This window comes from Cyrtonyx montezumae, unplaced genomic scaffold, assembly GCF_038088225.1.
Source record: "Cyrtonyx montezumae isolate F1298 unplaced genomic scaffold, pur_monq_1.0 scaffold_2, whole genome shotgun sequence".
NCBI classification, from domain to species: domain Eukaryota; kingdom Metazoa; phylum Chordata; class Aves; order Galliformes; family Odontophoridae; genus Cyrtonyx; species Cyrtonyx montezumae.
Window position 1 is genome coordinate 63177160 of NW_027071936.1, and position 132418 is coordinate 63309577.

A 132418-nucleotide genomic window follows, 5' to 3' on the forward strand; every position below is an offset into this window, starting at 1 on the left:
TTTGTGATGACCCAAGGAGGTGAAAAGCCTCAGTGAAGCTGACCCTTCAAAACAGCTGCATTCCTCTCGTTTCAGCTTTCCCATCTATAAATCTTGATTTACATGAGGTGTAGGATGTGGGAGTCCAAATCTGAGTGCGTCCTCATTTCCCCACGCTGAAGAAAGCTTTGCTTAGAAACATTTTTCCCTGGAATGAGTGTATTTCCATGCGTTTTTTCCTAGCCACACATCCCACCAAGGAGGCTGGGGCTTGACCCTGGAAAGATGATTTGGGTCAATGAGACCTCAAGGGTCAAAGAAGGAGCAGAGGGGAAGACTCTGCCCCACGCTTATAGCATGGCCAATTAAGTTCACAGGCAAGAGCTGGAGCTCTCCAAAAGATCTCTGCCAGCAGCCTCACTACTGGTTTGGCACTGAAATGGATTTGGAGCACTCCTGTGGGCATGAGGACTCCCAGAAGAATGAAGATGGGTGGCTCAGACAATGAGCTCACACGCTCACCATCATCTGGCTGCACCTGAGGTAAGGGAGCAGAAACAGAGCCCGGTGGGTGGAGGAGTGGAGTCGTCAGCGCCTTAAAGCAGCTGCTTCAGCAATCCAACCGGAGCCCTGGCCTGACCCCAACCCATGAAGCAAACACGAGAGCTGCTGCATGAGCAGTCCTGCATTCATCCCGTGCCAAGCAGCAGAGCTCACCCAAAGGGTTACAGGGCGATGATTTCAGATGTCAGTTTTTCTCACTGCCCCTGTCCCCTGAGCAGGGCAGCAGGAAGAGCTGCAGCATTTCCTTTGGGAGTGCTGCAACAGCATGGGAAGCACAAGGACCTGCTCGCTTTTCTGAACCACGGGAGTAAGAAACATTTCTGACCTCACCCCCTGTTGGGTCCCATCTGCTCTGGGAAAGAGCAGATGCTGTAAAATTATGTCGCAAAAGTCAGTTTGAGCAAGCAGGGGATGAATGGGCACTCCTGCTATTTACCTGTGGCTACCTGCCCTCCCTCGGCACCCAAGGCAGCACGAAGCTAAAAGGCAACAGGAGAGCCTGAGTGCAGCCCCCAAGCTTCTCACAGTCAGCTTGGCACTGGCAGGAATTCAGACCCAGCTGCCTTCCCCATCTCATCAAAATTCAGAGCTCTGCAGCTCTGTCCAGAATTAAAGAGCCACGAAGTCACAATGCACAACCACGCATGGTCCCTTTTTGTACTTACACTCACAAAGCTGGCGGGGCCAGAGCACTCCTCTAAGATCCTGCATCTTCCAGAAACAAGGCAGGCTCCCATCAGAGGAAATGCAGCGTAACGGAAAGCAGAACCAGCCTGTGCTGGAGTGTTTCATGGCTCTCTGATTTTTTTCCAACACACCACCCTGGGAGTTTTCTGCAGAGCTGCTGTGCTGTGCTGTCAGCACATGATTTGCTCCACTTGCCCTTTCGGTTTTAATGTCCCATTAATAATGCATCTCCGTATTTATTGCAGTTTGCATTAATGTTCCACTGTTACTTCTTGATCACTCGTTCCTCTTGCTGTAGCACTAGGCAGGGCTCCAGGATGCAACCAACGGCCCAAAGCAATGCAGCTGGGCCAGGGCACTTCTATTCCCCCAGCTGGCAAAGCACAATGCATCCACAAAGACAGGAAGAGCGTGTGCACCGGACCTGCCATCAAAACTGAAGTTTTCCAGGGCAATTGGATAGTCTACTCTTGAGGGATCCAAGCCAGAAAACTGGGAAGCATCATTAAGAAGCAGCTTGCTTAATCCTGGCTCTAGGACACTTGTAGTAATGGGTGTAGGAGTGGGATTTTGAGCTCGCTCTGCTGGTGTGGCTCCTTTGTTCAGGCACACATCCCAGCAGCTTCTGGAGGTCTCCAAGATGATCCTACAACACGTGCTGTGCCACCAGGAGCAGCCTCAGCCCTCCAGATGTCACCAAACCAGTACAGCTCTACGCAACAAACTGGGAACAACACAGAAAGGCAAAGGGGGAGCCTAGGGGTTACAGCATCCACCCGTAACACAGGGCTTCAGCAACCTTCTGTTAGCCCAAGAGACTTCAAACACTCATCCTTCACAGCACAGCCGTGCCTTTAAACCCTAAAGAAAACCAGCACAGCTGTCATCTTGTTTTCAGGTTGGGTTTCTCTCTGCTGTTCAGGCTGTGCAAACATTAGGAAAAAGTTCTCTCTGGTCTTTCAAGAAAGCCCCTTGGGACCGCGTGGCCTCATTTTCCCCTACCTTCCCCTGGGAACAGGGGAGCTAACTCATCCCTTGCTTATCCCTACAAACACCATGCTCCTTCCTGCAGCAGCAGAGAGCTTCAGAGCAGGAAGACTGAAGTCTCCCTGCCCCACGCCAGGCCTCGGGCTGGTTGGGGTGCTCAGGAGGTGGGCTGAAGCCTCACAGGGCACCAACCAGAGCCAAAAGCCAACCCCCTGCATCCCCAGCAACTGCTCTCAATATCTAGATACAACCACGCAGGGCTCACTTCCACTTCCTCAGCTACCTAAAAAACCTCAGTAGTCTTAGAATTAGAAAATGGTTTGGGTTGGATGGGACCTTAAGGATCACCATTTGGATCCAAGCCCCCTGCTGAGGGCAGGGACTCCTCTCACCAGGTCAGTGGAGGTCTTGAGGGTGAGGATTCAGCACCCTATGTAAGCTGTGAGGGAAAGCAGGTCAGCCTTGCCATGTTTAACACCGAAACCTCTGAAACACTTGTCACATCTCAGCCTTTATGAGTGATGCTAACAAGTTCTTCAGCTTGACCTCATCGCAGAGAGAAGCTTTGCTTTGGACTGCTCTGGCTGCAGCCAGCTGGACCAGCTGGAGCTGGGAGCACAGCCCAGACACCACAGTCTGACCTTGTGTGGAGTGTCCCTGAGGTGTCACAGGTCCATGAACTTGCCAAAATCCTCAGCAGATGAGCTAAGGAATAGCTTCCAAATTCCAGTATTTACTGGCAAGCTTCAAGAGGACTGTCCAGTAAGCTTCTGAATGATCTTCTGCTGACATACCGTGCGTGTCAGTAACCAAGCACTGGCAACAACAGCACAACAGCACAACAGACAAACAAAGCTCTTTGCTTCTCATCTTCTAACATTCAACCTCACTTTTGAGATGAAAGAAGCATTCGTTCCCATTTGTATCCATTCTTGTTGCCTGATGTAGGATTTTCTTTAATGGTTTATTGGCAAGAGCAAGCCTTTGATGATGATTTAATTAACATAAAGGCAGCTCACTTTCCAATTATTGTACAAATGAAAACAACTGATTCACCATTTCCAGCACAATGGTAATTTGTTATCCATGTCCTGCAGGTCACAGATCTGAACCAGGGGGTTGGTACACAATGAGGATACACCACCAAAGCAAGCATGACCAGATGTCCGAGTCCTGAGGACTGCTGCCTTCCATTCCGGCTCTGTAACTGAAAGCTCTTTCTACACAGCTTTAATATCACATTCATTGCAGCCTCAATTTGAATTTGAACAGATTTCACATTCATTGCAGCCTCCTCTCCCAGCTGTCCTACCCCTCCAATCCTAGAGGGCACCATCAAGCCTCAAACCTTCAGCATTTCAGACACATACGGCAGAAATTGAGAGAACACACTTCGAAACAGTTTTGGAAGCTACTTTTTCTTCCCCCATTGAGTTTCCACAGCATGAGGGTATCTTGAGGCCATAGGGTGCAGCACATAATTAAAAGAAGGGATGGTTCTGAGGGAAGAAGCAGAATACAGCTGCCACGGCAGTGCTGCATCTGATTTCTTCATGACCTACAGACTGAAATTCCCACAGGAATGTGGGAAAGCTATAGGGATTGCCAGAAGGTTTGACCATTCATGTATTATTTCCCATGACTGCTGAAGACATTGGAAGATGTGTAAGTAGTGTGTGTTCAGCTGAGCCTGTGGGAAACAGTCAAAAGTGGCACTAAGAACTCTGTGTATCCAATGCTTTTCCTCACCACTTATTAATTGAGCTCAGTCTACCACCAGACAGAACCAGAGATGTAACTTAAATAATAATTACACTGAATTCTGATTCAGAACACTAAGACATCTGGGGAGAGATAAGGTTGTTATATAAGTATTTACACAGCTCAAATCTCATTCCAAAATCTCCAGTGCAGCTTTCCAGCCATTCTCCTGGCCTTTCAGTCATGGTCTCCTCTCCTCTATGATAATCACACCTACTGCTAACACTGGGGCCCATAAAACTGACCCCATACATTACCATGGTTTTCTCCCAGGCATAGCTGGAGGGTAGGAAAATCACATCATGATAAAGAACTGTTCAGAACTGTTGCACAGAGCAAGATAAAGTAAGCCAGTCGAGGTCCAGCTGGATAAAAGCTGCCCGTCATACCGATAGAAACAGAAGTCTTGGGAGCACAGGGAGCAGGATGTTTCTACCTCTCTTCTTCTCCATGCACGTGAATTTCAAGTAAATTAGAAATCATCTTGGAAGAAAGTGCAGCCGAGTCTCTCAGCTCACACTAAGGATTAACAGCAATTGCTACCTCAGCGACCTCTCTTTCAGCTACAGAGCACAAAGAATTGCAGTGTAAACTAACCCCATTCATATGCCAGCACATGCACATTTCTCCACCTCCAAACACAGCCGAGGCCCTGCCATACTCACTCCATATCCCTTTTGTCCAGGACAGGAACAACCACCTCCTTTGTCTTTCAAAGGACTTAAAATCTAATCCCTAATTCTGGTACCTTTCCTACAGCCACACTTAGTACAGTCCACACGAGAACCGTTTTTCTGATGCTGACCTGCTATGTAAATGTTAAAGACTACTCAAAACTGAAAGGGAAGATTGCTTCATCTGGCCACAGCCAGAGCAGGGGTTTCCAAAGGCTATTTGAAGACCCACCAGCATCAGACAGCTGACTCCCTGCCCCTCAACTCCTCATCACCTCCTGCAAAGCTGATCCTGACCAGCTCCTGTACACACAGTGTGCTGTTTGCTGAAGGACAGTGAGCAATACTTAAGAGGTCCCTCCCTGCAACAGTGCAGACTGTAACCTGAAATTAAGACTCATTACCACACTTGCTCTTTCCCATCTGACCACTCGCAAAGCTCTGTCCTACTAATTGTTTCCTGGCTGCTCCCAGTGACATGTTTTTGAGAAATGCATGGCAGGTGTGAAGATGGGAAAGGAAATCCTTAGTGAAAAAAATGTGCAGAGCGAAACTGGAGAGCTATGGTATAATGCATTCGTTAAGCCTCAGCGAAATTTGCAGTCCATCTGACACACAATTTTATGGCTCTGATGCAGAGATAATCCACAAAGGCTCTTTCCCAATCACAAGCCAGTGTCTCCCAGTGCCTGATCTAATCCTTTTAGTGCAGCTCTGCTGCAAGCAGGAGCTCCTCAGCTGGCTTAAGGGCACCACGGAGCGGGCAGGGGGTTGAAAGCAGGCAGAACATGTGCCTATGCAGTAGTGTGCAACCATCAAAGAATGGCAACAACTTTAGTACATTTTTAATCAGAACAAGATGCATGTAAAAGGTCTGATTAACAAAGAGAGGCTGCCTGGTTAACAGCCAGCAATGTGATGGCTGATGACTGCATGACAAAATTCCCTCGGTAATGCAGTCACATAGCAGGGTGTTCCTAACACTTCTCTGCAACACCCTCTGTAAAATATTCTTTCTGAAACAAAATACTACACAGAAATAGTATAAAAACCTCCATGTTAGTAATCCTTCCAGGACTGCTTTGTACAGGCGGTGTTGCAGCAGCTCAAGCTGCCACTTCAGAAAAAAAACCTTTATCAAATATCAGGTTTCTCACTGTGTCAGGACCTGTTCCACATGTGGGCAGCGGAAGATGCCTATAGAAGCTTCTGCATTCATGCCTTTTGGTGATGAAGAAGTGTACTACCAGTGCCTACTACGTTGCAACTGCAACCACCCACCCAGTATTCTGCCCTGCAAAATTCAGGCCCCAGCAACAGATTCTGCTTTGATTTCTGCCTGGGAAGACCCAGATAGTCTCTTTCATTTTATTCTTGCCCATGTAAGAAGAGATTACTGGCTGACATTAAGGAACAGCGAGTAAATGTTTCTTTGGACCAAAAGATAGCTCCTATAGGTGCAAACAATCTCATTAAAGAAATTAGGTTCAACAGGTATCCAAATTAATACATCTGTTGGCACAGAAAAGATGACCAGAGATACAACACGTGTGCGCTCAGTACAGACACTGTAGGCACACCTGTAGAGCACACAGACACAAATACTTCTTATGATGAACATATCAGTCAGAGTCCTTAAATTACAGGCAAAACACTACATAAGGGGTTGCTTAAGGTCAAACAAACCAGTCCCTCCTTTAACGACTTTTCCAAGCACCAGGCATGCAGAAGGGGATCTCAGTTCATCATGGGCACCTGCAAGAGAATTCAAAGTCACATTAGTGTGTTCCCAAAGGCTTCTGAGAGGTCAGCACTGAAAAGAAAGCATTCTATTTTACGTGCAAGAACTTCACCTGGTTCAGACCCCCAGCTTCAGACCCCTAGCTTCAGAAAGGCATTGGCATTGCCACCTACTGTCAGGACTGAGTTTATATTCCTGACAGTGAAACTCAAAAACTCTTCCCACCTCTCCTACAACAACTATTTGCTCTTCTGAGTCTTCCTGTGCAAGGGGCTGCACATTTCTCAATTCTCCCCACTCAGTATGAAAAGATAACACGTTTTGAATTTCAAGGGAACACAGACCTGACCTTCCACTCAACACATTTGGCTGATTAAATTAATTGACAAAGAAAAAATGCATCAGTGAGGCAAAACCAAAAAGCTTTTGCTTTCATTCCTGCTTTTCTTTTGTGGAGTCTTTTTTCTTTGTTAAAGTGAATCCTTTTGATGTAGATTTTAAATCCTTCTGGCAAGATACGAAGAGAACTTTTGACTGGAGAGAAACATTCCTTGAATTCCTTTGATTTTGTGGTTGCTCACTGTAGCGAGATGTTGTCACAGAAATTTGGAAGCTCCCTGGTTGACATGTCTGGCTAGTGCTGTTTGGCTTTCACTGTTTTTACAAGCAACCAGGCTGGTTTTCATTCATCCTAAGTATCAGTAAGCTGGATTTTATGTGTCTGTGTGTGTCTAATTAAAGTATGCTGGAAGATTGGAAGAAAAACTGTTAAACTCTTGATAAGTTTGTGTTTGTACCAAGCAAAAAGGAACTGAACTTTCTATTATACAGAGGATGGTTAGGAAGGTGTTGCATCGTAACAACTGACAGCATGTGCTTGCTGCTCTGATCTCAGTTACAGCTGTACAAGTAAATAGCTGCTCCTAAATGTGTGTCAACTGAAGAAAGAGAAGAAAAAGAGGTTCTTTGTACGGACAAAGTCAGAACCATCCTGTTTGCTCACGTGGTGTTAACAAAGAGTTATTCTTTGAGCACGCAGCCAAAAGGATCTCACATCTGATGCAGATGTGCTCTCCTCACACCAAATCCTCCTGATGAGCAGCCTGCTGGGTCACACCTGCACTCCAACAGCATTTTCCTGCTACGCTAGCTGTTCCCTGTGCTTCTTTCTGTCCTTTCTTATTGATTCAGGCCATTCGTGGGCACAGTGTCTGTTTCAATATACAGTCAAGTTGTCGCTTGCACTAAAACAAATTAGATCCAGGCTGCTGTATCCACATTAGGATTTTGGTTTCCATCTTGGCGAAATGAATAAACCCCTGCACTCACAGTCAGCTTGGCTTTCCTGCAGATTTACCATGCCCCTCTGTTAGTATGCACTTCATGTCTTTATTTGCAGTATTCACCACAAATATAATCATGTTTTGCCTGGAAAAACCTTATCTTATAAATAACTCAACACATGCTATAATATACCCAGAGAAAGCAACTGGGCAAGAAGAATCCTGTTCTACTCATTTCTGATTTTCAGATGAATTGCAAGTCAATTGCACCTGATACTATTCAGTAAAACCCTCATTACCTTCCCAGACAGAACTAAGAGACAAAAGTTCAGTGACAGAAGTCTCTCTCCCTGATACTGGTGCCACGCAGTTTAAGACACAAGATGAAGAGGCCAGGATGGCAGCTTTTCCCATTTGTATTAGGTAACACAGAAGGAGGCACAGGAGCATTTAAGGAAGAGCATCCAACTAGCAAGTGACAAAAACTAATTTCAGAAGGGAGATGCAATTAGCATCCAGAACATGATACCAAACTGTCCAATGGCAGTACTTAAAGTGCCATGCTTTTTGGACGGGACTCCTACATATAGAGGGCTACTGCCACTTCCAATGTCCTCAGTGATCCATGCAGAGATGAGGCTAAGAGCTCTGCACAGCTTCCAGAGCAGCACAGAGGCCACTGAACAGTGCACAGCCATCTCAAATGTCACCAGAAACCTACCATTAAGCATATCTGACCCTTTGTCTGTGTTAGAGGAAAAAAAAACCAACAAAGAACCAAAGACAGTAGCTTAAAAGCAGAAGAAACACAGAATCAGAGTATCAACAGACTGTTCTTACAATATAGTTCCGAATATATATATATAGTTCCAAATGGGAAGCAGAAAATGCAGGAGTTATAATAGAGACACGAAAACCAAGCAGAGATGACAGTGTTAATGGTGTAAGTGAAGACAGAAAAAGGCAGCTTTAAAGGTCTGTTATAAAGCTTTGTTGTAATAAATCTTAACCACCTTCAGGTTTGTTATTAAAAAGCCTACCTGATTCTTACAGACAGGAATCACAGACCCCACAAACTACATGTGGGAGCTGACATCATTTCAGCCAGCAGAGTTTTATTAAAAATGCCTGGAACAGTTTCCTAGGCAAGGACTTAATTAAAATTTCAGCCTCTGGCATTTTTTTTCTATGCAATTATGCATTACTCAAAATAGCGGAGAGCTCCGATGCAAACAAAGCACATGTGAAATCCCGCAGCCATACAGTTTGTGCTGAACCATTTACCCATCATTGTTGCTTCCTTCAGGAATTTGTAGCTGGTTTCAAATGTCATCTGCTGCAGGGGGGAGGAGCTGGACTGAATTCCAAAACGATTCATGGGTTTGTAAACTCCTTCAAAGCACATGTAATCTGCCACAAGAGAGAGGTGCCGAGGGTCCACCGCGATGCCTAAGAACACAGGAAAGAGCAATCAGTGCTGAGGTTTTCTTTCTAAAAAGGAAACCTGACCTAAATTAAACCCTTGAATCTACTCAACGTGGAGAAGACATCTTTATTAATGTTCCTCTGGCTGTTGAGCTTTTTTGTATGCAGTTGGCATAACTGCTCCAAGAAGGGCATTCCTCACTGTAATATAAACCAGGAAACCAGAACATCAAGAATGCTGTTAAAAAAACCAGCAAGATCTCTCTCATCTTTGTTACATGCACCCAGCCCCTAAACCATGCACTAGAACAGGTTGCCCAGGGCCCATCAAGCTTCTTCCCTAAGCTGTCTGGATTCTCTCAGCAGTGCAAAGGGAAAAAACCTTCAGTCAAGGCAGCACAGCTATTTCAGGGAAGATATAAACTGAACTACAAAGGAAGTTCCTGTCATTAAAATGCTAAAGTGAGGCAAAATTAATCCAATCCTCAGGGCCACTCTGCACATCTAACACAGTTAATGTTTCTCAGACATTAATAACTAATTCCCATGGACTGTCCAACTTGCAAAATTCATATAGCAAAAAAGAAAAATCTGATGTGTGGAAAAATTCAACCTTGTCTAGCGAATTTTCTACTATGATTAGATAGAAATTAACCACCCAATTCTTCCCAGAATGCACGATAGCAAACAAAATGATGAGCTATCTTTGTGATAACGAAGACTATCTTCAAAGATACAGAGAAATCCTACCATATACAGCAAATACATCTTTTATTTCCTTTATAACGACCCTCAGGGCAGACTCAATACCGTAGTTCTTAGCCATGGCATGAATATCATTGGAGTAAAGTCTGTTCAGGTCTAAAATCTGAAAAGCAAAAAAAGCACAGACATAAATTAGGATAACAGCTGCTTTATTTTTCCAGATAACTTCAGCTAAGCTAAGTAAGCTGAAATAACTTCTTTTTTTCCCCCCTTTCACCTTTCATTAACTGAACACCAACAGCTGCATGACAGCTAGGCAGTACCTCAGAGCCAAATACTGACAAACAAATCTCCAGAGTCATTTTTAATCTTTATGCACTAGTATCAGAATCAAAATTCAGCACAAAAAAAGACCCAAATTTAGAAAACAAACAAACGAACTGACCATTCCCAGCAGCAGGACATGCTCAATTCTCACAAGCAATGTAATGCTCAGTCTGTCTCAACCAGCCAGAACTTTTAACAAAAGCAGTAGAAAAGAGGCAGCATAAAACAATCTTCTATTTGTAGAGTTACAGGCTAGATGGCACAGCAGAACTATTCATCTCCAAGTACTGCAATTCATTTAGATGGAAGAACTCCCTCAAGTAACATTTATAAAGACAGTTACAATCACAGCGTGGAATTATCTGTCATTAGATACTGGGCTGCTGCACAAAAAAACAATTTATAATCTACCCTTGAGGAAAGACTCTGGTGAGCTCTGAACACATCTGGGGAAAAAAAAACCAGACAGAAGGAAGAGAGCTTAAGAGCTGAGAAGACTGTACAACAACCCTGCTAAGCTTAAATGGCACTAAGCATCAACCACCTCTCCCTAGAACACCAAGGGCCATTCAAGTTCAGGATTACACCCAGGTTACATACATCAGAGTATCTGAACAGCTCTGCAAGGTTTATCCCTTCAGTGTGCAGAATGAGTTCTTTCTCTCCTTTCTCATTGGTGCTTTCATTCAGCAGGCATCGTGTGATCCCCTTCACTTCGTGTATGACCGTGTTTCGCGTGAGAGAAAGAAGCAAGGAGGAGATATCAAAGTACACCTTCATCAATGGAAGTGTGAACGAAACCTGAAGAGGAAAAAATGCAAGGCAGTGTTTATGCTCAGCAACCAGCCTGCTGCCTTTTCAGGCAAAAAGCAGCCAAGTGGGATTATCCTAATTGCATGTTTGGGAACAAAAATGTCCAACTTGAATTACAGCTGAGGAATGCTAACACGAACACCACACCCAGGGCCATTTATTCACATTGCTTTCAAGACCCTGCAGCTTATACTAATAGGGTTTTCTGTTTTATTTTAAGAAGGTTAGACTTCTTCCCTTCCATCTTCTTTGCAGGAGGACCGTGCAAGTTTCTCAGTGCCTACAACTTGTTTGATTTTGTTGCAATTTCTCACAGTTTCACAGCACTGGGATGGTTGATGAGTCATAGCTGAGGTCGAAGACAGATTGTTGCCGGATGGTTTTTTGGGAGGAAGAATACAGGAGTAGAACTGGGGGAGGCAGATGGTATAAAAATAACTAGTTAGATATGAAACAGGAAGTTTTATTTCTACAAGTGTTAAAAGGGAGAGGGAAATGCTTCTGGATATATGAAATGCACATTCCTGCTACATTTTTCCAGCTGCCACCACTGCATCTGATCAAGAATTCCTGTCCCCTCTTGTTACTGTATCATAAAGTTACAGAACTCCAGCTTTATCCTAGAGTCCTCTATGAATAAATGTGCTTTCCATACGAAGCTCCCTTCCTGCCTTGTAGACACATTCTCAGCCTTTCATTAGTCCAGACCATCTTTCTTCCCCAACAGGATTAAAACAACTTAAATCCATTAGTTGTCTTTTTTTTTTTTTAAAGTTTCATCAAGGACTCTGTTGCTGAAAATCATGCCAAGTACACTTGTGCTGAAGCACAGAATGCAACTTTTCTGAACAGATGCACGTTACAAGAGCTACAAGCAACCACTGTGCAAACACACACATACATTTCCAGGTGCTGCCATCTTACCTCACACCAAAGCTCATTTTCTGTGTCAAACGTGTAGTCCTGTATAGACGGGTGGTTGTTCAGAACAGCATTTACTCGCACCTCTGCTGACTTAAGCAATTGATCTCTCTCTTTTTTAGTCTGAGACATAAAGGAAAGATGTTGAGATTCATCTCCATCTGCTCCGTTTTGATCTTCTTCATCAGCATCTTGGGCCTTCTCTTCCTTTTCTGATTCAGCCTCTTCGTCTTCTGGATTCTCAGCAGTATTTTCTTCCCCATTCTCTTCTTCACTCTCATAATCAACCTACAAAGAAATAATGAGGCACTTATTCGAGCTAGAACACATAGGGAACACAGAACACATGAAGCAGTTTGTTACATAAATCTTCTTGGCAGACGTGTTGTGAGTACCTCACCTGTACCACATGGCATAGTGGAAGAGTAACTGTTGTAAAGAGAATGATGCAGCAGATGCAGCTCAGTCCCTGCTTACAGAATCATAGCCTTGGCTCTTGCTTCAATGGAAATTTTCCTTCCTGTGCAGACCAAGGCAGTGGAAACAAATGAAGCACAGTGCTGAGCACCTATGAAGTCATTACCTCTTCTTCCTGGTTCCTCCTCATTTTTGCTTCTGTAGCATCACCATCCCCTTCATTAGGTTCTGCATCAACAATCTTCTCTTCCTCCTCACCTTCTGGAGCTTCTTCATTATTTTGTGCCTAGAAATCCATAATAGATCAGAATCACAATCAGACTGACTCTGCCTGAAAGCATGAAATCCCTCAGAAACCTTTAGCTGTGTATCTGTAATTTAGCAATCCCTCGTCCATCTTTAAGGTGGACATTTCCTCTTCAGCATTAAACAAGAAATGCTACGATATGTAAACTATTACTCTGTTTATATGACAGCCCTTATTCAGAAAGGATTGACAGAAGAAGCATGCAAAAGCTCTTCAGCAAATAAATTATCCTTCCCCGAAGGTACTGGCAAGCAGTTCTGTGACAGGATCTCATTCTGGGAGAGTAGTAAGCTTTTGTCTCACTGAGCCTAAAACAAATATGCATTCTCAGAGTACAGTCTTAAGTAAATGAGGATTTTATCTACAATAAAATTAACAAGGAAGTAATTGTTATGAGAATACAAAAGTAGTTTGTACATAGAGAAAATAATTAACAAGTAATTCAATATTCACACATCTAGTGTTTTATCAAAGCAGGCCATGCTTTTCCAGATTCTCGTTCTCATAAACAGATAAAGAAAGCACTGAGTTCAGGTTATGTTTTTCTGTACCTTGTCACCTCCATCACCTTCCAAATCTTTACGAGTCGCTTTGCGGGCACTGACTTCAGTAAAAGATGACATCTTTGCACTCCTCCTCCTGATTGCTTCCAGGAAAATTTTAAAGAACCTGAATGAAGAAGCAAACCCAAGCATCCAAGCTCAGTTATACTATGATTCTGTCAGAAAACAGATCTTAAGAAGCCAGTCAATTCACGATAGGACGTAGCCTTTGGTGGATGCAACAGTATTTCTAGGGTAGGGCTGCACCAAAAACCACAGCAGTGGTAACAATGATCCTTAGAGTACACATAAGGTCAAGAGAAGAGAAACAGGAAAGCACAAACTAACCTTGTTTCCATGAAGTGCAAGATGTCCCTGGGCTTCACGCACTTCTCCTCTCGATAATATTCATGGGGCAAGAAGCAGAATTTGATTTTGTAGAGACGATGGCTGTTTTTCTTTAAGTGCAGGGATTCCTCCAACTCAACTTTCTGCAACACCTACAAGCAGCAACAGGACTGTCTTGGTGAAGGCACCTTATTTACCTCCTGCAACTCCAATGCTTTCCACGTGAGACCAGAATTACACACGACTAACTGACAAACTTTGCCACAGACTTTGTAACAGCTCCGGGGGAAGATGACTTTATTCCACTGCATTCTTTTTGGCTTCAACTCCTGCCAAAGACTGATTTAGGCAACACTGGGAGAACAGCCTGAGCCCTTGTCCCACTTCTTCACAAGAACCCACACTTAGTAGGCCAGCAGCTTCATTTTATTGACCTCTGTCCCTTGGGCATTGAACATGCCCAGTATTTTAGCAGAGCTGAGTCTTAACTCTGTCCTTGCTGCTTTCTGACTTGAAGGAGCAAGACAGAAGATAGGGAATGCAGAAGAACACAGAAAAGACTGCACTCCTAAGAAGGGCTGGACCCCAGGATTCATCAGACTTCAGTGTATCAGTCTCTGATGTGCAGATTCTCAAAGGATACACTGCATAGGTGGCTCACCTCAGCTAAGCACACTCTTGTGAGCTGTCTCTTGAGCTGTTTCACCTTCTTGTGAGCTCTCTTGGTACTGAGCACAGGAACAGTCATCATTGGTGTTTTAATGTTTGCACTGGCTACCATCAAGATTTCCCGCAACCTTTAAATAAAGAATGGTCTTTCAAACAAGCAATACAACACTGTGCAATCGAATCAACATCTCTTTCATTTAATAAGCCAGCAAGCAGCAACTGCCAGTCTCACCAAAACCATATGCATCATGAGCTGTGGTTACCCCTGCAGCACTTCTTTGCACTTCCCTGGTTCCTCACCAGGCACAGCACAACAGTGGCTCTACTGATTCCATTACAGTATCACTCCAATTACAGGAAGAAACCAGAGATGGTAATAAGCTGTTCCCAGAAAAGAACTAATGAAGCCTGCTTCCTACAAATGCACAACGTATGCTCCTCTGCCTTCTTCTTCTCCTCTGCTTCACTGAGGTAACACAACCATCTGCCATCTAAGACATCAGTCTCACGCACAAGGCAGGGGTCAGCATCTGCACTACTAAAAGCAAGCTGATGACTGGCTGGTAAACGTTTCTGCTGGCAAAGTCACTGCCAGGAAATAGAAGAGCCAGAAGAAACCTTGCAGCTATAAGCCAGGCCTCTTTCTGCCTAGGCAATGATAATCCTAAACCTACAACACTTTGTCATCATTGTGGAAGTATTTCTGAAAATGTACAATAATCTGCTCTTAAGAATACACAACTCCGCCATTAAGACAAAACACTATTATTTAAGTGCCAAAAATAGCTGAGGACCTATTGAGAACACAGGTTTCTCACCTCGGAATACCTAATGTGACATTCATTTCACCTCTGCCAGCAAAATGGAAGGTGTTCAGAGTCATCTGTGTGGAAGGTTCCCCAATACTCTGAGCTGCAAGAAGGCCCACAGCTTCTCCTGGGTCACAGAGAGACCGCTGCCACTTTAAATACAGCAAATCCTTTAATCTGAAAGACATGACATAAGCAGGGATTTAAGCTCAATGAGTACAAAGTAGAGAACTCTGTGCAACCCGTAACATGGCTGAGGTCAATGAAGTTACCTCTTTCAGTCAATTTCTCTGGTAGCCTGTGGATAAATCCCTTTCAGAAACTGTAAAATTGTATATCCTCACTTAATTAGAGAAACACAGCCCACAGCTGTGAAATACTTCCCACCATTAGCCAATTCAGTCCAAAGAGAGATTTATTTTTAATGCCTTAGCACAAAGAAGTTATTACCTATCAGAAGAAAGTGTTGGTTGCATGCAACTTCCTCTGTCCTTACATTCTCTTTTGTTGATATAATCTTCAACTCCATTTTCAAATGTTTCTGAAACAGATGCAAAGTAGGAATCTGGACGCCAAACAGCAAGACTTGGGTCAGGACATTTAGCTGTCTTCTTCAGATACTTCCTTCGTTTCTTCTCATCTAGTTCATACCACATCTTCAATACCTGGAGAGAGAATTTTTAAGCAGGTTGGTTTAGCCAAAATAAAACACAATTTCCATCAGCAGTCTAGCAAGGGAAGGAAGAAAAGCTTATCCAAACAAACACTTCAAGGCTACATATAACACAATGTAAAGAACAACTCAACTACAAATACACATTCTTCATTTTATGACACTCACACTTTTGATCCCGAATGTCTTCAAGGTTCTTTACACACTTGAAATAAGACTGTCCATAGTAACTACTTCAGAAACCAGTGAAACAAAATTAAGAATGCTTTTAACCTTGAAGTGAAACCTCTTGAGTACTTAAATCTTTACTGCTAGCTGACTTACCTGTCCAAAGCTGACATAACAAAGGAGCTTTTCTTTTTTAAAATCAGTCTGCACTTATTCAGCAGACTTTAAATGCAGCTGGTATCTTAATTATACATGCTGATCTGTCTTACTGTTCTTCAGTTAACTGTTCTTTCAAGTCACATTTCAAATGTTATATTTAATAAAGGAAAAATATACTTTAAAAAAAAGTAAAAAAAACAATGCAGGAAATAAGCTAGATGTATATTTTACAAGCTTTTTGTTTTATGAAGGAGAAACTAGTTTGTCACGTGGCAGTCTGCACACTGAGCTTTATGAGCTTATATATTGAGACAGATATATATTCATCTGTATCTATTTATCTGTTGAAAATAGAAAAAAACCAAATGCATGAATCCTCAAGTCAAATTGTTCTGAATATCGTTAGACACACCAATAGCAACAACAACAACAAAAAAACCAACACAGCACAGCTGAGTAAACATAGCAGTGACACGTGCAGACAAGCTAACGGAAGTTCTATATCTCAACACCTTCAATTTGGAGTTTTGTGTAAACTGTCTGCATCGTACCAGGACAAATGCCTCATGGAAATATGGCTGTGAAGTAGCACTTGTTTGCATTTCATGGCCATACACAGTGTCTGATGTACAAGTGTATAAGCACACATGTTGAAACAGTAGACAGGGCTGGCTCAGAGCTATACTCTGTGTGTAACAGCCACAGGTTGTTTTCTAAAGCCAGTTTTACCTCAGAGGTTTTGGCCTTTGCCCTAGCTCTACAGCCCACAGACTTTAAGTAGCAATAAATTAATTCCAGCTTCATTACCCACACAGCTGATATATAAGCTCTTCAAAACTTGGGAAAGTTAACCTGTGAAACATGCAGGGACAAAACAATAATCACTGCATTCTTCAACATTTTTTTCTTCTCATCTGTTTGCTCTGCATTTTTAAGGGCTATGTCAGTTCAACTGCTTCTGTGTTACCTGTAAAGTAGCAGGATCTCTTCCATTCTTCCTTTCTCCTCCTGGAATTTGTGCCTTCACACTTGCCATTTTCTTCTGGGAAAACAACAGAAAGCCTCCTTCTCTTTGCACTGAATTTTGGTGCCTGGCCCACCACTTTCTGATGGCTTTAAACTGCTGCTTGGCTTGGTGAGACTCCATCCTTGCTAAGGCTTCGTTCAGATGGTTTGTCTCCTCAATCACCTAGAAGAAAGTTACCTGTGTGATCACCCTTCTCTCTATACTTGCTGAAGAAGTGGCTGAAAAGGCAGAGCAAACTGAAAAGGTCATCTGCTACAAATCAAAATGTTTTGCTGTAAAACAATTTTCAAGTCCATACATCTTTATGTGACTAGGACCACTCTTTAGTAAGAAGGGACTGAGATGACACAGAGAAAAGGAAGCTATTGAAGCTGAGAACCTGAGCAGAAACAACATCTCTGTTGATATGAATTCTACTGCAGTGTTAGAAGAGACAGCAAGAGTGTTCATTGCTCTGCTGAATTTTAAACTGCTTAAATCACCTACAGATCTAATGGCCACTTCTGTATTTCAAACAGAGTGGTAAAACATAGAGTCTGAGAGTGACACACAAACAGCTGTGCCACTACACCACTAAGAGATAAGCTAGATATCAACCATGCATTTCAGTCTGTCTATTTACACCACATAAATAATTAACATCTAGGTGTTTTACCTCATAGTTGTCAGCAATGAAAGGAAACTGCTCGGGTTGTAAGAACTGAGTTTTAGGGATATCAAGCCCATCTTCTCCATACAGAAACTGCACCACACTGCCATCGCTATCCCGTACCGTCAGGTCATACTGAACCACCAGTCCTTCCAAATGCTTTATGATACACCTGTCCCAAAGGAAAAACAATAAATGAATGTTGTGGCTACGAAGTAATAAAGATCATGTGACCCTAACATGAAAAATACTGTTTCCAGAAAAACCTTAAGTGCACTTAAAGACTTAACAAGAACTTTGGAAGCAAAATTCTTACAGACATGACACACAGACAAAACGTGCAATGATACTGCAAAGCTTTCTGCATGATCCTCTGGCAATTTCCTTGGACTGAAGGGTCTTAACAATGAAAAAAGCTATCTCCAAAATAATTTATAAGTTTCACCTTCTACATACTGCAGGTGTGGCCTGGATAAGGATCCAGAATAACAGCCTCTTACCTTTGTAGGTACCCAGAACGGCTGGTTTTGACAGCTGTATCCACGAGACCTTCCCTGCCAGCCATGCAGTGAAAGAAGAATTCCTAAACACAAAAGCAATCCCATCAGTATCCTGGTGACAAGTACACCAAGACTGGTAATTCATACTCTTTCTGAAGAGCTGCATTTGAAAGTATGGTGACATAGTTATTTATCCATAACTGCAAAAAACTCTACAATAGCAAGATCTATATAAATTCCAAGAAGAAGGCATATTGAACTTACAGAAGGTCTGATCCCAGTGAGGAATCTGCCAGTCACAAATCCTCCTGAGCTAGGGGAAAAATCATAAGGTTGGAAACATGGCAGAGATTTGCCAGATGCCATCAATGGGGGCCTTCGACCTTCCAACTCAATCTGGCCCAGCAAACAAGAAATCTGCATTCGAACAGGAAGCATACAGGAGAGAAAAAGGAAATGTCATTTTTTCCATCAACTTTTGCTCACAGAAGTGAAATATTTTTTCCTTAAAAACAGAGAACTACTTGTCCTCTAACTATTCTTTAATTAAATGCTGAAATGCTCAGTGAATGTTCTTGCTAATGATGGGCAGTAAAGGCACGTGGATCACATCTGGTCTTTTTAATAAAGTCATCCCAGCATCTTGACTTGAGTTCAACACTTTCATTCTCATTCTGTATAAATAGTTCAGTACAAATACACGTGAAACTAAAATACTGCAAATATATTGGCTCTTACATTATTGCCATTCCCAAAGCCCACAATAAACATTTTGCATTGCTATTAGAGAGCCTCTGAATAACTTTTCATTAACTTGCACTCTAGGTCAAATCATACAATTCTTAGCAGCTACGTACATTGATAACTGCCATTACCTACCTGCACTGTATTTACAGTGGATCCTTTGGCTCCTGACTGGACCATCAATTGCAAATTGTTCTCTGGAAAGCTCCTATGCAGACCAAATGGCATACAAACCTGTAGTGGGGGCGTGGTGAGGGGAACAAAAATAACAAACAATTAATCCCTGTTGAAAGTGAAGCAAAGACTAACTGCAGACATCTCTGTTTAGGATTTTAAAAGCATTCTGAATATCTCATTCAGGAAGGAGGTGGTTGAGGTGTTCTGGGAAGGTGGTATGTGAAACCTCATGCTCGGGACAGATGGAAGCTTCTGTCTCCAGAACAGTCAGTCAACATGAAATTAACTTAAACAGAAAGGCTCTAAACAAAATTAGTAAATACAGATGCCTCGATGCCAACCTTGTTAACCTCATTGTTGTAATTGTTTACTTCCTCTTTGAATTTCAGGTCAACAATGTTAAAATCCCTCTGGTCTTTGCAGAGATGGGCATCCTGCCATTTCCCTTTGACATCTTCACATGATGCTGTTTCTGGCAAATTAAGAGCTGCTCTAACAACCTGAAAGTAAAACACGATTTTTCTTAGGTGCCAAGCAAATGATTACATAGGGTAGAATTTCCAATTTTTTATATTATTGGGAAAAAAATACTATAATGGGAAATATACTGGGGAAGAAGTTGTGTGAAACAGACTTACTTCAATACCACACTGGCTTGACTTTTTGATGATTTTGTGTCTTTTGCGGTCTGCTTCAGGTTTAACCAGGATATCTTCAATCCCTGTTAAAGACAGACAGACCCCAATGATCTAAACCAAAAAAGATCTGAGGAAGCACCCCACTTCCTGCAGAAGTCACCAGAACCACGCACTAAAATGGCTAGAACATACGATGGATGTGGAGAAGCTGAAAGAGATGCATTTGTTTGCTTCTGAAGATGCAGAAGATTAAATGCTGGCTGAGAGAGACTGTAGAATCACTGTCCACAGAGATGATCCTCACAGGAGACAGCCCTGCACAAACTCACCCAGCAGGACTTGCTTTGAGCAGAGAGCCCCAGAAATCTCTCCCAGGTTCAATTATTCCAACACACTATATGTACATGGGGACAAGTGGGATGCTTCACTACCGAGCTGTACAAGCGTGAAAAAAGCAAAGGTGCCCATGACTCCATTATATATCCCAACACCTTTAGAGTCCAGGCCTTCCTCTCCTCCTCCCATTATAACTTGGTCTCTCCTACACTGTCTCCTTCTGAACCTTACTCACCTCAATATCTCTTCCTTCAGCCCTGAATCATCTCACACTAGTCTCCTGCTCCAGACTCGCTTCTCTTTTTCTGATGTTCTAATTATCCTCGCTCACTGACTTTGTCAAAGTAGTTTTTGTACCCTTGCTCCAGTGAAAGTAATCCCCCCAAGCTGCAGCGCACAACAAATATTTCACTAGTAATAAACACATCTTGCAAAGCTGTACATGGTCCTTCAAAGCATTTTAACTACTGCAAGAGAACACAGAGGGTCAACTTTTTTATTCACAACCGAGTACATTTCTGTATGAGTTGGCAAAGCTGTAATGAAAGTCAAATATTTACCAAAAGATTCACAGTTAAGTGAGATATGCAGACCTTAATAACCCCTCAAGGTCCTCCCATTTCACTCATCAGTTTTTATGGCTTGTATGCAACTGCTGTGGTTTTGTTTTGTTTTTCTTTTCCCAGAGAAGTAAAAAATAGCATGCAGGCTCATAGAAGATCGTATCTAAACAAAGTTTAAATACATGGTATTTATGCTCCACCCATTTTGATTAGGCAGGACAGATAAGAGAACTTAATGGATGTACTCAAGATTATACTTTCTCTTTATTCGTAGAAGGCCAGCTGTTTTAAAATCAGGAGGGGGGAAAAAAAAAAAGATTCCACTCAAAGACAATGTCTTGTGAAAGTATTCACAGAACTCCTGGCATGTATTCTGCCCACTAAAATCTGCTTTACACCTTACGAGGTTCTTCAGTGCAGTGTAGTAGTGGATAAGCCTTTGTGATACTCACCCATTGTAAATCCCCTGTAGAGCTGCAGATAAGCAGTAAAGAGGCGTCCTAGACATGTTAGCACTTTTCCACTGGTTTCACCCCCATAGATCTCATAGCAACAGTGGACTAGGCCATAGGCAGAGCTGCCAAAGTGAGCTTTGTCCAACACACCACAAAGTAATTCCCCCCTTCTAATAATAACCTGAAAGAAGAAAACACAGCTATTCAATAAGAACAACAATAAAAAAAAAAAAAAACCACCACAAATTGGTGAAAGGTTAAATATATTCACCAATGTTATCTATTCATCATAGAATGGCTTGGGTTTTAAGGGACCTCAAAGGTTATCTAGTTCCAACCCCATGCTGTGGCAGGGCTGGTGACAGCTAGATCAAGCTTCAGATCAGGCTGCCCAGGGCCTGAGTCGATTTCCCTCCTGTTCATAATCTCCCTTTAAATACTGGAAAGGCCACAGTCTTTACAGCAAAAAGAAAACCTCCAATACCATTTATTTTTCTCCAGTTATAAAATGAAACAATGAAGACATGGTCTAACAAAACAAGATGGAGCCTGCATCAGTCAGGATCAGAAGAGAGTTTCTCTCAACACCCAGGCCTACCCTCTAATCTCTACCTTCTGGTAGAAAGTATATTTAAATGCTTGGTTTTAACTTAATCATCCTTCTGCTTTTCCTTCTCACTCCTCCGCACTACTCTATACACACGTTTATATTAAAATGTTTCCCAGTCCAGGCACCAGCATACCTGAGATTCACACATCGAATCAAGATTCAGACATCTGTTTGCAGGACCCTTCATCCAGGCTTTTCCACCTATCTTAGCTTTCCCAGTCAAATTCAGCGGGATGTGGTTATGTGGAATGATGTTTATTAACAATGTAGAAACAACCTATAAAGAAACAGAAACAGCAGGAGTTATTTATTTCCCAATATTTCCTTCTTAGTGTAAAGAATTTGGCAAGCAGGAAAAAATACTAATGTCATACACATAGATTTTCAATTTATACCAAAACCCTAAAAGCTCAAAAATCTGATGCTTACAAGACAGGAGCATGCTTTTTAAATGAAAAGATACTCTCTCAGTTCCAGTTGGAACATTCATCACAATCTATATGGTGTTGCTTATACAATAGGATCCAGCTTTTCAGCAGCCCTCAGCAGCACTGGTCCCAACATTAGCATTCTGCTTACTTTGGAACAACCAGCATTCTTTACTCCAATAAATTATGACTACCTGCTTTCCTGTCCATAATCGTTGTGGCTTCATAATGGCAGGAGGAAAGGTTTTAATTCTTCCTTTTTTGTCTGTTAGTCCTCGATAAACAAGCTCCAAATATTGCTCTCTTGTGAAAAAGCAGCCTCGGGTCGTCATGCTGACTCCAGAAATCATGTGGTCCTGGATCAATCCAGGAAGTGGCTTGCCATCCTACAGAAATTTGGAAGAAAAAGGATTGGGGATAATAAGTTAAGTGTTAGCAGCTCCCAGAGCGGGTGCAACTGAGTAAAAGCACCAAAGTCACTTCTAAAGAACACTTCTTCACAGTAAAACTCTTCTGGATGTTGAGTTATATGAAACAAGATTTTTTGTGATGGGTGTTCTCTATCAAGGAAAGGAGAATAAAGTAACAGTGCCTGAACAACAAGAATGTGCAGAGGAAAAGAGCCCCTCTGTCAACAAGTAGAGGCAGCAAAGGAACTAAGAAATACAACAAATCCCACAGAGAACAAATGTCACCTCATTAATCCTGAGAGAAGACAACAACAAAATATTTCAAACAATGTGATTTCCCATGGGACAAAGTTCTATTTACCTTTGGAACTAGATACTGCTCATCAGTAAAGGCTAAGGTGTAGGCCTCTGCTCTACCCAGCTCGTTCTGTGGGAAATGGGCGTTCATCTCATCACCATCAAAATCAGCATTGTACGCCTTGCAGTTGGCATAGTGGAGCCTCAGCACCTTCTCCCCAGGCAGGATTCTGGCCCGGTGAGCTTGGATGGAGGGTCTGTGAAGGGTGGGCTGGCGGTTCAGTAGCAGGACATCTCCAGTTTTAATATGTCGGCAAACCTGCAAGAGGATTTTTGTTACTGCCTGTGAAGTATTTCCACGCAGGTCTCTAAAAATCTCAACATTCGTGTGCATCCAAAATGTTTTCCTTCCTGTATTAACTGCCAGTGCTGAAGTTTTAATGAATCAAGACTGCTTGTTCCAAAATCTCTCTGCTCTCCATCTAACCACATTCTGAGACCGCACGTCCTCCATTAACACCCACAAACCACAGTGATCAAACCAAGGTAACAGCATTCAAGCCATGTCCTACCAGCCTCTCCTCTCCCTTGGTAATACGGGGATCAAAGACTGAAAAAGAAACTTACATTTTCCCATTTGTTTTGCAGGTCATCCTCCTGATAAAAACAGCCAACGTGAATCTGTGTTTGGGGGACTGACAACTCCAAAAGCCACAGAACAGTGATTTGTGGCTGAAGCAATTTTGCAGTCCCTGGTGCAGTAATCACCCAAAAAATTACTACTTCCCACTGCAGCTCTCAATAACCACACCAGCACTTGTGAGCATCCCTGCTGATCTCATTGCAACACTCAGTCTGGTACCTTATAATGGGGTGTAATTTAAGGGAGAGAAAATTAACTGTTTGCAAGCAAAGAAAGTGTTAGACTGATTTTAGCTGGTTCTTTGTTTGGAAATGTCCACAGAGTTCAGAACTGGAGCCCAAACTTCAACACCTGAGCCTGTGTTTGAGAGCCCTGCAAAAAAACCCTTTCCTTCATTACATATTTACCACATGTAGGATTCTGTGTAGCCCTGAAGGATTATTCTCAGCCCCAGAAACATACACCAAAATAGAATCCCTTCACAAAACCTACTGAGAAAAGCTTAGCTTTAGCACAGCAGTTCATCAGTGCTTTTCTGCCACAGCACACAGACGTGAGAACCACAATTTCAAATGCCACCCAAATTAAAAACAAACAAAGCAGAGTTTTCTTTGGCAAGTGTTTGGGAGCTGAAGCCCTCTCCATAAACCACCGTACTGGTCAACAGGATATCTACTATCCTTTCAAAATGCTCAACCTTGGATGTACAGCTCTGACAGCAGGAACCCTACCATGAAAGACAGGTCACGCAAACCACTTGTGTCACACCTACTCTATGAATATATATTGAATTTCAGCCCCCAGAGCTACTATCACAAAGCAGCTCAAAGCAGAACATTTCAAAAGGAGATGAAAAAAAAACCCACTAACATTAGCTGAGGACAGGGAAGCAGGGAAATCCAAAAGTAAAAAAGATAGGGCAGTATTTTATCTTTAAATAATTATTATTTAAATAAATAAAAAATTAAATAATAATTATCTTTAAATGAGCTAGAACTGCTCAAGCTGTAAGACAGACTATTCAGCATCTTGGCATGATGAATGCCACACACTGCACACACATACCACCTTAACCTTTTCCAAGCCATGTCCTAATAGACAAGATAACCTTGTCCAGGAAGCCTCTGTGAGCAGGTCTGAGAATCACTAGCAAGAACAAGAAACCCAACCACAACTGATGGGTTCTGACAAGTCAAGTCTTGGTCGTACTCACAATCTTTAGTCCTGACTGGGGTGCACCTGAAGAAGGTGTGAGGAGCTGCTTAGCTATGGCTTCCCTCTGGGTCAGGCTGCTTGCACTCAGCACTGTACGAGACCCATCTTCATTAATGACCATGGAAGCCCCAGGGTGAACCTTTGGGCCATTTATGACAGCTTGCCTCAGCTCTTTGACATTCCAGGGAGTGACTGGCTGAGGGTAGGTGAGTTTGGTAGCAAATACCTGGACAGGAAGGGAAAGAGGAGAGAAACAACTAGTTGTTCAGCTTTTGCATTAAAAATAATAATAGTAAGTTACTGAGAAAATAGGATTGACTTAATTCATAAAATGTAAACAGAAATTCTTCCTCAACCTATTGTCATGCCAAATGAATACATTTCAGTTTTACAATCTACAATGCAAGGACAGAAAACGATGTCTTTATGATGTTCAACTGAAGCAGAAAAAAACTGAATTAGTAACTAAAATAAAAATAAAAAACAGCCTTGTTTTAGGTTCTGCAAACAAACTTACAACAAAGGTGAAAAGTGCATAAGCACCAGACTCACTGTTCTTATACAGGCAAGCAGAAAAGACTGCCTATACGATCAAAACTGGTTTAATCTCTGTGACTCATTAAGGATGAAGGCTGGGACAAACCTATGGCCTTTTCTTTAAGGCTGTCAGGCCTGTTAAAGGATACACTCTGCAAAGATCAACATTGAAACATGACCTACTTATGAAATTTGTACTAATTCATTAACCAAGGAAGCAAGGGCAGCTCTTTGGCTTTTTCCATCCTCTTTTATAGGCTTAGCATTCAGTATAAGAGTAAGAATTTCCTGCTCTTCAATACTCCTTCATTAACACACTGGTAAGGTGGAAAAAAGCCTAGACAAATTAGTGCACCTCTCCTAAACTGCTTACTATGATGCTGAAAACACTGCTGTACAGTTCAGCATCATAAGGAGATACTCCCTTATTTCTTCTTACCATGGGGATGCCAATCTCATTGGTCCCAATGTACATATCAGGGCAAATGACCGATCGAGCTGCAAAATCCACACGTTTTCCCATCATGTGCTTGCGGAACAGTCCCTCCTTTTTCTCTAATAGCTTTGGAAACAACAGTTAATGATCAAATTGTGGAACATAAAAGCATTCTCACCAGACAGATTCCCAAGACATTACAGCAATCAGTATCACGAAAACGCCACCATATCGAGCACAAATATTTCACTTATTTCTTATCCCATCCATTTCTTTCTCCCTTTAAAGGTCAGCAATGCACAAAGACCAAAGCCTGTGAACCTCCCTGCTACACACCTGACGAATACCAGGGTATTTTTCAGTCATGAGTTTGTCCATGTCACTGTCGAACACGATGTTGACGTGGGTCTGAAGACGTATCCAAGCGTTGTAAAGCTTGTCTGCAATGGTCTGTCCTGGAATTGTTGCCAGCACAGAACGGTCCAGAGGCTCATCACCCTCACCTGTCTCCTACAGAAACAGAAAACAGAGACCTGGATTTAACAAAAAAAGAAAACACCTTGTTATTTATCAGAATTAAATTATCACATCACACGGCAAATGAAGCACTGTCCACTTGAAATTGAGAGATAAGTTAATACTGTGGTTACAGTTAAGTGTTCAGAGTGGTCTGCTGTCAGGATTTAGAAACATAAAGAGACCTCCAAAGATTCCAGCAGCATTTTAATGACCCATTGCTTGGTACAGTCCTCTTCCCAAATTAGCTTTTTTAAGCCAGCCAGTGGTGGGCTAAGAACCACCATGCTTCTGAAAAGTCCTATTTTCAGATAAAGACACAAACCTGAGATTGCTTGCATCACTTTGTTCTCACAGTCAAAATACCACCAGTCATCTCCAAAACACATACAATATTCTCTCCCCTCCAACATCTTAAAGGCACGTCCCCACCTAGTGGTTACATTCGGAGTAACTAGAACACAGTAAAAATCCTTATACTTCAGGGTGTGAACCACATCCAGATGAAATTAAGTCCAATATCAGAGACTTCTTAATAACAAACAGTTTATAAACAAATACAAAAAGAAGCATTCCATATGTTTATGATTTATTTCTGCTCTGTAAGTTATGTGTGTTGGCTAACCTGCACTCCACGTGAGAAACAAGAAGTTTCTTCCTTTGTAGAACATTACATTGAATGTATCTGCCAGAAATACAGGATTTCCTTCAGTTGTGCACAGCACCCAAGGAGATTTCCAGAAAAATATTAGGCTTCATACCAATGTAAGCCAATAGCTGGAACACTAGTGACACTCCAAAAAGAGGGAATAACCATAGAACAGAACAAAACCAAGCAAAAGCTGGGGATATGTAAACCAGATTGAATCTAGCCTATTTTTCTTCTCAGTTATGTTCTCAAAGTGGGAATTTCAAGGGCAGAGGATACATGCCTGAACCTTAGAACTCCACACAGACAGTTGCATGCTGTATGCCCATTATTTTTTCAAAAGGGCTCTCATTACTTAAATGACTGATTGCACAGATATGCAAACTCACAGTCCAACCTTCCCACAGAGTCAAGCCCCCTCTGTGGAGGAGCCCTGTGGTTCACAGCCTGAACACAGAAGCTCTCTCCTTGCAAGGCTTCTCAATACTAACACAGAAAAACAATATGAAGCCACAAAGCTTGGATGAATAATAGTGACATACTCTACTACTGTATTACCATGTGAACTGGTTGGAAGCTAGCAAGCATTGTTAGTAATTACGTTCATGGTCAGAAACAACCAATTGGCTCTACTAGGCTTAGGAGATACAGTGGCTTTCCCCCCCACCACCAGGTTTCATTTGATGAGCTGCTGAGGAAGTTTTATTTTAAACTGTTTCTGCTGTACACATTTTGTTTCCCAGTAACAGGAGCCCACTGCCTCTCACACAGAGTAGTCCAACACAAAATCTCCATTAAGGAAGTATATGTAAAGTATTCTCCCTTTTGCACAAGACAGCTGAGTGGAAAGAGACACAAGCAAAAGTATCTTCACAGAATACATCTAGCAGCACGTATTCCAATGGCCCAGGCAAAACCTGTTACTGGAACAGTACAAACAGGAGCCTACCTGAACTGTAACCATACATCAAAAAAAGCAGATAATAGGATAACAGGCAACTCTTACTCTTTGGACTTCATCTTCCACAATTTTAATAGGTTGGCATTGCTCTTTTGCCATGAAAACCAAGAGCTTGCGGATCAGGGTGGCATCTTTCATGACAGCCTGCAGGTTCACAGTCTGACCGTTCGTAAACATGCGGTCCCCAACACGATTTATAGGGCGATACCTACGGCAGGTCCAAACCATTTGAGAACATTAACGTTGCCAAGAAGTAGCATAATAAATCTCAAGCATTCTGAGCTGAATCTTCAATGCGTGAAAAATAACCCCTGTGAACTAACAGTGAGCATTTAAAACTTCACTTATGACACCGAGTCAGTCATAAAAGAGGAATGATTCCATACAGCTATAATATTCACATATCTATAGTTTGAAATACTAATACCAAAATACACTTTAGCATGCATCTTCTGACTCCTTAGGAGAGTATGTGCTAAATCCTATGACATCTCTAGTGTTTGTCAGGGGAATTTTTACCTTGAAGGAGGAACCACAAGCAGATCTAAAAAAAACATATCTGGGCTGAAAGCTGAATTCTTATGGGGATCCATCCCAGGGAAGATGTAACGCAGAAAGAAACCTGAAGAGAGAAACACACCATTACTGCTTTTGTTTGGGAATCCAACCCCCCCAGATACATGTGGCCAAGAGAGACAAAAGAATCTGCTAAGGTAAGTACTAGGCAGCTTCTTTAAAAGAACATTTAGGCAAAAATACTTCAGAAAGAATGCTACTGTTCTGTTTGGTCATACATGGCTTCTTTAAGAAACAACTATGAATGGAAATACAGAACATAAGGAAAAAAAAGGTAAAAAGAGCTGGAAGAAACAGCTCACAGCTACTTGCTGTGACTACAACATGAAATCTCTTAGTTTTACCTTCCAACTGTAGGCACATTCAGTGCACAGGAAACTCAGAATGTTCAGTCTTATTCCAATAAAACAGTGGGGAATAGTAAGCACAGAGGCACACAGACAACATATTCTCCATGAACAACAACCTAGCTTTGAGAAGAGGCAATTTGAGAACAGCTGATCAAACAGGGTCACCGAATACTCTGCCTTCACTAGGAACCAGCCCCTCTTGTCACTTAAATCTGTCTTTCAACCAAGAGCTCTTAAGGCAAAAGGTACAGATATGAAAAGGCATTCACACAGAACAAACCTTACCTTCATTCTTCCACAGAGCCAAGACAAACTCCTTGGCAGTCATTGGTGTCAGGTATCCTCTTTTCCCTAACTGAGTTTCATCAATAGCTAAAAGGAAAGAAAAGGGAGAAGAGTGAGAATATAATAATAAAAATTAGCGTGAAAGGTTTTCTTCACTTACAGTGGGAAGGGTTTCCAGCAAAGGGAAGGATTGGAAATAACACACCTAATAAATACACTGGTCACTATACACTTCAGAGTAGTGTCATTAACCTGTTTGCTTTTGGGATATGAAATTAATGAAGAAGTCTTCTCTTTAAGGAAAAAGAGAATCATTTATGCGGCCACTGGATGACAGTGCAAGTAACTAAAATAAAACTCATCCTAACAGCTGAAGCATGTTGTATTTGATTAACAGCAAACTGTACCACTTCAGTACAGACAATACAGACAGGATGCAAAAGCAGACACCTGGAATTTAATGGAAATTGGGTAATCTACTGCTGAACTTACTGTGGTTTTTAATTTTGTTTTTGTGTTGGCTTCTTATTAATACACAAGTTAAAAGCTCGAATTCATTGTTGGGAATTTGTCCATCTTAAACACAGGCAAGGAAGTGCAAACACTTTTGAGTAGAAGACAAATCTCTTACCTGCTGGTTCATCCACAGTGCCTTCTCCTGACTTACGAAACACTGTAGAAGGATAAGTTACTGTCAGCTTGCTGTTATGCTCCTTTCGCACCAGTGATCTCCTTGATCTTAAAGAAAAAAAGAACAAAAAAAGAGGCTTACACTGTTCAACTTTACACCACCCATTTAATTCCTTATTTAGTTAAGCTTACTTGCAGTTTGGACATTTCTTTGAAGTCATATGTGCTTTCCAGAACTGTGATATCAATTTATTTCTACACTCACAAACATTTTTCACCTAGTGAGCGAAAAGAGAGAGCAGAAAATAAAGCATATTTCATACAAAGCTAATCGTTACTCTAACTTTGGGCCAGGGAAAAAAATATGTTCACACACAATTTTAGACATTTCACTGTAAAGGTAACACAGTTCAAAACTCAAGGACAAAATCCTAAGAGGAGCAGTGATTCTACTCACATTTGAACACTGATCACTTAGTTCTTGACTTTGCAATATTTCGTCAACGTGGCGATTTAATTCTTCTTCTATTTCTAGAGCTGTTGCATCTGCACATTGCTCTAAAAACTGAAACAAACAGTACAGAATAAAGATAGGTCTGTAATCACACCACTGTCAGCTCAAAGAAATGAACAGAGAATGACAGACTACTTGCCCTATTTAAGATGACTTCAAGATCATGGACAGCATGAAGCAACCCATGCTCCAGGACCTTCAGTTGACTTAGCAGCAAATGAACCACAGCTCGAGTACATGTCAGCATGTGACAATTTAAACAAGAACCTCGAATCAGAAGGTATAGTTTCTGGAACAAAAAGAGCAGGAAAAAAGTTAACCTGGTAGATTTATTAGCTTGCACGTGTGTTGTCACTCAGTGTAATGCTACATAAGTTGTCATGTATCATCCATATTGACCCAGCTTTCTGGAATAAGAGGACCTATACATACAAATACACAAACATCTCTATTTTGAGCTTGAACAAAAGCTGATTCTCCAAAAAACACTTGGAAACTCTAGGATAAAAGTAGGTAGAAGTTTAAAGGAAACAACTAATTACTGATACTGCAGAAGCCATTTAATTAAGGCATGAGACCCTGAAATAAGTCACATGGTTATCAACATTCAATACCCCTGTTTGTCAACAGTGACTAAAATAACAGTTACAAGAAATGATGCATTTTGCAAACGTTTACAAAATCTATCCTCATCTAACTATCACAACAAATCTTTTAACTGTGACATTTACTGGTTCCTGAAGTCAAACTACACAAACCAAGAGGAAAAAATGAAAACAAAACCAGATCTTGGTACCTTAACTAATTTTCAAGCACTACAGACTACCACAGTTTGAACACTATGCCTCATTTCATTTGTGAGACAGTAATTAAGCATACGTACATCAAAAAACAGAGGATTGTAGACAGTGAGAGGCAGTTCGATGTGGCCAAAGTGCCCTGGGCAGTTGCTGAAGTTCTGCATGCACGTCGCACAAGCTTCTTTGGAATCAGGAGGCCCCAGAGCCAGGTCATACAGCCCGTTAACAGAAGGATTCCCCACGTTATCCAAATACTGAGGATTCGTTATGGCTTTAACACTCAGTTTCCTGAAGCAGAGAGAAAGGATAAAAATCAGAGGCAGAAAAAAAAAGAAAGAAAAAAAAAGAGAAATGTGCTTTAATGCGACAATTAGCATTGACAATGCGCATCTATGTGGCTGATGTAAACACTTCTGCGAGCATGCACCTCACCCCCCACCAGCCATGGGAGGGGGGGGGATGAGAGGAGGGGGCACTCGCCACTGCGGCCGGGGCGCATGCGGACTACACATCCCGGCATGCCCCGCGCCCAGAGCCCGCAGCCACGAGCGGCCGCCACCGCGCAAAGCACACTGGGAGTTGTGGTCCTTCCCCGCAGCGCACACAGCGCGGTCCGGCTCGGATCCTCACCTGATCTCCTCGGCGGTGTACAGCCCGAAGGAGACCTTGGCGAACCGCCACCACGGAACGACTTTCGGCGGCCTCATGGCGAGCGGGCTGCTCTCACCCGGACGGCGCGGCTCTGCGGGCGGATGCACGCGGTCCTTGAAGCGGAAGGAGAGGCGGGGCCGAGCACTACCACGCAGCTCTGGAAGAAGGCGGGACTAAGAGTCGCCGGCGCAGGAGCGGCAGCGCCGTCTTTCCCAGGGATCGTTGCGCCGGCATGGCGGTGGGGCGGCTGGGATTGAGCTCCTGGCACCGAGTGCTGTCGCTGAGCGGGCGGTGTGGCCGGTAAGGCTCCGCCGTTCCCTCAGGGCGGAGGGGAGGTGGACGACGGCTGCGGGGGGACGCAGAGGGCAGTTTAGGCGCGAAAAGCCGCGCGCGCACGGCGGTGTGGGCGTGCGTGGCCGTGTTCTGCGCATGCGCGGTGCGGCCTCAGGCTGCAGTGGGCTGCGCCTCGTTGCGGGTTTCTTGTGGGATTTTTGTCTTGGCGCGCACCGCAGGCTCAGGCTGGAGGTGTTCATGTGGCCTGTAGGTGCTGAAGTTCGTGCAAAAACAGATTGGCGTTGATTTAAAGGCCTTTCTCAAGTGAAAGGGTCCCGTGCCTGTTGTGCTGCGTGTGGGCAAAGCGTGGATCACGTCTGAGGTGATGAGGGAGCGGCCTGTAAAATAAGCACGTAGCACGTGGGAGCAGTTATTACTGTTCAATGTCACGTTAAAGCACTTTAACAGGCATGCTAACAGCTCTTTCAGCACCCAGGCAGCTCTTTAATATCTTATATTCAATATTTTGAATATTTCTTAGGCTCTAGGGAGCTGCTTTGGCAGGGGGTTGGACTCAGTGGTCTCTGGAGGTCCCTTCCAGCCCTACAGATTTTCAGAGGAGACTCCACAGCTTTTCTGGGCAGCCTCTTTTGCCCTGAATTAGCTTCTTTAATTTGAATTCAGGATTTGCTTTCTGAGATGTAGTCGTTCATGAAAACTGCCTTAAAGCCACGCTACTCCAGAATCAATTGCAAAATTTTGCCTTGTAGTCCAGAACTTTGTTAATATAGTTTTGGTCCAGTAGTATGACGTCTCCTCATTCAAAACTCTTGATTAATTTATAGGTACTCTTCTACTAATACAGCTCTTGGGAAGACTGTTGAAAACTCAGAAGGTATGATGCTGCAATTACAAGTTTCCAGCTTCCACACAGCATAGTCTGTCATACAAAGGAGATAGTGAATGCTATCTTTGCCCTCTTTCTCTTCTCTCTCATTTTAATTGTGCAGAGATTTCCTGGCTTAGTTTGCTTGGTTCCCCCCACCACCAGCCAGCTATCCATGAGCTGCCCAATTGCTCTTTGAAACGAAATAAGGTTTTGATATCCCCAGCATCCAATAGCAAGGGCTTGTCCTTTTTTGTCCAGGGTGGACTGAGAAAATCTGAGGCTCAAGCTGGAAGATAAATGATGATTAAGGAAATATGTGTGAGTAAGTGGATAGATCTCTCTGAGGTAGAAAAAAACTCAAGCTTCTGATCCTGTCTAGACACAGGGCTTCTACTTGGCAGTCTTTTTCATCACCTGATATAGTGATCTGTATCAGTCTGTGGTTTTGAGGACTTTGATTAAGTACTTTCAACTGTATTAGTTCAAATCATCTGTTTTCCTTGGGTCAGGGTTTTCTTTTAGTTTCTAATACCAATTTTAATATTGTTTCTTGTAGATGTTCGAGAAGAAATTGTTCTCCCACGAAGGAAAACTTGGTGAGTGTTTCCTGTGGGAACGTGTCTTGGCCTGGAAAAAAAGATCACTGCTTGACAGCTGAGTGTAATCTTGTCTGTGAACGAGACTGAAACTTGGTTGCAGCAAAAAGCATTCTTGTATTACTAACTACTACAAGAGGTTTTTAATCTCATTTCCTTTGCTAAAGATCACGTTTATGAGCAATTGATTTAATTTGGCTGCTTGTGTGTGGATATGTTTCTTTCAACAGGATAAGCTTGGCCATTGATAACCTGCTGGTTAAAATCCTGTTTAGAAATGATGCAAATTCCAAATAAGACCACCTGCACCTGAACACTTTCAGTAGCCTGTTCCTTGTTTGCTTGAAACATAACCAAAGGGAGGAAAGGGATCTGTGTATCCACCCTCAGTGCTGGGATACTCTTAAGGGGCTGAGGGGAGCATTCCAGGGACGTTTTTCTCTGTCCCTTCTGTATGTTCTGTGTTAATGTATAGTAAAGGCAGTGTTCATAGCAGGAGGCTTGAATTTTTTTTGTTTGTTTTTTTTTCCCCTCAGTCTTGTCATTTTCCTGTAGTTCTAGGACAGACTGTTCTTGCAGTTGAATTTTCCATCCCACTCTGAGAAGTGATTTTTTTAAGTGAAACAGAAACAGCTATTTTTTAGAATTGAAAACCCTTACAAACGTGTACCTATGCTGCCTGAAATCTGATAACATTAAAAGTCTGCAACCTAGTATTAACAAAAGCTTCTTTTACACCTAGGGATAAGCTAGCAGTTCTCAAAACATTGGCTTCTACTGTGAAAAGGGTGAGTAGTTTTGTTGTGATCATGGATGTAGCTTGGTTTGTGGATCACCTTGTGCACTACCTGTCACTTTGAAGGCTCTGACTTGTACCTTGGCTAGAAACAAAAGGCAGGACTTATGCATCAGGTTTGATATTTTTTAACAGTGTTTTCACTTTTGCTCAGCTGCAGCTACCACTGAAGGCTGTGTGTTTTGATAAGGCTTTTGCTAAAATCAGGAGCAAGTTCTTTTACCAGCTTAGCTTCTCACTCTCTCTTACCTCTTAAATCTCAGTGTAGAACATCAGCTTTCCAAAGAGCTTTCAGTGCTAGTGACAGTTGTTAATGCTGAGATGTCCTTCTGTAACATTGTCTGGCAGATGCTTTTTAAACAGTTTCCAAGTAGCCTAACCTGTTCTGAGGGTGGGATTCTTGCAGAATGGGGATGAGGTGGTACTTGTGGTGGAGCTGTCTGGTGTGCTTACATTGCACGAGGCACCGTTTCAGTCCTGGGTTCTCCTTCCTACAGGATCCTACTGCTGCTCATTATATGTTCCCGGATGACCCTTACCTCATGCCTAGAAATGCAGCCACTGCTGTGAGTATTTCCACTGAAGTCCTTGATGGCATTCTTACCCTTTGCTTTGTTTTTACTTCAGAGTGTTTCTGTACTCATTATGACTGATGTTTTTCTGGACAAACCCACCATACGTTCAAAACTTCTTTTTTTCCTTTGCAGTAGGGATATTCAGCCTGCCACAGCTCTGTTAATGTTCCTGCATTATTAGTGGCTTACCTGCTGATGTACTCTATTTCTCCATGGTCTTAGCTGGTTAAATGATTCTTTTCCCTGTGGTCTTAATAAGCGTTGAAGAAAAGATGAGTTTCATTTGATCCCATTGGAACGCTCTGTGTTATGGAAACTGTTTTTTCTCACCCTCAGCCTTTTAGTTACGTGCTTCATCACATCTTGTTCTCTCTCTTCCCTGCGCAGCGTCTGTATGCGTTGTCGATGGAGTCTGGGAGAAATGCTGCAAAATATATTATTAAGGAATTCCCTCATCTTTTTGACAAGATTCTTACCGAACCTAACATACCAGTAAGCGTTTTGCTGTTCATTTTCATTGTATTTGTGTGTCGTCAGGGAGCGAAATCAACTAAGACTGGGCTGAAACTAACGTAAACAGTTGATTTTATTAACTACTAGTGTTGTAATGATGAGATTTGAGCAAATGCTTGACTTGTCCTCTGTGCTTTTAGTGTATGGTGCCTGAGATCTGTACGCCTCAGATTGAAGGAGTGAATGAGGAAGCTCTGAAAGAGCGTGTTAACCTCCGAATGGTGAAAGATTCTGTGGACATGTTTGATCAGCTCCTCCAAGCAGGTATGGTCATGGCCTGCCAGGTTCCAGGATGGAGCTCTGCTTAAATTGTGCAAGAAGATGTTTCAGTAGCTGCCACAGGCTGATGCGAGTTAGTCACCTTGAATGAGAAACGTAGAGGTAGCTGGTTCACGTGTTCCCACTTGTCTGCTTGAATTTGTCCGTGAGGGACCATAATTTGACCCATGCATAAAGATAGAGTTTTTTCTTTGCACGGTGTAACTGGCCCTGGAAAAGACCTAGGCTTTGTGTGGAGGCAGTTTCATGACTTTGTTGCTGTTTTTTCTGCAGCTGTGTTCGGTTTAGTGAACAGCTTCTCCAGAGTTACTAATGCCTCTATATCCTTTCTTGTTTTACGTTGCGGTGGTGGTGCTGATAAAAAGCAGTTCTCTGATTCAGCAGCAGATGATACAGTGTTGAAGTTCTTTTTCTCCCAGAGTGGAAGAATTTGTGGGGCAGTGGAGCAGGGCCCCTCACAGGCAGAGACTGCGTGACTGAGTGATGTCATTCTCCCAGCAAAGATGCTTCTGCAGTAACATTCTGGTTGGTATGTGCCTGCAGTAAGCACTTTGCTGCTCATAGACTGGTACAGCATGCCAGCTGAGTGCCCTCCTGTGGACCTGCCCTCAGTAAATGAGTCTCAGTTCCTGGATCTTTTTTTCCCTCTTGCATAATTGAGGAGGAGACTTTAATTGCTGTACTCTCTGAAGGAGGACAACTTACTGGGAAGGTGGGACTTACGTTCACTGAAAAATAGAAAGAAGCTGCCATGTAACGACTCATTTGTTGGTGTTAAATTTGTATCGTAGGAAGGGAATCACCCAGTAGTCCTGAAGCAAGCTGTAATTAGGAAAAGCACTTGACATTTCAGTTGCTGTGTTGCACGTGTGTGCTGCTCACAGTCTGCGCTGCCAGCTGCTACTCCCTTCTCCCACGTGGTCAGGAAAGCTCATTCAGTGACACTTAACTGAAAAACAAACACTCAAGTCCACTGTTGAAGTGAGTTTAAGGTGTTAATACCTCTGTTTTACAGGATTGCTAGAGAACTTCTTTGTCAGAAGAGGAAATAGTATTGTGTTAGAAATGTGCATTGAATAGTAATGTTTTTTCCTTTCTTTCTGACTGCTGTGCATCACTTCCTGTAGGTACTCCCATATCTCTGGAGACCACAAACAGTCTTTTAGATTTGTTATGCTTTTATGGAGATGGAGAATCTACTCAAGAAAAGGAGTCTGGGGAAAAAGAGGGTTTGGAGGAATCAGAGGTATGAAAAAAGCTGTAGAGCTTCATTTCCTTCTTTCTTAAGCTGTGAGAGTGTATGGAGACGATGTCAAGGTTTTTGCCCTGTGCTGATGTACCTGGCAGATGGTGTGAGGCAGATCAGATGCAGTCAGCATCTCCTGGAAATACAGCAGTTATAAACATCCCGTGCCTGAGCTGCTAGCAGAAGCTGAACTTAGTGACTGGAACCTTGTACTGACTTAGTTCTGCTAAACTCTGTTTAAGTACCTGTTTCCTCTGCCAGATTTGGTTTTATCATTCTCTTCCAGATTCTTCTCTGATATAGATCAATGTTTTCACTGTATTCCAATTGGAATCCTAAGTGAGTTTTATTAATTGAGGGCTCCTTGTTGACAGCTCTGAGTATCAGGTCCCTGGATGCAGCAGTAGATGTGTTTGGCAATATCTGTCCCTGGGACAGTTGTTGAGGGAGAAAGGGTTTTGTGCATGATGTGATGTGAGCTAATTATTCCCTGTGGCTCCACGAATAGTATAGAATACATCTTGTTTATGTTTTTAGTAACAAACAGTATACATAATCAAATTATTGCTTCTTAAACATTATTGTCTAAATGATATTAATGTAACTCATTCAAAATATTTGCCTTTGGTAGCATATCAATTGCTGCTGAACTTCTCTGTCATGACTGAAACACATTGTTTGATGTTTAATTGCAACTTTGGATTCTGAGAAACTCACTTCTGCAAAAATCTCTTCAGGTGAATGCTTCAGAGCAGGAGACTCCAAAGGGACAGCCCCAGAGAGGATCACATCCGTCTGCCTCTAGATGGAGGTATTGAAAGTGTTACAGTATTCCTGCTTCCAGCAGGCTGTGCACTCACATTATTGTTATAAAAATGATGTAAAAACTTGTTAGCAGTCCATACTTGCAGATGTTAGTTAAGTACATCTGCATTCGCTAATTTTTTGAAGTATTGGTGGAGGTCTGGTGAGCGATGGTGAGGATAGGTGTATTTGAATGTCAGCCCTGAAGATATCTTTCATTGAGTTCATTTGCATTGAGCTTGTTTATCAATTCCAGGGAAAACAACAATGCTGAAAGGATATTTAAGATAATGCCAGAGAGGAACTCACGCTCCTATTGCGCCATGATCCGAGGGATGGTGAAGGTAAAATCATCTTCAGCACTTGGGGGGCTTTTTTCAGCTCCCAGAGTCTCACACACGCAGAGATTGTTCATTTGCTTTGTTCATTTGTTTTTTTCAGCACGGGGCTTCTGCTAAAGCGTATGACATGTACATGGAATTGCTGAATGACAGGCACAAGGGTGAGTGTCTCCTGTTTTGATTTATGGTCTTCTAAGTAGTAGAAATCAACAATGAGTATGTGAGTGTTTCTTTCATGGCAGTGATGATTGGCGCAGGGGTACGGACCTCAGCTGGATCATGGGAGCTGAATGCAGACTGTTGATTTCAGTGCAGCTGGCATGTGGCTGGCTCACTGGAAACAGGTTTGCATGACAACTTCGCCAAAGACTGAGCCATGTTAGAACAAGTAGTTCTCCACAGAATACAGATGTCAGATGTTAAAATGAATTATGTTATATTTTCCAGCTGATGTGCACACCTTCAATGCACTGATTACAGCAGTCCCATTTCTGAAGAGTAAGTTTGTGGAAAGATGGGAATTAATCAAGGTAAGCAGGTATAGGGAAGAGCTAATGGTGTAGGGATTGACTGCATTATAATTTTACAGTTGCTAAGAGTCTGCTGCTAAAAATGCTTTGTAAGAAGATATCAGTATCTGCTGCAAAGGAATTATGCTAGTTTAGACATACAAACTAGCTGTTAAGAGGTGAATAATGTACAAAATCCAACCTTGTCCTTGCAGAACAGTTTGTCTTCCGAGAACATACTGATCCAAGAACTGCCAAACCAGAAAGTAATTTGGAAATTGTGATCATAAAATGATAGAATATAATGGGAAGTTAAAAAAAATAGATTACAAAGCTCTCTCTAAATAGTAATTAATGGTGCTGTGATGGAAGTGGAATTTAGAGGAGTAGTAACATTAGAGCTTCCAGTACTAACGAGACAACGTCAGTAAGGAAGATGAGTAAATAAACTTAAAAATGTCTTTGACATTCTGGAAGCAAGTCTCGAAGATCTGACGTGGTGTAATTTCATAGTTTTGTTTCTGAGTCGATCAAAGATGAAGTAGTGCTCTCTGAAGTGATCACTTGAGGCAGTGTTGTTCACTTACGGGCTACGAAAAGGGTTAGATTGGGGAAACTGCCTCTTTCGGACGATTAACTGTGATGCACCGTCTGTGAAGTGCTAAAGATTTTGTTGGGTCTTGTGTTTGTTTTTCAGATGTTCTTGAATCACATGGTTCAGCAGGAAGTGCAGCCCAACGTGCGAACTTTTAACGCTGTACTGAAGGTTCTGAGAAGATGTGGTGGTGTAGGCAGAAGTATGGCTGTGCCAGTAATAAAGGAGATGGAAGCCCTTGAAATAGGTAAGAGAAGCAGAACGCAGCAGCCTGAATAGCTAACTTCAGACGTCAGTGATGAGCAACACTGTTGCTGGTTTTGGGGGGTAAAGGCCAAAGCTAGAAGAAAAGAGCATTGGTAACTGTTGTTCCTGTTACTGTTGTTTCCTCTTGCAAAAGAAGTGTTGGAGGAAGAAGGCAGTTTTTTTTTCAGCTCACCAATGGTTTTAAATTGAATTATTGTCCTTCAGAGTCTCTGTTTAGGGTTGCTGACTAAACAGTGATCAACCCACAATATAGTGGATGCATTTAGACCCTGAGGTTGAAGGATAAAGTATTTTGATGCTGTAGCTTGGTAACTTAGGACCATGTTTATTGTTAACCTAGTTACATTTAGCTCTTCAAGGACAGGTGTGTACATGCAGTGGGGGGTAGTGTTTGCACAGCTGATCTGATGCATTGTAGAGGGTGCTTTGCCCATGTAACAGCTTGCTGATACACTGAAGAGACATGGAGTGGAAAACTACATACAAAACAGTACTGCTTTTAAATTAGAGAAGTTGTCTTTTAGCAATATGATGCTCCAGCTGATTGTCCTCACTTAGATATTGTCTCTTCCAGTTGTAATGTTTGTCAGTGAGGTCTGGTCCATCATTAGTGTGAAAAGGGAAATAAGTGATTGAGTAAATTCTGAATACTGCCTGACTAGAAGCCCTGGAAACTGTGAATCAGAGCTTGGGCATAAGTTCAGTCAAGAATGTTGTGGTAATTTCAATCTTTTTGCTTTTCAGAGCCTAGCCTTGCAACATATGATCATCTTCTCTCTATATTTTATAGAACCGGTACGTGCAGTGTTATATTAACTTGTCTGTGAGTGTATCTCATGCAACATCTGTTTTAAATGCTTTCCAAACATGATGGATGAAAGCAGCTGATTTATAACCTCACACACAGCTTCTTATATGTGCACTCCTAGCCTTGTTCACTGCTTGTCTGATTCTGCTTGAGTGAAAAAAATGCAGAATATCCTTCTTACAGGGATAAATAACCTCTTACAGGGAAGAAAGAATCCTTCTGCTTTGTTTGATAACCACATAAAATGAAAAGAAAACCTATTTTCTTAAATTGATAAAGGCTACACAGTCTTTGTGGAGGAGTTCCTATACCAACAATGCTCATAGTACAGCTGAGATTTGGTATTGCTTGTATGTTCGTCCCACAGTTGGTCACACCCCATCAGGCATCATCTCCGAGGTGTTAGACGACGTTGAAAGGAGGAGCTTCTCTCCCCAGGACCCTGATGATGGTATGAAGTTCAATCTATCTGACAGTCACGTGTTAGAGGGGGCAGTTGTAACAGCTCAGGCAGTTCTGGCTGTACTGAAGAGGTGGGTGACCTACCTCAACACCTGTCTTTGTTGTATGTGTTCTCTGTCTTGGGTCAAACAAGAGAACGTAGCTTTTGTAAAACTGTCCGGGCTCAAACAGATGGCCAGTATTGCTATGTTGTCAAACTTAGCTACAAATGCAGCTTTCTAATTGAAAATATCTGTCCCTCCCTCAGGAGGATGAATTATAGTAGACTGCTGGATGTCTCTGAAAGTTGGAAACTAACAGACTTCATTTTTTCCCTTTTAGCCAATTTTTTCATCAGTGCCATGCAAGTGGTAAGTAACTTATCCCTGCAATCACAATTCATTTGAGCCCTCCAGCTTTTTTAGGATTGTCTCTGAGTTTTCCAGCCTGTGATGTAAGATTCTGCTATCAGTGTCATTCCCTTTTTCACCTTTGTCCATCACCTACTGTAACTTCCCTGCATAATCCTGTAATTTTTCAGTAGGTATTTCTCAGTTGTTAACTTGCCTGATGCGTGCATTTCTTGGTAAACAGAGCAGCACAGCTCCCTGTGTTCTGTACCCTTGTCCTGTTTCTAGCAGCACTGCAGCTGTCAGCCACCTCCACACCAGAGTGTCAGTGTAGCTCACGCAGCAGTTTGGGCTTTTACTCACAGAGTCACTCATTTGTCCCAGCTAAACAGAGTGCCTGGGCAGTCACTGTGCTGAATTGCTTTCTGTTGAGAACATTTTCTGTCAGACTATTACTTGTTACACTGTGTGAGAGCAAGCCCCAGAAGAATGTGTTCTGTTACATTCAGTAGCTTGAAAATCTGACTTGTTTGTTGCAGTGCTGTGATCTTAAGGATATCAAGCTTGCCTATCGTTTAAATAAGGCAGTGGAGATGGGAGACAACTGGAAGTTCCTGGACATGGATCGGGCAAATTCCTACTGGTGAGTGAAGTGCAGTTAACATTCAGTGTCTTGAGTATTGTTATCAGTTTGAGCACAACACTAAGATTGGAGTATTGTGCAGGTGGATGCTTTGCTGAACACCAGGTATTGGATGTGTGTTTTGGGAATTAGGTAACAATAGCTGGGATTTTTTTGTTGTTGTTTATGGCCTTTCCCAAACTGAAATGCAGTGTCTTGGAGCATAGTGAGTCTGGTGAGTTCATGAGTTCAGAAGTGTCAGAAGGCTAAATGTGTAAAACATGTCAGAGACAATCACCAGACTATTTAAGGTCGTACTTCCTTAGTGGTTCCTCTTGAATTATAGAAGAACTATTACCTGGCCAGAAGATTGTGGAAGGAGCAGAAGGTTGTAAACCCAGCCCTTCCACCTCCTCAGTTCAGCTTAATCCCCATCTAACATGTGTATTAACCAGCTGAATTTTTTATTGTTCTGTTATCCACTTATGATGGCAGTTTAGGAGGTCACAACAAAATAGGATAAATGTGATGGCTAGATCTCTGTTATAGAGATCACAGTGTGCCAGGTGTGTTTAGGCACCAAACTCCCAGGTAGTTTTGCCATTGGACTATGATCATGGCATTTGAATCATCTTCACTAATGAAATTTACGTTCTGCTAACCCAGCACTTAATTAACTACTTATAGTGACCTGAAGAAAAGGATATATTAAGACATTGTAACTAGAGATGCTTCTGTAAGTTCATTAAAATAATAATCATCAAAATAAGATTCAGTTTTGGGGGCGGAATGATTCATGTTGTCTGATTATCTTGTTAGTTGTGGAAAATTAGTTTATTGGTATGGAGGAGTTTGTTTCTATTCATTTCATGGGATCAAGGTTCCGGGTTTGTACTGTGCTCTTGCACAAATAGCCATGGTGATTTATTTCACTTTTGAAGTGGTTCCTGACTAGAAGTTGCATCTGAGAGGGCTTTAGATACCTCAGACCTGGTGTTAGGCAGAGAGGGTGCATTTCTTAATGATTTTGGATATAGTGACACTTCAAACTCATTCTTCCAGTTACCTGATGTCAGCACTACGTTCTGCTGTTATTAATGGTACTGATTATTGCAGTCACACAGTGAAACTTCCCACAATCTGCAGTGCAGATATGCTCAGAACACCACCATTTTCTGGTCCTTCTCTGTGCTTCGTATGGTCCAACTGTTACTGACTTAGTGCCATTTTCCCTCCTGTAGGACAAGATTCTTTTCACTGTTGTGTATGATGGAACAGATTGATGTCGTGTTGAAGTGGTACAAAGAAATGAACCCTTCAGTGAGTGTTTCTTACTGTAAGCTTTAAAGCTTTAGAATGGAGAACCGATACAGTTCACTGAAGCGATTCTTCCTTCATCAGCTCTTCTATCCAAGTCCTAAAAACATCTTGGACCTCCTCCAAGCCCTGGATGCAGCCAACCACTTGGAAGCGATCCCTTCGGTCTGGGAAGGTTGGTGGGAGCCACATGGCTACATAAGCTATTGCTTGGCTAAAAGATGGGAGGAGTGCACAGTGGGAGGTGTTGGGGAAAACATGCTGGTGCTCAGAAGAGCCACGGTAAGATGCTTTGGCAGGAAGGATGTTACTGCTGAGTGCAGCAGTGAGGATACTGGGTTTTAGAAAGTCTCTGATGTCAGTTTTGCCCAGTCTGAGAGATGAGTACAAAAAAGAGTGGGATCTCCTGGAAAGAGCACAGCAGAGGGCTGCAAAGATGATAAAGGGCATGGAACACCTCCATTATGAGGAGAGGCTGAGAGAGCTGGGGCTGTTCAGCCTTGAGAGAAGACTCAGAGGGGATCTGATCCACATCTATAAATATCTAAGGAGCAGGAGGCAAAGGGATGAGGCCAGACTCTTCTCTGCAATATGTGGTGATTGGACAAAGGGAAATTACCACAAACTGAAGCATAGGAAGTTCTGCACAAATGTATATGGGAACTTCTTCACAGTGCAGTAATGGAGCACTGGCACAGCTGCACAGAGAGGTGGTGGGGTCTCCTTCTCTGGAGACGCTCAGGACCCACCTGGACACCTACCTGTGCAACCTGGGCTGGGAGCTGCTTTGGCAGGGGGTTGGACTCAGTGATCTCTGGAGGTCCCTTCCAACCCCTGCAGTTCTGTGATTCTGTAATGGCCGTGCCAGGTTTAAGAGCTGGTAAGAATTAAATGTCACTGTCATGGGAAACTGAATACTTACCTGGTAGTAGTACTTCAAGCAACTGCCCGGGTTTAACTCGTGTAAATTCTTTGCTTGTTCTTTGCTTTTTAAGCTGGGGAGACAAAAATGCAGACACGTTCTTGAGCGTACGGAAATTATCCTACTGACCACTGTTTTTATCTAAACAGATATAAAACAGCTAGGGTTTAGTAAGAGACGAGATCTGTTGGAAGAACTTTTGTCCTTGATGAGCAGGGATCAGCACCCAGAAGAGGTAAGGAAGCCCAGTAACTAGAGTAGAGATTTCTTCCCATTTCAGTGCATGGCATACAGTGTTGTTTTCCCTGGGCTGTGTGCTGTTTGAGCAGTCATAATGTCCCCGGATCTTTGAGATCCAGTTCTGTGTGTATGCCATTACAAGTTTTCAGATCTGTGTGAGTTTATCCAGATCTGCTGAGCTCTTCAAGTCGTCTTCAGTTTGTAAAGAAACCTGAAATACTGAAGAGAATTGCTTCTATACCAGGGTTTGGAAGATGAATCAGGCAATGGGGGTTGTTGAGCAAGAACATAACGTGTCTCTGGGGATACCTATGGCAGAATTCAGGGTTTTTTTGCCAAAGATACCACTGCTGTAACCCTTTTCATCATGAGGAACCAGTTAAAGGTTTATGCATACTGCAGAGGTCTCTAAACACAGCTCTCCTCTCTGGAGTTGTTTTGGAGCCTGCCCTATTGTCCTGACAGAATCGAGTTTGTTTCAGCCAAGATTATCTGCTCTTAATTCACAGAAATAAATCACTCTGGGGCAGACCTGTAGTGTGTAGAGGATGCAGGAGGAATGGCATTGGGGTGGATGGCATTGGTTGTGGACATTGGCATTAACAGTGTGATCGTTTCACAGGTTCAGCTGGCGTTTGCCAAGTGTGCTGAAGATATCAAAACAGTCCACGAGCAATCCAGGAAGGATCAGGCCCCAGTGGAATGGACAGGCAGTGCACTGGGCAGTGTCACTGTGTTGTTTTCCAGGGCTGGGAGAACCCAGGATGCATGGTACGTGTGTAGCTGTCACGAGCTCTTCGGTGATGCTGTAACTCAAGTGTAATCAGAAAACCCAAATCTTGGTGGCTGATTGTCTTGGAACGCTAGCACAGATAAAGGGATGTGGGTCAGTCCTGCTGGGGGTGGCTTTTTTTCTTAAATTTCTTGTTCATTTTTGACACCAAGCTGTAACTCTATGTCCTAAAAAATGGTTGGAAGTAAGCACAGCATAGTAAATGTGGCACAGAGCGGTGGACACTTGGCTTGTGGCAAAGTAGGACTTCCTATCACTTTAATAAGAACCGATTTCCTGCAGCTTCCTGTTTTCTAATGTTTAGAACCCTTCACAGTTCAAACTCCTCAAGAGTTTAAGTGATATAATTAAATTCTTAATTAGACCTATGCCTAAATAAAACTAAACTGAATACTCTCAGAACTCTTCAGAAGCTAGAATTTGCTTTTGTACACACTCTCAAAGTGAAGCACTGGTCAAAATACCCAGCTTCCACTATAAGAATCTGAGCTGTTATCTGTTAAACACAGCTGCTTTCGTTGTGCTGATTTCTTGGACACAAAAAAGTAAGAACCTTTTGAAAAGCGTGGAAAGATCTTGAAGCAAACTTGTCACCAGTCACACTTCCCTTGTTTTCTACAGTATGTAAAGCAGTTCTGTGTTGAGCTGTTCAGTGATGTTAGCTGGCACGTGGTGCATCTGTGACAATGTGGGATGGGAGCTGCTGGAATCTGGGCGGTTTCTCTAGGAAACAGGACTGACCTGTGTTTCATCTAGAGCTTCTCCCAGAGGTTTAATACCTGTCTCTGTGTTTTGGTTTTGGTTTTCCTTTTGAACAGGAGCATGATGGAGCGTTTCCAGCAAATCAATAGGATTCCCACGTGAGTACATCCTGGTTCTGACTTTGGCTGAGATGTTGCACTTCCATTGTGACCACATCTGAGGGCAGCTGTTAACAGCACGCTGTGCTTTGTCCCCTCAGAGCCCCTGCCTCAGTTTGGGCAATAGGAAAAGAATTCTTCTGAGACTGTAGTTGGTAGTTTGTGGATGCCGTGGGTTGTGAATGTTGAAAGAGGGTGGTTTCCGTGTTGGTACAAATGGATCTCAAGGCTCTGGTTGGCAGTGTCCCCTACTCCCCTACGGCACCAGCTGAAAGCTGAGAAATGTCTCCAGCAACTGTCACAGCTAATGAAGGAGCAGAGCCAGCAGCATGATGTGCAGTGGAGCTGAAGGAGCAGAGCTGGAGTCACTGGCTCCCTGTGCCCGTGGACAGCACAGCAGCCTCTGGCAGAGACATGCATCATTGTTCTACTGCTTCCATACCTCTGCTAGCCCCCTGACACGGGGACTGTACAGAGGGGAAGGTTTTTTTAGGCTGTTGTAAAATGCGGGGTCTTCATCCTGGGTAGCAAGCTGCTGCCATCTATTTTTGTGCAAGTACTGCTTTCTGTATTGTCAGGAGTTCCAAAGTACATCACATCAGCATGGGCTGAAGGCCGAGGTGCACCTGTAACAGCTCTTGCAGCAGCCACCTCCTTTCTGCCCTAAGGCACCTGCAGTAAGCTAATGGCCTCCTCACCTGGGGCCCTGTGAACAGCCACCCTTTGCCTTTGCTCTTACAGTGACCTGGTGATGGATGAGTTCTTGAGCTGTGCTAAACAAACCAACTCCCCAGATGAGGCAATTAAGCTGGTAAAGCTGGCTGCGGCGCTTGGTCTTCCTTCATTGCAGAAGCTTAAAAGCAGAACAGAGAAGGAATTTGAACTCTCTGAAAACCAGAGGTAAGTCAGACTACTAAAGGTATTGCTGTAGGGTGCAGTAGGCAGGGTGTTAGAGGGATAATGCCTGTGCAGAGGCTTGCTGCTAACACAGCTGAGAGAGCTTGCTTTCACAGTGGTGTGCTTTGGTATCAGCTGCTTCATTCACACCCTGAAAAATAACCCCTGTTGATCACACCTAGAAGGGAATGTCACCATACCACCAGTGTGTTGCACAGGTTCTGAGACTTGTGGTCAATCCTCAGTGCATCCCACTGACAACTGTGGTTTGTTGCTGAGCCACTGTGGTCACGCCCAGAGGAAGGCCTAGCCTGCTCCTAGCCACAGAATGAATAGGAGTTCCTGCAGCCCTGATGGTTGGTGCACTGGCCTCTGGGTAGCTGAAGTAGTCTGCTTAGACAGAAAGCCATGGATGTGCTTCTACCAAGTGCTGGGTGGACCTGTCCGTCGTGGCAGTAGGCATCAGGCAGCATGTAGTGTTCTCTCTGGAGTGGGGTTACCCCGTGTTTTGTTTCAAACAAAAAGTTCCTAAAGGATTTTTCAACAGATTTTTACTGAGCTGTTTAAAATCTGCAGGGAGGTACTGGAGAGTATCCAGTCAGACAGCGACAGCAGTGACAGCGACAGTGACCGTGAGTAGCTGTCCCCTTTGGGAAAAGCTGGGAGCAGCGGGCACCGTGACCCCTGGAGGCTGCTGTGAGAAGTGATGTCGTTGAACAGACGGCTTCTGAGAGATGCCAGGAACCTCTGTGTACCCTGTGCACTGCACTGCAGACCATTCTGACTGGGAATTGGCAAGAGCACACTGCTGTCAGTGGAACGAGCCAGAAGCTGTCCTGTTCCATCCTCCTTCAGAGCAGGCTGCTCCAACACAGCCTCTCCCACCCCCCTGTGCTTAATTTAATTCCTTTCATGCTGACTTCCACTTAAAACACAAAGTTTACCCTGTATGTAAATGCTATTATGTCACGTGGCCTTCGTCATCTGTGGTGTTACTCTCATCCATTGGGTGCTGGGACACATTGGATTGGAAAAGCTGTGACCTGTTCAGCCTCTGTACAGCTGGAGGCTGCCTAATAAATGGCAGGTGTGAAGGACAGCTGCATTCTGGTAATCTGAGTGTTGGTTAGAGTGCTGCAGGTCTGGGACAGACCACAAGTGTCCTGCTGTCAGCTTGCAGAAGATCTTGCAAGATTTCTCAAGCTAATTTATTGTGAACTTGCAGAGGTGGAGGATTTGATTCATAAAAAGTAAAATCTTGGTGGGTGTAATGCTGCAGGAAAAGTCCTGACTGCTGTGACAGCACAGGGATATTCAGTAATAAGATTGGGAGACAACAGCTGCTCCATGCTGAGCTGCAGCTTGAAGTCTGAGAGTGTTGCTCACAGTACAGAAAAAGATTTGCAGTAGAGCAGTTTGAGGGCAGTGTTTGCTCCAGGAACTGCAACGGTTAAGGGGTAGAGCATCAAATACAGGAATTCTCTGTGCTTTTTTCTCCCTCAGCAGCAAGCAGCCAAAGGCACAGCCCTTCACTTCAGCTGTTGGGTGCTGGCTTTCATCACTGCATCTTTGCTGCTGGTGAGAATTAAGGCAGTGGTGAGAGGGAAGGAAGGAGCTTGCTCACCCATGAGGACCCACAAAGAAGTGTGGCTTCTAGCTCGGGGTACCTGCTCTGAAACTGCAGAACAGGTCTAAGAAAAACCACCACCATGCATGCTCCTACATCTGTCTACTTAAACCTGTACTCATACATGGATTGTACAGCTGTACCAATCAGTGGATGCTCACTCCTTGAGATTAGGACACCAATAGAGATGAGGATGACAAGGCTTCAGGTCACAGAGAAAGGCAGTTCTTGCATGGCAGATGTCTTTGCTATTAAAGAGGAAAGTGAAAAGCAGAAGGGAAGTGGTTGAAGTTTTGTTTTATTCAGCTGACAGTGTGGCAAATCATTAACAGTAGGTTACAAACGTTTTGGTTGGATCACAAGCCTGCTCGGTAAGATGGGGAAACAAAATCGTTACACAAATCGTGGAGGAGCTTCCTGAAGTCGGTGGTCATGATAATGCAAAACCAATACAAATACAACAGGTGGCAAATTAAATACAGTGCAAGGAAACAGGACAGGACTCACACTCTGATTTAAGGTGGCCAGCCCGCCCCCACCAGCTGCTTGGATTGCAGCCCATAGGAGCTCACCCTCAGGAGGTCATTGGGTTTCTCTGCAGCACGAGCAACTGCTGAACTGCCCAGAACTACTGATCCTGCTGCTCACTGCACCTGAGTTGTTCCCAACCCCACAGCGCTAGCATATGCTGTCAGGATATCCACGATCTGTTTGGTTTCGAGGGTCATTCGAGCTTCGGTCAGCCAGTCGTGTGCCACTCTCCTGGACTCTCCTCTTAACTGGTTGACAAATTTAGCTGCCAGCTCCAGATCTCCGTGCTCAATGCAGTAGGAGGCATAAGACAGTAATTTAAACGTATCGAGGTCGTCGGGGCTGAGTTCAGCTGGTGGCTTCAGCTGCTGAGGGTGAAACACAAGAAGGGACTGCAGGTAAGACAGGAAGTACTGATACAAGCTGTTTCTGGTTTCGTCAATCATAGCCACCCTTTTTGCCAGTTTTTGGACTGTGTAGAAACGTGCTCTGAGGGCCTCCTCGCTGTACACCCCTCGTGTCAGGGACTCCTGGGGCAGGGCTGCAGTTAAGGCCTCTGTAAACGCGTTGTCAGAACAGCTGGCCTTGATGGCCTTCACTGCACTCTCCAGTGGCTCTGTGGGGCTGTCACCAGAGCCCGTCTTCATACAGTATTTGAGCGCTTCAACAGAAAGCCACAGCTGATGGGCCTTCCTGGCCTCCTCTTCTGCTACTGCGTGACCTGAACGGGAGGAAGGAGACTCTCAGCTGGGGCACACGAGAAAAGCATCGAACACAAAAGCGCTTCAACACATGCAACAAAAGCCATCCCCTCTGACTGCTCCTAAAGCAGCCACCCCCCTGCCATCTGCTCCACACCTCAGGGTCAGAGTCCCTGCCAACAGTTCTGCTTTGGCAGAACAGCTTTGTACTTTGCAGCTGGGATTTAGTGGGTACTCAGCCAATGGAGAAGCATTAGCCACGTGGCTCATCCTGTGTTCAGGCACCAGGCTCAGATAAGAGCCCAGGAGAGACTGTGACACCACTGTGATCCTGGTGCTCACTCTCAACTGCTTGCTCAATCCCTTTCAGCCTGGCGTAGGCAGTGTTTATATCCAGCGTGAAGTTGTCAAGCTGCTCCTGGGTAAGGCGTCGGAATTGCATTTCTTGCTCACTGAGTTTCTCTGATAAGTTCTGAAAAAGACAGACAAATCATCAGGCCACTGAGAGCTGTTTATTTAATTCTCTTTTAAAGATATTTTTCTGTAACTTTTTTTTCTTGCTACAGACAACACACGTAGATATACGAGTAATAAGTCTTATTAAGGTGAAATTAACAGTTAATGAATTTCTAATTATCAAATTTTCACCTACAGCTGAGGATTTTCAGACAACTCAGCATAAAACCTACACATTCAAGGACTTACTCATCTCCAGATGAGCACCCACTGAGTGCTGCCATCTCCTCCAGCAAAGTGCCTGCTTTGCAAGGCTTCACCACTGGCGTTTAACCAAACTCCCACCCAGCTCCAGGGGGCCTCCTCTCCCTCACCTGCTCGAACTCCACCTTTAGCTCCTGCTCCTGGATCTTAAGAACATCCCGCAGGTGATCGGTGTGGGCAGCAGCCTGCCGCCGGAGCTGGGTCCTCATTTCATTCTCCATCACCTCTCGGACCTCTTCCACCTGAACACAATTCAGCAGCTGCTATTGCACCGTGCCCGTTACCCAACGGGTGCACCTTATAGAAGGGTTACTGATTCAAGCTTCATGCTTCATCTGGAAAAGCTTCACAGGGCTGTTCCTATAGCTGAACCATGTCTATAAACACCTAAGGAGCAGAGGCAAAGGGACGAGGCTGGACTCTTCTCAGCAGTGTGTGGTGACAGGACAAAGGGAAAGGGCCACAAACTGAAGCATAGGAAGTTCTGCACCAATATGTGTGGGAACTTCTTCACAGTGCAGTGACAGAGCACTGGCACAGCTGCACAGAGAGGTGGTGGGGTCTCCTCTGGAGAAATTCCTACCTGTGCAACCTGGGCTGGGAGCTGCTTTGGCAGGGGGTTGGACTAGATGATCTCTGGAGGTCCCTTCCAACCCCTACAGTTCTGTGATTTTGATTCTAAGCCCTTTTCTAAAGATTGCACCGAGCAGCTGTTCTACATTCTAAGAACCTTCCTTGCTCAGAATCTCCCTTCCGTGCTTGGCACAGGTAGGGGGCCCCAACCTGAAGTCCCCCACCCCTCACAACACCCTCCTGCTCCCTGTGCACCTCTTCTAGCTCTTCCACATCCTTTCTGAGCTGCAGGATCAAACAGTTGAATCCCACCACTTTACCTTCTTCTCCTGTTCTATTTCAATCTCACTTTTGTGGTGCTCCAGTGCTTTTGCCACAGCTGCTTCAAGTGCCTTTTTATCTTCAAGTTTTTGCTTCTCCAGAGCCAACTCGATGTGCTGCTGCTCCCTGACCCGCTGCTCAGCCAGCTCCTTGTTCAGCTGGTCGATGCGACGGTGCGCGTGTGCAATCAGAGAATTCAAGTCGTCTGTTGATAACTGCCCAGCTGAAAAACAACAAGGTATCAGGAAGGGCTGCAGAGAAACTGCCAGCACAGCTTCCCCACCTCACCCTGAAGCACTCCAGGGCTCCACGTGTGGTTGGGCTGTGAGCACGTTGTAGGAGACGCTGACAAGGGAGTAATTCCTGTCACTAGGAGAGAAACTACCGTGGTTTATTTGCACTCCCACATCTGTGTCCTAGAGGAGACTGGCAGCAGCTCTGTCCATTCCTTGGTCCTTCCACCACTGCCCATTTCCAGCATGGTGCACAGAGCAGCAGGATGTGTAACGCCCCAGCACGGGCTGATCCATCTCGCTGCACAAGGCTTACACACATCTGATTGTGAGAACCAAAAGAAGGCTCTCCCTCTTTCCCTTCAGCAGTCCTCCATGCCAGCTGTTCACAGCCACATTTGCTACGTGTTATCCGGTGCAGCAGTGCTCTGTCTGACCCAGAGCTGAGTGGCACCACTAAGGAGCTCAGCTGTTGACATTTCTGCCATTGGAAAACAGAGCCGTGCTTCGGTTTTATCATTTAGTTTCCTTTGATCAAAAGGCAAAAAAAAATCAACCTCAGAATCAAAGAGTTAATCAATCGTGAAGATGACATTCAAATTCAGTTGATCAATTTGGTCACCCAGCTCAGCACACCCAGACACGTTGGCAGCATCAGCAGGAGCTGGTTGCAACCAGGCCAGAAGTTGGGCCTTGAAGAAAACCACTGTCAGTTGGAATTAACCTCTGTTAATTGTAAGTGATTAGTTTCTGTTTCTCATTGGAATCTCAGCAGCAGCTAGTGACCCACTGAAACTGACCAAACAAGTGGAAGCGTGGCCTCAGACACCAACAACTCACCTGGCAAGCAAGAGCTGCTAGACCAAGTCTGGTTTAATCTGCACGTGCAAAGCTAGTGGCAAAGCTCCCAAAGCACTGCCCGGACTGAAATACCTCAGGGATGCTTTTCACCACTTTGTTGATAATTTAAAGCGCTGTACCACACAAACATAAGAAAAGGACAAAGGAAAGATAACATTCACAAGACCAGAAAACAGGAACTCACCTAAATCAGTTATGTCTGCAACAGAAAGAGGAGAGGTTGGAAAAGTTAATGCACGTTCACTACAGCAGTCAGTCGTGCAAAAGTACAACAGACAACTAAAAGATTCTGCTCTAGAGTGACCCGAGTCTTCAGGAGCTTAAGAACAGTGTGCTGACTCCAGAGATCTCTCTACGTTACAAGCAAGGCATACCCTAAAGCATCCCCACTGCTACATTTCCCCCTTGGAAACCCACAGATGAACCTTTGGGTTCAGCCAAAGTGAGGGACAAAGGTCTGGAGTAAAGAAGTGCACCAGGACACTGAGAAGTTCTAGGATCTCAGAAATGAGGGAGTGGTTGGCTCAGAAACAACCTCCCAGGCAGCACTGGGAGTCACTAACAAGTCAGTCCCATACACTGCAGTGAGGTCACATCGGTGTGAAACTGAACGCTGCCAGGAGATCCCCTCTGCCAGAAAAGCGCTCACAACACTCGGGATGTCCTCCCCTCATCCTGCATTGGGAAGGGCAGCTCCATCTCCAGGGTGTCCAAATCATAAATGTCCAAAATGTCCAAATCTTCTCCAGAACTTATACCCCAGAAGATCACACATATAAATAAGACAGCACAGCAAATTGCAAACTGTTTGTTCATCCACCAAGTTTTCCCAACTTCTTGGGAAAAATAAAAGCCCAGAGTGTTCCAGAGACCCACTGTTCTCATTTAGCTATGGAAATGAGTTTGTGGACCAACGTTCACATTTCTAGAGCATTAAGTACTATTAGGAAAGAGGATCATGGAGGATGAGCTGACTTAAGCCATAAGAAGCTGACTGTGAGCCTGACTCCTTTCTGCTTCCCTGCAACCACACTGCGGTACTGTGCGAACCTTCCAACAACTCCAAGTGATACACTTATCCCTCTAGCAAGGCACAGAGAGTCTAACTGTACTTCTGAATCACACTACACTTTTTTCTGCTATAAGGAAAGCAGAAAACACCATACACTCATCCACTGCTCCCATGCAGCACAGGCTGTTACTCCAGATCAGCTCCTGTGACATTTTCATTCGAATTAACACATAGGATAAGTACGTAAAGAGCAGTGAATTGGCTCCTTCAGCTATCTTGAAAGAACCAAGGAGTGCAGAATCAGGGAACACTGGAAGCAGACAGTTACAGTGCTCTACCAACTGCTCTATGGTTACTCCACAGCTGACACTTACTGAGCCCCTTCCAGCCTGGCTGCACGTCGGGGGTGATGCTGTCGAGTTCTCGCTGAAACTCCTCTCTTGCCGTAGCCACAAGCTCGTGATACTGAGCTACAATCTTGGCCTCAGACTGTGCTGCCTGAACCTGTAACAGACACAGAGGAGACTGGCTTATTTTTCAAGGCACGGAGATGTACGTCATCTAAGAGCAAACTTAAGTTAGTGGCAGAGATCTTCATCCTCCCTTGGGGAAAAGAAAAGCCAGCCTGTGATGTCAAGCCTCTTGTACACAAATTATTTACTCCAACTACACAGATCCACTTCTTCACAGCACGCTGTAACTTCAGAGCCAATCTGTAGCCCAGAAAAGACCAACGTGGTATCCTAAACTCGGTATCTGTCTTTAAAGATATCCAGCTCTACTCCTTCCTTACAGAATCAGAGCGGCCTGCAGCTACCACACACCCCCAGCAGAGAGCTGCCTCCCCTCATTAAGTTCTGTGTTCCCACTGTTAAGAGAAATTCTCCACTGAAACTGCATCAGAGGAATCAATAATCCTGCAAAGGCAGATGATTTCAGCTTTACTTTTTTTCCTCTGTTTTCTGAGCTGTAAAGTGACTTACCCACAGTCATCAGCAGACTCCTACTCCTCCCCAACATCATGATTACATAGGTGTGCCCAGATCCTAAGAAACAAGTTTCTTTTCGAGGTTAAAAAGCAATCCTGTCAGCATGCCCTGCCCAAGGAAAAGCCACCACCAGAATAATCATCTATGCTCTGTGAAAGGCCACACCAATCTGCACCAAATGTTCAGTTTCACCTTCCAAATTCTACTCCAGCATCAGACAGGAAGAGCTACAAGCTGCCCAAGGAAAGAGCAGACACTGAACAAGCTGGCTGCAGATTTCTGGGGCAGGGTTGAGGTTTCTCTTGCGTAGTTCTTGTCAAGACTACTCACTGGCAGTACTATCCACTCAAAGACTGACTGCAGCCAAAAATAATATCTGAAAAAAGCATTTAAACTGAAAATATTTGATCTATCAGAGAGGACTTGGAGAAAGGGGGCTTGCACAAGCTGCCAAGTCCTCGTTCCAATCACTGCTGACTAAGAGCGGCTGGGAGCGTTACCTTTTTCACTACATTGTCCAAGTCAACTATCATATGATGAAGATTTTCCTCTGCAGCAATAATGTGAGATTTGGCTCCTGGGATCTGAGACTTCTTGGCGTTCTCAATTACGCCTTTTGTCTTCTCTAACTCTTCTCTGAAAAGAAAAGAAGCTGCTGATTATGACACGTACAGGTCTCACTGCATAACCCCTGAGAAAAGATCACTTTGTACTTTCTGTATCTGTAGGAAGAACCACCTGATAAGCAGGGGGCACCACGGTGAAGTTGGTCTAGATGACCTGAGAGGTTTCTTCCAACCTTAATGATTCTGTGGTTGGTAAATTCAACTTCAAAGATGTCCTCCTCTATTTCCTATTGTCCCCTCAGCAGCGTACAAGAGTTCCCAAATTTATTTCTATCCTCACTACTTCAAAAACAGCTTTTGTCTGTCAGCTCACTTCTGCTGTTCCAATCACTGCGTAACGACCTAACGTACATGAGAGTAACTTGTAGAGAACCTGAGGTGCTGAGCAGCCCTGCTGACAGACAGAACCAACAAGCAGTGCTGTAACACTTGATTTTTTTATAGCTAGGAGAAGCTAATGGTTTCATTTTACATTACAGCAGAGAGAAGCCAGTGATGTCACTGACTCAAGAGACACAGCGCAGTGATGCTACATACTGTCTACAAACTCATCCACCTCTGCCAGCCCGCGTGGGTCGTGTTTTATGTCATAAAAGCAGGCAACTCACTTGGCTTTCAGAAGGACATCAGCAGCTTCGTCCACTGCTCTCCTTCGATCTTTCAGAGCGTCCTCCAGAGTGCGCCACTGAGCTGACTTCTTCTCCCCAGCAGTCTGAGAAGCAAAGATCGGTGTTACTACAAATCCCTACATTAAGAACTTCCCCAACAGATAACAACCAAGATTCAGAATCTCACGGAAGGAGAATGAACAAGTGGGAAGATCAGGTAAAACTGTGACAAACATTAAACCCCCGGCTTCACCTTTAATTACGAGATCAATTGCTGCTGAGCACAAGCCCCCACTTGCTCAGTTTACCTCCGAGTCGTCCATTGCCTCCTTCAGTATTTGCAAGTGAGCATTCACTGCTTGCACAGCAGATTCCTGTGCAGTAATGGCCTGAAGTGTTATACGAGCTGTAGAGCTCAGGGCTCCTTCCAACGCTGCTGCAAGGGCTGGAAAAAATACTGCAATTAACGGAGGTCTCATCACTGAGGTGATGCATTACATCTTCTACATTTCCTCCATGTCTCCTTACGTTATTTTCTGTGACCCACAAGAGTTGGCCAGTTTGGGAACAATTCTTTTGTCCCATATAGCATGTGAGGAAAGCTCACTTACCCGAGATCTTCTCCTGCTCCTCCTTGTCTTGCTGAGCAAGACGAGCCGCGACTTCATCGGGTGATCGTTCTTTTACAGCATGGGAAACCTCGTGTTCTTTATCTATAAAAGCAGAGAAATTGTTTCAGTGTCGGATCAATCTGTTTAATCCAGGCTGCTATAGGATCACCTGTAGGGAAGTAACCTTTTCAAAGCTGACTTTCAGAGTCAGTGTCATTTTATAAACCTGACTGCTGAACAAAGCCATGCCAAAACTACCTCAAGCTTTTTGATATCCATAACCATAAAATGAAGGTGTTCACTTGGCCCCACAGAGCTTTTCAGAACCAAAGTCAGAAAGCAACCAACAATGGAGGCAAAGTGGGCCGTGCAGCATCCAGTTCAGCACAAGGGCAGTGTCCCCTTGCATCCATCCCTGCAACGCTCCCCACCATCACTCTCACTTACTCAGCATGCTGAGAATCTATTAGCAAATGATGAAAGATCTTCTGCAAAAGGCATGAAGAAGAGTGCCTTTCAGAAATGACAAATCCCAACAGAGAACTGAGAATCTACGTGTCTGAAGCTACAGGATTTTGATTTTCTACATGGTACTCATGTGATTTTCTTCACCTTCTTCAGGCTGGATCCCCGGAGCTGGCACCGACATGGCTACCCCTGTTGCAGAGATGATCTGTGCTGCAGCCGTGCCTGCTGTTAAGTACAGTTACAGAACTGGAACAGTTAGTATGCACGTGCATTGAAGTGAGAAGAGGGAAACAGTTAATACTGCTGTTGTTTTTCTCTGGAGGAACATTGTTTGGACATTCACATTATTATGTACAGACAAGGAGACAGCAGCTCAGATTAATTACACACACACAAATCTTCACCTGACACAACAGGTAAAGGAACAGAGGTGCCAGCTGCGACCCTCTGCGTTCCTTTCCATCTGGCTTTCCAGGCAGCTCAGCAAGTAACCCAGATAAGGCTTATTGCTTAAGGAAAAGATCACCTCTAGAGCCCCACACCCAAAGCGAGCCTTGCACGTACAACCACAGAGCGCAGTCATTTGTATTAGATTCCAAATATTCAAAGGTGAATAAACTCAATTAAAAACTAAGCAAAAACAGCTCATGCCTTTCTAGACAGATCTCCTTCTGATAACAATATTAAGTCTAAAAACACTACAGCATGCACATCTGAAAGCCTGTCTTCACGTGCTGTGTGATGCATGGCACAGAACGCGAACTCCTCTGCTTCTCCCTGCAGGACACCCTGTAAGGTTACCTTCCTTTTCCTCTGAAGGAGCAACAGCTTCAGTTTTGCTCGGCTGCGATTTGGGAACAGGCTGTTTGGATTCCTTCATCACTTCTGCCACAGATGAGATCTTCAGAGGGCCTTGCTGGATCTTGAAAATCAAAAATAGGAAATACCGTCAGTTTTCCGAACTGCTTTTGTGTGTCACCAGCTCCACTGAAATGTAGAAGAACGCGTCCACATCCAGACACCTGCAGCGTAAATCCAGACCTCAAAGTACACCTGAGAACAATAGCAGGGCCATGGAATTCTTCACATTGATTTTTAACTGAGAGAGAATCTTTATAACTTTCACTTCAGTGAAACTGAACACTCAGCAGTGGCTGTTTCTCCTTCAAACAAAACTGAGTTAAGGTATGTACACAAAGCTAACGCTGTCACATCCTAAACATGCCAAGCATTTCTGAGTGCTCTGAATATCTGCTAATGCAGGGACTGTATAAATCCCATGCACACAATTCTGACCCAGCTCCAAAGCACAGGTTTCAGTTCTTTCCTTCTGAAGGTTATTTAGTCCATATAAGTATGGCTACTCATAAACTAATTAAGCTAATTCAGACTTGGATGCTTGTGTTGGATAAGTGCTTACTCAAGTGTAAATACTGCATGATTTCAGGATATTAATTCTTTAATAACCATCATGCAAAGCCACAAGGTGAGAACAGCAGCACCTGAGTCAGAGCCATAACTGAACGGATGAGGATTCAGTCTGACCGGTCTGTCTGGTGCCTGGAAGGCACAAAGAGCCTCAATGATCACAAGCAAAGCAGCTGAAAACAAGAGAGACAGTTCTGGTTAACTAATATTCTTCCATTTGTTAAGAACAGGTTTCTTAAATTAAAAAGACTTTGGGTTTCCTGAAGGTCAAACGGCTTCTGAAAGCTCCCAAGAGCCGGGGCCAAAGAAGCCTTTCAGCACTCTTGTTTAGGAAGGAACGTTTTCTTTCAGATGCGGTAGCAGAGAAACTTCCAGATTCCGTTTCCAGCACTGTGCTGAAGGCAGTATCAAGTTTTCCTTCCTGCAAAGTCACGTCACTGAGACTTCCTGGGGTGCATTAAGAAGAGTGTGGCCAGCAAGTTGAGGGAGGTGATCCTCCCCCTCTACTCTGCCCTGGTGTGGCCTCATCTGGAGCACTGTGTCCAGTTCTGGGCTCCCCAGTACAAAACAGACAGGGATCTCCTGGAAAGAGTCCAGCAGAGGGCTACAAAGATGATAAAGGATGTGTAACACCTCCCTTATGAGGAGAGGCTGAGGGACCTGGGGCTGTTCAGCCTTGAGAAGAGAAGAGTCAGAGGGGATCTGACCCACATCTATAAATATCTAAGGAGCGGGAGGCAAAGGGATGAGGCTGGACTCTTCTCAGCAGTGTGTGGTGATAGGACAAAGGGAAATGGCCACAAACTGAAGCATAAGAAGTTCTGCACCAATGTGTGTGGGAACTTCTTCACAGTGCAGTGACGGAGCAGTGGCACAGCTGCACAGAGAGGTGGTGGGGTCTCCTTCTCTGGAGGACGTTCAGGACCCACCTGGATGCCTACCTGTGCAACCTGGGCTGGGAGCTGCTTTGGCAGGGGGTTGGACTCAATGATCTCTGGAGGTCCCTTCCAACCCCTGCAGTTCTGTGATTTCACAGGATGACACTCACACACGGCTCTCCACCATTCTGATTCAAGTTCTCAGGTTTCTTTAAATCCAGCTTAGAATTAAAGCTGTCTAATCCTACTACCTCTACCTACTACTAACTACACTGCCAACAACGGTAAAGTTAGTAAAATTCCACTGTGTCACCTACTACCATCTCCCCAGCTTACACACAGGCAGAGCAACTCCTTGGTTAGCAGTCTGGCAGTTTCACTACTGACAAAAATGACAGTTTTATAACCCAGACCACAATGGCACGATGACATCACTGAAAATCATAGAACATCACATCACAGAATGGCCTGGGTTGAAAAGGACCATAGCGATCATCTAGTTTCAACCCTGTGCTATGTGCAGGGTCACCAACCACTAGAGCAGGCTGCCCACAGCCACATCCAGCCTGGATTTGAATGCCTCCAGGGAAGGGGCATCCACAAGCTCCCTGGGCAACCTGTTCAAGTGTGCTGCCACCCTCTGTGTGAAAAAGTTCCTCCTAATATCTAACCTAAATGTCCCTGTCTCAGTTTAAGGCCGTTCCACCTTGTCTTATCTCTATCCACCCTTGTAAACAGCCGTTCCCCCTCCTGTTTATGTGCTCTTTTCAAGCACTGGAAGGGAAAAATGATAACTCAGCATCACCTCAAAGAGCAAAACTGCAAGCCAAGAACGCTCAGTTTGTCACCGTTAAGCCAACTGCACAAGAAAACTGATTAGAATTTGAAATCTAAGAGCAGCTCTCTCTAAAGAAGGAACAACCGAGCGCATTGTGGGGGTGAATGGGAGGCACTTACAGGTTTCTTTGGCGTGGGTACGCTCTGAGGTGCAGGACCAAGTGCCATCTCGAAGAGTCTGTCGGAGTAGGGAATGGCTCTCTCTACGTTCTCCCGGAAATGCGGGTCGTAGCTGGCGTACAGCACCGTGCCCCCCACTCCCCCACCCACAAACAACACGCTGCCGCCGATGATTTTACCGACAGAAACACTGCGGGGAGAGAACATAAACTCCATCAATCCTATCGTCCCACAAGAAAAACCCCGACGGATTTTAAAACTACACCTGGGAACACCCGCTGCCATCCCAAAGGCGGCCACCACCCCCAGGGGCTGAAGGACCACCTGTACCCCCCCGAGCCCCCCAACGCACCCGGACTCTCCCGCTGTGGTCGCATATCCGCGGCTCAGCCGTGGTGGACGGAGCACTGCTCTCCTGCAGCAGCAGTTCTGTGAGGGGTGGAGGAGAGCAAAGTCAGTGAGTGCAGCTCAGCCCAGCACACACCAGCTCTGCTCGGGCTGAGAGCTCCAGCTGCTCAGTGCAGAAAGCGGAGCTGCTTTGGCACTTCAAACTCCTTTGGGAGACACACATTTCTTTCTGAGCTCCCACACCGAGACGTGAAAGAATAGCACAGCCCCTTCCAAGATAGAGATCTGGCTATAACAGAAATGAAATTGCCACGTGAGGAGTGATGCTTTCCCATATTGCACATAGCGGGGATAACATTACCTGAGATTTTAATCTCCTGTTTTCCCTCAAAACAAAGATTTACCAGAAATGCTGGTTGGGCAGTGATTTTTTTAGTTAACAAAAGGATCCAGGGACTGCAGCATTGGAGATGATCCACGTGAGATCACCACCTGCACGGGGACAGCTGAGTCACGGCTGAGCCACTGACAGAGCACCCGAGATCAGCCCTGGGGGCACAGGCAAAGGCAGTGAGGTCCTCTTAGGCCTCAATTAAGGGCTGACTGCCGCTGAGGAAAGACGTCCGGTTGGAAATCCCTCCTTTGGAGTTCTGTCCCTGCGAGCCTGGATCCTCGTTCATTTTTCCTCCCCCCTGCGTTGGTCCTTTTGCCTGTGCCCCTACACAGGGCCCGGTAACACATCACTCCACACCCGCGCGCCGCACACACGTGCTGCACCCAGCTCTGCTCCAGCGCCTCCAGGGGCGGCCCGGCGGAAGTCTGCTCCGCATCTCTCAGCTCACGCTTCCCACGTGCCCCGATGTCAGTGGGAGCAGCACGCGGCCGTATTTAGCGGCGGTTCCCTCCGCCCGGCCCATGCCCCGCAAGGTCACGTCCCGCCCGGCTCCATCCGGGTCACCCCGCGGACCCGGAGCACCGCCGCGCTTTACGGCCGCCGTTTCCCGCCGCCCTTCGCGGAGCGCCGCTCGCCGGGATTGGTAGAGCGGCCGAGCGGCAGCTGACAGCGCCCGCCCACCGTCGCTCCCCATTGGCTGCCGCGGCCGTCCGTCGGAAGCCGAGCAGCCAATCGCGGCGGGTGCGTGAGGAGTCATTCAGAGCGGATGGAGCGGCGCTTGGAGGACGCGGCGCTTGGGCCGCAGCTCAGCGGCACCCGGCATACAGAGCGCGGCCACCGCTCACAGCGACCGGCGGTGCTCCTCTCATGAGGCCGCGCGTGTTCTCCCTCCCGCCTCCGCCCCGCTCACCTGCGCGGCCACCGCGGCCCCCGCCCGCTGGCATGCCCGCAGCATCGCCTCAGAGCCGGCAGCGGCCGTGGCCGAGCTGCAGGACGGCGCCGCGCACGGTAACTCGCTGCGCCTCCACCCCTCACCGCCAGCGGGCCGCGATGCGCGTGCGCGGGGCCGCCCCCTCCGGCGGGGGGAGGCGGGGCCGCCATCCCGCAGAGCGACAGGCGCCGCGTCCAATCGGCGACGAGCGAGCCGGTCACGTGCTCCGGCCGCCATTTTAGGAAGCGCCCTGAGGGGGGCCGGCGGGGGATATGGCGGCTGCTGTGGCGGCGCGAGTGGCTTTGGCGGGTCCGTGTCTGAGGGGCGGGAGGACGGAGCAAGGCGGGGGGGGCGGCGGCCGTGCGATGGCGGCGCGGGGCCGCGCACCGCCCTGAGGGCTGTCTGTCCCCGCAGGGATGCTGCGGCCGCTGGCGCGCTGGGTGCCGCTGTCCGCGGGGAGAGCCGCGGCCGTGCGGTGCCGCCACAGCTCAGCGCGGGAAGCGCCTCTGCCGGGGATAGCGGCCCCCGTCGGGAACGCGCCGCGCCGGGCCCCCTCCGCGCTGCTGTGCAGGTACGGGCACCTCGCGGGCACCGGGCGGGGGCTGCGCGAGTTTGCGTTTGCGTTCTGCCGCCTTCCCCGCTCCTTCGTTTCGTCTTTAGGATCGCGCCCCTGCTCCCGAGCATCCTGCGGCAGCCGGTGAGACCGCTCACCTACTACAGCTTGCAGAAAGGGAAGAGGAAGAGCGTGAAAGCTGTCGTGAAGAGGTTTCTCCGGCTGCACAATGGTCTCTGGGTTAGGAGGAAGGTACGGCTTGGTTTTGCTTCGGGTGTTGCGAACCTGTTGAAAGCTGTGGGCTCATTGCTTTCGTTCTGATAGACAGCGGTGGTTGGCACGGAGATCTGCATCTCCTGACTGCCTGAAAGGGGTTTGTGTTGTTTGCTCGTGGCTATTGCCGTATACAAGCACCGAGGTTGGAAAAGGCCAACACCATCATCCAGTCCCACCTCTGCCTGTCACCGGTGCGCGTGCATTGGCAGCAGCCCGTGTGATCTGTGTGTTTTCTTCTGACAGTCTGGTTACAAGAAGAGGTTGTGGAAGAAGTCCACAGCCCAGAAGCAGCGCTTGAGAGAGTTCGTGCTGTGCAACAGAACGCAGTGTAAGCTCCTAGATAAAATGACCACTTCCTTCTGGAGAAGGAGGAATTGGTACGTAGATGATCCCTACCAGAAGTACCACGACCGCACGAATCTTTCTGTGTAGGGATCTTTCATGTATTTTTTTAATAAATAAATGTATGTGCATCGTCTGCTCAGAATTATGGCCCCAAATAAAGGAATATTAACGACTACGTTGAGGAGCAGTCTGTGCTTTACTTGGCAGAGATGTGTCCTGAAGTCTGCTGGTTTTCCTGTGCTGCTGTGTGACACAGTGTGTGTAAATGAATGCAGTCTGAACATACTGAAAGATAATGAATAGTGAAAGACATTTTAATCCTGAATTATTTTTTTCAAAGAAACATGTTTAACCTCAGGGTATTCTTTCTGTCCCTGCTTCTTGGTAGCTCTACATGGAGCTTTCCTCGGGCATAGGAAGGAAGAAGAGAGGGATCCCGGTGCTGCTGCCTGTCGTTGTGCCATGCAAACTCTTTCCCTGTTCCCACATGAGCACCCGTGGTTATATGCAGCTTTGTAACTTAAGGCATTGGCCAAACTTCTTAACACAGCTTCCTCATAGGACTCAGTTTTGTGTCTTTTGTTGGTTTTTGAGTCGTGGAGCAGACCTGTTGGGTCCTCACAGCTCCCAGCAGTCAGCTTTAAGTATTGCCTTGTCCTTTACACGCTGTGCATCTCACTGTGTGCACAGATGAAACACCAAGGGTCTGACATGGGGCCCTTTTGCAACGTAGTCTGCTTTCACTAAGGGTTTGCTTGGAGCCTCCCTCTACAAAACCAGTGGCTCTCAGCACTTGCAAAGCATTCACTGAAGTGAACCCGTTGTGAATCAGGCAGTGCCTGTCTGTGTCAGCCCTGGAGCTGCCTGCACCGTAAGGGGGGCTCTGTGCATGGGGCTGCGGTGTTGCAATGAATTCAGCAGTTACTCAGAGTGTTCAGGAGCTGTATTATTTCCAGTTCATCATACAGAAAAGTTGTGAAGGACACATGCAGCACTCAGTGAATACATCTACGTACAGTCAGCGGAATGGAGGTTAAAGTAATACAGCAGTGGAAGGAGTTATTCTGGCCTGACAGATAAATCAAACGCACTGAAGATGTTTTCTCCTTTGTTTTTCCTAAAGAAGAGATTCAGACTTTACTAAGGATGTGTTTCAAGCAGTATAACACCACCAGCAAAGCATCGACCTTTGGAGTGCTGCTGTAACAGCCGTCCCTGGGAGCCAGCGCTGCGTCTTTCTGCACGTCACAGGAAAGAAGCCCCGCGAGGTGCACGTCGTGGTTAGCTACCTTCTGGTTAGCCCTGCAGAGCTCAGGCAGCTGGACCCGATGGTATCTGCGGGTCCCTTCCGGCTGAACTGCTCCTCTCTGTTCTCTTCAGGGTTACTTCTGCAGCCCAGCTCCGCTAAGTCAGGAGGTGCCTGGCAGCCCCGCAGGACCGGTGGAGCCAGCTGCCTCACAGCCCCTACATCCCTACTTCTCTTCAGCCGGGGAATCCCAGATCTGGAAGCTATTTTAAACCTCCGGCTGCAGCGTGGCTTGCTTTTAGAAGTAATTGCGCCGTTAGCCGCCGCCTGTGAACGCTCTGACCGCGTTCTGCAAACTGCCACGAGGGGTCAGCGTCGGTGCAGGAGGGCTGCGTGCTGCGTCAGCCCCGTCCCTAAAGCCTGCAACAAAGGACTCCGCGGCTGCTGTTCATTTCCAATAAATGCCATCAGGCGGAGGGGGAAATGACAGAACTGGGGCGACACCTGCACACAGCCTGCGTGTGGGGAGCCAGAAGGACCCTTCTGTACGCACAGCACTGCAGCAAGAGTGGAGCGGAGGAGCGTTCCCCCTCTCGCCTATCCGTGCTCGGGCACACAGCTCTGCTCAGAAACTCATACGTTTTTGCCAGAGATATGAAAAGGTTTATTTGTCTCATTTATACAATGAATGTTCTGAGAGATATAAGGCAACTCCCCTGTCAACAGCACACCTCAGCACTCGAGAAAATTCAGACAGTCGAGTTTACAGTAGGAGAGCAGATCAGACACACGGAATACTTCCAGTGAGAATCCATGTTCACACAGCACGTCTGAGAGTCAAACCTGTCCGGTGTGACGTGGCTCTATGTCCCGTGGGGCTTTTTTGGCATCACTGAGTGCAAACTCGTCAGCTCTTTGTCCTATGGCAGCCCCTGGGGTAGCAGGGCAGCTGCTTGCTTGCAGCAGGATCTCATTTCTGCTAACACCGCGGGCGGTTTCGCTTTTGCTTTTTAATCTTGGCCAAAATAAACCAAACCAACTTTAAAGCTGCTTAACAGTGAAACACACGCTCCTCCAAGCATCTGCTGTGTGCCTGGTAAGGACTGATTCCTCTGTAGCTGCTATCTGTATTTGGTGGGTTTTTTCCCTATGTGTTTTCTGAAGGCTTTCCTCCTCCTTACCCACTGGAAAATGCAGTTGTCTTAGCGCGTGTGAAGGAGACGCAGCTCTCAGGTAATGGGGCCAGATGCCGTGGCAGGCTCAGGAAATCCCTGCTTGCTTTTTCCACTTCCCTGCCAGGTCGGATAAACATCTGTGTGCACACATGGTTTATTTCTCTCTTCCCCACATCCACAGGAAGCTCTGGGGAGACCTCGAGGATGCAGCAGGCAGGGGCAGCCTCTACTGACGTGTATCCGGCGGAGGAAGGGTTTGAAAGGCCACTTCAGATTTCTCTCTGAGCCCCATACCCTCCAACCAGAGCTGGCATCCCGGGCTGCTGCCCCCAGCTACAGTAACCACACTACCGGGGTGCCGGCCCGTGAGTCCTCAGTGAGGGCACGTTCCTGTATGTGATGCTAAATGGTCTTCTACTCTATGAGACAGGTCCGAGAGCAAACACGAAGGGCCACGAAATTAACTTCTGTGTGAATTTCACATGCTTAACACTCACAAGAGACACCAACTTGAAGCACAAATACACAAACCCTACAACATCTTCCTCTTCTTTTATGTTTCTCGTTTATATACGGATACAAATACAACACTCCACCTGGTTCTCGTGGTTCTAACCAAACTCCATGCTACAGGCAACATTCCAGGCCTCAAAAAGCAGCTGAGCCCCAGCGTCCTGCTCTGCTCACGGAAGGAAAACTCCAGCACTGCTCCAGGAAAGCAGAACGCTGGGGCTCGTACTGTTAGGGGAGAACAGCTCTCTTTCCCCTGGAAGCAAGTCACTAAAGCAATTCTAATGCTGCAGCTAGTACACGACCGCCTTGCTCATACTTCATTTGCTGCAAGCGATACGATCCAGTTTTCTAGCCACCGTCATTCTCCACACAATACTCTCCTGGCTCAGGATGATCAAAATTAAGACTCCTCCCACGTAACGTTGGTGAAAGCAATCGTTTTCTCTCGCACTTCTCTTCCTCACCCTAAGTTCTGTCTCTAGGTCTTTTTAGCACTACGATTGAATCAGAATACATGCGATCCACTTGCAGAAACAGCATAACAGCTCAGCTTTCCCTAATGAATCTCAGACATTTTCAAACAGCTAAAGTACTCAGACATTTATTACACCATTCACAAGCTTGAGGAGGAAGAGAGGGAAGAGAAATCCATGGCTTCTGCAAATCCACTTCCTTAATGATAAAGCCATAAATAAATACACTGTCCATGTATCGTCACGAGCAACTGATTATTTCTGCTGTTGCTGTGCATTCACAGAGCCAGAGCTAAGCAGACACGATGAGAACTGTAAATGTACAGCCTTACAGGATTAGCGTGAGTGGGGACACACCGCAACAAAACGAGACCTCTTCATCTGCAGGTGTCTGTCAGACTGCCCTAACCACACTGCTGACAAAGCCGAGAAGCGTGGAACGGGATAGAGACAGGAGCGAGAAAGGCCGTGGCTACAACGCTGTACATCAAAGCACATCCATCCCACTGCTGCTTCCTACGTGATCAACGAGTAGCTCTTTAAGGCAGAAGAGAGACATTCTGTGGATCTTGGTGCTGTTGGCTCATTGCACTCACATTGTTTCAGTGGCAGAGGACGAGGTACTCTTCTTCCTGATGCGAGGTCTAAGGGTCCTAGGCGGTGCCTGCAGGAAAGCGACAGAAAACTTCATTGGTGTAATAGGAAATCCATTCGTTCTTTCCTTAAAACTCACCTATTCCTGTGGCACCTCTGTGGCAGTGATCCTGTTCCCGGCACGAAGAAACGGAGAAGCCCATTTTGGCCCTAAAGATCGCTGATGAAGGACTGGTTGAGGATTAACCCCTTGCAGCCAGCTCTGAGGAGAGCTTTGAGAAGGAGCCCTTAAGCACAGAAATGGATGGAAAGACCACCAGGCAAATCTGCCCAGGAGAGCCGTGCAAGGCCCAGGAGGAGCCCGGTCAACCCCATGAGATTGGTTTACACCGATTACCTCCATTCTCCACACTGAACTGACTGAGACAGAATCCAGCTAGCAAGGCCAACAACCAACAAAACAACCTCACCAACCTCACCTGCATTGCATAATTCACTCTGAAGAGCTTTGGTATGGCATTGGGGCTCATCACATTCAGAAATGGTTACCACACGTTGCAGAGGAGCACAGATATATGGAGGCCTAACATGGCAAGGCCTGTTAAGCTCTTCTACTTCGTTTTCAGGACTATCCAAAGCTTTTTTTCCATTAACAGCACAAACCTGTTTGCCTGGAAAACTATGACAGGATCTTACCATTTGTAAATGAAGAAGTAGTCATTTCTTTTTTATAGGAATTATCGAAATCAAGATCATGCTGTATTAACACTTCCTTGTGATATAGAAGGTATAAATATTCATACAGGTAAGGATCAAGATTACAGCCAGGTTTTGTTTAGACTCCATCCGGCTTGCCATAGGAAAAGATGCTGGCAGGGGAGGGATTAATCCAAATCCCTTTGGTTTCCAAGTCTGATCTCTGACCCCACTCTGAGTCCCCAAAAGCACAAACAATCAGGGTAAGATGGCTGTATTCAGAAAGAGATGGCTAGCAGAGAATCACAGGACCATTAAGGTTGGAAAAGCCTTCTTAGATCAACTAGTCCACACACCAACCCACCCCCACCATGCCCACTAACCCACGTCCCCAGAGCTGCAGAGTGATAAGGTCACCCCTGAGCCTCCTCTCCTCCACACTGAGCCATCCCAGCTCCCTCAGCCGCTCCCCGGAAGTCTCGCACTGCAGACCCCTCACAGCTCTGCTGCCCTGCTCTGGACACTCTCCAGGGCCTCCAGCCTTTCCTGTAGTGAGGGGCCCACAGCAGAGCACAGTACTCGAGGTGTGGCCTCGCCAGTTCTGAGTACAGAGGGATGATCAGCTCCCTGCTCCTGCTGGCAGTACTATTTCTGATACAAACCAGGATGCTGTTGGCCCTCTTGGCCACCTGGGCACACTCCTGGCTCGTGTTCAGACGGCTGCCAGCTATCATTCCAAGATGCCTTTCCTCCACGCAGCCTTCCAGCCACTCTGCCCCAGGCCCGGAGCACTGCATGGGGTTGTTGCGACTGACGTGCAGGATCCCATGCTTGCTCCTGCTGAACCTCATACTGGTGACCTCAGCCCACTGATGCAGCCTATCCAGATCCCTCTGTAAGGTCTTCCAACCCTCACACAGATCAACGCTTCCTCCCAGCATGCTGTTATCTGCAGACTTACTGTGGGTGCACTCAATCCCTTTGTCCACTCATCAATAAAGAGATTAAACAGTGGGCCCAGTACTGCCTCCTGAGGAACACCACTCATGGTCAGTTGCCAGCTGGATTTAACTCCATTCACCATCGTTCCCCGGGCCCAGTCATACAGCCATTTTATTACCCAGTGAAGAGTGCATCTGTCTGAGCCTTGAGCTGACGCAAGGAAAAAAGCTGCTGCGTATGGCAGTGAGGGATCCTGCCCTGATCCGTAGATCCACTCAGGCTCCCAAGCTGCTGACTCAGAGCTGCTATCTGTAAGCAACACAGCCCCAACAGCTTGAGCCATACTTACAGCCTGGGAGAGGCTGCGCTTTGAGAAGCCAGACCACTCTGAAAGCATCCATCAGCTGCTCAGAAAATACTTGAAATCAGGAATGAACAGCTCTGCCTCCTTGGAAGGCCACTTAACAGCTCTGAGAGTAGCTATAGAGACTGCACCTAACCACAGCAAGCTTCTGGTGAGAGCCAGCAGAGCTACAACAGCCCACGAGAAGAATGTGTATCACTACTACTGCTCCCACCCTCTCAACCTGGCCTGAGGAAAGAGAAACAAACCCAGCTACCCCAGCGTGGAGATCTGCTGGCTTCAATCTGAGAGCTGCTTTTGGGCTGCTGGACGTGGCTCCATTCCGCACTGCCCAGAGCTGGAAGAATTCCTTGCCTACAGCACCTCGTGCAAAGGCTCCATGACAAAATGTTGCTAAAATTGCCTTTGTCAAACTGCAGTGTGAGATCTGTGTCTCCATTAGGTGTTTTTTTCTTTTCGTGTAGCAAATTAAATCGGTGCCTGATTCAAAACCCACTGAAATCACGGAATCAGAAGCAGAACCACTGCTGGTGTTGGTGGGATTGGCCTGGTGCATGAGGGTTTGGGCTCTGAGCTCTCTGGCTGTGGCTGCTGGCTGTTTTCCACACAAACATTCTGCTTCAGGAAAGAAAATACATTTTCTGCTACAGACAGGAAAAATTAGCCTGTGCTTGTTACCCAAATCCTCTCATTGAAATACCTCCACATTAGCATGTGGTTCAGAGCTAGATCTAAGCCTGGCAACTCAGAATCCAACTCTGAAGCTCTGTGCAATTATTATTTCCACAGGCACGGATTGGAATTTCTATCAGAGAAGCCACGTGTGTAGGAAAGTGAGTGTTCTCATAGCAAGACCCACCCCTGAACGACCACAGAAGTACTGCTTTTGGATTCAGTGTTCCTAGACCAAAGAGGAGTTCACTCAAACACACAACAGGAGGAGGGACCTCGGCAGTATGGAAGTACCTCAAGGGGCTGATCCTTCTTTTTAGGCCTTTTGTTCGTGGATGCACAATCCAATAAATCGTTCTCTTCATCATCTGAGAACACAGAGTCTCTCGTTTCACAGTTTGCCTCACGTGGCTTTTCATATTTATCGTTCGCATCTATTTAGCGCGGCCGATTGTGGTCTAAACGTGAACACAAAGGATGAGGAAGATGAGTGCTTTGATTCACATTCCACCAAACTCCACTCCACTGCAAAGCCATGCATCTTTCGGGGATTAATAGACAGAAGGTTCACACTTCACACTCCACTAATAGCAGCTGTTGGGTTAGAGATCAAAAACCCGTGGTTGCAAAGCCATTACAAGTGCTGCTTGGACTACTCCGTGTAGAATTCTGACTGAATTCACAGCCCCCCATGTTCTGGGGGCTGACTCTAGAAAGATTTTTGTTTGGCTCAGGAACAGTGAGACAGCTGATTTCTTGAATTGCTAATTCTATTCACAGTTTCTACTGCGTAGACTGTCCTCTGGAAAGCACCCAGTGGGCACTGAAGCCCTGCGGGGGGGGACAGCTTCCTGGGAAACGAAGCATGACAGCCAGGGCTGGTCTGAAGCCGAGAGCCCAGCCCAAGATCCAGTGAAATTAAACACAAACTTCATCAGGCACTGCTGAGACTCTCGGTAGCGGGTGTGTTGTTGTAAGCACAAAGCGAGGAGAGTTCCTCTTCTGTCACGCTGCAGTAGGCCTTACAGACTGCTAGAACCACCAGAGGCAGAGGATGAGTCCACCACTACGGACCACCAACGTCTGCTTGGTGGCTCTGCGCCTTGTGATTTATCACACCATCTGTATGGGACCAGTCACGCTGTGCAACACGGTTCATTCGCTGCCTCAAATTCAGAAGGTGGAATTTACAACAGCCAGTCCAAAGCAGGAGCTGCAGAAGGGGCAGCCAGTGTGACAAAGCCCCTGTATCCCTGCAGAGCATTGCCTACGATCTGGACCTTTCCTAGTTTAACTGACAGTTATGCTTTTAAACGTGTGGAAAACAGGAGTGTTGAGTGCTTAGATGACAGTCACAATTACTGACTCAGGCTGTTGTACAAACACACAGAAAAATAATGCTCTGCACTTTTTCCCTCAGCCTGACTCTAACGCTCTGCCAGACCAAACACTACAGAAAGAGGATTCTTCAATACCTGACCATTATTAATCCATTTAGATCCTTAAAGCACACACACAAAAAGTCCCCAAACTGGATTCTCAAACAGCTCTCAGATGGGAAATGGAGCCACAAAGGGCAAGTCATTTGGCTACGGCAACCCCAGTCACAGGCAGGTCACCGGGGCCCTCTCCAGCGCCAAATTCACGTTGGCAGCTGAACACTCTGTGAGACAAAGTCAGGGTGCAGTGCACACCGTCCTCTGGATGCTGACCCTGTGTCTCTTCCCCTGTGCCACCACTCACAGGGCCAGGCTGCAATGCACTGCTGCAGGTTTTCAGGAAGAGCTGGAAGTTGACTCCTCCCCAGCTGTACTGAAAAAGCTGACAGGCACATTCCAGGGAGGCCTGCAATAATGCTGAATTGTTTTCTTTCTCCTATATGACTGTGGTGTTAAGACTATAGTGTAAGGAGAATGCTAAATGTTCTTTACAAAACTTGGCAAAATCAGTCTAGGGAGGTATTATTTTAATCACTATTTTATCTTTCCACTTGGGAGGTGAGATATCCAGGAGACGCCTGGCTGAGGTCATCTTGGGTGCAGGAGTTGCTCCGTGGTGCCTCTAAGCCAAGGAAGAATGGAGTCGAGCTTGTATTAAAAGCTGCTAGCTCAGAGTTTGAGCACAGCCTGAATGAAGCACACCCAAATCTGCCCCCTGTAGGCCAAATGCTGGCCTGACAGCAATTCCCACGACTGCTCCCAGCTGCCCTGTTCACAGAGGTGCCTCACATTTGTGCTGCAGGCTGGATGTCAGGACGTTGGTTTCCAGCTAGTCAAACTGGGTCAGGACTCCTTGAAACTGCATCCCTGAGGTTTGCAGGGAGGCCAACCAACACCCCTCAGCCCTGTGCTGCTGTGGGGAGGCAGGAGCTTTCCTTGGAGAAGACACGAACAGAAGGTGGCAGAGGAGTGCTGGACAACCAGAACATGAGCATTCACTGTGGAGATGCAAAGAGATGTTAAGAACAGGCAGGATGAGGCAGATGTGCTCTGCGGCCTTTGTCCTGCTGCTCCACTGCAAAAGAAGACAGAAGGAAGTGTGAGCTCTGATAACACTCCTGGGGGTCCCAGACTTTGCCAGCTTACGTTGTGACGTTGCTTTCTCCGTTGTTATTCTCTCTTGAATTGGGTGCTGGGTGAAAAAGATGTCCAGGCAGCATTCCCACCCGTGTTTTCTGTCTCCACAGCCTGGAGAGCAGGTGCCCAACACTTCTGCAGGCCTCTCACTCTCCCCAGCAGCCTAAGTACTGCACCCCTACCCCAGAGCTGCCGCTTTCAAGACTGGGAAGAGCTCGGCCCCCCAGCTGGCACACACTGCTTTGACTCCAGCAGCAGAGGTTGGCAAAGTCCAGAGGAAGAAGGGCTGAGGACTGCTCATCTGCTCCATCCCATTGCGAATGAGGAAACAAAACCCGGGCAAAATGGGAACCAGTTCACTTCAGTCTCACTGTTCTGGAAAAGGAAATACACGGGTCTAGCCTACACTTTCACAGCACATTTCTGAGCACTGATGAGAACAGACCTCGGGTACAGACATCCTATGAGGTCTAGAGTGAGAACGGAGGGTTCCCTGATTCCCTACCCATCCTGACTCAGACATCTACACTGTGGGCAATGCCAACCTCATATCCACCTGGAGTGCCACGCTTTGTCCCATGGTTGTTGGGAAACACTGCACGACCGTGAGATCAGAAGCAACTCACCTCAGGGGGCTGAGAGAGCACCAACTATGAGGCTGCTCTTCTGTGAACCGGGCCATTACAAGATAAAAAATAACTGTCCTATACCAAGAGAGTGAGTCCTCTGAAGGTGGAGAAAACAGGACTAAAGCAGGGAATTAAGTAGAATAATAGGCAGATGTGAGGAATTACTGGCAAGGGAGATGGAGGTCTTAAAGGGAACAGATGGGTTCAGGAACACCAGGGTTTGCTCCTGGAGAAGGGGCAGACCAAAGAGCAAAACACACAGGTGGGGCTGACTTCTCCAGGACAGTACTCGGCCTCAAATCACCTCCTGTATGTTGCTAAGAGCCAGCAGGGTCCTCAGGGCACTATCAGATGTCCCTGAAGTGGCAGAGCTTGCAGTGTGTGCAGCTGACGGCCCCTGGGACTGCTTCACAGCCAGGAGGGGTTGTGTGAATCCAGGAGTGGTGTAAACCCAGATCTGTCCCCTGGCTCTCCCACCTTCAGGGGGCTCTCACTCCCCACCTCAGAGCAGGGCACCTTCTGGGTGTTTTCACCTGTTTTTGCCTACACACCTTTGCACAGAGGGATGGAATTACTGCAGAAATGGGAGAACTGCTTGTGTCCCAGGCTAAAGGTGCTGCTACTTCTTGCAGAAATGCCTTTTCACTATCCAGACCTATGAGTTTACAGAAGAGTAGCAGAGGTCAGGACCTTGTCCACTAATTACAGATGAGCAAAGGACTTTGATTTAGATCCTCAGAAATATTTGGAGGCTTAAATACAGTCACAGAGAGAGCTGAGCACCCCAATACCTTTGAGAGAATCTGACACCCCCCCCCCCCCCATATTCCCAGGCAACACTTTTTTCTTCTGTCATTGTAATTCCTCTGGGACTACTTAACAAACCACAGTCACAGACTACACAAGGCAGGAACGAGGTGTTGTATTATTGTAATGGAACATAAAGTCACTCCAAAGCTAAGCCTTTCTGGGGGATCCTTCATGTAAGGAGTTTTGCACAGCACTTAATAAGACCAAGAGAGCAGATATTTATTACACGAAGGCGATCAGCTTCTTTTCCCTGCAACAAAGACAAATTTGCCATCATTTCCAAAATGCATTGACCCAATTCATGTACTTCTCCAACAGTTTTCATTGCCAAACCAAGAAGTTAGAAGCAGCCAATCTACCAGCACACACTGCCCAGAGGCTGCAGAACAGAGGCAGACACAGGCTCATCTTTCCAAAGCTGAAGTCAAGTGCAACCAAAGCAAACAAATCTCTTCACATCATCAACAAAGTCACTGGTTAATGAAAACACATCCCACAAATGATTAAGCTGTTAAGTACTGCTCTATTCCAAACACCTCAGAAGAAAACTCATGCAATCTTTAACACTTACATCAGAGTCCCACAATATTTACATAGAGAAAAGGAAAGAATAAACTGTTAGGGGAAAATGTTTGGATGTAGAAGGGGAAGGAACATTGTTTCAGAGCACAGAAATCTTCAACTTTGCTTTCAGAACATCTGTGGTTGATCTGGAGTTTATTAAACAATGAATGTTTAAACTCTGTCCAGAGGTACTGCTGTGAAGTGATGCAAATTAGGCCCATATAAATTTGATTCAGCATTTAAAAGGAAAATTCTAAGGAAAAACATGCCTAGAGCAACAGAAAGTGGTTGTTTGGTCTTCAAGCTCAATGCAAGAAAGGTTAAGTCTGTAAATCCCTAGCACAGGAGATAGCAGCAAAACTTGCTGGGCCTAATGGTCACCTAGACCATTTAAAGGTGCACATTACTGCATCAGTCACACAACCCAGCAGTGCATGTTCACAAACCACTCTCATTCTCCTCTAACGTCCTTGCCCATTTCTTACACTGCCTGAAATCCTTATTAAACTTGCCCTCAGATGCACGTCGCCTGATACACGACAAATTTTAAACGTCTTTGAGATATATTTATTCTCTGCAAAGTCTAAAATTGTCCCTCTCTCTCAGCCACGCCACGCAACGTCTTTGCAGCAGTGCCTAAGAGATGTTAGTTGAAGTAACAGCACTGAGCATAGAAGTTATTTCTTAAATGCAAGTCCCAGGCAAGCTTGTTTAACACTGAAGAGCACTTAGGCATTTAGCAGGCACTGCCAAAAGACAAACAAATCCCTGAAGGTTTTTGCTGCATCCTTCCCAAAGGGGCAAAAGAACACTTATGTAATTGTATCACTGTCCCTCCGTCATCCTTAGAATGACTTTCCACAGGCCTCGAACGCTGAAGAGATGTCAGAAACTTGAGTAAAGACCTGGGACAGCTCTGTGAGCATAGATGACTGTTTTTCTACAGTAAGGGTGGTGAGGCACTGAACAGGTTGCCTAGAATGGTGCTGCATGCCCCGTCCCTGGAGACACTCAAGAGCAGACTGGACGGGGCTCCGAGCACCTGATGGAGCTGTAGGTGTCCCTGCTCATTGCAGGGGAGCTGGATCAGATTGCCTTTAAAAGTCCCTTCCAGCTCAAACAATTCCATGATTTGCTTCTGTACATCATACTGAACTCAGCGTGGGCTCTGCACAGACGCCCACTCTGTGGCGTAAGGAGGCTGCATCTTCCTGAACCCTCTGCAGTTTGGCCCACATTAATGCATCTGTGTGCACTGCCTCCTTCAGGGTATTAGCAGGCAGCTGGGAGGGCTGCCTTCTGCTCCCTAAGAGCAGTCTGTGCTCTCCCAAGAGCTGTGGGGGTTTAAGAGACGGTTGTTTCACCTGCAAGAACATCAAGGCAACTGCTCCTGCCAAGAAGGCCGCATCAAGGCTCTGAGACAGCCTTTAATATCCTGCCTGGAGTTAGGCTTGAATATCTGCCCTTTTAAGTTACAAACTCTTTGGGACTGAGTACTTTTAACATTTGTATCCTGAAACTGGCTACACAGAAGTTGGTATGAGAGAAAGATCAGTGCCAGTATAACAATTTAGTCCAGTTAAGCAAACTTGGTTTCTTTCTTTGATGCTACACAGTCAGGGATGGTCCTCCGAGGTACCCAAGCTGCAAGGAGCATGTAAAGGGCACACTATTGTCTGAGAACACATTAATGCACACATTGCCTTGGAGACAGAGAAAGGGCAGCCTGCGGGGGCAGAACGAACCCTCCATGAGAAAGAGCTTCAGCATATTCCTCCTGACATGGTCGGAGCAACTGGGTTGCAACAAGGAAAAGAGAAACAGTAATGTGAAAGTGCACGCAGATTTGGGCCCAATTTGTAAACACGCTGGTTTGACTGCTGTTGTAGCATCATTAAAAGACCTCCCCAGGATTAATTCATGCCTACTTAGCACTCCAGGATTCAATGGATCCTTTATAAATAACACTGAAGAGTCAAATCCGTGAAATTGGTTTAGGCTAAAATTAGAAGGGTGCTAATAAAACGCACCGTGAACACAAGGGTGTCACGACTGCTTAAACAGACACCACTTCAAACAAGCTTCATTTCCTTTGCACGGCAGCACACTCACCCCAAACGTGCAAGTGCAAAGAGTTAGAAAGGAAATCTTAGAATCACAGGATCACTGAATGGCGTGGGTTGGAAGGGACCGTAAATCATCCAGTTCCAATTCCAATAGCACAACAGGGAGGGTGACAAAGCAAGTGTGTGAAGCTTGGTTTGCCACCACCATAATGTGCAAAGAGACAGAGGGTCAGGCTGGGAGCTCCAGCCTCCAGCTGCACACCCAGCTGCTCTGGAGGTGACACAAGCCAGCTGTGTTTTCACAGCAGTGCCTGCAGTACGATGGCAGCGCTGCGATCCTGCAGTGCCTCTGCTGCAAAGTCCCCAGGGTTGTATGGAAAACAAACAGAAAGCACATGAGATGAGGTGTATAGGAATTATGAAAGCCAGCTCCCACCAACATGGGACACAGCCTGTCTGGATTTCTTCTTCCTCCCTGCACAACGTGCTTGGCAGCCCCATCCTCTGGCATGCCCAAATCTGAGGTCTCCCTCTCCTTGCATTGGCTGCTGGGACAAAACACATTCTCTACAAGAGGAAGGACTGAGGTTTTTCTCCAGAGATAAACTCCCCAGCCTTGGGTCAGTAAAGTGAGCAGCACTGCAGAGCTTAACGTCAGCACACACACGGCCCACAAACCCTCTCGTAGCCTGGACCCCCCGTTGCTTGCTCCCCTGGTGTTAGGAAACCTGGTGAGTAAGAGCAGCAGGACCAAGCCAGGCTGGGAAACATAGCCATGCCCAAAAGGATTGCATGGATATCAGGGTGCAGGAAATCCAGCACTCACCTCTTAGGAGTCGGCATACTGAGCAACACGTGCACACTGAAAGAGGAGCTGAGCATTAGGGACTCATCAGGGTAAGCTACCACTTCTCAGACAACACTGAGCATCTCTAATCTCTGCTGAACAGCCCCAAGGAGGACTCTGTGGCTCCTGTCTGTGTAGAGACACTTGTCTCTGCTCATCATCACAAAGCACAGACCCAGGAACGTGGCTCACATGGCTGTGTAAGACAGGGAGTACGTACAGCTCCTGCACTCTGTTCTCAGATCACTCAACAGAAATAACTCCTGAGCAGAGGGGAGCGTGGATAAGCACTGTGCAACACAGCACAAGTGGTTGTGTGATGATAAAGACAGGTTGCAAGAGTGGGGCTTGCATTGCTACGTGCCTGGATTTCTCTTTCTGTACATTTATAGATGGGATGTTTCCAAGCACTGGCGCAGCCACTCAGGCAGCTTTTGAACAAATACATTCACAAAACCCTGATATTCCTAAATCAGGAACATAGGAAGAAGTTTTGCAGTGGATTACTGTAGGAATGCAGATAACCAAGGGAAGTGCACTGCACCCTTCATTCAGTACAAATGCAGATGATTCACAGGTGTTCACAAAACTCTTATCTTTGCAGCTTCACTTTGTGCTTTAGGAAACAGCCTTGAAACCGATCCTAGTTCAAGCCTTCCAATTTAATCCTCTGAGTGGCACCAGTGACTCCAGATAAAAGGAGCTCCTGGAGAAAAAGGTTTTGAGCCGAGTGTGATGTTATCCTGCACTGCAGACACTGACAGCTCTTCCATAGTTTCAGCCATTTTGAACCAGCCTCTGATTTTACACAGAGGGCAATCGATCTCTGTTTTCTGGAGGCTTGCTCTCTGAGATCACACAACTCGTGTACAGGGGCTGTTTCTAGAGCATTTCTGGTCAGTGGGGACAGAGCTATCGAGGCACACGCTGAGTGCTGATCCTTCCCAACCTTTGCTCCGTCCTGCAAAGCCTTCAGAGCTTAAGTTGGAAAAACAAACTACAGAAACAGCCCCGACTCTCTCCTGCACGTGTGTGTTTGGGGGGGGGGGTCAGAAAGCACACTCATATTTCTGCTTTGAGATCACTCCAGCTAGGAATGGTCTCTGCCTCAGGAAAGCTCAGGCAGTAAAGGCACTGTCTGGTCAGTACGGTGCCTTCATAGGACACAGTGGGCACACAGTGTCACCTCCAGACACTGGTGTCCTCTCAAGCAATGCAAAGCTGCTTGCCAAACTATGTCTCACCAGCTTACCCAAAATAAAGGCTGGCCTCCAGCGCCCAGCCCACACTGGGAGTTTCAGCAGGCACCAGCAACCACTACACACGTTTGCATCAACTGTGGGACTGAGCTTTGTGACACCATCCCACTCAAGTCACACTCAGCGGCTACTGGAAAGGAGCAAGTTTTATTTGCACTGTCCAGGATACTTTTAAGGCAATAATATAAGGTTGAGAAGTACAAAAGCTCCACGCTGTTAAGACAGACATCTGCTTACTTGGCATTTGCCAGAAAAACAGGATTGCCTTGAAAAGTATTTAGAAACACTGTCCCAGGCTTTCCAATTGTTTATCATGATGAACAGCCACACAACATTTACAGTTCCCAAATGAAAGGGGCAGTTCTGCCTGGGGGAGAAGTACAGGTTGGAGCACACATCAGAGCTACAATATCTCAGGCCATCGTCAGGGCACTAAATTGAGAAATGCTGAACTAAGAGCAAAGTGAGAGATGAGATAAAGAGGACAGGTGGCTGGGCTGTCGTGCAGAGGGAGGGTGTTTCCTTGGTGTGCACTGAAGAAAGGTGTGCATGTGCCTCACAGAAGCAGTCATAACGCTTTGTATAACACACCGTGCAGACCACATCATAGCAAAGCTGCCTTTACCCCCTGTGCTGCCCACACTTGGCTTCAGACTGGGTGTGGGGAGGGGGAGGAGCACAGTCTTTCTGTGGGACAGGTGTGAATACCTCAGGTGCCTCCCCCACGGCTCAGCTGTCAGCACTGAAGGCTGCTGGAGCAGCTCAGCTATTGCACAAGCAACAGCACAGCTGTCTCGGGTGTTTGGTCAAAGGGTGCTGGTTGCAACTATGTGAAAAACAGCAAAAGGTGGGGCTCATCTGCCTCGTCTCAAAGGCAACTCCGGCATATCCCATGTCATGCCCTCATAAGACACTGCTGCAGACAAAAATAAACCTTTGCTGTGTCTGCATGTGGCACTGCTAACCAAATGCCAAGCTCTTCACACAGCGCTTGCTGTCAAAAGGAAATTCAGGGAGTCACAAATCAATCCGACCAGCAGCAGTCACATCCTAACAAATAACAGCAATGGAAATGAAAGTAGCTGAGTGGTTGTTTAATGTAGTGGGAGTACAGCACAATGCTGCAGCCAGCTTTTAGGCAGAGCCAAAGTCCACTGGTGTCAGGGAAGTTTTCTCGGTGGGCTTGGAAGCATGCCCAGGGGTGTGAAACCACAACCCAAAGCACTCCTGGTGCTCACAGGGGGAGTGGGGGCTTTCATATCAACAGACCTGAGTTTCAGCTGTCTCTGTGCATGGAAGGCAGCAGACCTCTCTCCATCTCTGTCTGTAGAGATCACTCTCTTTTAAATATCCCATCTGCTCTAAAACACAGTCATACAACAGGATGGGAACGGAGTAACACCTACTTCCACACCAGATCTGGTCATACTTTCAATGCTCAAGGAATGGGATTCGCCCAAATTGTAATCTAGACCAACAGAGCCAACTCTTGTCTTTGCCACTTTGATCTAAATGAGGCTATTCTTGCAGGTACCATTTGCTCAACAGCAAAGCTCCCTTGAGGAGTTTCCAGCTCTTCACCCCTTGGTGTCTTACTGTATCTCTCCAAAGCATCTTCTGATTTTCCCTGGGTGGTTTGGCTGCCCTTGGAGCACAGCTACACCACTTTCAGGATTTTTTCCCATCCACAGCTCTTCACTACTGGACAGCTTGAGTGGCTTCAGCTAGCCCATTCCAGTCCTAAGGGCAGCAGCTCACATCACATTATTGTAAGGCTCCCCTTTTCTCCCTGACACTACCACTTCTCATACAGACACAATTAAGAGCCTGTGCTAGATGGAAAGCAAATCCTTCAGCTTTTGGGCATCCCTGATGGCCATATGAGAGAAATAAAGGGAGCTTTCAGGAGCACTATAAAAGGCCTCCCATCAGCAACCTGAGCGTGCACGTATTCCTTCAGCAATGACTGGAGGCCCCTTAGAACTGACTGATGCTCACACACACGCTTCCAGGCATGGGGATGTCAGGGTCAAAGTAAAAAGGGTTACAACATCTCCAGCAGTGCTTGGCTTCCCCATCTGCAAGGCTGGCTATGGCCTGGAAATGCCTCCTTCCTCAAGCAAACCCCACTAGCACTTAAGAACATTAGCACATCCCAACACACTCAGGCAAAATAACACTTCAGGTTCCTGTCCCTGCTGCAGTTACTGATGTTTGAAAATGTGGGCACTGACACTGAAAGCTGCACCTACAGAGAGCTGTAATAGGTTGGAATGAATGGAGGATGTGGGTGAGTGAGCATGGAAACATCAGGAAGAAGAGCTATAACACCCAAACCATCAAGTCGTCTTAATCCCAGCACACCCACATGCAGCTCCTCAGATGCCTGGATTGGGAAAGGAAGGACAGAACAGAAAAAAATAAAAAGGGACACTTTGGTTGTCCAGGAACTTCTCAGAGGCAGAGACAAGTTGGAGAACTATCTACCAGATACCAACTGAGAAACCTTGGAAAAGTGGGATGCATCCACAGACAGGACTGTGGCACTGATCAGGTATTTCACACGTTCTAGTCTCTAATGTAAGGTGTACATGAAAAATCTTCTAAGGTTTTCACCCCAAAGTACGTGAGAATCTTCTACCACACATGGCTTTCAGGACTTGGCCATGGAAATCTGTTCTGGTTTACAGACACTGAGGAGCCAGTGTGTGCTCCAGGTCACACCAGCATTCTGCAATAGAGCAGCGTCTGAATTCAGGTGTCTTGATTCTTCCTGAGCACCACATTGCTTCTTGCATAGGCAGGACCTGTTCCTTCAAGTCTTCACTAGAAGTGACTATAAAGCAGAACTTCTACTGCAGAGAGTCTGCAGTCCTAGCCAGGCTCTCTTTTAACTTTCTTAAAGCTGTTTCATGCATCCCAGCCACTGCTGTCAGGCTTTCTAATGGCTGGTGGCTTCCAAGACCTGCCCAAGAAAGCAGTGATCTTCAGCTGAGTCACCCTCATGTCAAACGGGCAGGGGTATTTCTGCTGACTCTCTCTAATGCCAGACCAATTTAGCCCCATTATCTCTAGAACAGTAATGTAAAGAAAAGTCTAATGTTTCTGTGAGACAGGAGGGACTGCTGACATGGACATTTGTGTTATCTCAGGGCTTTGGGACAGGAAAAAGAGCTGTATGTCAGCTGTTTGGTACTGACTGCCTATGCACATGCCCATATATCATATACTACATGTACATACAGTGTACAGGCAGTAGATTTTTTCTCCCCCTTGCTTGTGTGCAAAATTCCAACTAAACAAACACGGAAGGTGAAGCAGAGAGACTATGCCTAGGCTTGGTGCACAGCTCTCAGGACCCCATACAGTCTCATAGGTCCCACTCTTCTATATGCATACGCACACACACCAGTTATGACTGATCAATTTGCCCCTCTAGTCATTCTGACTATGTACATAACTGTGCCAATACAAAACAGCACAAGGATAGGAAAGATCAGGATTGCTTATTTTACTCAATTTGATTTAAAGAGAGTGCAAAAGCTCTTTGGAGATGCCTGTCTGCATTGGCTATAGGTGGAAAAGGGCCCCACGATAAGCAGGTTCCTGGATGAGGAACCTCAATGAAGTCACTAAAAGAGATAGGATGGATGGAGGAGGTTGGAAGGTTTGGAAAAGGTGTGTCAAGTTCATTAAAAGAAGAATTAAAAACAAAATCTCAAATCATTCAGATCTAAACATTTCTGATAATCACTAGAATCAGTTTGAAAAGTTTCTGAACAGAACTTTTCAGAGATCCATTTTGAGATATTCTTACCCAGTACTGAAACAAAATCAGAAAACTGTATGAGTTTGGAGCTGAGTTTGCTGCTTTGAGATCAAAACTACAAAGGGTGGACTACACAATAGGGAACTAAGACAACTAAATTAGGTTTTATTTGTGTTATTCTTATCCAGATTAGATGTGATTATTCAGATCGCTTACTACAACTGAAAGCAAAATTTGTTAATGGTGTATACAGGAATGAGTTTTATTCCCTGTGTTGTTTCTTCCCTTTGTTCTTTCATATTTTTAAAAGAAAACCTTTGCTTTTCAGAGATGCTCTCCACAGCACCCAGACATCCTTCACAAATAGCTATCAGACCTTCCAGACGTGCTCTTTACAGGTTTTATTTCTCAGCAGGCTTCAGCAGTGATGCAGTTCTTGAACTGCAGCTATTGTAATAGTTCAGAAGAAGCATGAGTTGGATTAATTTCAACCAGATATCCATTAGAACTCACATTTACACAGCATAAGAGAGAGAAGCCATATCACCAAATGGAGGCTTTGGTATAATAATGACCCTTTCCTGTTACCACACATTCTTATCCCTGATTGTGGCACTTCCATTGGTGCCTCTCATTGAAAATCCACATCTGATTTCAGCCCTAGAACCCAACTTCTCAGCTCGTGAGGACTGATACTGGCTCCCTGCATGCTCAAGTGCAGTTCTTGATGCCAGTCAGGAATAGTAACCATCAAACAACAATACCACTCTCTCTCTTTAAGTGCCAAGAAACTCAACAGTGTGTCTGTGTCCTGTGAATTCTGGTATGTGCTGCCTACAGTGTCTGTTTCTATATACTCCTGCCAGCTGCATGACTTCATTCAGCTGTGTGATATTCCAGAAAACAACACTGAAAATAACTCTGGCACTTACCTGAGCTGCCAGTGCCTTCCGATGCACTTCTGGATGTTTTTGGCTGGCTCTGTTTGCTACTTGTTCGTACAGTGACCGAAGGAGGAACAGTGCTGCTGCTGTCACCACGAATCGTTGAGAGATCCTGCATGCTAAAGCTCCTTAGTCTCTCAGACAGGGCTCCCTGTCCCTAGTTAAACAAGCAAGCAAATAACATACACAAAAGTTAGGTTAGACATTGCATTTCAAACGTTTCCTTCACCCTGGGTCATTGAAGTCCATTAGGACAATAGGGAAAGAAAAGAACCACCTGCTTCAGTAACCTAGAGAGGACATGAACGAGTGTTAAAAGCATCATTTGACTGTCTTTGCTCCTCCTCTTGGAGTGGCTCTGTGCACTAAATGTGATCATTCGAAATGGTGATGGAGAGCATCTCTGATTCTTCAGTGCAGTCATCTGAACTCGGAACAGCCTTGACCACATTTGAAGCAGGAAGAGGACGTAGCAACTTTCTGCTAGTACTTTTCTTCACTAATATCTTTGACATGCTCCTGTTTCAGAAATGCATTTAAATGGTCTACATCAAAATAACTTCCTTTTGGAGTTAATCCTCTATGATGATATTCCTCCAGCAGCTCTCAGTCACACTGAGAATTTTCAGAGTGCAGAACATTCAGAATTTTATTGTGATAAAAAGTTATTCTTAAGCAAAATAATTAGACCAGTCTTTTCTTCATGCAACTGAAGGAAGAAATAAACTCCACACCATTTGTATGCCTTTTTAGACTAGCTCTCAGTCAAGGGACAAAACACACTCTGTGTCTGTCCCCTAGTGAGCTGGGAATGATACACTGATGCATTAAGTTACCTAAAAGTACTGATTCACCAGCATCACTTCAGAAATTTCACAAGCAGAATAATGGGAGATCGGTGCTTCCACCCTGTATAAATTCCTTAGCATTGTAATCAGACACAGCATAAGGTGCTTAAAACCTAAGTTGCTGTGGCAACTTTCAGTCTCTACATTCAAGAAAACTGCTAGATCAGCAATTTCCCAACTTCTCTTGTATGAAAAGCTTTAGGCTGAAAAATCCTCTAGGATTCAGACTTCCAAAGGGTATCAGTTCAGCCACCGACAGGCTGCTCATCCTGGACTACAGCACTTTTCTGCATCAGCAAGAACCAGAAAGCACGTGGCAATAACTCCTTCACTGCTGCTCCAAAACATCATCAGTAGAAACACACATCACTAAGTAAAGTAACACTGAGCTGTCTTTTGCAGGGCAGTCACCTGGTGGAGCCAGCCACGAAGCCACAGCAGGATTCTCCTCATTTTACTGAATGTTTGGTGTCTTAACATCTCCCTATGCATGCTCTGTTTGCACCTTGATCAAGGCAGTCTCAAACATCAGCAGACTGCAGGGATGTATGGACTGAGCAGTCCTGCAGAGCTGGTGATGGGGGTTGGAACTTCATGATCCTTGAGTTCCCTTCCAACCCAAACCATTCTATGGCTCTTCAAATTCCTGCACTTCCACCCAATCCTCAGTGCTGATTAACACAAGACACCCTACCCTGGAGTCTGCCTACAACATTAGGCAAGAGTTCATTAGCAAGAGCTCGTTATGAGCAATCAGACCACTAGCTAATGCTTTGCTGTTGTAGAACAACTGGGCAAGCAAAGCTGGGGGCATAGCAACTGATAAGCTTCTGTAACACGAGTGCTGTATTCCTCTTGCACCACCAGCTCAAATGTCAACAGAACTCAAGCTTTTAACATCCTCCCAGCTGCTTTGCTCAGCCAGCTAACCCAAATACCATTTCATTCCACAGAGTGATTTCTGTATGTGGATACGAGTCAGATTAGAGACGAGATTCACGTGTCAGACCAACCAGGCAGGGAAGATGACACTGATGCACTTTTGCACTGAAAAAATAAGATATGCTAATTTTTTGAATTTTTACTTGATTTTTTTTGCATTCTAACCTGTGATATAATGGCACAGAGTGACCTAAAGCCCCAGAGAGAACTTTAAAACAAGGGCCTGATCTATGCCTCTTATCATGTGTTTTCTCAGGGAAGGAGCAGAGAAGGGCCAGACTGGAACAGGGCTCAGTGGTAGTGACACAACAAAAGACAAATACTAAAAAGCACGTGGCAACATCACCTCCTGGTGAAGAACATTAACCCAGTGTTAACAGCCCAAGTCACAAACACTGACCCAAACAATATAGCTTGGCACGATCAGAATCTTGAAGTCAGTATCATGACAGATACTCTAAAAGGCACTGCAACAGAATTACTTTGCCTCTCTTTAGTTCATCTCTGCATTCACACTTGAAATATAAGTTTTAAGAGGGAGGCTAGCTTAAGAGTTTGGAAAAACTGAGTCATGGATGAGTGTACATACAGTGGAATCGTTCATAAAAATTCTTCCACATACACAGGTGGCTTTACATCATATCTAGGAAAATAAAGTTAGGAACATAATCTTAAAATCTGCCATTTATATAACAGTCTCATTTAGTATAATCTAAATATAAACAAACAACAGTGTCTGGATTTCATCATACCTTCAGTTAGACAATCTGAAAGAATTCTGTAAGGCATTATTTAGGCTTCAGAACATCTTTAATAACTAGAAACTGCATTTTGCAGCTGAAACTGTAACAGCACAGTGACATGACACAAATCAGGAACCAAAACCTGTCAAGTTGTGTAAGAGAAGCTTTGTGTTAATGCAGGATGGCACCTTCTGGCCTTTTGCTTTCAGGATCAGTAGTTAATGGGCAGGCAAGGGAACACTAAGTCACACTCACCACACTTCCAGCACAATACTAAACCTGTTAATTTTCTCCTTTCTCTTTGCTGTGACTCCTGTTACACAGTAGCAGACATGTCTGCATGCATATTACAGCTGCCACCCTACAGATATGTGCTGTCAGGGGTAGTGCATACTCCCAGGGCATCAGTCATTGCTACGGTGTCAGCAGGATTGTCCCAACCACACCTGTCACAAAATGCTTGCAGAAATCCATCTTCACCTTTGAGCCAAGTCCTGGTCTCTCCAGCTCCACTGCAAGCCCAACCATTCTAATGGGATCACAGCAGTGGGAGCAAGGCTCTCTTTATCCATTAGTGAAAAAACAAAAGCAAACACAGCAGCTTGGCCAACATAGAAGCAACAACCTGAGTTAGATGGTTTTTCTGCATTCAGAGCTCTCTGCCTGGCTGCTGGAGTCTCAACTGCCAGCAGAGGACTTGGAAGGCATTTTGCTGGTGAGATCAAGGAGAGGCTTTTAAAGCTCAGCATGTAGGATCTACCTACTGGAAGCACAGCAGACAGCATCTGGCCTGAGACCAATCTCAGCTGAAAGCAGTTCAAACTAGTCTTACAGGGAGGCAGATGTTAGTCAGGCGTTAGCAGGAGCATTCAGCAGATTACCTGCCCCTTTTTCTGGTCCAAATACAAGTGTAAATGAAGTAGTTGAGAGACCTAGCAAGGGAAAAAAAGAGCCAATGTGGCAACAAACATAAAAGCTTTGAGAATAAGGTCGGTTTGAAGCATAAGTAATCAAGGTGAGACACGAGCGTGACACTGGGCACTGATGTACAGGGACTTGCACACACATAAAAAGCAGGGGCACCCACCTGTGAGCTACAACTTTGAATGTAGATTCTCCCTTCCTCAGCTCTCCCAGAGAGATGGAGAAAACACTCCATAACCCCAGCTGACAGGGTGTTACCTAGCAAGTGTGTTTAAAGAGTTAAGCAAAGTATAAACACAACTGGCTGCCACTCTCTGCACTTCACAGATGCTTCCCACTGGAGAGACCCCCAGTGCCTGGCTACCTCTGTAACACAGACAGTCATTAGGAACAGAGTGCATTATATGACTAACTTATGACGAGGTCAGGGATGCTCAGGAGTCCTTTTAGTCCTAGTGATTAACCAGGGTTAGAAGTAGGCTAACACTGGGGAATTACAACAAGAGTGTTTGCATGAAGAAGCTAACAGGGGCTGCCTGCAGAAGGCCCTGGTAAGAGCAAAACCCCTGGCTCTGTGGGCTGAGCAGAGGCCTGAATGAAGACAGCAGTTGCTTCTGCCATTTTCAAACCACATGAATGCAGCTATTTAACAAACAGTATCTTTATGGCTTGCGTGCCACGTCTGCCTGGGAAGAGTTATACAGTTTGGAGAGGTCAGACAGTACTGAAGACTCAAAGGGAAATCAGCTGATGTCAACGTTGACAGTGGAAACTTAATTTCACCCACCCTTTTTGTTTGTGCAGTCCATTTCCTCTCCTGGGAACAGTATGAAATTGTCTGTTCCAGCCCAGCCTCTCGGGGTATGTTTATTGTTTGGTTCTGCTGTCCTGGGCATTCACTGGCTATTGTCTCCTTCTTGAGACATCAATGCAAGAGCCAAGGAGATGAAAAAAAAAAACCAAAAAAAAAACAGAACCAGATGATTGGATTGTAACTCTGCAGCAGTGACAGCATTTTATTGATCTGGAGGAAAATCAGTTTTTTGAGTCTTCAGAGTGAAAAATGCATTACACCATGACAGATACCATCCATGAAACAGTGATTAGTGGCACCATATGTTTCAAGAAGGCCTTGTATTGCTCCTGTTTGTAGGGATAATACAGCTCAAACCAAGAGAATGCTGGCTTCGGATCCCAACTGGAGATCCTTTAAGGGATGCTACGTACAAAAGGAGTGTGCTCAGCCCTTCTGAGATAACAAGGATAGGTCCACTCCTGACTTCTGCAGCTCTTGGCCGTAAAAGAACAAGGCACACGGTATGACTGTTACAGATGCAGCACTAAGCATTCTGGACAGAACTGTCCTGTGATGCATTTGGTAAGCAAAGAAACACTTTCCCTGCAATGTTGTCATTACAAAGATGCTTAATCATTTCTCTTATAAAGAAGGATGCTCCCCACCACCCTCTTTCCCAGTTGAAGTAAAAGCATAGGTCTCCACTGCCATGCCACAAAAGGCACTCTCTCTACAGAAGTCTGGACTCCAAACATTAATAGCTATCGATCATCATGGGAAATCAGAGAGCTAAATGCTCCTGACTTCTGGGCAGCTGCTCTGGCTACACCAGCCAAGTACTAGAAATGAAAGAAAAGATGCTGTTTGACTAGAGAGGATAAAATCCAAGCGACCATCACTGTTTCTACTCCTGGCTCAAAACCCAGCAAAAACTGGGAGACTTTCCAATAAATTTACTGCACTCAGGGAACCTAAACCAGCAGTGCTGCAGCCCCTACAGGGTGATGAGCCCAGAGGGAACGGAAGCAAAGCTGCCAGACCTGTCAGGTGGTTTTGAGCTGAAGCAGCTTGGGATCTCCTGATGCAGCAGTTAATGAGGTAGAGGTGAGTACTGAATGCTTTCCACCTTCATCTGCATGTCTTGCCTTTTTAACAGATATCTAGAATGACTGCTAGCTCTAGCAGCACTGCAAGCCATATTTCCCCACGCATGAAAGATTCCTGGACTGTTTCTCAGACTTATTAGGCACAAATGTCTTTTCATTGACACCAGTCATGCGTGCCTGCACCCTCCACCTCATTTATCATCTCCTGCCAAGGCTGTGTGCCCACTGCCAGCAGTGTGCTCTGCCCCCCACTCCCTTTCCTGAAGGCAAGCTGCACCTAGAGGCACACAGCAGGCACAGCACCAGCTGATGTGCAAACAGAAGGGCCAAGGAAAGTGTGTTGTTAGAAATCTTGGGTCTGTGATGGTCTGATGACTGCAGGAGGTTTTCTGAAGCTCTCTGCTTTGAACAACAGAGTTGAGACTGCAGCTTGGGGCAGTTAAGTAGTTGGGAGCAGGATTTGTTTTGTGGTAAACTGATCTGTCTGGCTGAACTGTTTTATCCAGGATGAGGAATAAGAGAACAGGATCTGGCAAACAAGGAAGCTTGAAGAAGAATGGGAGAGGTTAAAAGCTGGGGAGAGTGTGAAACTGGTGATGGAAGGGCTATGGAGACAGAGGAGGCAGTGACAGAGCACAGCAGGCTCCTGAGAAGGGAAGGAAGGAGAGTTTGCACCTGGGGACAGGGCAAGGCAGCAGGTGATGGGAAGCTCGGGGTGACAGGTGGAAGATGAGCAAGTGTTGCTATGGGTGTGCCAGCAGAGGCTGGTGCTGCCTCCATGCCATCAGTACCACATCTCAGCTGCTCACATCAGAAACCTGAGTACTGCCAATGAAAAGCTTGTTTGTGCCCAGGCCTCCATCTGATGGCTCTGCTGCCCAGCCAAAGCCTTGCACCTGCCCCACTGCCTGTGTCCCATAACAGCCCTGCTGCTGCCCTGTTTCTGCAGTGACAGCAGAGGGAAGGAGAGCCACTCAGACCCAAAAGCAGGCTCCTTTTCTGCTTCTCTTCTGCTGCTGCAAGCTAAGTCAGAAAGGAGGTGATCAGTGCCTAGGGCTCCTTGGGACAGGGAATGGCTCAACTAGGTGGAACAAAAAACATGCAAAGAGCAGCAGGATTTACTGCTTGGTCATCTAATCCCACCACTTAGCACTGACCCACTTGAAGTCACAGTGTGTGACAGATGACCAACCAATGAGGTCAGGATTACAGAGCCCCAAATGAGATTATACTCTTTAGAGGGGATGCAGGCTGCTGGGGGTAGGGAAAGGATCTGTGCTGAGCACTTACCAGGGGTAATAAACCCAGCTATCTAATGCTCTGTCTGCTTAGAGAGCATCAAAAATAGACTCTACTCAGAGGGAGAAAACACCCAAATGAGCCAGCTGAGCAGGCTCAGGGTACTTGGGACACTGACAGCTCCTCAGCCTGTAAAATGAACTGGCACAGGTTTGTGCCAAACATTAGCACAACTGTGGCTTCAAAACAAAACAGAGCAGGGGAGGGGAGCAGGAGGAGGGGGGAGAGATGCCTGCACTTGGCTAAGACTGTTATTTAAAATACAAAGGGGAAAAGGGCCAAGAGATCAGAGATAAGGAAGGTGTGTGGCTTGCAGCTTCTTAGCCTGTGAGAAATGTATAAGTAGCAGCCTGTCAGACACAAAGCATAATCAGGGTGCCAGCAACACTGTGCTGTTTGTGGATTAGGAAGAAAAATAAGGAAACTATAGGCTTCATACAGAGATCTTATCACCAAAGAGAAGAGATCATGATGGATGTGGACCACTGGGAGCACGAGATGAGTTACCATAGGACAAAGACAGGCGAGGATAGGGTTGTGCACAGCAGGAAACATATTTCCAAGTACAGAAGCCTTTAGATTGAAGCTCATTTACTGAAAATGAAAACTTGTAACCCAGCATCTTGCTGTTTTGCCAGCAGAAGGTTCCCACTGCAATGTCCGAGGGTCCATTTCTTAATAGGAAAGCATTTTCTCCCCTTTCTTTAAACCAAGTGGGGAAGGAAATAAGAGAGAGCCTCCCATCCACTTGCAAATAAAAGCCCCATTTTCCATGGGAACTGCAGGTGCTCAATAGCTAGCTCTAAATACACAGTCACCTCTGTAGGTTGCAATTTTAACACGACCTGTTAAAGGCTGAAACCCAATGAGCCCCTACAGAGCTCACTTTCCAACCTACACTCGACACTTTGCACAGGCGAGCCCTTAAAAGCTGGCACAGGGAAAGTGAGATAGGGCTCCAAACTATTCTCTTTCCTATTCCCTGGAAGCTTTCCTCTGAGAACAGCACTGCAGTTTTGTTTGGCATCTGTCAGTTCAAAGTGCTTTCTAGATAAATAATCACTTAAACTTCACTCACACAGGTTAATCTGCCTCTGTTATACCTCCTCATCAAGTGTGCCAGTATGGGTGGTGACATACACTTAACAGCAGCTGAAAATCACAGCAACAGAAGCTATCACCATCATTCACCTCCTGGACATCATTCCTTCTGCAGCAGGGAGAGCTAACTGGGAACACATCCACACTTGAGCCACCACACCTCACATGCTGAATACTGGAGGCACAGCAGCTCAGCACTTCTGCACTGGAACACATCAGGCTGAAAATCACAATCACAGCCATTCAACCCTCCCCTGCCCAAAACTTCAATCTGAGAAGGGCAGGGACAGAAACTTCCTCAACCACTCCTAACCACTGTACCGTGAAGAGGTACAGCTATTAAGGGTGTGGCCCCACGAGCAGCACAGCTAAGCTATCTTCTGTCCACAACTAAGAAGGGAAGATCTTATTTTTATCTCCTCCAGCCATACCCCTCATGATGCAGTTTGGTCCCTCCCATTGTGCTGCCTCCAGCACTCATGGAACACACTTGTAGACTCGTCCACTTGGTAAGAAAAATGGTAGTGCCTTTCTTTCTCTTTATGAATTAGCATTAAGATGGATTAGAGCTAATGTGAAGAGAGTTAGACTGGCAGACGTGCCATACAGTGATACCACAGAAGTCACAGCATATGTTGACCTCTTCCAGCAATGAAAGTGAAGCTTCATTATCTGAAACAAAGCGGTATTTTCCATGTACCCTGGAGGGTCTTCTCCATTCTGCCTGCCTTTCTGCTGCCACTGGAGCTGTACTTCAAGACACTGATAATCTTAAGAGTGATGTAACAGAAGAACTGAGCCAGGCTGACAGCCATAGTTTGCCCAATGCTTGGCTGGGAAACAGGAGGCAATTTTTGGCCTTTTTTTGGAACAGCTTTTGTGTATCCTTTTCATTCTGTGTGTATATGACACATCTCAGGGGCTCACACTTACGTAACATCATCAATGCCACATGCTTAATAGCCTATACCATATTTGGCCTCCCAAGAATGAATTATTCATTTTTACAGGAGATAAGGCTAGGATATGCTAAATGATGTGCCCAGGGTGATGTTGAAAAGCATTTGGCAGAGGAAAATAATTTCCTTCAACTCCCATTCACACATTTTTCCTAATGCCAGCATCCATCTCATACACTTCCGTTGCCCTTCTGCAAGAAGCACTGCATTTGGCTGCATGAAAGCTGCATTTTCTAGACAAGTCTTGCACCAAAACACAAGAGTACAGTTGCTATGCACATCTATCCTAAGCCGTGGTAATCCATTGCCAGAGAGCAGAACCACAATATCCAGTTATCAAGTCCTTGCAGCTTTCACACAAAGAAAAGAGATAACAGCTATATTCTGTTCCTGGCTCTAAGCCACGAATGCAGTTCAGGACACACCTCCTCACGAGACCACTCCTCCAACATTTACTCATTCTCCAAAAGCAACTAAAGTCCCTTCCCATTCACTCTTACATAAGCATGTCCCCTGAGAATGACACACCAGGTATGTTATGTGTACATCTGTCAGACCAATTTTTAGCCTTCCTGAACAGTCACAGCTACTTTCTGGTAGCATCTCAACTAGAGGTCACTAGACTTCTCAAGAATACAGCATAACAAATGATAAGCTGGGCCTTTCAATTCACCAGCAAGGTACTGACAAAAAACTACTTCCCAGATAGGATGCTGTGTTCGTGCTAGCATCGTTCACACTCCCACTTTGACAGGGAAATCAAAGAGTGTGGGCAGTGATGAACAGCACTGTGAATGTTGTCACCTGTCACGTAAATGCCATGTAAAATTAAAACAAATAAATAAACAGAGGCCTGAAGCAGACCCTGTTTTTCAACCTGCATTTACAACCTCTTGTAGGTTCACTAAGCACATTTAGTGTCTTCATCCCAAAAGGCACATGGGTGAATGGGAGGCATAATGAAAACCAGTGGGAGAATCCCTACCCCCTAGTACGTCTCCCCCTCCACACCGTGGCTGTAGCTGGCAGTGGGTACAGATGAGATGCTAATGCCACCATCCTGACCCCCACCTTTACCTTGGAAGCTGCCATGACAGCTGCTGTGGCCGCGACGTTCAGGCCCCGCTTCCCAAAGTGCACAAGGGCATCGTAGCTCCGGTCCTTCGCCTGGACGAGGCAGTCATCGATCTCCTGTCACAGCAGATAACAAAATAAAATCAAAGCACAAGAGTGACAAGTTCAGAGTGCTCCCAGCCTCAAACTCTTGGCAGAATTAAGTCATCTTTGTGGAAGCAGACATGCTCCTTTTCTCCAACCCTGGCTGTGGAGAAGTTCACAGTCAACATTTGCAAATAGGAAAGATTTGCAGTGGAGCAGTAACTTCCATTTCAGCCTTTGGTATCTCTTTATTCTGTGAACAGAAGATTTGAGATCCAAAGTTGGAACATACTTGCACAGAGCAAACACCATCATAGATTCTGGAAGCAAGACAGACACATCTACCTAGAAAAGATGTGTCAGAAGCTATTGGCAATCTATGGACTCCAAAGACAAACTGGACTGCTGCATAGTGAGAAAGAAATAGCAGTATGATGCTGTCCAGCTGCAGCAATACTGCCCTGGGTCCAGTAATGGTCCTCTCAGAAGTATCTGAGGTATCTGTGCACATCACTGCAGAGTCCATCTCCAAAATGTCCACGGAACTGGTAGGCCTAGAGGGCCTGGATTTTAACGTTGCCCAATATGCAGGGAAAGTTCCTGTCCTTGTGCTCCTTTCCCCCAAGACGCAGAGGTCTACACGATAATGGATGACAATAACTTTCAGTGGTTAGCTACTGGACCTACTGGGTTAGTAGGAGATGGAGACTGCAAGAAGGTGTTGTTTTCTCAGTGATTCCTTCCCTCATTCCTAGTAGGTGGCAACCCAAAATGCACGAGCACTACTTGTGAGAACCATAAGCAGAATTTCCCAGGAAACAAAAAGGGAACTGATCTTCGCTGTCCCTTCTGGACAGGGCTGAGACACAATTGTTCATACACTGTCTGTGGCTTAAACAAAGATCTTTCACTGCCATGGCTGGCAATGTGGGAAACAGTTATTCACTTCTTAGTAGCTTGTATGTTGATATGTGACTGATAGCTATTCTTAGCCCATGTATTCATACGAGCCAGATGGATCTGCCTGACAATGTCCCATTCACAGCCACTGTAGTCTCCTAGGCAGGCAAATGATTCAAGCTGTAATGTCTCCTCTGAAATTAACATCATGAATTTCAGCAGGACACTTCTCAGCCCAGGACCTCAACATGCTACGTGTCTTCAGCATTCTGTACCTCTTCCAGTCAGGCAAGTGCTTGCTACACCCCTTTCAGACAGGTTGGACTATTTATCTCATTGTTGCACAGAGCTGGGTACAAAGTTAAGGAGCCCTGGCTGCCAGACCATGTTTCTCCAATCATTACACCCAGCCGTAACACAGCACAGCTATATTCAGCTCATACATGCAAAACAGATCTGGAGGTATTATTATCCCCCTCCCTCCCAGCTTCTCAAGTGCACAAAGATGAGCTAATAGACATGAGTGAGCTGAACAGATGCCAGTATTTAGAAAAACAACCATCACAAAAAAAAAGAAAAAAAAAAAAGCAACCAAAAACATCAATCAAAAAGAGGTGATCAATTGACAAAGGAAGAAAATAAGCAAATCCCACTCCTCCAATGAAAACAAGTGATATGAAGACCAGAGCAAACACACTGTAGATCTGTTGCACCCAGGCACCCGTGATTACCTTTTCTTTTGAAGACAGTGTTGGGTGAACAAATTTCCTGTACAGCAGGCTGGAGCCTTTTGTGTATGGAGACAGCAGCCAAGCTACAAAAGCTATTTTGAGTTCATAGTAGAATGGAAACCTAGAAGAAAAAGAGCTGTTAATATCTACTCCCAGTTTGATGACTGCTCTTGATTAGAGATGCTCAGCACACTGTCCTTTTCAGTTCAAGGCAGTTTCTGTTTACCAAAGAATCCAAAGACCAAAAGACATTAACTTACCTTCACACTCATTGCAACTATGCATGTGTAAATCTTTACTCAGGTATCACAGCTGTTATTTAATGGTCTGGAAGAGACTCTGTTGTGTGATAAGAGGAGCTGTCTGCACACAATGAGCACAAACGCTGCCTTAATTGCATTCACTGTCCTTATGAGCAAACAGCAAACCAGCAGGATCAGTATTTCATCAGTATATTTATGCATCTTTCATCTCCTTGCCTTTCTGCCCTGGTTTCAGCTAGAATAGAGTTAATTGTCTTCAAAATAGCTGGTATGGTGCCATTTTGGATATACGATGAAAATACTGCTATTAGCATACCAACATTTTAGTTGTTGCTGAGCAGTTCTTACACTGAGCCAAGCGCTCTTCTGCTTCTCTTTTCTGCTGACCCAAACTGACCAAAGAAATATTTTGTATCATATGACATAATGCTCAGCAATTAAACTGCAAGTGATGGTTACTCGGGGACTCACTGCACTGTGCATCACTTGGGCATTTTTATTCTTTTCATCCTTTTTCCTCTTTTTTTCTCATTAAATAGCTCTTGTCTCAACCCATACGTTTCCACACTTTTACCTTTTCTGATTCCCCCTTGGCTGTCACCAAGCCAGCTGGGCTGTTCAGCACTTAGGTCTGACCCAGAGGGCCTCTGAGATGCTCTGCTGTGAGCACAAACCTGGCAAATTGATCTTCCACCTCACTGAGGCTCTCCACAACATACTTGATTTCACAGGCGCTGTGAAATGACAAGCCCTCTGCCATTCCTACAGGGAGATCCAAATAGCACATCCTCCAAGAGAAAACCCCTCCAGATGAGGACAGTGGAGGTAGATCTGCATGCACATCAGATAAAGAGACAAAAATGTCTTTTATCTCCTCTTCAGCAGACTGGACATGCTGCCAAATACCCTGACTCCCTTTGTCTGGAGGACTTACTAGAGGCATGCAATGTAATGAGGTGAGGGCCATGCTCTATGGTTGAACCCTCAGTCTGAAGTCTATCAATCTCACTGGTTTTCACTTGTTTAGAAGAAGCCATAATAAAATGGGCAGCAAAACAAGCATTTCCAAACTTGAGCCTTCAAATGTAAAGAATTGCATCTGATGATTGGGCATTCGTGCACTCAAACCCTGACAGCTTGCCAGGAATCCTTCCACTGGCACCTACAGTTTGGACTGTCACAGTCCTCCCTCAGACTGTAACTCCAGCCCACCCAGGAAGGAACAGGCAAGATGTCTGAAGAAACATGACCCAGGCAGCAACCTAGAATCCAAGTCCTGTGCTTCAGGGCAGTTTCTGCCTGATCCACAGTCAGTGTAGTTGTAGCAGGACACAAACTATCTAAGACTAGAAGTGTGCCTGTAGCTAAAGATACTATTTTTATGTGACAATCTCTGCAAGAATACAAATCAGATACTGGATGTGCATCCGACAGACACGCATCTGACAGAGCCCTGCTCCTTGCAGGCAGGGGACAGAGACTGCTGTGGTGATTTCTTACTGAGATACCACCGAGCAGTTCTACTCTCTCCCTCTTCCTTTTCCTATGACAGCACAGAGAAAGGATGCATGGCTCCTCCAGACTAAACATCTCTATGCACCTGAAGGTGCTAATCCTATACTAAAGAGACGATGCACACTTGGCCCCTATTTTTTCCCTTACAAATCTTTGGATTTTGTTCCCATTTCAGTTCAAAGATCTGTTCCCAATTGGTGCTCACCAGCAAAGAAAGATATCCGTGAACGTCTCTGCTGTTGTGAAGAGCGCAAATATTATCCAGTACATCATCCACTTGACCTGGTAGAAGAAAGCAGTAACTTTCAGAAACAGTCATTTTCCCCAAGAGCTCAAATCATCTCATACAGGCACACATGCAGAGACTCTTGTAGAAAAAAAGGCTTTCCCCACTTACATATTTAACAGTCAGTAAGGACTTGAAGATACCAGGGCTCTCCCCACCTCAGCACATAGCAGATTTCCACACAAACCCTCAGGAAGGAAGGATTTAGGGTGTGGATGGAATTGCAATTAAGACAAAACGTACTCACATAATATATATAGGCAGAAGAAACAAACCATGAAGAGGCAGACAGGTAATGTGCAATGTGCAGTGACCTGGGCTCAGGAACTGAGCTGAATAAGCGTACATCAGGTGAGCAGTGCTGCCTGCCCACATACACACCCTGAGCCTACTGCAGGGATAAGGGCACTACCTTAAATTCCCTTCTGAGGGCTTAAGTGAGTGCATTTTACTTCACACTGGTGGCAAAAGCACATGCTGTGCTTTGCTGTGTTCATCTAATGAAACGCCATTGTGGGGCGGATTTATGAATGTTCTCCTTTGAGGTGACAGTGATGGGAGAAGTCTCACGGGGAACTTGGACATGGTTAGGGAAACTGTAGTGCCTCAAGTAATTCAAGAATCCGTGGGTTTTTAATCACTGATCAGTAAATGTAATTAAAAGGCACAGCTAAGCCATTCTGATGTATGTGGTATTGGTCCTTCTTGGGCTGAAGAGAAATAACATCACCTGCCTCCTGCCTCCAACACTTCCACTAATGTTTATCAAGCACTGAGGAATCACTTACAAGCACTGAAGATGAGGAAGAAACTTTTTTCTCTCTCCCCAATGACAAATTGTAAAACCAAAGGCTGAGTCTCACCAGCTCCAGCCTCTCCCCTGATACAGTGGGGCCATAGCCTGTAGTGCTCCTCCATCTGCCCACAAGTACCAAAATTATCCCCTGAGCACCAGACACCCAGCTGTGTTCCCCCAGCACTTAGATTTGTTTTTATATTTAGTGTAAAGTGCCATTGCTGAAGGCATGGGAGGATTGCCTTCCTGAAGCAGCTCCTGCCAGAGTTTTTACATAACTGCAGCTCCCTCAGAGCCTCACTGCTAGCACAGTTGTGTCAGTTAGACATTACTGCTAGCAAAACCTTTAAACACTAACCAAGATCTGGCGGGAATGAGCCTCAATCAGCCTAAAACAACATTTATCAAAATGACTATTACCAAGAAGAACAACAATAAACTACGGTGATATAATTTTAGACCAGCACATGAAGGTTTGTGCTGTGTCAGTGTAAACAACTTGAATCTTTTATTTATTTATTTATTTATGGTAATCAAACTCCTAACCACCATGTCTCCACAACTGGAGTGTTATGTTGAAAAACAATGTTAAGTGCAGAGCAGGTCTTCGACCAGCTGTTCCCACATTTGGGTCATGACCCCACATCTGATGCAAGTCCCTCTTTTGCAACAGAATTTCTAATAGGAATTGAAGAATCAACAGCAACAAAAAAATACAGAAAAAACAATGAAGTGCGGGTTCTGATGGGGATACTACAACACACCTCAGCATTTCCAAGCAAAGGGTGGGAAACCTTGAGAATCAGCACAGCAGTGTGAGGGCTGCAAGGATGTTTTGCCTTAAGGACCTGATGTGTTCTGTAACACTTTTGATTCTCAAAATATCCACAACCATTAACTGATGGAGGTGATAGAAAGGAAAAAATATAAGCAGCCACTGTGAGCCCATTTGAGCTTGCTCTAAGGACTTAATAGGATAGTCATCAAGGCTGCAACCCAGAGGAGAAAACGGCCTTGATATCCTTGAGATCTTGAGAGGATTGATGAGTCAAGATCAGGAGGCTGAGCTGGGTTCAGCAAACTTAATGAAGCTTAGGTTGTGTGGGGCAATATAAATCCTACAGGACCCCAACAGCATCCAAGTGCTGCATTTCACTTTCCCTAATGGGCCCATCTCCATTTAGAAACTGGGTCCATGAAAACATTTGTTGGTAAAAGGACAAAACAGCACAGCCCATTGCCAGACCTGTCTGTAAATAGGTCACTCCACAAGGAATGATGTTTCTATCTGTGTCTCTGCGGATTCAGGAGCTTCAAGTTGCTCTTCTGATCCCTGTTTGGAACGAGCAGCTAAAGCTTGAAGGCTTTTTGAAAAGGCTTTGATTTAGACTGCTCTTCAGAAACAAAGGAATGCCTGCAAAGCTCTGGGCGCCAAACACCTTTTAAGTCTGCTGTATATAGCTCACAGAACCAGAGGAATAGCATGCATTTGTCAAAGGGCACGCTGGTTCTGCAGGGGAGCCAGAAGCAGGAACCTAAGCTGCCTTATCCCCAGACTTCTGCCTAGCAATCAGCCAGTCCACCTTCAGGGCAGATATCCCCTCGCCCTGCTGTACGAGAATACAGGTGACACCTTTATGACCTGGTGGGGAGCAATTTTAGAAAACAAATCCTGCAGCACGGCCATAAATCTCATTACTCACATATTCTTTGATGTCCTTCGATTTCACGGCTTTGTAAGAATAATATGCTGGGTAAAGAGTGCCAAATATAAGCCTGGAAAAAAAATAAACAGATAATTTAATTTCCTGTCACAGAGAACTATTAATATTTTTGACTTTTTATATGCATTTCTCGTGCAAGCAAAAATGTTAGGACATGATTTAAGCTTCAGTGCACCAAGTACAGTACAGGACTAATTCTGTACCACTGCATTCAGAGAAATCATTGTCATCCATGTAATTCAGGTATTCAGTTTGTCTTTCTTTTTGGAATGGTTTCCATCGCTGTACATTATGAGTTACACACAAAAAAAGATGACTACGCCCTAAAAAGGAAATGAAAAACCTGATTTCAAAATAATCTAGTGTAACACCAGGGATATAGGAGCATGGCTTCCAGAGGCAGCACAAAATGAGAATCATTTTCTGAAATCCCTTCCAATTCTTAAAAGGTGATAGAAGGCAAACTAACATTCAAGTCATAGCAACCTGAAGGCTTGAATGCTGTAGCCTTATCCTATATTAAATCTGCCAAAGGAAGAGTGCTGTGCTGCTCTGCGAAGTCTGCTTGGGCTCATCATACAAGAAGGAATCTGCCCGACCACATACACCAATGGGATCTGCCCTAAAAATCCCAGACCTCCTGCTCTTTCAGACAGCTTCCTTCTAGTTCCAAGTCTGAAAAGGGTGCTGTCAGCTTCCAGGTTTCATGTAAAGAAGAAATAAGGATCCTTAAGTTAAAAATAGCACCACAGAGGGGAAAAAAACAAAAACGTTGAGAAATCTCTACACTAACTCCTGTCTGCATCACTGCCTGGCTGCTTTATTCACTTTGATTATTCTGGACGTAGGCATAGGCTTGTCAAAACCACTTTGCTCTGCCCAGGTTTCAGGTTTATTTAATGCAGCAGGATGATGCTGCAGAGTCTGAATTTAATAGACTGCAGGGGAATGCTTATTGCCTTGCAGATACCCCTCTTTCCATTGGAGCTTTCATTTTAAATTCATACAGCCCGTCTGCTGCTCTTGGGAGGGGAAATGATCAATGCTTCCATCCCTAACTGTGGAGGCACATGGAGTACAGTGGTCTTTTCCACTCAGTAGTGCTCACTGTGCCGTGGGACTCATAATTACAGTTGAGTCCATTAAATATGTAGGACATTAAAAATTAACACAGGGATATGGTGTACCATGGTACTTCCCATAGCTCAAGAAGGTATTTGTGTAAAAATGAAGTCAGCCAGCACACATCTTGATTTCCAGAGCAGTGACCGAAGACAATTTGCCACTATTCATCATGCTTACTGTAGCATAGCTTAGCAAAACCCAAAGCACAATGCAGACTTCAGAAAAGCAGCTAGTAAATGAGGAGAGTCAGTATTTTACAGTGGGTTCACAAAGCTCTGCTGGAAACAGTCAGCTCAGAACCTATTTCACACCCACAGGGGCTGTGCTGTATGCAGGGATTAGCTACGAGCACTCAGAAAGATTCTGGGAAACCAAACACATTGTTCACCCTTGAAATATCTTAACTGCAACACTGGTTAAGGCAAAGAAAAACACACAGACAATGGCCTGATCCTGTTCGCACTGAAGCTACTCACAAATATTCCCTCCAAGTTCAATGGCAGCAGGAGCTAAGCCAAAGAATTAGGGCTCACAAAAGGAAAAACGTTCCACAATATTCCATAAAACAGCCAAACACACGAATCACATTTTTAGTTCTACATATAAAAAGTATCACGTTTCTGTCCTTCCTTCTTGGCCCAGGCAGGCTCCACTCTCATGCTTTTATTTCCTGCAAATAATCACTGAGTGATTGATATTCATTTCCTCAGTTTGTGCCAGTAACAGAAAGTAACTGATGGGGAAGATGCAAACAGTTTACATGATCACTAGACCAGCTGCAGACAATAAGCACTGCAAACAGCTCCTGCAAGGGAAGGAAACAGTGCAATACTTTTGCATATGCAAAAGAGTGTTAATGAGATGATGCGCTCTGCCTAAATTGGAGATAGAGAGACTCACTGATTTGCTTTGTAGCGTGCTGTGTGCATATATGGACTTTTATAACTGCTACAGTTTACCAGGCTGAAAGCTATTTTAAGGAATGCTGGATCCCAGCCTGCCATTGCTGTAGCTTACTGTGTGGCTTGGAGTTTCTCTGTATACACCATACAAACTGAAGGTAAAAGGCATTAGGGTATTTCTGTGAATTGCACTCAGGGTTATAGAGACAAACACCTGCCTATGGGCTTCTTCCAGCATCTCTTGAGGTTACTGCCTTCACTGGGCTTCGGGTCAGGCTGGAGTACAACTGATCTAACACAGGCAAACCCCCCACAGTTCCTCTCCTTGCTGAAGACAATACTTCTCTCTTCCCCCTCATCCAAGTTTCCTGTGTAGTGTAGTTTCCTCCATCTTCACACTCAAATCACTGCCCATTTGTTCCTTCTCTACAGTAAACACAAAAACAAGTCTGACTGTTTGTCCCTCTGCCCAAGCCACGAAGTTATTCATTGTCTAAGTCCTCCTTTTGCTGATCTTCACACCCCACCTGGATGCACCAGTGTTAAAAACTCCTCCTCACCTCATGCACGCAGCTTCTCCTTGTCAACCAAACTGAAGTAATATTCTCACTTCCCCTTCCAGTTCCTGAAAAACGTTGCTCCTACTAACTGCTGGTCTTTCTGTCCTCAGAGGAGAGGTGTTCCATCCCTTGGATGATTTTTTGTGGCCCTCCTCTGGATGTGCACCAACAGGTCCATGTGTATCCTGTACTGCGGACTCCACCCCTGGATGCAGTACTCAGAGCAGAGCAGAGGGGCAGGATCACCTCCCTAGAGCTACTGGCCATGCTTCTGATGCAGTTCAGCATATGGTTGGATTTCTGGGCACCATTGCTGACTCATGTCCAGTTTACCACCAACCAGTACCCCTCAGGTCCTTTTTGACAGGACTGTCTTCAATCCCTTCATCCCCAGCTCATATTGGCAGTGGAGGTTGCCCCAACACAAAGTGCAAGATGTTGCACTCAGATTCACTGAACCTCATGAGGTTCTTCTGGGCCCACAGCTCTAGCCTGTCTAGGTGCCTCAGGCATGATAACTGCACCCCACAGCTTGGTGTCATCTGTAAACCTGCTGAGGGTGCACTTGACCCCACTGTCAGTGTCACTGATGAAGATTAAAGAGCATTGGCTCCAGCACCGACCCCTCAGGGACACCACTCATCGCTCACTTCTATCCAGACATGGAAACACTCCAGAGGATGTTCAGCTTTCCTCCACACATTCCTAATATCTCAGTTCCCCACAATTGCAAGCTGAACTGGGAGCCACAGGTGCTGTGTCCCCTCCTGGGACACACAGGCTGACTGCCTGCTGTGGTCATGGCCCCACGCTGCCAGAGTTTAGAAAGCATTTGGACAACACTCTCACCCACACAGTTTGGATTTTGGGCTGGAACCAGAAGTTGGACTCTGTGGTCTTTGTGGGTCCATTCCAAGCTGGGAAGTTTTAAGATATGATTCTGTGAGGTGATTTTTATAATGTTAAAAAAAAATATATATATATATATATATATATATATATATATATATATGGTATATGTGAGACCTCTCTGACCTCTAGTTTGGCTGAAATTGCTTTACAAATACAAGTTAGAAGCAGATGAAAAACGGACTGCTTAAGCCTCATTTCCTTAGGAAACCAGGCTACAAATACAGTCAGCCTATCTTCTCCACCCATTTCCATCTTTCAAGCCTCTTTTGAATGAGCTGTGTACCCTGCAGCCTTAGCTCTTTCACTTTCTGTGCACAATGCAGAAGCAGGCATCCTGATCATCCACCCCAGAGCTTCATGTAATAGTTGCTACATAGTAGGCACAGATGTGTGTCTCTGAAGTCTGGGATAAAACAGATACAAACCTTGAGGGTATAAGGAAAGGCAAGGAAATAGTTATATTCATCACTGAAAAAGTTCCCTTACTACACTAAACAAATAACCACAATAGCCTAATGACTTAGACTGCTCCATGCTGAAGGTCTCCATTGACTACAATGGCCTTGAAAAAGGACAAAGCAACAGCTGTAAAGAAATCACTGAAGAGTCAGCTAATTGTGCAACAGGAGGCAAAAATCTAAGTAAAAGGTTAGTCTGCCTGAGAAGCAGGATAAAGATTAATGCTGAAAATCTTATAATCCTATTAGGTACATCAGCAGCAGTCCCCAATCTGGACTGCTACATGCACTTCTGGCCATCCTTGGTGAAAAGAGATACAGTGGATGAAGGAGAAAGAAAAAGGGCAAAGAAAAGATGTGGAAGTGCACTGGGGAAGAGCAATTGTACACGCTGCCATTGTTTCTCTGACAGCAAAGAGGTTAAAACAGTGAAGCACCAAAACAGCCAAAGAGCACAGAAAACACAAGGCAAGTGCTCTCCTGCTCCCAAGGCAGCTCAAGTGGATGCTCAACTAACCAAGAGAACCGAGTCAAAAAAGAAGGGGAGAAACCCTCTCTATTACCATGAGTTAATCTGTGACTATTTGTATTTATATATTCAATTACACAACTTAGGGTTGAGGTTTGGTTTTTGTTTTCACTATTTAAGTTCACCACTAAATGATGCACAAAAGGACACAGCTTCCCATGCTGCAGGGCTTCCTGACTATCACAGTTGTGAAGACACGGAGCTGTTGGCTTCTCTTTAGCAACCTCTGTCATACAACAGGGGAGCAGCTGCACCATCACTAAACCTCCTGTCTCTCCTCACCAGCAGAGCCACAGCCAGCCCTGCCTGTTTTGTCCTTTGTATTCCTTCTCTGGATCTGCTTGTGCTGTGACCTGACCTCAGCAGAGTGAACCAGGATGGGACCCAGAGGTAACCTCCAGAAATGCCTGAAAATCTGTAATTTCTGAATGGCAACCTGCTCTTACAAATACACAAGTAATACACCATCCACATCCCAAGCCTTCCAAGTTTGGTTCATCCCATTACCACGCCTTCCATGGTTGGGCTGTCCAAACATTTAGAACATCACAGTACTAAAACACAAACAGAACAACTCTTATTTTCCCCAGTATAACTGATGCTTCCACATCATTGGCACACAGCAGCCAAGACAACAAACTTGTGTCCATCCCCATGTGTGAACAGATGTAGGAATTGCTGAAATATGTCCTTCACAGGGACTCCAGGAGAGCCACGAACTGTCCTGTTCTCCTGTCCCAGGAGGTGTCTGGAGGCAACAAGGGAACAGAAGGCAGGAGAATTTAGTGTCTCAGCTCGCAATACCTAGCTTCCCATCTAAATCCATGGCTGACATCTCTGCCAAGCTACTACAGAAGCCATCCACTCACTTCAGCTTGGCTGATGTAACCTGATGGCTGGTGAAACATAATCACTCCGTTTGGTGAAATTGCAAGGTAAAAGGACGCCAACTGTCCTTACAGCAGAAATAGTAGGAGCAAGGGCTGTCCTCAACGCTTCTAATTTAAGCAGCCATGATCCTCCCTGGACAGAGCATACTCCTGTCCATATTTTTACCCCCTCAGCCAGGGTACTTCTCAGATGGGAGCTAGGAGAGGGCCAGGCACAAACAGGCTACGAGTTGGAAGTGAGAGGCAGGCAGACAAAGCAGCCTTGGCATGACACTTACTCCCCTTGAGTCCTCACATCAAGACGTGTCAAAAAAAAGCAAATGTAATTTCCTTTTCCCTGCTCCTCCATCTCTTGTTACAGGCAGAAAACAGAAATGCAAAAGTAACAACACTATGGATGGACAGACATTGTAAAACACTAGGATCATTAAGACAATGCACTTAATGGCTGCTCCTACTAAAACTACAGGCAGGGAAGTGTCTCTCAGTGCTGGCATTTGCATTGACAAACTCAGGTGCCATATTTAAAGCCCAACCAAGATTAAGCACGCTTTCCTCTTCCCACTTGTTGTTCCAGGATGTCTTCAGACTCAGGTGGAATTGCATCCATTTACATCCACGTTGACAATTTCAGGCTTTCTTTACAGTCTTTCAGGATAGAGAAGGCCTTCAGGACTGCCATAAAAATATCTCATGGCTCTGCAGCTATTTTAGGAAGCAAAATTTATTGCAGGTAACTGTGATAAATGTAATATAAATACTGCAGGTAATTTATTGTTTGGTGTAACCAAGCTGCTCTGTTCTACTTTGTGCTTCCTTTAGTGTGGCTGCCTGGCCCAGTGGAGATGGGCAATGGGGATTTGTCTGCCACCAAAGCAACACTTTAGGTAAGGATCTGTCCAGAGTGAGTGCAGGGGAGGTAAGAGGCCCTGACCCATGGGTGAGAAGCTGTGGGTTGATAAGAACACTGTGCCTGGCACATGCCACCAGTCTCTGAGCAGCTGCCTGCGAGAGATAGTGCTTTGTGGGCCTCGCTGGCATTCACCTCATCACTACTCCTTTTTCAGCTCAGTGGGACCACAGGAGAAAGCACCAAGCTCTGCCCCAGCCCTTGCACAGCCCACTGCTTCATTCAGACCTTTCTGCAGGAGAAATAATTCATCAGAATGTAATATCGAGGGAAGTAAAATCTGCACTTTTTCAGGAAGGAAACATACTCTGCTACGTGACCAGGTCTGATCTTCACAGCTCCACCACGGCAGGGCTCAGCATCTGCGTGCCAGTGATGACTTCCCTACCCAGCACTGTCCCTGTGTTTCCTGCTCTGAGACCCATGCCTTTGTCCAAGCCAAACAAATGGCAATTTAAAACCTAAATGGGAAGGGCTGTTTTTCTGACTCTGGAGAGGGGGATGTTTATGTGGAAAAAAACTTTTTTAGAAACAGTGGCATTATATTCCAGAGAAGACAGATGGTTTAAAATCTGTATTGTGAGTTAACTTACAGATTTATGGTAGGCTCGTTGGACAAAATGGAAAAGAACAAGATATGTAACTTCAGCAAACTCATTTTTAGTCTAAAAAGAGAATATAATATGGACACACAGTAACTCTGCATTATTTTCATTTAAAACCATGACGACTGTGCTGCAAGTACTGGAGTTATTTTAACTGATGCTGTGTGAACTGGCTTTGAGCAAACTTAATCACGTGTAGGAATCCCAATTCACAGTATAACTGTACACTGTGTATCCTAAATCTCTGTTCAGGCCACACCATCCAACTGTTAGTGCTGCCACGGGATGAGGAGATGGAGAGAAAGGCAAAAGCTCCTGTTTGTTCCTCCCTGAAAGGCAGCTTTGGACCTCTAGCCTTGGACTCATGGGATAGAAAAAAGAAATGAAAAATGCCATCCAACTATAGCTCATCCAAAATAGCTGCAACACCATTTTCTTAGAGTAACGTTGCTTTGAGTTCCCATAGACAGAATATTAATAGGTGCATAATCAAGTGAAAGGAATATTTTACCTGACCAACATAATTAAAATAATAATAATAATTAATCAGACAAAAAGGTCTCTTTAGCCCAAATACTCAGCTAAAATAATGAAAAAATATTGATTTCTCATGGAAACACAACCAGTTTTGGGATACCACTGCTTCAACTCACTGATACAAATCATCAGTGAATCACAGAATCATTAAGACAAGAAAAGACCACTAAGATCATCCACTCCAACTGCTGACCCACCCCCACCATGCCCACTAACCATGTCCCTCAGTGCCACATCTCCACAGTTCCTGAATACCCCCAGGGACGGTGACTCTCCATGGGCAGCCTGTTCCAACAAAATCAAGCAGTCCTGAGGCTGCTTTGAGTTGCAGGACTAACAGACCCCCACAAGTTCTGGCTGGATCTCTACACTTACCCAGAAGAGCAATTTACTGTGGAATGTGTATCAGGTACAGTCATGGTAAGCTTGGTGTAAAACAGCCTGAGGAGAAAATCTGCTGTCTGGACATTTCTATAACCGTGATAGTAAATGAACAGTAAACTCCGTCCATCAGTACGACCTTAACTTCTTACATCTCTCCTGATTCTACAACATTAACCCATAAAACTACACAACCAAATGTTTGGAGGGACCAGCCATACAGAAAACACGTGGGACTCATGTCAGTCCTAATCACAGCGTTCCAGACCCGGGTATCTAACCTCTAGGTAAGTTTAAAATAAAAACCAAATAATATAAAACACCTCATTTCAATAATGCATTTCAAACAAGGATTTCAAAAAGCTTTATAAATATCAGGGACTTGAGAAGCAAAGCAGGTTGCACTTTCACTGACTTCTTCCAATTTCATAGGTGTTCTGTCTCTATTTTAAATGATAGGGACAGTGACACCCACTTGAAAATATGCTGAGTGTGGACAATACCCAATTTTAAACTCTACTTCTAAAGCAGCAGAGTAGAAGTAAGGCAAGATGATTCTACAGGTAATATCACAGTCTTCAGACCACCTCGATCCCTGCGTTAGTAGTGGCCTCAGAATGTCACACGCTATATTTAACAGCTGCAACATTGCAGGGAGTTCACAGGCAGTGCAAAACACACTTCTCTTTATGGCCCACAGACACAGACTGCTATTTCTACTGGCCACTATAACTACATTTTAGGGAGAGGCCAGGCAGTTGCCCTTTTGCTAGGACCTGCATAATTTAAAACAAAAATAAAGAAGAGAAAATGGGACAACATTGCACAGTTTTAAAAAGGCAGACTCTTAGCCTTGCCTCGTATGCATTTTACAAGAATTCTGAGTGTGGATTTAGTAGAGTTCCTTCCTCCGGGGTCAATTCTCATTTCATTCATCCTTTTTAATCCTTCCATTTTTTATGGATAATAACAGTATCTTAATGAAACGCATGGTGCAGCACAGATAAACAAGGAGGGAGAGATCCCCAGCTGGAACTACACTGATACAGAGCAGCCTCCAGTCTAGCTTAGGCACAAAGAAACAGAAATCAGAATCAAACTGCCTCTACACTGAAGCCATGGATCAGTAACAAAACAGTCAGGCAGAGGTCCTGACTACACCTCTGAATTCAGCTTCAACCATCAGCAAAATTATTTGTCTCAAAATAAATTAGAAGAAAAATGACTTTTAGTGGATAATCCTAAATCACAGCGTTAGGACAAATGACAAAAAGCTGGACTCTGCACATGCAAAGGGGCACACAGGCACCCCAGCCCAGCCCCAGCATTGACACTCATCCTTCCAGTCAATGGGAGAGGCTGTCCGGAGCACCCTACAGACCGGAATATTTTCAGCCTACAGGGGTATGGTACTTATTATGGCATGCATGGGCAGACAGCAGACTAAAAGCACACGTGAAGCACGTGCCAGGGTACACTGGTACTCTGTTCAGCCTTGTTTCACATCTTGCTCTTTCAGATGTAAAATACTGAATACACTGAGCTCCTCCTGAATGAATATAGGGAGCAGCTGACACCTGCCATCAAGGAGCTTCAGCTTTAGTGCTCTCAGGAGAATGGGAGAACATCCTCCAGGGCTGACTCTGGAGGAACCAGGCTCACCCAGCACCTAAGAAGCAGCAGAGACCCTCTGCCAGGTGTATATATTCAGTCTGTTTTCTTTAGTATCAACAAACAGCAGCTTAGATATTAAAGACATCAAATCATTGTAAACAATTTTCTTCCTTACACTCTTCTGTCTGAGAAGAGCCAATCCTTAAGATAGATGTCATTTACAGTGTTATTTGTGTCCTTTTATTAGGAGACCCAAGCTGAACACATACTCCAGCCAGCCAGACGCTGCCTCTCAACTGCCAGAAAGAGGGGAAAATCACTGAATCCACAGGCTAATTCTCTCACTGAAGCAACCACGCATCCAGCTCAGGACTGCACTACACCCTTCCCTTCATCAGAGGTGCAGAAGAGCTCTCTCCTTCAATGACAAAGATCTTTCCTTGCTGTTTGGTGAACTGTCTTGCTCAGCCTCACCACATCCTTTACTTTGCAAGCAGAGCTCTCCCCAAGGAGCTAAGCCAGGGGTCCTGCGATGGCATTACTAGACACCTCACTGCAGCAGGACTCTCAAAATGCTCCTTTCTTAGCTACCTGGAAAGCAAAACTTGACTGCCAATGGAAATTTGCAAAGAACAGCACCACACTGTCTTAATTTGGGATTTAACATGGGCTGGTCACTAGTAGCCAAGAACATTAAAAAAGGCTGTGAGGGAATTGCAATGAATATCTATGAACACTTCTTACTTTCTATTGCTTAGCCACATTTTGCGGGCTAGAAGAACAGCTAGATTTCCCCTTATCTCTACAGCCCCACATTTACAGTGTAAGCCCTTCTCTCATTTACTGTGCAGCATCACAACAAAACATAATGGCTTTATGGTGAAGCATTTGCATAAAGCCACTAGTAGGGAGGTCACTAGCAGCTTACTCACTACTGTGCCAAACTCTGTAGCTCATGGTATGCATTTAGAGATAAAATGACACTTTCTTTCTTTTGTTGGAGCTGGGAACCTCATGGAGAAAGTAAACTATCCATACTCAGTGTTTTCCAAGGGTTCACCTTTGTTTGTAAGAGGACAAATACAACTGAAGAAGCTTTGACTCCTCTGTCCTAATAATTGAAAGAGGATTTACAGCAGCACAGCTGGGTGCGTAGCTGGACCCTACACACAGAAATATCAGTGTATTTAAAAGTCTTACCATCCTCAAATAATTCTCACAAAGACTTTGAGAAATAGGGAAGTTTACAGACTGGTTTCTCAGGGGCTCAGCTGAGCATTCCCCCAGTTGGACAGTGATCATGCAGTGCTGATATGCAGGACTTGCATCTGCCACTGAGCAGGATACAGTAGTTCAAGCTTGGAACATACAGCATCAGTGAACATCTCATGCCTTAATACACCTCTTAGGAAGAGAAACAATTGCACAGCCTTTCAAATTCACACTGTTCCCTCAGCAACGCTTGCATGTTGCCCAGAATCACAGCAAAGGTTAAAAACTCCTGATTTACAATTCCCTTTGCAGGTGCATGTGACAGATATAACTCATCCAGCTTGCATGGGAATCTAAAATATCTTTGTTCTTTCACTCAACAAAGAGTACAAATGTGTAAGAAATACTAGAATTCAGACACTGATTCAGCACTCTGGGATGTTTCACAAGGCACATCTTCTGAACTTTGCAATCTCGAATCACTTCTATTTAACTTTCCTACATCATTCACATAATTCATCCCACACCTTAATTCTTCTGCTACAAAAGGACAAAGACATGAGCTTTTCCCAGATCATTTTATCTCATTAAACATCTCCAGGCTCAGTACTTCTTGTCCAACGCCTAATTTATTTCTTTAATTCCTGGTAGTTTCCTGTCTTACCATAGTTTCTCCCTAAAATTTAACCACTCAAACACTTTCCTGTTACACCAAGGACTCTGGTATTTCTATAGTGTTCAATAAGTCAGCTTCAGGTCTCTCACAATAAGACAGAGGAAGAAGTGTCTTTCAGCTTCCACCCACATCCCTAGCACTACTGCTATTTAGCTGCATTATGATTTATAAGTTTAACAACAATTTATTACACAGAGTTCAGGAAAGACTTAAGAGCAAGGACTGGTGTCTACTGAAGCATCTCACAGTACAGTGCTTCACACAGAGAACTTCACTAAATCAAGTGGAATTCATAGATTTTGGACAAATTGACTCCCAGTGTAAGAAGTCTTCAGAGCACCTGAGACAACAAGCAGCTTTCAGAGATGATGAATATCTGCAGGTTCCATTGATCTTGCTGGAAATTAAATGCTTTTCTCCACTGGAAATCCGCAGCTTGGTCACAGCCCAAGTAGAGTCAAACCTGCAAACAGAAGCTGCAGTCTCCAGGCTACATCTCTATGCTTGCTTTTATCACCTCCATCATCACACTTGGATGACCTCACTCAGTGAGCACGGCTTAGTACTTCAGAACTGCCAATACTTAATGTTTGTTCATTTAGCCTCATCAGGTGATTTCTTGGAAGTGATTACAGGTATATCTCTGCTCCAAATAAATTCTCAGACTTAATGGTTTCTCAGAAAAGAGCAGACAGTCTTGCAGGGCTGGAAGACAGATCAGAGGATCTGGTGCACAGATACTTATAAAGTACATATTATAAAAGTCATGACTTCAAATGCAATCTCATGATTTGGTGAAGGGCTTTGACTAAAGCTTTATTAAGTGCTGCAGACAGCAGGATTGCTACCCAACTATTCCATCTTTGTTCTGACAGAAGACGTCAAGTTCCCATTTGCATTCGATTTTGATCTCTCTCAGGCTTCTCGTAGCTCTCTGAATTCTGGACTTTGGCTGAGAGCACCAGATATAAGAGCTGAGCCATGCCACTGCTCTGTGCTGCATTTCCCAAAACACAAATGCACACGTGTCAAGGCCTGTGACACAAACACATCCTTACACTGGGTGAATACCTCTTTGTTGAAGGCTTGAATAAAGAAAAATAACAAAAATAGCATCTTGCACAATGCAGAATGGCAAAAGTTTCAAATTTTCTCTTTCTTTCTGCTTAGTGACTTCACCTTCTTTCCCTTCTCACCTTCTCTCACACATATATAACTTGCAGCTGGCAGCTACTCAAAATATAACATGAAATATAAACTGAGGCTTAGGAACCAGATGGAGACTTCACAGAAATAACGTTAGAGGAAAGCAAAGAGAAAGGCAGCCAGTGCCTCCACATCCATTACAGAGATTTCTAAGCAGGCAGCTGCTGGAGAAGGCAGCTTGTAATTTTTGTGGGAACACCCACACTGCCTGCTATCTTCTGCACGTTTTTCCATCACTTCTTATTCACGGTCATATGCTGGTTTAAATGCCACAGTCCAATGTTTGTTCTCCTGCCCAGACAAGAATATTCACACAGGATGACAGCGTTGCAAGTGCTGCTCTCCAGGAACAAAGCATTGCTGTTTGATGTGAAACAGTTAATTGTCTCACCCCTACCATGCAGCTGAACGTGCCCTGAGAACTTGCCTCTTTACAGACTGCAGCCATTTATGGACTGACTGCCTGGATTGAGGTTTCTTGATTTCAAGAATATATCTGAAGCACAATAGTGTTCTGAATAGGGTTCTGATTTGTTACAGCCAAGTATCTGCAAACCTCAGCAGAATAATAATTGAGAAAGAATACAGAGCCATTCCTGTGGCTGTAGAGCTCATCTGAGTGCAAAAACCTCAGGGCACGCTACAGCAAATCAAAAACTCTCTAATCTGTAAGTAAATACTACAGAGGGGAAAAAGAAAAATAAAAGAAAAGAAAAAGAGAGACGCTTTACAAAGTACACTTACATGGGATTAGCTATGAATTGTATACAAACCACAGGAAAGACAACTAGTTCAGATTTCAGCACCATGCAAAATCTGGCATAGCATTTATGCACTTAGAATGCGTGCCCTGCCTCGTGGACAGCAGCAAAGATCTTCAAGTCTGGCTGCGTGCAGTCTGTTCACCAGCTCTGCTCATTCTGAATTGATCCAGGAATAATCTGCAGGAGTATGCATGGGATCTGTATCATCACTCACATGTCAGCTCTTCTTGGCCCTCAGCAATGGCTGACAGCAGACCCTTATGATTCCCAGTTCTGCAAAACAGCACTGAAATGGATTTAGGACAGTCAGGATCTTAAATCACACAAGCTAGCTAAGAGCTAACCACGTGAGGCACCCCCTGAAACACATGTGAAGATCTTCACATAATGGAGTAGGGATGAAGTACAAGGGATGACAGAGTTTCTCCTTGTACAAGATACTTTGTGCCCAACAGTTTGGGCAGCCTGCAGCAAGGCATTAAGATTCTCCCAAGCAATCTGAAGAGAAGGTGCTCACAACTTCTCATCTTCAGCTTTCCATGGGTACTAATGCTTATTAGAGAGCTCAGCTGTGAACTTCCACAGAGCACTGAGGACACAGATAACTTGATGACAGGCTTTGGGTCAGCCCATCTGTTGGGCTTCAGTTGCTGAAGCACAGGCAAAGCTATGTGACAATTCCCAAGACTAAGATGAAAAAAAAAAAGCTAGGATAACTGCAGAAATATGTCTTTGGAAACCTCTATCAGCCCACAAAGGCAGAATTCAACTTAAGCCTTATCTAATGCTGTGAGAAGGGAGATTACTGGCATAGACACAATTATAACCAGAAAGGCACAGCTATTCTAGTAGACCTGCTCAAGATTACACCATGGTAGTCATTGTTACAGATACAGAGCAGTTACAGCTGCATACACACATCTACAGGTATGGAGTGGGAGAATGATGACATATTAAGAGTAGACCATTAGATTATGGTTTCTCCCAAGCAATTAGAGTCAGCAGGCGATTGGTTTGACTGATTGCAGTATGACAGCTATAAAAAGGGGTTAGCATAATATTACAAACATGAGAAAATTTCAGCAGTGTTTACACAGGAAATTATTTACACTTATTTCATTGTCTGTGTTTTTAAGATATCTGGTTTAAATAACAGCTTCCTCTCTCTGATCCTACAAAAAAGACTCCTTCTGTATATAGGACAGTAGAGCGTGTTACCATGGAAATTATTATGATCTACTTAAATTCAACAAATCTAGCATGATGGGGTATATTCTCCTGAGTATCTCAATTTAATTATTAATGTTCTTTCTAAATAGCAACATCTTTCATTTTTGACCAAAGTAAAAACAATAAACCTGGGAAGTGGAATCCTTTGTTCAGCTGCAAAACAGACACAATCAAGCCAGGGAAGATGCAAACAGCCCCCAGCCTGCCCTGCCAATGTGCTTCAGCTCAGACCTAAATGGATCACTTGAAGGAAGAAAGTCTCATTTCAGTGCCTGTGTCTACTGTGATCCACTGGGAAAGTGGGTTTTGTTTGTTGGTGTGTCTGTTTGCTTTTAAAAAAGCATGTGTTCACTGGTATCTCACCACTGACCATCAGTTCATTTCCATACAGACACCTCTGCTTGTTCTCCAGCCATGCGTGCCCAATAAACCCCATTCAATCTTTTCCCACAGAGTGTATCACCCAACTCAATGCCTTTCAGCCTCACTGCAGCTCCAGCCTCCACCTTCCTCCTGCAAGTGCCACCATGAATTCCACAGACAGGTTTCAGGAGCCAGATGGTGTTATTCATGATGACTTAACACTGAGGATCAGACAAGCTGATTCTTGTGGGTCACATAACAGGGGATAGCTCACAAGTCTAAGTTTAGATATGCACAGGCACAGTTCAGCTCTTGGGTTCCCCACATTGCCCTCCTGGTTTCTCTCCCCCATCATTGCATGAGCTCTGCTACACAAGAGGCCAGTCTACACAAAGCATCCCAGAGCACCTCTCAACTTTTGATCATCAGACTTGGAAAAGTTCTGCCCAAAATCCATATTTCCATCGCTCATAAATTGTCCCTTCAGAACACGAGGCAAGAAGTTTCTTTCATTTTTTAGCCATCTCTAAAGACAGTTATTTAGAGCCTGGAAACAAAGAATACAGCAAACAAGCTCAACTGAGCTCAGTGAAAGGATGCAACAGTATGAGCCCAACAGAATAGAAGTGCTTCTTGAGGAGGAGCTGCAACTGTTTGTTGATGCTGATAGCACTGAATTGCTCAGTAGATTCAAAGGCAGGCTACACACGTTGCCTTGGCACCCCTGGGAGCAGTCCAAAAAAGCACAAAATTCCAGACATGAGGAGCATTCTTCCTAGCTCCTCACAAATAGGTTCTTCAATGCTGGTTTTGTTGTCCCACAAAATCTGCAGCTTTGCAATGTGAAAGTTTACCACTGGCTCCACTGGAGAGAAGGAGGAAAGGCAGAATGCAGCCTCATCGAGCAGTTGATTGATTCCACCTTTGGAATTGGCTGTTTATCAGTAATTAGCACATTAACAGGAGGGGCTGCAGCACGGAAGTAGGCAGCATTTGGAGAAACACTGGAGAAGCACAACATGAGACCAGTGTAGTCAGCTGTCCTTCTGTCACTCTTAAAAAGTCAGTCTCCAACTTGACATCAAACTCTGCCTCCACATAAACATGTCTCTTCTGAAAAGTAATGCTTACTCTTCTTTTCTTTATGCTCTACCATTTTTTCTTCCAATATGTCAGAGTTGTTTTGTGTGCAAAGTTTGGGAAAGTACCACTCATTTCCCTGGTTCTGACATGCTGCTTCAGGTGCAGAGTGCCTCCCCAGCTCCTGCCTGAGCAATAAGCAAAACACCCTGCTATCTCAGTCCTTTCCTTCAGGAGCACACAAACCACAGACAAAAACCACAGCTCTCATTTTGTCACTTCTTCTAATTCACTTTCTCTCACCATCTGTTTTGCCTGTATTTCATTGATTTAAATTAAGAGCTCCTTAGAGCAAAACTCTTGTCTTATTCTACGTATGTGAAACACAAAAATAGACCATGAACACTATTCCAGTACAGTGTCACAGAGGAGCACAGGACCTTAAATGATTCATCAGGAAGGCAGAGTTGCATTTGTTCATATGTTACTTGTCTTTATAATGCTAAACCAAGTAGAGACAAAATCTCATTGCAAGTGCTGCACAATCGAAAATACTAAATTTAAGTTCCCAACCCAAAGAGTTTACGATCTAAATAGCACAGGAGTGACAAGAAAAGGCTGTGAATTGATACTTTGCCAGGGAAGTGTTTTGCTTGTGAAGGCTTTGTTTACTCAAGACCCTTCTCTCCACGGAGCCTCCCATCTCAACAAGAACCATCTGAAACCTGCTGAGTAGCCCTCGCTTTTTGTTACAATCAAGCACAGCATCAGGCAAAAAGAGGCCTAGACTCAGATCCAACTTATCCAGTGAGGACACACAAGAACTTGAGACATATGATGGGTCTACAGCCCATCCTTCTGCACTGATCCCAACTTTTCACCTCCCTTTATGCTCAGCCTGAGAGTTCCCAAAATACCACCTCCGTCCACTGAAAGCATGGAAGCAGAAAGGCAAATGCACTCTTACTACCTAGAAGCAGGAGGTGTGATTACACACTCTTCTTTGTCTTCTCTGTGCTGTTTCCTCTTGACCTAACAGCTCTTTATTCAGCACATTATCTTTAATGGAAGCTTCATGAGATGGCTGTCTCCCTCCATTAGCTGCAATAAGAGCATGGAGGGGCTCTTCTTCAACCTTATCTAATCACCGGATCCTTTGAAAGGATCATACAGCTCATTTTATACCCCACTGCTGCTTGAGAATAGACAATGCACGAGTAGCACAGAACTGGTAAAGTGCTCAAATAGTCACTTTGGTCAGTGCCTAAGCCAGGCAACTTGGCTGTTGCATTCTGCTATCTATAATGCTGATAACAGTGCTAAGGATCTGGAAGGCAGTGCACCATTATTCTGAACATTTAAGCTCTTGGCTGTTTAACTGCTTTGGGTAGCATCTAAGCCTGCATTTTTGTTCCGTCCTCCCACATTTATCACAAACTCTTAAAGCACAAACCCAATGGCCAAGTCTCTCTCATTAATATATTGCTCAAGGAGCCTGGAGGAAAGATGCAACCTGTTACTACAGATTTTTGTGTAATACTGGACACATCTCTTGATCTCTCTCTGCATCAGTGCCCATTCAAATAAAACAACAGCAGAAACCAATCTGATGAGACATGATTAAATTAATGCTTGGAAGTACATTAATACAGTGACATTGAATGGATCCCACAAAAGGAAAGTACTGCATTAAGGCAGCTGCAAAGGTCAAGCCCCTAACTTATTTTCCACAACTTCTAGTCTGGTTAAAAACACTCTCCCTTACCAAACCAGGACTGGTAACATCTGTGCTGTATGCGTGTGCATTCAAGAAAGCCCTCCCCACTGGGGCTAAGAGCATTTCCACCACATCTGTGCTTGCACAGCAAGTATCTGGGTCACAGTTGACAAAGCAGCAGGCACCGTTATCCCCTGCAGCGTGATCCTCACGCTCACATTGCACATGAAGGGCAAAGCAAATGTCGCACCTGTGCTGGATGCTCCCCTGTCAGTTACTGTCACCAACAGGTCCTGTTCCCTCAGCAAAGCCACAGTGGCACATCAGGCTGGGAGCCACCAGGGCTGGGGCTTCCTTGTGTGAGAAAGCAGCAGTGCAAGACGTGTTTTCAAGGGACCACACCACCTTATGGTATGGATAACCATTCTTAGTAAATCCAGCACGCAGAGCGGGTGGTCTGCCCTTCCCACTTCCCAGTATATAAAGGAGATGACCACAGGCTCATCCTACAGCTGGGAGCAAGCTAGGCCTACTGCTGTACGGTGTTTTATTCAGACCTACCAACTTCCAGCCAGCAGACAGGTGAAAGGATGTTTCCCATAGATTCCCAAATCCCTGTTACCTCCCCATAGAGCTGAGAATTCCCAAGGAACACATCTGAGGTTGCCACTGTTTCACACCAAAACATCAGAGAAAAGAAAGGCCATTGCTAATACTTTTGATTTAAAAGAAATCAAATGCAGGAAAACACAGCCTTAATTACAGTTTATTTACTAGCCATATAAAATGGTTTATTCCAACAATTTCATAAGCATTTGCAATGCATTCTTAATGGCAAGAACTTAAACCCATAAGCTGCACACTATCATCTCCACCATCAATGATCTGTCTGATCTTAGGGATTTGATTTAGTAGTTGGGTAGGAATAGTGATAGGAGGATGGTTGGACTAGATGATCTCGTAGGTCCTTTCCAACCTAGTGAACCTATGAACCTATCTAACCTCATTTCTACCAACATCTCCTTCCTCTGCAATGTGTTCCACACTGAAAGGCTTTCAACAGGCAACAGGACATGCCAAACTTCCTGCACTTTTGCTCTGTCATCCCTCATCTTCATTGGAAAAGAAAAACATTTCCATGTTAATACAGTGGGCTTAATTTATATAATCCACTTTTAATTCTAATACACTTTTAGACAGCAGCCAAAAGTAGAGGAGGTCCCTAACCCACCTAGGATTGCTGTAGCTAGATTGGTCTGAAATAATGAAAACAGATCCCAAGTCCTTCTTCTACTGTGTTCTCTACCACCTGAAACAAAGAATCTCCTCCGCAACTAGCAGCCATGAGCTGGAGATGGGAGGACATCCCACTGCTCCCTCCTGGGCTGTCTCAGGGAGGACAAATACAGCACAGCTCACTACACTTCACAGATGAGGAAACTGGAATACAGATGTGCCAAGATGTCCTTCGAGACGTACTCAGAGTTGATGAATAAATAAGGGTTGGTAATTAACCCAGGATGATGATGCTGTCCCATTCCAGTTGATGTCAGAGACAAAGCAACAAAGACTCCAAGACGCAACAGTCTCAATTGCAGAGATTCCAGATGTCCCTTTGTGAAAAAGTCAGCTGCCTGACTTCACCTGGAAGGGGTGAGGTTGCTCACTCCTCTCTGTGTGGTTTTGGAAATGGAAATTGCCAGGACAGGAACAGTAAGGATCAAATCACAAGTGCAACTGATGTTTGAAATTGCCACAGCAGTTTTCTGAGGGAAAGCATGTCCAAGCCCCAAATGTAAAAACACACTGAAACACATCCCCACTAATTAAAAAAGATAAACAGAGGTAGTAGAAGTGACAAAGCATTCAAGAGCCAAAGCAAGGGTTTGCTTTTGGTTTCAGAGCCCTTCCAATTAGCTGAGTCATATCAGTAAAATGCACATAGAGCAGCAGAAGTCCTAAGAACAGAAAGCAAGATTCACAGAATGATTAAATCACACCACGACACCTTCCCTCATAATCTTTACCAGCTAACAAGATTTGAAGGGGAAGAAAGAACAGCTGAATAGGTATGGGCATGATAAAAAAAAAGCCTAAAGCAGGTGGCCATTCTAATAGAGCACAGCTATCCATACTGATGGATGAGTTGGCAATTCATAATCAGATGAGGAAATCAGATGACACAGATTAGATCTTTGTAATGATTCTAATCTGAGGACTGCTGTACATTGAGGAGTCAGCAGCCACACACCACTTAACCTGAGCAGGTACAGGTTGTGCTGTGCTGTGCTGCAGGTACAGCTCGGCCTTCTGGCCCACGTTATGCTGCACTAATCCCTTGGCTGCAGGATGGACTTTGCTGGCTAACTGTAACACAGCAGCCCCAGTAAACTGCATCCTGAGCAACGCTCTGTGGCATGGATCTTGCTGGAATCATAACAAACCCACACGTTCCTGGTGCAGAACATTCTTAAAGGATGGATATATATTAAGTGGTGGTGCAAAGATAGTGGTGATCAAGGTTGCCTCATACAAGATTTCCTTGTGGTTTTGTTTTTATTATTATTACTACAACTAATATTTAAATAGCACATTCAAGTTATCATTTGCCATTGACATTCTAGTGTAAGGAATAACTGGTACCACCCACTACACAGCTTCATTCTGTGACACACTGCTCAGACAAAGCTAAGGGAACAGGAAGGTCTGTATGCTCAGCTAATTACCTGAATGCAATGTCAACTGCTCTGTGTGCTGCCCCTATCCCACCCCAGTCCATGTGCCTTAGATGAAATCACTCGTGTATGTATGTGGGCCAACAAGCAAAATTACCATCTCTCATTTGACTTCCCTTGTTCTTGAGGATTATTTGGATTACAAGATGATTATTATTTTCAAAGCAGAAATGAGTCCAGAAGGGAGGAAAGAAAAGCAGCCTCGGACAATACATGCTACAGCTTGCACTGCTATCAGAGGTATCTGCAGTTAAACCGTTCAAATTAAATCATTTTAATGCTACCATGCTTTCTCTGAATGAAGTGAAAACCCAACAACGCTAGCAACAGCTGCAGCTGAATCCACCTCAGAAACCTCTGGGGCTAAATTCAACTTCAGAACCCTACAAACCCTTCATATCCAACCACCTCCCATCATCTTTGTGCTACACAGAGGTAGGTAAGATTGAGTCGAGTCTTTCTTTCTATGCCTCATCTTAAAATGGAAAGAACAAGCCCATGAAGATGCCTTAATGGAACCACGGTGATGGTGCAACCTCATGGCACGTTTCTCACAGACAAAGAAAGTGACAGGCCCTTACGGATCCTCCTCAACGCCTTCAGAGCATGGGAGATGTTCTCCTGAGCTCCTAGCTCTACGGACTGGACAGAGAAAGCCCCGAACAATCAGTGCGGTTCGGCACTGCAGCCTCCAGCAGCCACATTTCCCAGACGGGAGCGTGTGCCACCGCGGCCATCCCGCTGCCCCACGTTAGGCATCGCCTCCCCTTCTCATCGCCATCCAAACCGCCTTTTCCTCCCGAATCTCTTTGCCAGGCGGGGCAGCCGAGGCGAGACATCTCGGCAGGTGGGGGAAGACGTCTCCCTGTCGCCGGGTAGCGCTTCCGAGGAATTTCTGCTCGCAGCAAGGCACGGACGAGCCGGAGGACGGGCGCCCGGAGCCGCGCGCTTCCCCTCCCGGGCCGGGGGCCTTTGGGGTACCCGAGCGGCCGCCCGACCCCGCTAACAAAGCCCCGCTTCCCTCGGTGAAACGGCGGGGCCGCTCCCCGCCGTCACCTTGCGCCGTGACGGCACGGCAGCGTTCCGCAACCCACCCGCGATATCCCCGCGCTGCGAACCGCCGGCGGCTACTCACACCACTAGCCTGGAGATGATCCATGACACCATGGCTCCGCTGGCTCTCCGGGCACGGAGGGCTCGCCCCCGTCTCCTCGCCCGCCGCCGGCCGCCGCCCGAGTGAGCGGGGCGGGCGGCTCGGCCATCCGGCCCCGCAGCCTCAGCGCAGCCTCACTGGCGGCACCGCCGGCAGCCAACGCGCAGCCGGCCCCGGCCGCCGAGATTGGGCAGGGCCCGGGGCCCCGCCGCCGCCCCCGCGGGGCTCGGGGCTGCGGGAGGAGGAGCCCGAGCCCCAGCCGCGTTGGACCCGCCGGGCTGCCCCCGCTTCGCCACCGGAGTCGGGGAACCCTGGTGCGACAGCTGGGGCGGGGTGCCCAGGCGGCTTCTGGACATCCCCAAGGAGGAGACCCCTCCCGGCTTCTGCCTCTGGTTCCTGTGCCAGCACAGCAGTGCTGCCTGACGGCTCCGAGTTGTGCCCGTGCCTCTGAGCCTGGCCGTGTCATAAGTTCATAAGTTCATAAGGTTGGAAAGGACCTATAAGATCATCTAGTCCTCTTGCTTCTTCCCGCAGCGATTTATGGCCATGGGTGAGAACCCCCTAAGTCCCTTCTCCAGGCTGAGCAGTCCCAGTTCTCTCAGCCTTTCCTTACTGCAGAGCTGCTCCAGGTACTTGCCCATCACACTCTCTAGGCTGTCCAGGTCCTTCTGTATAGAACTAGACATAAGTACACAATACAGAGAAAATCCTATCGACTGCTCCCATCCAGCTAACACATAGTGTCGATGGGCTCCTTGAATATACAGCAAGAGACAGATCTCCCTCCACACCTCGGAGCTAACAGGCACAGCTGATGAGCATTGGCCCAGCTGACTGCCCATAACTGCCAGGTGACAGCCAGCAATCCCTCCTGTGCTTCACTTTTTATCAGGACGTCTCACACAGCTGTGAAGTCCAATTTCCACAAGGAACATCTGCCCACACACAGATCAGAAGATGTTAGCTTAACCTGAACGGTTGTGCTGAACTGTTTCCTTCTGGCTCTGCTTTTCCTTTGCCACGCTGACACGTTCTGTTTCAATTATAACCAGTTTGTCAGCAAGCACCTTGCACCGCTTTGATGTTTTTCTTCCATCAGAAGGGCACATCCCCACAGCAATTCCTGGTGCGTTTTACAGTCTTGTGGCAATCCTTACATCTTGACACCATGAAACAGCATGCAGCCCTTACCTAACACCTTCTGTCTGCTCAGCTCAGTGTCCTCCTAAATGGTTGTCTCATCTTGTACCACGTAGGCTCTCTCAACCTGATTTCCAGAAGAACTAGAACACCTTTAAAAGGTAAAGCTGCACGTATAGACACATGTCAAGTTCATCACGTCCAAAAATGATCTTCTAGGTGCAGCTTCAAAGAGAGTCCAGCACCCACCTCCTCTGTGGCCCTTCTCTCTGTAGTGGATCTGTTCCTCCACCAGAGGGAACTTCCACCTCACTGTGGGACCTGGCCCGGGCTGGTACCTCCATCACTGGGTAAGGGCATCGTTTCCAGTACAACACTGGTTTCAGACAAGCTGTGAACCATAGCTGGGGATTCGGGGCCAACAACACACACTCCTGCCTTTGGGACTGCAATGGCATACAGTGGTGGTATTGCTACAGACAGCATTTTTACTGCTGTCCAGGCATCACAAAGACAGGACTGGATGGGCTGCTGCTATAAGAGAGTTGAAATTAGTCATCTTCTCCAGACAGGATTGCTCTCTGTAAGAAATCCCTCCTCTCCAGAAGAAGCCATTAGGCCATCAAGCCTAAATTCTAAGGCACTGAATCATTCTGTAGCTGTCCTGCTTGTATGTTTTTAGCTAAATAGATTCTCAGAACCCTGTTATCAGAGATTTTCAAGTGTTAGGATTATTTAGCATGAGATTTTAGGGTGGATCCTGGCAGACACTCCACCACATTAGCACAGTTAATGCTGTGATGATATCAAGTCTAAGACACAGATCTCTGCACAAATATTTGTGGAGTCATCACAGTGCAGAGACCTTGTCACTCAGTATCTGCCATATATTTCAAGTGTCGAAAAATAAACCAATGAGATCATATGGGATCATAAAGAAAGAGAATACAGAGACAATACAAGCTGCAGCCAAACACACTCATGTCCTCTTGGGTCCTTCCAGCCTCTTCCAGCTTACCATGTTTCCTACTCATGCTCATCACCATTACTGCCTCCGTTCTCTTTTGTGGGCAGAAAAGGACAGAAAGGCTTGAAGATATTTTCTTCTGTTCCACGTCTCTCTCTGACAGGGGTAAATAGAGCACAGACTCCTTTCGAGCTGCCCATTTGGACTCTGCTGGCACAATCACTACCTGATGGCTGCTAACTGACAACAGGCCTCAACCAAACGCACAGAGATGGGTAATAAAGAAGGTCTGGTGATGGAAAACCCAATGAGCCTGTCTGTCAGTGGTAACACAGGGAAATTCATTCAATTATTGGTAAACAGAGGGTAAAGGGGAGCAATTCAAATCTACTGAGTCATCAGTAGAAGGGTGACAATGCCCCCTATCTTCTCTTTATGGGCTCTGTCAGGATATCAGAAATGGCCCCATGGCTGTAAGCTGTGTACATCCCAAGCAATTTGGATTTGCTTGATGAAAGACTTTCCTTTGCTATTAAACAGCCTGACATAGCCTATAAGGAAATAACAAATAAACACAAAAAGAGTTAAAGCTCTAGGGACAGATACGGATTAATTTACACAGCTGAGTAGAGATGCCACTTGATGCTAACGGAACATTTTAGAAGGGCTTTAGCAGTAGAAGAAGGACAAACAGTAAAAACTCCCAACCAGGTTGCACATTGGATGGTTTCATTTCTGTTCACTAAATAGAATAACAAAATAAAACAGCTTTGTTTGGGAAGGGAGAGCCATCATCAGTGCCCTAAACACTATGCTACATTCCCTTAACAACTTCTTCTCTAAAGGAGTCCTCTGCTATGGAAAATCAGTTCTCCAATAGCACAATCAGAATCTGACTCATTTCTCTGGCCCCAGGGAGCAGGGCCTCACAGCTGAACTACAGCTGCCAGGCTGGATGGGGCTCTGAGTAACCTGCTCTGGAGGGAGGTATCCCTGTCTATAGTGGGGCATTGGAACTACATAATCTTTAAGGTCCCAAACCATTCTGTGATTCTATGGACACTCCAACAGATTAGACCTACACAAGATCAGACAATCTTGGAGACATTTCAGAATAGCTTGAGAAGAACAGACTATCAAAGTCAGGAAGTATCCTCACGTATTGAGAAAAAAAATCAGAAATGAAACCTGTGGTGATATTTAGGTTCTGAAGTGCATGTGAAGAAAATAAAATGATAAACAAAATGAATCTAAATCTAAATAAATATAAATATAAATGTTCCACTAGTGCATATATATACTGTATGGTTGGGCTACAGGAAGTACTAGAGCAGGAAAAACAGTTTGATCAGAAAACAGATGTTCTGCAAGACAAGAAGCATCATGTGCACACATACACATACAGATACACGTGCCTAGCCTTTTGGACAAGAGATATTTTCTTCTCAGTGTTCTCTTAGATTTACTTCCTGACCTCAACCTGCAAAGCAAAAGGAAAAACAAACAAAGCTAAAAAGACAACATGGAGAGCAAAATTCCAAGATGAATACAGCTCCTCCATACAAGGAAAAATGCTCATTTCTAAAACCACAGCTTCACACTAACAGATAAGGACTAGGAATTAAGAGGTTAATAATACTCTATGTATTGTTAAAGCATGAAGAGGCAGCATGTCCTGGCTGCCATTTCCAGCCTAATGATTGAATTACTAGCTTTAGAGCTACAGTCATTAGCAAAGAGATTAAGAAATGCCTATCTGAATGAAGAGTTACCGTGGTCTGACATTTGAGCTGGGATCTGTGGCTGCTAAGAACCATTCTTCATTCTCAGTGACTCACTGCAAGAGCTTGGGAAAAACATGGAGACTAGCATATTGGAATGTGTAATTTAACTTTGGGTAACCAAAATGGGACGGCTTGGCCGCCTGTACTCCCAACATGAAACTCTACAGCAGAAAGATCAGCGAGCGATACTCAGTATCTCCAAATATCAAGCTCTGAATGCCACGAGTTAGGCATCAGAAGAGTGTTCTGAGAAGTATGTTCTTTGTTTCCCACATCATCTCTGGTAACTTACGAGTTACAAGTTTTCCCTCCCTTGGAACATCTCCATGTGTCCTGCATTAATTCACCAGTGACTGAAGCACACACAGGCCCTGCAGTTCCATGGGAAACTATCCCATTCAGCATGTTTTCCATTCTACCATTTCAGGATGAAGAAAATGTTTGGATTACAGCATTTTATACATTGATGGAAAAGGACTGTACCTTAACCTGCAACTCGCTCTTTCCACCTTGAATTCCAATAAGGACATTATTAAGTTACTGCTATTATCGTGGTATTTCTGACAATCAAATTAGCCTTTGTCCATTTCTGCTACCTACTGCCACCTTTCCACCTCAACTCAATCGTGTGCAACCATCAGGTCTACTCCATACATCTGAATTACCTTCCTGTCAACCCTTAACACTGCTGTGGACAGCTTACAACAGAAATGTAAAAAGAAAGGCAACAGATTGAGAAAATATCACATGTAGTGTAGGAGCAAAGAAAATGATCTGAAAACAGATCGTTGGAAGGCAGATCTGGATCCAAGTGTTCTCTGTGGCACGTGACGTTCAACTCTTATTTTTATGAAGTATTTGCCATGTCCCTGCCAGATCAGGACACACTGACATACTCAACAGAGACTACCAACAGAGGAAGACATGCTGCTCAGATATCTCAGTTAGGAGCTTGGAGGATCAGACTTCACCACCTTCATCTTGAGACTTTTGTATTCCAGGAACACGAAATTTTTGCTGAAGTGAGACAAGAAGGATGGGCTTCTGTGAGTTTGGATACTGTATACTGTTCAATAATAACTAAATAGAAGGGTGAATATACTTTAAGGGTGACATGACTGTGTTCCTGCCCTAAAAGCAGACTCAGAAAGATAGGAATAAGGAAAATAAGTACTAGTGTGAACATGACACTCATTAAAGAGGAATGCTGAGAGAAATATGGTCAGTGCACGGCCTTGAGGTTTCACTGAGGCGCCATGCAGATGGGAATGTTGAAGATAACCAAAAGCTGTAAATACTGAGTGAAAAGGGCCCCTCTCATGGGTAGAAGAGAAGTTTTTTTCAAGGAGACAGAGAGGAATGTGAGGGAGGCTATGGACAGCCCTGGTTATTCTAGGGGGAAGCTAAAGGACTGCTGCAGTTTCTAGAGACAGGCTGTCTTCATGGGTTGATAGATTAAAAAAATGAAGGCTAAAAGAGCAGGAAGCAAAGCAGAGCTTTTTATCATCCTTTGCTGAGTGGCTTTTAACCAGTGCAGTGTTGCAGGCTCTGCTCTACTTGCACAGGTGAAACTACTTAGCAATTTCTGGACTACTGGTGTTGTGTAAAATCAAACTTCCATAACAGTATAAATGCCACCTCACTGTAGGTTTTAATAAAGAGCTGCTGCTCATCCACAGGAAGAGTTTAAATCCCACCACAAACCAGGTCATGGCAACTACAGAATTCAATTTTGTGTGAAGAGCCTCAAGGGAGGCAGAAGGAAGCAAGTTGCACTGGCACACCAGGCAAAGATACCTTCCCATAGGAGCCCCTCAGAAGTACTTGCAGGTGAGCAGCAACCTTGCAGTGAGAACACTAATTTCTCCAGGGATTTTCCCATACTTCCACTTCAGCTTGCTTTCTTTCCCTGTATACCAATGTCTCTTCCATATGCAACCCATTCTGTTCCTCTCAAGGTGTGCAAACCACCCACTGCTTTCTACCTGCCTTCTCCTCAGCTATAAAAGCAAACAGGAATGCTGAATGTCAAAGCACAGGGCAAATGAAAGACCATAAATACAGTCAGGAAATACCAACACACAAACAGCAGCTAGTTCTAGAAAAAGGAAAAAAGATGACAGGGAAAATAAGATTCTTTATATGGACATATTATATAACTATTTTGTTTTTCTGCAGTCAGGTTATAAGAAAAACTTGCAGCATCATCCTGCTTCTCTCGCTCATTATGTGGCAGTACAAACAAGAATTAATAGCCTTCCCAGGGATTAAAAAGGCTGAGTGCCAGAAGTGAATTGGAACAAAAATAGGATCCAAATAAACAACTTAAAGGCTTCAGAAAGCAAAGGAAAAATAATTCTACTGTGATATGAGCGCCCAAGTTGTCTCCTATATGTAATGTTTTCTTAGTTTTTGTATGCTTACAACTTAAAAAGGTCAGGGTGAGCACTCCCAACATTTGGTACTGAGAAGTGATGATGTTCTAATGCATCTCCGAATGACACGTGTCAGACCAAGGAAAGCAGCAGTGGCTTTCCTACACAGTGATCCAGACTGACTGCTTAGCAAAGGCTACAGGTGGAAATGGGACTCCTAAAGCTCTCTGCTTTGGTACCACAAACTGCTTTTTAAGGTAAGGAAGAGAGAGAAAAAAAAAAAAAGCATCCAATTGCTAAAAAGAAAAACAGCAATAAGAGCAAAAAAAAAAACAGAAAAAGAGAAGCCTTAGCAATGGACCTCCAGTTTTCCTGTCAGTTTCCATCCTGAGCTGCTAGGAGAAGCATCTGAAAGCAAGTACTTTCCCTCTCAGCTCCAGTAAGAGACTGAGATAACAGTGTATACAGGTGATGGAGTGTTTTCTCCACTCTCTTTTCCCTCAGACCCTGTTTCTGTCATCCTGTGTTGAAAATATTTCCAGCATCTATTACAGCTCAGAGGTTCTCCCAGGTATCACTGCAATGAAATGGACAAAACAAAGCCACCCAACCTCCCTGTCAACAGTGGGATTGTGAAAGTATATCTACATTCCATGAGAAATGTGCCAGTAAATCAAGCTGTCTTCCCAGAATTACCCTGAAACCAGTTAGGGCACTGATAAAGGTGTTGCTGTAGCAACACAGAGCTTTCCAGGAGACAGCACCCAGGAGGTGATTTCAATTCATGCTGAGCTCCAAGCTGCTGAAACTGCACCTGATTTTGCAGAATAATTGAATAATTTAGGCTGAAAACAGCCTTTGGAGGTCATCTGGTCCAGCCTCTAGCTCAAAGCAGAGCCAGCTCTGAAGTTAGGCCACAGTGGGGAGAGCTTGTCTCCTGATACTATTTTATAGAGTAGTCTTGACATGACTTTGTAAGCTGCAGCTATCACAGTATAGTGGAACATGAGAGAGCTTTAACCTTACAGCTCTGCAGAACTGGGTTGACAGGCTGAGACCAGAAGCTGTCTTAGCACTCAAGTTGTCTTCCAGCAGCATGTCAGAGCACTCCACATCAGTCTGCATGACAGAACTCTTCCTGACTACTAGGCCAAGACACTGCTCTTTGAAAGGAAATCTGGTTCTGCAGAAGCCAAGAGCAATCCTTCTTCAAACTACAAGGAAGACGATTTCAACCCTTGGATTTGGGCCACAGCAAACACATATGGTGGGCAGCCACAGACATTACTTAAGTTAATCCCTCTAATGGACTTTGTTAATCTAACTACAACGATCAAGTAATAGCAAACATATTCTATGTACCCATAGGGTGTATGTTAGATTAACAGGATTACTTGCTGCTGCTGCTAATACTATGCTGGTTTTATTTAGTACTCCTCTAAAGAACAGGAGGTACTTTTTAAAGGTGTTTTTTTTTCTTCTTAATCCCAGAAAGGGAAATAAAAGCACAGAGAAGCCCAATAATAAAGTCAGATACACAGGGAAGTAATAGCAGTATCCCTAGTTGCATGCCCTAACACTGCATGTTTAGGACATATGACCTGCTTATAAAGTCCTAAAAATGACAGTGTGTCCTTGGTTTCTTACACTAACAGTCTGCTTATAAGGCAACATTTCTCTTGCTAACTGCCTTAGTTGTAAAAATCTCCTTACTGTCTCATAACAACACTCACTCACAGTAGCTTTCAATGAAAGAAGAAAACTAATTCAGTTCCTACCTACTCTGCACAACAACTTCTAAATCAAAGAGCAGCATAGACTTCACCCTACCCAATATTAGCATATAGTTCAACATTTACTCTAAATGAAAGAGTGGAGTCAATAATGAGAGGCCTGTAGAGAAGACGTGGAAGTCAAGACATCTCTAGGGGGTATTTTGTCCCACTTATCCTAGATACCTACTTCAGCATGAATCTCCTGGAGATGCTTCTCTTCACTCCCTACAGAGTACTCCTAGACAACTAGATGCCTGCTAGCAGATGAAGTTAAATGCACTTTCTTCTCCTGTACTGGCAGCTTGTGACCTACATAGGACACAAAGAGACGCAGCCTACGTCTGCTGCAACCAGAGGCATAACTGCTTGTCATACCTCTGTGAGGCAGAGAAACACCTGACATGCAGCCCTCTAAAATCCAAAGTCCTCCCACAAACTTGAATTATATTTTTCCAATATCGCATTGATAAAATCTGCTTCAACTTTATCAAATATCTCCAATCACTTCCAATATTTTCCTAATTGTTTCTGAGGCAAATCCATCTTGAGCCATCACAAGGTAGAAATAAAGGCTTTATGCCACACCTACTGCTTATGTGCCCAGGTTTGCTGAATAAGTGCCTGGAGTGACTTGGAGGTGTTTCCTACATGCTCATCAGAAAGATAAAGTAAATTAGGTTCTGTAATGATTTGTAATGATTTATGTGTCAGACATAAGAACTAGTAGCAGCACCAGAAGCCTATGCTACAACACATGTTCTTTTGTAAAGGAAATTGGGAAAAGTAGCTTCCCCCTCCCCTCCCTCTTTCCCTTTCCCTTTCCTTTCAGAACTGCAATTGGGCAGTCATGTCTTAAAGGGCACTGCATGCTCAGAAAAAAGAGAAGTTCAGTTTGGGCTTTTTATGCTTTTTAGGAAAGGTAAGACACAAGAGAGCTTACAATTGCTCTTTTAGGAGTGGACAGCATTGACATGTGGCTTCCTAAAAAATTAGTGGATGAAATCTCTGGTTTCACTAGAGACAAGATTTTGTTTTAAATCTATTGTTGTAACTTTAGGCACAAATTTCTACTTCTGAAATCTTGTGTTAAGAGAACAGTCTTTGGCAACTGTGAAAAGTGACAGTTAGGGAAAGGATCATTCATTCTACTGACATGAAATTCACGTGGGGAGTTTTACAGTGAGGAGTAGGAAACTGCTGAATGTTTCACAGTGACAAATGCAGCAGAGTATACAAGAATTACTAGCCCCGGTATCATTATATAAACCAATACGGATATATCAAAATATATTTGACTCAAAATCTCTACTCTTGCTTCTGTACTACCTCCTACATTGTCCATTTATCTGAAGCAGATGACTCAATCCCGATTTAATATTAACCATCTTCTAGGAAAAAGTCTTTGCAGCTGCTTCACATTTATGCTTTTTTTTTTTTTTTCTCCCTGGCATTAGGGAGCACAAAGACTTAGAAAAGTTTAAAAGGAAATTTGAGGATTAAAATAATGTTTAATTAGCAGCTCATCATCTTTCAGGTGCACAACACAAAGCAATTTGTAAGAATCATTCAAGAGTGATTACTGTTACCCCCATCTTACAGAGAAACGAGGTGAATTTAATTATCTGCCTAATGACACATTCAGTGTTTGATTCCAGATCTGTGCTGCACCAACTAGGTCACACTTAGAAACATGCAATTTTAAAACATGCCCAGCTTTTTCTATATTCACCAACATTTGGGATCTTACTCTTCTTTCTTTTTTTCTTTTAAAATGATACTGAGGTAATAGCTAATAACCATATATTTGGCAACACTGCATCAGTACCACACACAGAAATTCACCCAAAATGTATTTCTCAACTATCCCCTACCATTAAAAGACCCTGTATTTTCCTACTGGAGTAAGAGTTGCTACATCAATCCATAAAACAGCTGATACTCTCTTCTAAATACTCACTGCTCCTGTTTTGGGGGCTGCTGGTAAGCAGCAGGATGGAAGAACTAGAGTCAAGGAAGGCAGAATGCTCTGTGGGAAAAGAAGGAATTAAAGTACATCAGGAAAGATTCAAACATAAACAACCTCTTCACACCTGAGTCCAAAAGTTGAGTCTCTTTTTAGAGAATATACATTCAAAACCAAGTAAAATTCTTGTCCAAATTATTAAGTAGCAGAATATGACCAATGTGACTGACTTTCAGTTTGCTGTGAGGCTTCTGGGGGAGCAAAGCTAACTAACAAAACATGACTTTCCTCGGCTTATTAAATAATGTTGCTCATAGTTAACTGCATATTTCAGAACCACTGAAAGCTGATTTTTCTGTACGTTGTTAACGACATCACCAAGACATTCCTGCTGTGTTGGTGGACTTGAAGACCTGATCCAGTGCATGCATCAAGCTAATAGAGATTTGTAGTCTCTAATTAAAGATTGATATCTAGAACTCTTTCTAGTAACCAACAAGGCAGTAACATATGTAAGAAATTACTTTTAGTTTTTTGAGTTGTTTTTTTTTCCAAAACAGGCCTTCTCCATTGCCAACAGCCAAGGAAAACTAAAATAGATATGTAATGACTAACCACGCTTCTAATGTCCAATGTTTCATCAGGGTTATTTTGTAAATGTTGTTATTATATCACTAGAACTATGAGTACCTGTTCAGCTTCAGAATTTATCTGAAAAAAATAAAATAAAATAACATCCAGTCCCAAATATTTAACATCTAATTTAATAATTAAATAACTAAATGCTAAATTAATGGTCAACCAAAACTCAATAGCTGATTCTGATTTATTATCCTCAAAGCTCTCTCACAATATCCTGTTTCTACAGTCGTGATAGCAAATCTAAATCCTACTAACTCATTATTTGCAAAAGAAAAGCACATTAACCTCAATTGCAGAATACATGCAGTAACAGCAAATACCAAATTCATACTCTTTATGGGATGTCTCAATCAGCAAGCAAATTTATTTGTGGGGCACTAAAATATACTTCAGTATAAAATATGCTTCCTTAAATGGGGAAAGTATATTAATCGATGTAAGGCATAAATTATTTAACTTATGGTAAAGAGTAAACTTATGGTAAAGAAAATGGGAAGGAAAAAAAAAAAGGAACAAGTTCTCCTAGTCTGCAAAACCAGGTGAGGTATACTGAGGTAATGACTGTATCTGAGAAATGAGATCACACAGGCTTTTATTTTTTCATGCTTCAATTAGAGCTAGATTGAACACGAGCAGTAACCATGAATACGAGTAGTACTAATCTCCCTTAACTTTCTGAGGAGTGATGAAACTACAACAGTTTGGGTGCTAATAAAAACCAAAGCTTCTAGAAGCTCATTCCTCAGCACTCTATCTCAAGACATACTGAGGAAATGAAACTGTTAAGCATCTCCCAAATCCATATTTCTACCTGGCCCAGCTGGCACCACTGTATTCTGATTGCTTTCCTATTTTATTGCAAGTCATTACTCCTTCAACATTATCCATGTGAGAAGGTGAAGTACTTATATTCTTCTGTGCTTGTACATTCCCTTATCCAAGGGAGATTTAGTTGAGAACTTAAGTCTTTCAAATGTTGATCTTGCAGAGGTTTAAGAAAAAATAATACCCACAAAACCTTGCAGCAACCATTAACTGCATTAAAACTGGTGGGTTTATCTTGGAAAAGCTGAAGGAGAGCGCTGAAAAACCACCTGTCCCCATTTATCACAGAAAGCATAAATGTGCCTTCATAGTCAGTGTTAGTTACTGGCTCTACTCTGCAAAGTATCTATGATTAATGGCATTGAATACCTTTAGATGGTGGGAACCTGATTTTCAAGAACAAATATTTGAACAACACATCCAAATTTCACATGTGGAGAAGTCAGCTTAAATTCCTGAATGTTGATTATTTATTTATTTATTTGCATTGATAGTTACGAAATTGAGGGATTTCTCTTCACCTGAAGCTTCTTACTTCTTTTTTTTTTTTTCTAGTGAAATTGGGTACAAGAGAAACCTGCTGTTGATTACTAAATGGTAGCTGAAGGGAAGAATTTATTCAAGTGTGCTCTGCAGTTACTGTTTAAAGAGCACCTGTTTGCACAGATTGTTCCTTCC

General features: G+C 44.9%; 5 protein-coding genes and 1 non-coding gene across 14 annotated transcripts; 3 read left to right on the top strand and 3 right to left on the bottom strand.

The window, feature by feature from the left end:
* Window positions 1-5913: 5913 nt before the first annotated feature.
* POLR1A (RNA polymerase I subunit A) lies at window positions 5914-31667 on the bottom strand. Its single transcript, XM_065735925.1, has 34 exons — window positions 31536-31667; window positions 30989-31193; window positions 30245-30394; window positions 30049-30156; window positions 29784-29869; window positions 29593-29699; window positions 28962-29048; window positions 28270-28372; window positions 27796-27958; window positions 25961-26134; window positions 25628-25750; window positions 24650-24877; window positions 22858-23112; window positions 22281-22472; window positions 21792-21935; window positions 21046-21229; window positions 19695-19777; window positions 19398-19556; window positions 19015-19113; window positions 18400-18552; window positions 18136-18218; window positions 17642-17807; window positions 16927-17148; window positions 15410-15624; window positions 14969-15136; window positions 14143-14278; window positions 13482-13633; window positions 13143-13260; window positions 12451-12570; window positions 11871-12155; window positions 10734-10934; window positions 9852-9969; window positions 8961-9125; window positions 5914-6407 (listed from the first exon to the last, which is right to left on the bottom strand). The coding sequence occupies exons 1-34, from the start codon at window positions 31610-31612 to the stop codon at window positions 6307-6309; spliced, it is 5130 nt and encodes a 1709-aa protein (XP_065591997.1). The 5' UTR covers window positions 31613-31667; the 3' UTR covers window positions 5914-6306.
* Window positions 31668-31788: 121 nt separating this feature from the next.
* PTCD3 (pentatricopeptide repeat domain 3) lies at window positions 31789-47434 on the top strand. The gene is made up of 24 exons (XM_065735914.1): window positions 31789-31856; window positions 32675-32724; window positions 33275-33314; window positions 34057-34102; window positions 34608-34676; window positions 35073-35177; window positions 35339-35462; window positions 36605-36723; window positions 37461-37534; window positions 37784-37871; window positions 37969-38029; window positions 38316-38398; window positions 39075-39219; window positions 39984-40034; window positions 40415-40498; window positions 40831-40859; window positions 41378-41481; window positions 42702-42780; window positions 42862-42952; window positions 43849-43934; window positions 44562-44710; window positions 45551-45592; window positions 46334-46492; window positions 47066-47434. The coding sequence occupies exons 1-24, from the start codon at window positions 31789-31791 to the stop codon at window positions 47127-47129; spliced, it is 2010 nt and encodes a 669-aa protein (XP_065591986.1). The 3' UTR covers window positions 47130-47434.
* Window positions 38104-38246, top strand: LOC136049097 (small nucleolar RNA SNORD94). The gene has a single exon (XR_010622265.1). It is a non-coding gene; the product is annotated as a small nucleolar RNA SNORD94 (small nucleolar RNA).
* A 1260-nt stretch (window positions 47435-48694) lies between the features above and the next one.
* Window positions 48695-61413, bottom strand: IMMT (inner membrane mitochondrial protein). 4 transcript variants are annotated; one of them, XM_065735940.1, is made up of 15 exons: window positions 61286-61413; window positions 59986-60062; window positions 59634-59823; window positions 57172-57292; window positions 56515-56595; window positions 55903-56004; window positions 55600-55736; window positions 55292-55395; window positions 54558-54693; window positions 53443-53572; window positions 52241-52255; window positions 50962-51185; window positions 50179-50310; window positions 49691-49820; window positions 48695-49368 (listed from the first exon to the last, which is right to left on the bottom strand). In XM_065735940.1, the coding sequence occupies exons 1-15, from the start codon at window positions 61328-61330 to the stop codon at window positions 48761-48763; spliced, it is 2232 nt and encodes a 743-aa protein (XP_065592012.1). In that variant the 5' UTR covers window positions 61331-61413; the 3' UTR covers window positions 48695-48760. The 4 variants fall into 4 exon arrangements, with proteins under 4 accessions (XP_065592012.1, XP_065592014.1, XP_065592013.1 ...); XM_065735942.1 differs by lacking the exon at window positions 56515-56595; XM_065735941.1 differs by lacking the exon at window positions 52241-52255.
* A 295-nt stretch (window positions 61414-61708) lies between these two features.
* On the top strand, window positions 61709-62651 carry MRPL35 (mitochondrial ribosomal protein L35). Its single transcript, XM_065735965.1, has 3 exons — window positions 61709-61877; window positions 61967-62111; window positions 62379-62651. The coding sequence occupies exons 1-3, from the start codon at window positions 61723-61725 to the stop codon at window positions 62565-62567; spliced, it is 489 nt and encodes a 162-aa protein (XP_065592037.1). The 5' UTR covers window positions 61709-61722; the 3' UTR covers window positions 62568-62651.
* Window positions 62652-65999: 3348 nt separating this feature from the next.
* Window positions 66000-120420, bottom strand: REEP1 (receptor accessory protein 1). Of its 6 annotated transcripts, XM_065735926.1 has the most exons (10): window positions 120252-120420; window positions 98690-98762; window positions 96110-96186; window positions 94127-94247; window positions 92415-92528; window positions 86034-86084; window positions 82608-82776; window positions 76627-76662; window positions 69450-69589; window positions 66000-66551 (listed from the first exon to the last, which is right to left on the bottom strand). In XM_065735926.1, the coding sequence occupies exons 1-10, from the start codon at window positions 120281-120283 to the stop codon at window positions 66480-66482; spliced, it is 885 nt and encodes a 294-aa protein (XP_065591998.1). In that variant the 5' UTR covers window positions 120284-120420; the 3' UTR covers window positions 66000-66479. The 6 variants fall into 6 exon arrangements, with proteins under 6 accessions (XP_065591998.1, XP_065591999.1, XP_065592004.1 ...); XM_065735927.1 differs by lacking the exon at window positions 86034-86084 and having other exon boundaries at window positions 120252-120417; XM_065735932.1 differs by lacking the exon at window positions 69450-69589 and having other exon boundaries at window positions 120252-120416.
* Window positions 120421-132418: the final 11998 nt, after the last annotated feature.

Excerpts from the sequence above, each read along its gene's own strand:
- PTCD3 (XM_065735914.1), top strand. The coding sequence starts at position 31,789 with ATGGCGGTGGGGCGGCTGGGATTGAGCTCCTGGCACCGAGTGCTGTCG. Across the intron at positions 31,857-32,674 it reads CTGAGCGGGCGGTGTGGCCG|GTACTCTTCTACTAATACAG; the intron begins GTAAGGCTCCGC and ends ATTAATTTATAG. Across the intron at positions 38,399-39,074 it reads AAAGATGGGAATTAATCAAG|ATGTTCTTGAATCACATGGT; the intron begins GTAAGCAGGTAT and ends TTTGTTTTTCAG.
- REEP1 (XM_065735926.1), bottom strand. The coding sequence starts at position 120,283 with ATGGTGTCATGGATCATCTCCAGGCTAGTGGT. Across the intron at positions 94,248-96,109 it reads ACGGATATCTTTCTTTGCTG|GTTTCCATTCTACTATGAAC; the intron begins GTGAGCACCAAT and ends TTTTTCTTCTAG. Across the intron at positions 82,777-86,033 it reads TGGACCAGAAAAAGGGGCAG|GGACAGGGAGCCCTGTCTGA; the intron begins GTAATCTGCTGA and ends TTGTTTAACTAG.
- IMMT (XM_065735940.1), bottom strand. The coding sequence starts at position 61,330 with ATGCTGCGGGCATGCCAGCGGGCGGGGGCCGCGGTGGCCGCGCAG. Across the intron at positions 55,396-55,599 it reads AGGCAATGGACGACTCGGAG|ACTGCTGGGGAGAAGAAGTC; the intron begins GTAAACTGAGCA and ends TTTGCTTCTCAG. Across the intron at positions 53,573-54,557 it reads TGGACAATGTAGTGAAAAAG|GTTCAGGCAGCACAGTCTGA; the intron begins GTAACGCTCCCA and ends TGTCTGTTACAG.
- POLR1A (XM_065735925.1), bottom strand. The coding sequence starts at position 31,612 with ATGAGGCCGCCGAAAGTCGTTCCGTGGTGGCGGTTCGCCAAGGTCTCC. Across the intron at positions 23,113-24,649 it reads CCCAGTCAGGACTAAAGATT|GTTTGCCGACATATTAAAAC; the intron begins GTGAGTACGACC and ends ATCCTCTTGCAG. Across the intron at positions 19,778-21,045 it reads CTACAGGGGATTTACAATGG|GGATTGAAGATATCCTGGTT; the intron begins GTGAGTATCACA and ends TGTCTTTAACAG.
- MRPL35 (XM_065735965.1), top strand. The coding sequence starts at position 61,723 with ATGCTGCGGCCGCTGGCGCGCTGGGTGCCGCTGTCCGCGGGGAGAGCC. Across the intron at positions 61,878-61,966 it reads CCCTCCGCGCTGCTGTGCAG|GATCGCGCCCCTGCTCCCGA; the intron begins GTACGGGCACCT and ends TTTCGTCTTTAG. Across the intron at positions 62,112-62,378 it reads GTCTCTGGGTTAGGAGGAAG|TCTGGTTACAAGAAGAGGTT; the intron begins GTACGGCTTGGT and ends TTCTTCTGACAG.